Here is a 111,038-nt window from a genome sequence, read left to right as displayed (position 1 = left end):
ACTCATCATTCATGTAATTTCTCGTTCCATCGTCAATTTTTACATCTGCGTAGATTCTGTGAAACTGTGACCGCTCTCTTCTCTCTAGCCACTTACTTTTAACTTTAGCTTTTATCTTCTCCATTACCCTCTCCCACGTTGCTTCCCACCCCCTCCTGAAATTTGCTGCTTGCCAGTTGTCCGCTGTTATCGGCAATTCAATATCAAACTCACTTAATATCCGTCTCCATTCAGAATACCAACCACACTTTTATCTTAAACAATGCCTTGCGATCAATGTTCGATATCGGTCGCCAGGTATCTCAAAAGAATTCAATACATATTTTATATGAACGCTCAAAGTATACAACCACAAAATTTCCTTTCCTGTCACTAAGTATACTATATAATTTGACGTATTACACGGTAGTCCAAATATTTTCTTGACAAACAACCTCAGAAATTTTTCTAGTTCTTCTCTCTCCGCATATCCCAATACCTGTGCTGCATATGTTACAACTGCTTTACTTATCGAATCAAAAATTCCTCATTTCATTGACAGAGGTGCTTCATCATTCAAAATGAGTCTTCGCCATACACTATTAATCCCAAATCTGGCAGCTGTTATCTTACATTTAAAATGTGCGGTTAGGGCAAGTCTTGATGAAAAAACAACTCGCAGGTATCTGTACTCATTCACTGTTTCAATAACTTCATTTCCATAGTACCACTTCTCTCTTTCTCCCAATCGTCCTCCTCTTCTGAAAACTACAATCTTGGATTTAGCCATGTTCACTGTGAGATTCCACCTTATGCAATATCCCTTTAACTTATTTATCATTGACTGCAGATGTCGAGGATTCTCAGACAACAATACCACGTCATCAGAATATAACAGCGAATTTATCAGCCTCTGCCCAACATAATATACCTCCACCAATAACATCACTCAAATCATTCAAAAATAGTGTGAATAGCAACGGGGAGAATACGCATCCCTGTTTTAATCCATTTCTAGTTTCAAAGTATTCTGTTAAGTTACTCTCCACGCCATGCCATACAGGAGACTTCGTATTTCTATATAGACTCCTCAACATCGCAATAAATTTAGTCGACACTCCCAATTCACTCAGTTTAAAAATAAAGCCTCTCTGTCCACACTATCGTAGCCCAAAAAGAAATAGTACAACTTATTTGTAGGTCTATTCAACGTTTTCATTACTATATTGAATAGAACAAAAATATTATCAGTAGCCGAATAACCTCTCCGAAAGCCACACTGATTCTCTTTAATAATCTTTTCTCTTTCCTCCCACAACTGCAACCTTCCCAGTAAAATAAATGAAAATACTTTAGCGACAGCATTTATGAAAGATATGGCTCTATAATTATTCACTTCATTAGTATCACCTTTTTCATGCAATGGAAATATAATTGAACGTGGAAACCCTGTTGTTATCTGTCCACCTCTGACAAAATTGGAAAAAGTCAAAATAATCTCTTTGTAATTTTTTGACGCATTCTTGTAAAACTCAGCAGGAACTCTGTTATCACCTGGAGCCTTATTCTTGCGCATTGTCTTGAAGGCACTTTCCAATTCATTCATATCTATGTATTTGTCAAGAGTTTGATCTTCAACATTCCTCGCCGCATAATATGTGACTACCCCGCAAACTGATCCAAACACTCGTCTGAAGTGTTCAACCCAATCCTCAGCACTCACAGTTCCCGAAATCTTGAACTCTCTACACTTGAATTTCTTTATCAGAGCCCCACAAATCACTGGAATCCTTGACTCTTCTGAATTGTTCTTTTATATCGCTGTAATACGCTTGCCTTTTACTCTTACATAGCAGTTTGTATTCCTTTACTACCTTCATATAATTTTCTCTCACCTGCTTCGAATTTGATTTTCTAAACACATTCAATAGGCTGAACACTCGCTTTCTCATAACCGCACACTCTTTGTCGAACCACTTTTCTCTCCATCCTTCTCTCTTTCTATCAGGTTGGGGCACATAATTTGCAGCTCTATATACAAGATTATTTAATACTTTATAATTCTCCTCACTACTCTCGGGAAGACCATTTATTTCTCTACAAGCATTGGTGAGTTTAGATATATATTCATTCTTCCTCGCTTCCTTCCATTTCAACTTCGGTAAGAGTGGTAAAATTGTGCTCTCTCTTTCTAGAGTATCAACCGTGATTAGCGTAGCTTCAATTGGGAAATGATCAGATAAAAATTTTCCAACTATTTGCGCTAATTCGACAGCCATGCAACATAGATCTATTACGGAAGCCCCTCTGCCTATAAAAGTAAAGTCTCCCCACCTATCTCCACTTATCCTTCTATTCATAATGATGAAATTAAAAACCTCACAAAACTCCAATATTTACTTACCTTTCATATTAATCACCTCATCCTTTGACTCTTGCTTATTACTCAGTGCATTTCCCAATTCTATTACATCTGTTAATTCCGACATGTCCTGTCCATTTCCTATTCTACCGTTAAAATCTCCAATTAAAATCATATTATTTCTATTATGCTCTTGCACTATCATAAACTCCCATAATGTATTGAATTCTCTCTCCCATTCCATGTCTTCTCCACCACTCAGGTAAATTGGAACTATATAATATTCATCCCGTTGTCCTGCATTCATGTGAATAACTTTCCTCTCAAGCGCATCGATTACCTTACAAAAACTCTCTATTCTTTTACTAATTTCTATTAACTTTCCTCCCTTTGCTCTACCACAGTTTGATTCTCCAACTGCGAATTCCCAGTATAAATTGTAATCTGGAAATCAGTTTTCAAAATACAATTGCTTTCCTCTTTCAACAAACGTCTCCAATAGTACAAAAACATCATAATTACAAATAAAATTATATACTTGAACAACCTTACCACTTAATCCAGCCACATTGTACGCTACTATACTCAACTGTCCCTTCTCACACGGACTGACGGCGTTATCTCAGCGGTTGCGGTCTTCGTCCTCGCCGCCTCGCTCCTCCTCATCACACATGCTCCCGCTCACGGCCCGCATCACACTCTCATCGAACATGCTCCCGATCTTCTGCAGCCCATCCTCTCCCTCCGAGACCAGTCCATTCTCCTCATCCAGCGTGAAAACCCGACTATTCACGATTAAACGATCCACTTCAACCGATACTCTCCTCTCACTCCCGGAACTTGTTTCTTCAACTCGCCAAGCACCCGGAAAAGCTTTGATCGTCGTTTTCTTGTGTCGAAAGCAAAGTCTTTATGAATCACAAACTGTGTACCCTTCAGCTTCCTACTGTTTCTCGTGATGAAATGGATGTCCTGATCGTCCGGAAAATGCGCAATGATTGGCCCGTTATCTATTTTCTTGCCCAATGCATGTGCTCGATTAACCCAGGTACCTGCTCGTGCCCCCAAATGACTCACACAAAAGTCTTTGACAGTTCTCACGTAATCCACTGTTGCACATTCATATTTCAGCCCGCGAAAAATTATATTGTTCCTTCTCGATCTATTTTCAAAATTTTCCATCTTCCTGATTATGAGATTATTCTGAATTTTTTGAGCAACAATTTGATTTCTTAACTGTTAATTCTCGACAGAGAGTTTATTCACTTTTTCAATTAGACCATTTAAATCCACCTTTGTAGCTAGCAGCGCGAGTTTTTCATCCATAGCCTTACTAAACCGCTTTTCAAAACGGTCAAATAGTGATTCAATAAAGTCTGAGTTCACATTACCGGAAGCTTTAACACTTGGGTCTGGAGCACGCTTTTTCTGTTCCATCTCTTCGAGCTCAGGTGAACTTTTAGCACGAGGACTCTTCTTAGCACTATCGTCCGGTGAAAAGTATTGTTAGATACTGTTCTTATTCATTCAGCTTCGAATATTTCGATTCACTTGAGAACAATTTCACAAATAAAAAACAAATTGATAATTCATTTATTACGAAAGAACTTTTAGCTCTAGGTCTCTTTTTAGCACTACCGTCTGGTGGAAAGTATTGTTGGATACTGTTTTTATTAATTTAAACTTTGAATATTTCGATTCACTTGAAAACAATTTCACAAATAAATAACAAATTGATAATTCAATTTATTACGAAAGAACGTTTTAGGTTAAACATGCACTAAATGAACCGATTAAGCACGACCCGTCCGGAAACTTGAGATAAGAGAGCAAAACAATTCTGCGACCGCTCCGTTCAACAGCTCACTATCAACTCCTAATTTGAGAACATACGATTTGAAATCGAAAAGTTGTCAGTTGTAATTGGGGAATGATTTTAAAAAACCAATACTTTTATTTTCCATAACTGTACTCATAAAAAATAATATGATAATATATTATATATTCAAATGAAACGTTTAGTTTTTAAATAAAAAAATATTTTTGAGCCCCAAAATCCATTGGAGAGTTACCGAATTGCTTGATCAAGAGATTCAATTGATTGATGATAAAGTTCAATTGCGCCGTGAACATAGAGAATTTGATCTTCATCAAGTTCAAATGTTTGGAGACAAAAGTCGTGTTGCCAATACATACATAGAAATGATTCTCATTAATCATTCGTGAACAGTACAGGGGAAATAATTGAGGAGCTGGGTGGAAAAACGACCTGAGTCAAAAAATCAAGTTTTGTGTAAATTGAGTTTGAAATATTTAGTACACATCTTCATTATTTCATCAGAATGCAATATTCTTGCAAGTATTTGAACTTTATTGATCTTTTTATACTATTTTCAATGCTATTATTCATAATTAGCCAGTAATCCAAGGCTAACTGATATTAATTGATTTAAGGTGTGTTGTCTCAGGTCCTTTTTCCATAACCCTGGTTGTTACATGTTCAGAGGTTCAATAAAATGATGAAAAACCCGTATCAAGAGTAGTGATAATGATAATATATTGCTCATGATATTGGATAATTAATAAGTAGGTAATAAAGATCTAAAAAATGTCATTTAGAAGTGAACAATTGAAGATGATATTTTCTTCTTGAACACGTTTCTTCCCATGATCAAGACTCTGGAATGTTACATGGTACTGTTCTGATTTTCGGGAAATTCATAAACCCAATGCTTTCAGCATCGGATTCTTCTTCAGGATCATCTAGAGGATAATTGGTTCCCTTGGATGTATTAATGATCTTCTTATACCATTCATTTGGTAGAGAGTTAGTTGGGAGGATATTTTTAATATTCTTTCCGAAGAATGGACATTGATATGTCCAAAGCTCCGCCAATTTATGTAGATGCATTACAATATAATCTTGTATAGTTATTCCAAATTGCTTTTTCCATATCATATACAGTTCAATAATTATTTTCTTAGTCTATATTATGTAAATTCATCTATAATTTTGCTGTATTGTAAGCTATTGTATATGAGTGTATAAGCCAGTATATACTGTAATCTACATAAGTACAAGTAATCTACAAAGTACTCAATCAATCAATCAATCAATCAGCTTCTTCTTTTGTAAGAAAACAAAATAAGGATTTCACTGGCTGCTGGCTCACAGCTTGTCAGCTGAATAATTTCAGGTTTGCCACATAAACAAAAAATTTTCACAACTCAATCATTTTTCAAGATACAACAACATTTTATGTACCAATCTGTTCAGAATTTAATGGCGGATAGAATGAAGCGTGTTGCGGAAAAACGACACGAGTGGCCTCGGGTCGTTTTTCTACCCAGCTCCTCAATTTCACAATTGAAAATAATAATTTCACACATACAAAGCCTATGGAATACTGTGTACGTAGTACAGTATCCTTTCCTGCTCAAATCAAACCTGTACTGTAGGCTACAGAAGAGTCACGACATGTCAATTGGAAAATTTTCTCATTTTCAAATGTCTGCTCATGATATGATATCTTCTCATTTACATTTGACGATTTCTCAAATACAATTCACTACTCTCAATTACATGTGTGATGACTTCCTAAATACAATTGACTATTCTCATTTAGGCTACATCTGACATTCTCTCAATTACAAGTGACTATTCTCAAATACAATTGATACTTTCTCAAATTAACTTTTTACTTTCTCAAATAAAATTGGAAAAGGTGTTGTGACTACTACTTTTTTTTTTTTGAGCAGGGTATGATTACTAAATCTTTTCTCCGGAACGTCTTTTCACAAAAAGTGAGCATGCCGTACACAAGTAAAATATTCAATCCAAGGCTCACAAGAGAGTTTTTGCAAGGATTGACAGACACAGAAGAAAATGTCAATATGGAGAGAAACTAAGAGACAAATTTCATTTTATCATAGGCTATCCTGATCTTGAGATACAATGTTAGGTTAGCAAAGTTTGAGGCATCCGCTTCTCTAAAACAGTAAGTGAATTCTCAGTGAAGCCTGTTCAAGAATATAAACTTACTGACGTGCTATTCTTGAATCTTAACAAGCCTCCCATTCGCATCATTCTAGCAATATCCCAAATTCAATGCGGAAAATTCTCGGGAAATTGTGTTACCAAGTCACCATTGATTGTGATGAACCTAATTTGGCGTTGAATTGTAGAGGATTTTATTCACTTGGAAACAGTTCTGGATTTTTTCACTATGAAAGGTTTTTGAGTTATATGGAGAAAAAAACAGGTATTTTTAACACTGTAAGGTTAGCAGAGGGTATTTTTTTGTGAAGAATCATTTTCAGACTATTTGTACCAAATAACTAAAAAATCAGTACCACAATACATTCTGGCAGCATGTTTCCTCGCTCCCTTCTCATGTCTCAAGTGGATGAACAGAAAAATAAACTATGAATTCGCTAAGCTGTGACTCAATGAGTCTGAACGAAAAAGGAGATAAGTTGCTGATTCATAAATTCACGGCAAGCCCCATAGCAAACCAGTTACTTCGAACAGTGAAGGAGACAATGGAGATATGCAGGGATATGCAAGTACCCCGCATTGTATGCTCAATCCGTAAATGAGTTTTGTGTAAGTGTGTATTAGCGATCGTAGCACAACGTGGTGGCGATTTTGGAAACTGGAGTGTATCCCAATTAGGTGGAGTACTAACAAAATGGGGAGATTTTTTTTATTACGTTTTTACATGGTTTTAAGCATGTAGAAGTGATTTTTACTAAAATTGAGCAGTGACACTACGGGGTCTCCCCTTAGTGTACACACCTCCCCTTAATGTGCTGTGTATACTTGATTGTCTCCCCGTATTATACCTTGTTCCAACACACACACACACACACACACCACACACACACACACACACACACACACACACAACACACACACACACACACACACACACACAACACACACACACACACACACACACACACCACACACACACCACACACACACACACACACACCACACACACACACACACAAAGAAGATATATCAATCAATACATAGTTGCTATAAGTCGCCCCAGCCAGCCCCCCTCACAAAGTTCATGACAGTCGCACTGAACTGGGATTGCCGCTGAATTGCCCTCACCTCCATTGGTAGCGAGTTCCACAGTCACATGAAAAGACCTGTTATAGACCACCGTACGATGCTTGGGCACACTCAACAAAGACAAACTATTTCTAGTTCCACCTCTTCCAACCTCTCCCAGAAATCTAAATTTAATACTCAAATATTAGGAGAGGGGCAGTTGGGGGTGCAATCTCTCGTGAACTCGCCTCCAGTTGATGATGTGTCAACTTTATCCGAACAAATTTTCAGTGAAGAGACTATTCAAATAACTCAGGAAAATTCATCAGAAATTGTCATTCCGAGTGAAACATCCCCTTCTACAACTGTGGTTTCAGAGAATGAGATAGTTCTAGAATCGAGTCCGAAGAGAGAAGTTCAAGTGATGGTACATGCTGAGAGAGAAAGTGATAACCCAGCCAATGAGAGACAAAGTGAGATAGTTCTAGAATCGAGTCCGAAGAGAGAAGTTCAAGTGATGGTACATGCTGAGAGAGAAAGTGATAACCCAGCCAATGAGAGACAAAATCATCAATTAAACAAGAGCTCGCGTACTCACTCTCAATGTACTTCAATGGTGCTCCGTTCAAATACTCCATTAGCGGGAAAAACGTCTAAGGAAAAATTGGAAAAATCCTCCAATACCATCACAAAAAAATCATCTGGAGTGAGAGCTTGGCTGGAGAGCAATAAAATTTCAAAAACTTCGCGGACCAAGACATCTTCGAACGGGATTCGACCACTATTTGAATAGCAGACGAAGAGGAGAGGAGAGGCTGGCCGAGAGTCGAACAGGAATCCAGTAGAGGACGGTGGAAGCCGTACATACAACCAGGTGACAAATCAAGGTAGGATCAGCTCTAGAATATGTGAAAATACTTTATTGGAACTGTCATGGTATTAAAAGCTTTCTAAACTTGGATATAACTCAAACAGAACAGTTTAAAAAATTGATATTATTTGTTTAAGTGAAAGTTAGTTAGTGAATTCTAATATTAATTTTAAATCGTTTGATAGTTTCAGTTGTTTTAGTGTGCCAGCTAAGAAAGAGTTGCATTCAAGAGGTGGAGCTAGTGGAGGTTTAATTGTGTTAGTGAAAAACTATTTGAAAGCGTCCTTGGTTTTCACCAAAGACTTCATTATCATGTTTAAAGTAGATTGTCCTATAGGTAGTATAATTATTTGTACAATCTATATGAAACCTGACACGGTAGCAAATACCCTTGATGGGTTACAAGATTGTCTAAGTCATAACGAATTACTACTCTCTTCTTTTCCTGTTGTGATTGGCGGCGATTTTAATTTGAGAATAGGAGAATTAAATCAATGTTTAGGTGGGGAAGTGCTCAGTAGCTCAGAACTATGCGCGGATAGAGTATCACGAGACAGTTGTACTTCAAATAATGCTCATAAACTAGTTAGTATTATGGAAGAAAATTTATTTTTTGTGTTAAATGGCAGGTGTATAAGTGATACTCCGGGCCAATTCACTTTTAATAGTACTAACGGGAGTAGTTTGATAGATTTAGTCTGGGTCAACTTAGAGAGTTTCCCTTTTATTTCAGATCTGGAAGTTTCCGATTTTGTATTGACATCTGATCACCTTCCGCTTATTATATCTACCAAAATAAAATCCAATAGGATAGGAGCTGGCTTAAATGCACAACAAACAATATTTCGATGGAAGGATTCGTTTAAACTAGAATATAGTAGAAACTTGGTTGTTCCGTGTAACTTCAATCAGAGTGGTGAAAATATTCAGAATATAGCCGACGGGTTAATGAAAGGAATAATAGAAAGGGCTAAATCTCTGGGTATGGTGGAAAATGTTATGAGAGTCAACGAATTTAGAAACAAACCTTGGTTCGATAAGCATTGCAATGAATTAAAGAGAGAGTTGCGTAAAGCATACAGAGATTACAAGAAGACAAATCCAGTTCCGAACCCTCTGAAAAATTTCATTAACAAGAAAAAAGAGTACAAAAATGCAGCAGAACAGAAAAAGAAACAATACTATGAAAAACTAAGAGAAAATTTGAAAAATGTTACTAATACGAGAGAGTTCTGGGGAATATTTAGAGTGTTCAAAGGTAGAAGAGGAACAGATGACAACGGTATGAATTTGGAGGAATGGGCTAGATATTTTAAACAAAAATATGAACTATCTTCTTTTAAAGAGTATTGTGTATTCTGTGATGTGAAACATCCAATTTTAGATAGAAGGGTAGATTTGTTAGAGCTGGAGAATATATTGAGAAGGCAGAAAAATAATAGTGCGCCAGGCTTGGATAAAATTCCATACGAATTTTTCAAGTATTTGGCTCCCGAAGGAAAATATATGTTGATTTGTTTATTTAACTCAATTTTAGAGACTGGCATAATCCCAACAGACTGGGTGAGGCTTAAAATATTTTTGTTGCATAAAAAAGGTTGTACACTGGATCCCAGGAACTACAGAGGTATAGCTATAGCGAATTGCATTCTTAAACTTTACACCGGTATAATAACTGATAGATTAACGCTATGGGCGGATGAGAGCGGAGTAATGGAAGAGAGTCAGTCAGGATTTCGTAAGGGCCGATCATGCGTGGACAATATTTTTGTATTAGACTCAATAGTGAAATATTATATGGAGTATAAAAAGAGAAAAGTGTACGCACTGTTCGTGGATTATGAATCCGCATTCGACTCCGTCCCCCACAATCTGCTTTGGCAAAAATTAATGAGACTTGGAGTTAGTAGGAGGATAATTATCAATGTACTCCAAAACCTTTAGAGTAACTTCACAATAGTGGTGGAAAATCGGTATCGGGGTAGTCAGTCTGAGCCAATAGCAATGAGCAAGGGCGTTTTGCAGGGCGACCCCGCCAGTCCACTGCTCTTCGCTCTCTATACGTCAGGAATAGAAGCTTTTTTCAGAGAGAGAGGGTTACATGGCCTGAATATTGATGGGGACAACGATATTTTAATGTTACAGTACGCTGATGACATAGTTATATTGGCCGATAGTATTTCTGACGCAAGAAATAAATTAAAATGTTTGGATCAATATAGCTCTGAAGTAGGTCTAAAGGTAAATGCAAACAACACGAAAATTCTAACTTTCCATAAAGGACGCTTAAGCAAAAGTCATAAAGCTAATTTTCTGCTAGGGGGTAATAAAATAGCCAGTATAATTATTTGGGAGTTATATTTCAATCATCTGGTGGGTTTTCTGAGATGTGTAGACGAGCAATAAATAGGGGGAAATCTGAATCAGCGGTGGCGATAGATGTTTTATCTAAAGTAAGGTCAGTGAAGTGGATAGATATCATGGCTTGTGAAAATTGTGAACTTGAGAGAGTCACGGTTTCCATTTATTTGCTATCGCCTCCTTTTAAGAGTAAGTTTTAAAGGTAATTGGATGGAATATGTTTGTAAAGAATTAGAGTCTATCCAATATGAAAATGTTTTCACTGACGATGGAATTGATGCAATCAACTTAGTGAACAACAGGGATAGCATTCTTAGTAGTTATCTGAGATCTGTAAAAGAGGAGGACGTAAATCGTGCGTTTTCATCCCAAAGATGCCCTCTCTATAAACTTATCAATCCTGACTTTGTAAGAGGAGAACAGCTAGATTTTGAACTTCCAATAAAATCAATCCGCTGTATATCATAATTGAGATCATCAGTGTCATCTACTTTCTTTTATATTGATGGAAAGAAGTATCAACTCAATGCCGAGGAAATCTGCCCCTCATGTAATTCTAGTATGGAGTCATTAGCGCATTTCCTCTTTGCTCCGCTTACCAAAGTTTTAGGTTCCTTATTTTGCCTTACACCAATAATGTTATTCAGGAAGAACAGATAAAATCATGATTCTCCTCTCTAATTTTTATAATGAAAAAATTGTAAACGTATATGAATATAATATCTTGAAAGCTCTGTCTAGGAGAAATGCAGAGTAGCTCTACTTTACCTGTCTAAAAGTGATTGCTATTGTTATTTGTGATATTTCTTATAATTAGTCTTTTTTGCTCATCTTACTGTTTTCTATTGTTGCTTTTTTATTGAAATTTGCATGTAATACTGTGATGATTGTCTGTATTTGATTTTTAAACATATTTCATCTATTTTTATGTATTGTGTAGGCCTATCAAATTCAAATTCAAATTCAAATTTATTCACTCGAAATTCATACAAAATATTAACAAAAGTATAAAACGACAAGTTACAAGTGAACAAGATACTACTCACAAAAAGTACAGTATGTTACTGGACTTTGTCCGCGAATAGGAGTCAGATACAAAGTGTTATAAGTAAGATTATTTATTTGATAAATTGATATAGTTTAAGATTTAGTAGGTCTAGGAAAAGGAGTTGGGAAGAAGAGAGATTTAGAATTTAAGTATGATGTAATGAAGATGAAATGAAGATGATTGAGTGCAAGCTCGCACATACATACAAAACAAACATTTTTAGTATCATTTACCATTATAAATTAAAAATTACACCTATTTGTAGAGAAAGAGCGATAATACCTATCAATCTACAGAGAAATAATATAATTAAAATAACAATCAATTCCATAGTGTAGTATAATTCAAACAGAAAGACAGTTATTAGTGACATCATCGAGACAAAAACGTATCACACAGAATAAATTGATGGACTATGTAGTAGTCAATACAAGGTTGACTTGATTTGTGGATATATTATTGAAACTTATTAACTTAAAACCTTAAAGAAACCTTCCACCTCGACTGGCGAATGAAGCCATAGCCAAAGCTTAGTTTTATTCATGACGTGTTTATGGGTATTTATTCTTCTCAAATCAGGTGGTAGTAAGTTATAAAATTTCGGAGCAAGAAAAAGAAAACACCTCTGGAACGTGGTACAGTTCGATTTTGGAAGCCTAACAATCATTTGAGTAGTTTGCCGTGTTACAACAGAAATTTTATCATCGTTGTTATATACTGAAACAGATCTGTTACCACTTAATTGATAAAATAAAGACAGAACCTTCAGCACATAAGTGTGTCTCAGTGGTAGAATATTCAATGCTTTGAAAATTGGAAATGTATGTGACCTCCTATTAACTCCCTGTATAATCCTTATTACAGACTTCTGTAGCACTACAAGCCTTTTATAATGAGAAACAAAAGTGGATCAACTCAACTCATCTGTATGGCGTTTGTCAAAACAAATAAAATTACTTATTATTATTATTATTACTCAAATATTAATCAGGGTTCTTAGTGGCGATTAGTTAAAATAGAAACATAAGTATGCTGTAGAATCGAAACCTCTTGTGCCTGAGTACGTTAACCTGAACTAAGTAGGGTGTGATATGTTCACCTCGATCTAGATTATAAACAAATCTCAAGCAATAATTTTGAGCTCTCTAAAGCATATCAGACAGTGCCACAGTCATGTCATTGGTAACAGCGTCACAGTAGAGAAAGGTAGGAAAGATTAGGGTCTTTACCAGCATCAATCTCACCTGAAAAGGTAGAAAAGGGCTGATCTTCTTCTTCTGAATGTATGCCAGCAAAGACCTTATTACAAGTGCTAGTAATGTGTTCGGTCCAGTCGAGATGTATGTTCATTAAGACACCCATGTTTTTCATTGCATTACAGTACTCCAACTGTTGGTCATTTATTGTCACATAAGGTCCATTGGCATAGTCAAAGTTGGGTAAGCGTCTATTATGTCCTATTACTATTGCTTTTGATTTGTTTCCATTAATGTTTAAACCATGTTGTGATACTGAGTAAGTGAAAGATCATTTTATTAACAGCGTTGTCAAAGTCATCAATGTCAAAATGCAAGTAAATTTGCAGGTCGTCAGCATACATGTGATATTTAGTATTGGTCAGTCTGTCAGGTAAGTCATTAATGTCATTATGCCGTAAGTCATTAGCTGAGTAAGTCATCAAGCTGAATAACAGAGGGCCCAGCACCGATCCCTGTGGCACACCCCTATTGACCACTCGCCACCCAGATTGTCCTCCATTTGCCAGTTCACAATGCTGCCTATCTGCTAGATATGATCTAATCCAGGCAATGCTGCTGGCTGAAAATCCCAGATTAATAAATTTTTCAAGAAGAAGAGGTTGATATATTAAATCAAAGGCCTTGCTCATATCAATCAGTACCATCAAAGTAAGCTGTCCATTATCCATAGCCAAGCGTATATCATCTGTAACACATAGAAGGGCACTCATAGTACTGTATCCCTTCCTGAAGCCTGATTGGAATTTATTGAGAAGGTTGAAAGTTGAAACATGACCATTAATGTGTTCATGTGCATATTTTTCCAGCCCCTTGGACATGACAGACAGCACTGCAACTGGATGATAATCAGATGTAGAGGAAGGATTGAAAGTTTTATTGAGAGGGATGATTTTGGAGGTTTTGAATTCAGTGGGGGAAACAGAAGAAATGAGTGAAGTGTTATAGAGATATGTGATGTATGGAAGGGCAATAAGCAAAATAATTTTGATGAATTTCATTGGAAGCAAATCAGCACCAACAGCTTCACTCTTGATGGACAAGATTGCATTCAGTACTTTGGCTTCAGTGTCCGCAGCAAAGTAGAACTCATACTGCCTTCGAGCTGTCCTGTACTGGTCTGTATACTCTTGTTGAAGAGGTAATGTGTATACTCATAAAACATTGTCAGCATTACATTAACATCATTTGTAAAGTAAAAATAGTACCAGGGCAGACCAGACGCCTCTCTAAAAAGTTCAGGATATTTAATATTCTTCAAATTTCGATAATGAATCAATCTTGGCTCAAGCTTGGGAACTTTGATGGCATAGACACAGTGAATAAGGTCATGGTGTGACAATCCTGGAGCCGGCATCTGCCCATGTGTTCTGACCGCATCCTCCTCTGAAACAGCAATCAGTAGATCCAACAGGGTGTGGGAGGCAGAGGTGTGGTGAGTGGCCCGCAGAGGCAGCAGGGATAAATTACAGGAGTTGAGAATTGTCATTAATTGATTTTTTCAGGTGAATTGTGCTTGAGTAATCCGTGTTGAAGTCACCCATGACTATGCTATGTCTGTAGGCAGCCATACTGACTGCCTTTTTTATAACTGACTGCCTTTTTTATAGACTGCCTTTTTTCAGTCAGTTTTACTGACTGACTTTTTACAATATTTCCATTAATAAATAAATCCTTAGTTTAAATAACGAAATTAACGTTTTGGTAGAGAGTTAGTGGGGAGGATATTTTTAATATTCTTTCCGAAGAATGGACATTGATATGTCCAAAGCTCCGCCAATTTATGTAGATGCATAACAATATGATTATTATCTATAGTTATTATATTACAAACTGCTTTTTCATATCATATACAGTTCAATAATTATTTTCTTAGTCTATATTATGTAAATTCATCTATAATTTTGCTGTATTGTAAGCTATTGTATATAAGTGTATAAGCCAGTATATATTGTAATCTACATAAATAAAGTACTCAATCAATCAATCAATCAATACTCTCAATGAGGGCCACTTCAAACTCCTCCATAAATCCAATGTGTGGAGGTCTGTAGCACACAACGATAAGTACCTTGCTCCCATTAATAAGAATATCCAGTAGCATGAACTCTGGTTTACTTGCTCTGTTTGTGTCGGATTTAACAATAATTCTAGGCTTTAGAGCATCACATAGGCTGCAACACTACCTCCGTTTTTATGAAAGCGATCATTTCTCAGCAACGAGTATCCCGCTATTTTTTGTGTAGTTGAGAAGTTGATATTGTGGTAATTATTCATATTGAATGAAAAAAGACTAAGAAATTGTCAAAAAACCACTGATTTATTGATAATTAGAAAGACCGTTTTCGGTTGAAAGGACTTTGTTTTGAGGACTCTCACAACACAGCAGATTGACAATGGTGTAATAACCGAAACCGGTCTTTCTAATTATCAATAAATCAGTGTTTTTTTGACAATTTCTTAGTCTTTTTTCATTCAGTATCCCGCTAGTTCAACTCGCCCTGAAGGCACGATCGGTTTTAACCATGTTTCGCATACCAAGATCACATCACACTCCTGTGTCTCAAACATACAGCGAAACTCATCAATGTGACAACCTACAGACTGCGCATTCACATGAGCTACTTTGAGATATTTCTAATAATTAAGAAAATTACTGCGGAGCTGCTCCCCAACGCTCAGCGTGGCGCCGTCATCATTTCGATAACTCATTGGCTGAGATTACAATGACTAACGCGAGAGGAAAAGACCGACAGAGACAGACCCCACAACCATAGACTACATCAAAATATCTTCTCAACACTATGACACAAACATTCATACTCCCTTGCATACTTATTAATACTATCTAAGAGATTTAGATCATGATGCTTTAACTAAATTTAAAGATTAGTAGGGATGAAAAAAAAGAAGAATGCAAAAGGGTGCAAAATAGGTGAATTATAAGCACGGAAAAAATAAGCCCACCAGAAAGCCAGACGAACATCATTGACTCCAATATTATTATATAGGTACTAAAATTGTAAGTTCGATGATTATTGAATGAAACATTCAAGATCTTCCAAGCAACAAGTAACAAAACATGAGAGCCGACAGCCTGACGCTTAGCAAGATAAGTATACTAGAGCAGATATGTAATAACTATTTAAATCAATTCAGTGTGATACCAGTTAAATGGGTGATGTGTTATAATGGGAAGTGATAAGAGAAAGAATTCCTATGCTAAATATGTCTTAAAAGCGCATTAAAAGATAAATTTTCATTTACATCCTCACAAAAAAAGAAGTAAAATATATCATAGTGTCCATATTGGAAGTGACTTGTGGCTTAAACTAACAAGATAGAATGACGCCATGAGGAAAATCACCAATTGGGATTGTGATCAACTATTCCTTTCTTTCAGTATCTCAATATTTAGATGAAAGCATGGAACTAAAAGTAAATACAACTCTATGAATGAAGTAACTAGGTACCTAATGTTTTTTTTTTTTATTTTGATCACGACAAGGTCCAAGAAAATCAAGAATGAAACTTTACTACGCTAAGCTTGTTTTAGTTGACTCGCGTTAACTGGAATGATGCGTCAGCGTCCGTCCACTTAATCAATTACTTAATCAATACAATATAGTTCATAACTTCAAACGAAGTTACTTCCTTTACTTGCTTCCTTCCTGCTTACTTCTTGTTAACCAATTATTCATCAAAAACGAATAAATAAGAATTCTTTGACATTTACAGGAACATCTACAAAGAAGTCTAGGACTCCACAAAGCTACAAATTGTCTAAAATATCGCAAAACTGTTCACTAACATTTCATGAGAAATCAAGAAATTGAATTTTTAATCTTCGAACCTCATTAGCAATTTTTCAATTTCTCCAAATTAGTGAGAATAAAGAAAAATAGTTTGAAAATTCTCCTCAGAGCCTCTGTACTGAGAGGAGCCTATTTCGCAAAAGTCAAGAGGGCTAGTTTTCTCGGGAATGGTTCTATTACACATCATTTTGATGTACCATAGACCCTTTTCATGTTGACCCTTGTCATAGACCCTTGTCAGTGTTCGCATTCATATACTCATTTAAAGACAAACATGATCAAATTACTGTTGGTCTTTTTCTCTGATTACAATATGTTTTTCACAACATTAGGGGATTTTTAATGAACAAGTGGGTTATTTCCTCAAGCTACCACTCCATTTTATGACAATCTGAATCTACTCTATAAAATTACATTGAGTAGAACTCTTTCTTGTGAAGATATGCATGAAATTGGATGGTCTAGGAAATGAGAAGTTTTTGTAATGATCTCCAACCGTCCCTATCCCTATCTGTCTAAACACTTCATTACAAACCATCAGGCAAAAGATGATTGATTGAGTACTTTATTTATGTAGATTACAATATATACTGGCTTATACACTTATATACAATAGCTTACAATACAGCAAAATTATAGATGAATTTACATAATATAGACTAAGAAAATTATTATTGAAAGTATATGATATGAAAAAGTAATTTGTAATATAATAACTATGGATAATTATATTGTTATGCATCTACATAAATTGGCTGAGCTTTGGACATATCAATGTCCATTCTTCGGAAAGAATATTAAAAATATCCTCCCCACTAACTCTCTACCAAAACGTTAATTTAATTAATTAAGCTAAGGATTTATTTATTAATGGAAATTTTGTAAAAGTTTTAATTAATATAAATATTTAAGAGAAAAAAAACAGAAAATTGATAGAATAAGATAATTATATAGGTAGATAAGATCAAATTATTGATTAATAAAATGAAGTAGGCTGAAAGTAGTAAGGGTAATCAACTTTCAGTAATATACAGCAGTATGCAGTGGATAATTAAAAAACATGAGTTTATATATAATATATATATATATATATATATATATAATATATATATATACACAATTCATTCTATAACAGGTTTAAAGTTTTGTATTTGTTGGATGGGTGGGGGATGGTTGTCATGTGATCGTTCTAGGGCCGGACAGTTTCAGTCATTTGTTCCAGAAGATGTTTTTTTAAAGTCGGGATGAAGCTCGCTCGGCTCTCGATGGACCTGATAGAAACAGGAAGTGCATTCCATGCACGACAGGCACTGACTAAGAAGGATTTTGTGAAAATAGTAGTTCGATGATTGGGTATCCTAAGTATTTTCTCCGGTTCTAGTATGTGAAGCATCTATCCTCCTACCTTCAGAGACAAATTTGAAAACATCTTTAAAATAGTTCGGTTTACCGTATTTCAAGATATCTCTAACAAGCTTGACTATTCGAAAAAGCCTTTGATCGGGAAGTTTTAATGTTGAACTAGCAATGTGGGCTGGGGTGATATGATCATGGCATTGGAGAGAGTAGACCAAACGTAGACAATAATTTTGGCAACGCTGTAGTTTATCATTCAGAGTGACTTGCATATCGTTAAGAACAGAATTACAATACATTAAATGTGGGAAGATGAGAGATTGAACCAATAATAATTTAATGTTTCTAGGGAGAATATCGTGCATTTTCTTCAATGCATGCATGGCTGAGAATACCTTTTTACAAGTTTTGTTCACTTGTTCTGACCAGTCAAGAGTATTTTTCATAATAATGCCTAAATTTTTAACTGAGCTACAGTAAGGAATGTCATTACCGTCTACACTAATTTTGTGAATCGATTCAAGGTCAATATTGTTTATAAGACGAGAATATCCAATTATAATGGGTTGTGTTTTGATGGGATTAAGCTTAAGGCCATTTTTCTTTGTCCATTCCACTATCGAATTGATATCCTGATTCATTATTCCAACTGTTTCGTTAATTTTTGTTATGGGACAGCTCAAATATATTTGAAGGTCGTCTGCATAAGTATGGAAACTGGAGAATTTGATAATGGAAGAAAGGTCATTAGCATACAAAGTGAAGAGGAGAGGGCCTAAAATTGAACCTTGTGGTACTCCATGCATAACGTTTTTCCAAGTAGACTTATTGTCACCGACAGATACACATTGTTTCCTACCTAATAGATAGGATTTAAACCAAACTAACGAGTTGTGACTGAAATCAAGAATAGCCAACTTATTCAGAAGGACTGTATGATCAACAGTATCGAATGCTTTAGAAAAATCAAATAGGGTGAGGATGGTGCATTTTCTTTGGTCCATAGCTAACCTTATATCATCAGTGACACGAAGCAGAGCTGTCTCAGCGAAGCAAACTGTCCAAGTCAAATGTATTTTTAAATTTTCTATGTGCTTTGTCTCTACGTCCCATCATCTTAAGTATGTCTTCAGTCATCCACGGTACTCGTCGTTTTCTATTAATCCTCCTTGTCACATAAGGTGCATGTTTGTCATACAGAGTCAAAGTCCAATTCTCGAAAGTCATGACCATGTCATCAACTGAGGGTAACGCTTCAATTTGATGCCATGGAGTCTGAGCCACATCAGTCAGGAAGGCGGCTTCATCAAAGTTTTTGAAGTCTCTATAAGTGATAATTTTCTGTTCTGGCTTAGGTATCTTATGGGAAAGAACACAGTAGATCAAATCATGTCCAGAATAGCTGGGACTGGGATTTGGCCTGCTTGAACAACCTCGTTAGGATCACTAACAATGAGAAGGTCAATGAGTGTGTCAGATTCATTAGTATGATGAGTTGGATCGAGAGGTAAAATAGTCATGTTTAGGCATTGGAAAATAGTAGTCAGTTGAAAGTAGTCAAAGTTACGATTTGTCATGTTCAAGTCGGTGTTCATATCCCCCATAACTAGTATATGGCTATAACAAGGCATAAGAGAAAGCAAGGCACTTTCGAAATCTGTAAAATGACCTATTTTTGGTGGGCGATAACAGATACCAACGAGTAATTTATCAGTACTAGATAAGGATAATTCAAGTAGCATAAACTCTGGTCTGGAACAATACTCTTGTTTAGATGTGATTAAAACTTTTGTTTTGATACCATCTTTCACATAAATTGCTACACCCCCACAAGCTTTATTTAATCTATCATTCCGGAAAAGATTATATCCAGGTAATGCAACAAAATGTTATGAAATACTAGGCTTCAAAAATGATTCGGAAATTCCAATTATATTGAAGTCCTGAAAACGGAAGATTGCTCTGAATTCATCAATGTGGCAGCTGAGGGATTGGACGTTAAGGTGAGCAGCCTTGAAAAGTTTTTTGGAAGAGTGGAGCTTATTTGCTAGAAACATACCTGTGTCATTATTACTATTATTGAAATAATCATACCTACTTGAGGGCGAGCGAGCTGACGTGTCAGTGAGAGGCATCATGGAAGCAGCAGACCAATCGTGAACCGACCTCAGAACGGCACTTGATGGGGAAAATGGGGATGAAACTGATAAAACTTAACCTAAATGAAAAAGTCTCTTGATTCGAGTGCATCCTGTATGCCTTGACAGTTCGGCTCCCTTCACTATTTTAAAAACACTAGTTCAAAAAATTCACTAAACACATCAATAAGATGTAGATGTTGTGATCTGTGGAGTTACGGTGATGAATAATCCTAATGGTGAATAAGATGAAGATTGAGGAAGAACTTGTAGTGGGAGATCTAGTCCAAGTTGAGATAGAGTAAGTAGGTATCCAGTAGTGAAAGAATCGAGTCCGAGTGGAGGTAGAGCGAGAAGGTATCCAGTAGTGGAAGATCGAGTCAAAGTGAAGATTGTGCGAGTAGGAATCCAGTAATGGAAAGATCGAGTCCAAGTGGAGACAGAGAGAGATGAAATCCAGTGGTGGAAAATCGAGTCCAATTAGAGATAGAGAGAGATGGAATCCGGTAGTGGAAGATCGTGTTCAATGTGGAGATAGAGCGAAATGGGATCCATTAAAAACTGCAAAAGAGAAGAAAAAGCCAGCAGAAAAACGAAAAATCTTTGAAGAAAGTTATCAATTGAGAAAAGATACATAATACAAGTGATAATGAATAATATTTGCATGAAATGGAAGAGGAATAGTATGATTTAATGTGAGAAAGAACCGAATATAAATATGGATATTAGTGGAAAGTAATCAGATAGAAAGAGAATAGGTAGAAAGAGAAATAGAGATAGGAAGAGAAATAAACATTTGAACATGCTGGATAGCTAGTGGGAAAATCACAGTGAAAATAATGATAATAATAGGGAAGAAGAGAAGAGAAAGAAGGAATGTGCACAATTGAGAAGAACTTATGAAACTGAACTATAGAATAAGAAACCGAACATCGTATTGTGATCTTGAATTAATCAAGGGAAGAAGAAGAAGAAGAAAAGAAAAAGAAAGAGAATGAGAAGAAGAGAAAGAAGACGAAGAAGAATAGAAAAGAATAATAATCATCATTGCAAAAGTTACAAGTCACAAAAATCACAAAAATCACATTGCAAAATTACAACAATATTCTAGTAATCATAATAACTATAAGATTAAGAAGAGAAATGAGAAAGAAAAATAAGAAGTAGAGGAGACGCTTGAGAAAGAGCTAGATTATTTTAGATGAGTTTAAAATAGGATTGAACGGTGAAATTTAAATAGTATTATACAGTATTAGAAGTGTAATCAACTATTGGGAGTTGCAATAACGATATAAGTAGTAAATTGAGTACTGTAATATTTTAGTGATGAATGTCTAAGATAATGTTAAATGAAACACAGCCCCTTTATAAGCATATGAACAGACTACCCACCCCTTTGTTCTATCAATAACTCTTCACACGTTAGCTTCTATTGTTCGAGCTGTGGCAATAGTAGAAGATATCATTATGTACACCCAATATAGAAGAGATTACTATCTATAGCTATAGATTACATCTATATCTATAACGTATGTTAATAATCAAATTTATTTTGAATTCAGCATTTCGAAAATTATTAATTATGGAAATAATTTTGGTAAGAGATGTAATTATTAGTAAGAATAGAGATAATGATTTTCTTAGTACCCTCTGGAGTAAAGTAGTTGATGCATTGAACTTAGTTTTGGGATTTAATATCAAGATAAATTATTAATCAGTATTAACAAATGTGGATCTCTTCCGTTTGAAATAATTGCCTTGTATACAATCATGAATAGTAGTGGAAAGATTCATTTATAGAACAGAAAGACAGCTCATGAAAAATGCTAAGGTATATCTACTGTGAAATCTATTAATACGAATTCCCTATTATTGTAGTGAAGGGCACCTTAGTCATCGAATCCTGAAATGATTTAATTTACCTTTATTTTTTGAAGATCGGTCATCCTCTCGACTGTGTGGACCCTCTTGGATCCTCCCTCGCCGATAGAGATCTTAATCCTCCCGTCAGATGACCAGACATTCCTGTGCCCATGACGGTCGGCCGCAGCATTGAGGATCTTGAGATGTTCCGCAGTCAGATCCTCGCGAATGGTGACGCCGGAACCCTTCAGCTTCCTCTTAGCGTTGAAGATCATCTTCCTGGTCCGGTAGCTGCAGAGTCGAACTATGATGGGTCGGTCCTTGGGTTTAGCTTGCCCTTGTTGAGGTGGTTGACGCCTTCCAACGCGATGCGAGCAGTTGACATCTGCCAGAGTCACGGGCACGTTCAGCTTCTTGTTGAAGACATCGAGCGCCAGCAGGTCCGTGTCTTCTTTGTCGCTCTCCGGGATCCCAAAAATACGTATGGAATGTCGGCACCCATATTGCTCGAGGTCGTCGACCTTCAGGTGACAAGACACCTCCAGCTCACGAATTCTATCGTGCAGCTGTTTGTTCTCCTCCTTCAATGCCTGAAGTTCCTCGAAAATAGACTTCACAGCCATTGAAACAGCACTGTGGACTGACTCTTCGATTTGCTGTCAAATAATGAGGAGGGTCTCTTCAGACAATGCTCCGGAAATAGCTGGCTTCGGAGCATTGACCTCATTCTTCGGTGTGCCTCTGTTCGGTCGACCCATCGGGTACCGTTAGGTGGATTTACACTTTTATAGGCGAGAAGGTGAACTGAAGAATCAGGAATGTTTTTTCAAGATAAATAAAAAGAGTGTGAGTTAATCAAAAATATAATTTCACTATTGAATTTAGCTCGAGAAACTGAATAACTTGATGTATAATTTCTAGTGAATTGAACTGTATAACCCTATGAAATATCTATGAGAAGACGGAGCCGAACTAAACACACGTTTACTCACTCGACATAACCAAGAGAGAGGTGAGACGAAGAGAAAAGATGTAGGGAGATGAAGAAAAAGTAGTCTCAAAATGAAGCATAAATATCAAGATATTCATCACATTTCCCTGGATATTCTTCTCTGGGAGCGGCAAAGGACCTGGTAACCTACAAATTTTCCCTCCGCTGACACCGTGATTGTTGAGCCTTAATAATTATGAAAATGGTATAACAATAATACTGGGGAGATGACGGAAATGTTGGATGAATTACTAGAGACCAGCTGAAGGATGAGTCTTCAAATTGATGCGAGCAAAATGAGAGTGATGATAAATTTCAACGAGGAGGGAGTAATGGTGGCATATGGTAGGTAATATAGAATACGTCGAGGAGTATGAATATTTAGGTCAGCTTCTATCTTTTGAAGACCGAACTTAGAAGGAGGTAAAACAAAGGATCAATAAAGGATGGATTGCTTAATGAAGAAAATATTCAATAATGTGATATCTCAGACAACTTGAAATCTAACGTCTTGAGGAAGAAGTTTTAGTTTCGGGAAGACCCGAAAATTTTATATGGCTTACAGACCTGGTCATTAACATCGAAGCTGGATAACTGACTCGAGATTACTCAGACGAAAATGTTCAGAAGCATACTTGGTCTGCAGTTGAATCAACAAGTTAGAAACACCCATGTTCTGCGGCAGGTGAGAGTTAAATATCTCCAAAAAGAAGCGCATCTCGTCAAATGGAATGGGCAGGACACATGGCGAGGATGGTGCCGGAACGCTGGGCAAAAATATGCATTGGATCGATTCCGCGCGAGAGAAGAAGAACGAGAGGATGGACGCCCAGTCATTAGATGCAGGGACTTGATCACTTAGTGCTTGAGAGATATGTGGCCAACAACAGTCAGGGACCGGAAAAATGCAAAAGAATTATGAACAATTTGTAAATATAATGTAAATATAAATATAATGTAATACATTATATTGTGTATATTGTGAATATAGTTTGTAAATTTTGTTATTCTGAAGATTTTATTCTTTGGTAACTGCCAACCACAGACTACCTCAATTGAAAGGCGTTTGTTCATTTAATGCACGTCGATATTATAATAAAATGATAGCTGAAGACATAATTCATCAATTTTAATCATATTTTCTAGAAATAAATATTTTACGGAGGCGGCAAAGGACCTGATAACCTACAACGTTTCCGTCCACTGACAGCATAAATGTTGAGCCCAAACTATGAGAATGGTATAACTTAATAGCAGAAGACATAATTCATCAATTTTCTTAATAATTTCCAGAAATAAATCGTTTCTGGGGCGGCAAAGATCTATTTATCTGAAATGTTTCCCGTCCACTGACAGCGTAAAGCCCTGCACACACACATCGATTTTTGTTCGTACGATATTTTGCCGTCCTTATGAATTCTATCAGATTGGAGGGAACTTGACAAACATCATCTGTTTAATCTAATAGAATTTATAAGGACGGCAAAATACCGTACGAACAAAAATCGATGTGTGTGTGTGCGGGGCTTAATTGTTGAGTGCAAATTCTGAAAATAGTATATCATGATAACTTATTTATACTCATATTTAATGATAGGTGGAAACATCTCACATTCATATAAATCATATTTTTGCTAAAAATTCCTCCCTATAGGCGGCAAAGGACATCGTAACCTACAAGTATTTCCTTCATGGTCAACTATTGTTGAACCCAAATTATTAAATTGGTATACAGGTAACGTGATAGCAGACGACTTTACTCATCACATTTTCCTTGAATAATTATTTCCTGGAGGCGGCAGAGGAGCTGGCTACAACTTTATCCTCCGCTGACATCGTAATTGTTGGACCCAAATTATGAAAGTGGTATAACGCGATAGCAGAAGACTTGATTCATCACATTTCCCTTGAATAGTTCTTCCCTGGGGGCGACAAGGACCTGGCTACCTACAACGTTTCCTCCGCGGACAGCGTAATTGTTAATCCCAAATTATGAGAGTGCTATAACATGATCATTATAAATCGACAGATTAATTACAAATTATGAATACGATATTCTATGATAAAATATTCCAAAAACTTACCGTCGTCTGTGATAAACTGAACAGAGCTGTTTTTCAGCAGACATCGTTTCAACGATTATAACGTTTTAAGCGTTCGGCAACTATACATACATACAGTTCTTACCTCCATCAAAAGAAACCCTAATTTAACACACAATGTGTGTTAACATCTCAGACCATGCTCACAACACTAGATCTAGAGATAGGGAGTTGTATATTGCTAGAAGAAATACAACTCTTCGTCTGAAATCTGTACTATATAGGCTGTAAAGTTTTTAATTCATTATCAGTGGAAGTAATGGGAATGAACATTCAAAAATTCAAAAAAGTATCAAATATAATTATGTTAATAAGCATTGGAAATGAAAGTAGCGAGCAACTATTGTATATTAACTAATATTGCATGTTATATTTGAGCTTCATATTTAAACAATCCTTTACACCATCCAATATTTTTTTATTTTACTACGATAATTAGTTCTTATTAATTTTTCAGCGCTATTCACGATATTCAATTGGTAGAAATAGCCCAGATTATGGAATGTATTGTATAAAATCTCATTTGTAGGTATTTAAAATATTATATTTAGAATTTAGACTAAATGCATCTCGACAAATTGACTCTATAGTGGGATGCAACACAATAGTTTAAGGAAATTAATCCAAGTATATTGTTAGCATCCTAGTTTCTAAAATTAATAGAATATTAGCAATGCCTAACCTTCGAGTAACTGTACAGCATTCTCTCTCAATAATCGACAGAGAAGGAATTATGCTAATGTAGCCAATAAAAGTCAGATTATGAAAACAAGGAATTTATTCAAAAGGAATAAAATTAATTATGAAATACAATTCAAGACCAACAATTTTGGCAAGAGAATGAAAATGAGCAATTTAAGTAATTTTGAGTAAATTTAATTGATGATTTTGGATGTAGATTTCAAAGTGATTGACAATGTCTGAAATAAAAGAACCAAGTTAATGAAACAGCAAACATAAAATCTAGAAGTCTAGAAAGTCGCCTTTGTAAAATAAATAAATAAATAAATAAATAAGTAACGAAGATAAATGTAATGAGGTTTCTTATTCTTCATTCTTTTCTTCTTCTTTTTCATTCTGTTCTTCTTCTTCTCTTTCTCCTTCTTATCTTTCTTCTCCTTCTCCTTTTTCTCTTCCTTCTCCTTCTTCTCCATCTTCTCCTTTCCCTTTTCCTTCTTCTCCCTCTAAGCTGAGAATTTTGTCACGTTCTACACGTGATCAGCTGATTGAAATAGAATGTATTTGCCGGGCCATTCAGCTGGAATAATTACATCTCACTTTTATTAGTGGTACAACAGATAATGAAAATTGCAGTCTTGTATCAGCTGTTCCTGGAAGGATAGATTTCTGCTTTTCATGTCCTTCAACGAGTTTTCCCAAGGATGAGACTCTGTGCAATCGATTTTTTTATCAAGATCCTCCTATATTGCAAATCACATCAAAATCGTTGGAGCCTTTTTCGAGGTTCGTTAAATTATAAATGAGTACATACACATACATAAATATTACTCGCTTAATACGACAGGATAACTCGTGAAGGTAATTATTGCTAATTAGGTAATTGACTGAGCGAAGTGAGGTCAATTAGATTGAGATTTAGATTTTAAGATTCGATTTTAAAATTCAAGTCGACGAGAACCTATATTTAAACTCATCTGTTCCATAAATTCTATACATATACGAATGCAATTCTAATTCATTTTTCATAGCTGCAAGTTGAGTAGTATACCATGCATTATTATTTTTAACATTACGCACACGAGAATTGACTTTAGAGTTATGCATAGGAATATTAGATTCGAATAGACTCAATACAACATTGGAAAATTTATCAAAGACTTCACCAGCTGAGCAATGTTTATTATTATTGAGCAAACTTTCCCAGTCATAACTCTTGAGAGAATTTTTAAAATTGAGAAAATTCATTTTTTGTCATTGGTCTTGTGATGACAAACTTGGGCTCTCCACACTCACTACTTGGTAACATTGAGCTAGCTCTATTCATTTTCAAGCAAACTGAGTCATGATCCGAAGGAGTAATAGTAGTCTGGTTCATTTTCCAGTACACAAAGAAATGGCCAATTTCTATATTCAGATAAATTATAGGAAAATACTTTATCTTGAATTTTAGAACAGAATCTCCTCTTTTAGTTGCTGAAAACGATTCATGGGAGAATATGATCCTAGTGTAAGATTAGATTGTTGAAAAAATAATAATATCAAAGATACTTTCCCTTCTATTAATAACGGTCCAGGAAACAGTGATTCAGAATAAATTCTTGGCAACTGAGCTCGTAGAGAATGGAATTGTCTACAATTTGGAATCAATTATGAGTTTCTATGATGTCTCTCATTTTAGACTCTCTTGATTAACAGAAAAATCGCGAAAAAAATGAAAAACTAAAATCGCCATTTCAAAAATTGGCTGTAACTTTCTAATGGTACTGAAATCAAAAGTATTCTCCATTGTAGTGGGAAGAGGATATACTTTTCCACATCCTCACTAGATTTTGAAATTTTATTCGGAGTATTTCACAAGATACGGTAAGCAGCTTTGAATATTGAAATTGGTCATTTTTTGTGAATTGAATTACCGTACTGGTTAAACTCAAGGATGAATTTTCTATTTTTCGATCGAATTTCACTTATAATGCATGATTTTGAACCGCCTTGGCAAGCCGAGAAGAATGAGCTGTAGTACGATGAGATCCGATCATTGTGTCAAAAGTGGTGTGTGTTTGAAATTTTGATCCTTGAGGTGTCCTTATATATGAGCGCCTCTCCGTGCATCTAATGGTTCATTCTTATAGAACATGATCTAATGAACTTATATCATCTTATGACAAGATTATGGAGTTGCTGGTGATGATTGAAGCTACAAATAAGGTATTTTCCAAAATACAAGGAGCATTGTTATCAGGTGTACTTGAAAATCTATAGGAGAAAGAGCGCTCTACCTTGTCTCAAATTGTAGAGCACAAAGTTACGCCCAAAGTAAATTTGAATTATAAATAGTCTAAGAATGTTGTTTTATTCACCTAATACAAAATTTAAGCTTTATATCGTATTGTATGTTGACATGCGAAACAACTCTCAACTGCAACGGGCTAATGAGCTGTCTTTGTTTAAAAATAATGAATTGCCTTTCGTCACAGCTATTCTTTGTAAACTACCTTTGAACTAAGTTGCTCTATTGAGACAGGGTGTAAACTTTTTGTAGATTCCTACCTGTTTGACGCACGCACAACCGCCAACGCCCTTCTGGCAGAAAGGTCTACGTGAACAATAGTATTTCAAAACATTGTTTTTTGACGAGCTATTCACAAGTAATTATAAACTGTAGGATATAAACTGTCTATTATAAACTGTAGGATGTTGAACAAACTAATATATTTTCATTTTCTTAGTATTGCTTCCCGTAACATTGAGGGACTGATGAATTTCGAAGTCTTTTTTATTCTGGTTGTAAATATAGATGTTATTGTGTAATGTTTTTATATTATTGTTCAACTGTAGGCTCATATACTCTAGTGGTACGCCTTCTATTCTGCTTACTGAGAGTCTGGAAAATTGTATTATAAATTGATTTGTAATTAGTGGTCGAGTATTGTAGCTGAGTGCACGGGGTTGTGGTGAATGTTTGGCTTTATTAATAGATAGGATCAAGTTTTTAATATATTGTTGTCTGATCGTTAGGACGTTCATTTCTTGAAAAATGGCTCTACTGGGATAAATCCGAGGTTTACCCAAAGCTGCTCGGATCAAGAATTTCTGTAGAGTAAAAACTTTCTTCAAATGAGTATCATATGCACCACCCCACACCTCCAAACAGTAGGTGAAAAGGACATGTGCTTATGCTAAATAGATATTTCTAATAATGGCACGGTTTGCTAACTAGTTTATTCTATAAAAGGTGTGAATCAGATACTTCAATTTATTACAGATATAGTGTATGTGCAGTCCATTTTAAATGATCGTCCAACATAGCAACAAGGTATTATTATTATTAATAAAGGTATTACTATTACAATACAAGGTATAACAAGGTATTATTATTTCAACAATTCATGGAACTTAAGACTAGATACTACTTACTAACTCTAGTTCTAGCTCTAAAGGTTGGATTCTATATTTGTAGCTTAAAACATAATTCTTGACTTGAATTGTAGAATTCAATCGAGAACAAGTTTTATTTTTTCAACTAAGCTATGTAATTCACTCATGAAAGATGTACGTTCATATTGGAGTTCAATGCTTGGGATTAAGGAAGAAGTGGGCTTCGGAGAAAGGTGGTACGATTTTAGAAGAGGGGCCCGGAATTTTTTTTGCGGGGGGGCCCGGTTTGGAAACGTTACGCCACTGGTAGCGCGCGCTGTTCAAAAATTTGAAAAAGCCTTCCTAGTTTTAACATATATGTAAAGGACTTTTTTCCATATTGTGAATGGTTTTTTCATGTTTAATAAATGCATCTGATATGGGTTACATGACAGAGAAAAAATAAATGAATAAAAAAATGGGAGAGCTTTGCATAGTACTTATATAATCTATGATTTTTAGACAATTCTTCCTCCGTGGACAAGCATGTAAGTAATGAGTCAGGGTTCCTCATGATCTCATGAAACCTTGATGTTTGATCGTTTAGATTTTTAAGTGAAAAATGGCTAAGTTTTTTTAAAAATGAATGTTTTGCTCTTATGTCATGCACTTATAATTATATGATTTATGCGTAGGTAATAAGGTTGAGGATGGAACACTAGCATTAACGTGCATTGCGAAAAGGAAATTGTACCCATCCTCTTATTATCATTTCTAACGTATCATATTATTATTAATATTAACTTATGTTTTTATTATTATTCTCTCTTTCATCTCCATTTTCATGGGTCATAATAAGGTATTTAGCAAAATGACACCTTTTCTATCTTGGTATATTGAAGAAACTTATTACCAGCCATGTTGTGCAAAGTATTACTGCTTTCTGCATTGAAATTTGCACCCATAAAGGCAGTCTTGAACTGTACAACCTTTCTGGCAGTTCCCTTGGTATAGCACCTGTAGCTGACACTATCAAAGGTACTATCATCACTCTCTCTTGCTTCCACATATCCCTTATCTCCTCTGCCAAAGGCAAATATTTAAGCAGTTTCTCATTACTGTATTGCTTTAAATTGTGTGTGTTTGGTATACCTATGTCTATTAAATATGTGATTTGATTTTGTTTATTTATTAATATGATGTCTGGTCTTTTGTTGGCTATTGTTTTATCTGTGAGTACTGATCAATCCCCAGTACAGCATGTGAGTACAATTCTCCAAAAATGCACAGGGGATGTATTGATAATGTGGGACTGAATTTGATAACAGGTTGTGTTGAACTGCCAGACTTTGATGATCCTTGCCACCTAGTTGTGCCTATGGAGGTAGTCCGTTGCTACTGAGCCTGGCATGCACTTGTTACATGTTGAATTGTCTCAGATGATTGGTTACATCTCCGGCATGTATCTGTTTCCAGGTTCTCCTTTATAATGTATTTGAGATAATTCTTTGTAGCAACATCACTGATCCTGGATGGCCAACATGAACCCCTCATGCCACCCCAACTGAGCCAAGCATTGGACGCTTCCTGACTTATAAGAGCGTTAGTCAGGTCATGAGCATATTTTTTATTATTATCATTATTATTATCAATTATTAGGCCTACTATTGTATACCATATTGTTAATTCTTATTTTTCCAATTTTCCTTGATTTTATTAGACACATAGAAAGCTTTATGTCCTCTCTTCAATAAATCTGTGTTTCAGGTGAATTTTCCAGCCCCTGGTATGATTCAAAAACATATAACTTAATCAATTTTTGGTTGTAAAAAATATATAATGATAGTCTCTTTTCTGTTTAGGGCTACTTGTAAGAAGCATGTTGTGATGAAATAATTCAAAAAGGGTATTGAGATTTGTATTTCCATTTATATAATGATATAATTCTCATGAGCACTGAAATGAGAAGGGATTTGGACTCTAAGATAAGTGGTAGTTGTTAACTATTATCTCAAGTGGTGATAAATTCCCACAAAACTAGATATAAAAAGGAATTCAATGAGGTTGTATCTAAAGTTGTGATATGGCTTATACTTTATGTAGCACAATGTAAGAACATGAACAAAATATCAATACGATTAGGAGATTAAAAAATACCAAACAACTAAATTACAAATAATTTTAATTTCAATATAAAATTATAATAAATCGATAAAAATTACTCTATAGAACAACATTATTGTACGCTATTTACATTTTTTCTCACCGGATAACTTCTGTTAATTCATCTTCTGAAGTGAAATCATGATCACACTACACAGTATCTACAAAATATCATGATTAGGAATTATAAAACTGTGAAAAAGTCTTTAACTTCAAAACATCATGTACTTTCTATGAAAGACTAGTGTAAGTGTAGAACACAAACAATACAGATGTACAGAATGCAATGAAAGGATTTGTTGCGTGTGTTGAAACATGGCCGCCGTTCAGGACTTCATTGCGTATCCTTGGTGGAGCTGCAACAGAAAAGGAAATATTCATTCAGTACAATTCGGAAAGAATCGATGGACATATGAAGGAGTCTCAAATCTCCAAGTGTAACTAATGGAAATATTCCTTTTCCTACAGTTACCTTGAAAAGTGGCCATTCCTGCACTGATCACAGAATGCAAAGAATCACTTTTCCGCACTAGTGTGCAAAGTATTACTTTGCGTACTCCAGATTTGCAACATGGCAAATGTGTGCTGATTCGTATCACTTTAAACTGTCAGCATTGGTTGAATGGGAAGCGGCAATGATAGGCTATGAGAAGTGCTGACAGATAGAAGTGGGAAAGTTGTTATAAATAACAAAATTACACAGACAAACATTTGATGGATTTCAGCCATCATTTTACTCATAATCACCCACTTTTCATATTCAATGGTAACTGTAGGAAAAATTTAATGTGAAATATGTGCGCAAAGTTCCTCTGCTGCACTCAAGAAACCATTCCGCACTCGCCTTCGGCTCGTGCGTAAACATTTCTTTCGGTGCAGCAAACTGTCACTTTGCGCACTAGTTGCACAAATAACTATGTCAGGTGTAGTAACGAATTCTTCTCCATAGTAATTCCCAATGAAGTTAATAATAAGCTATTGAACACGTGTATGAGCTAGTTCATTTAATTCTTTGAAACACTTATTGGAATATTACACTTCTTGCTGGAGTTGTAGTTAATCTGAATCTGAGTTAAGCAAACAAAAATAATATGTATTGTGACAATGCAATACCTTGACAAATATTTTGAGAAATTATTGATGCATTTCAAAAATTTGATGAAGTAACATGACTGATTTGATAATGAGAAGTCAAAAAGAGCTTATTTTAAAGAAATCATAAACTTTTCTACATTATCCACTTGATGAATTTTAAAGTGAAAAGTGTAAAATTTAAAATGTAGGAAGTTAATACTGGTGAAAATAATCATGAATTTATCCCTGGGAGAGACAAACAATCCCCACATTGCTTGATGACCGATTTATAAATATTGAGACATCAGAGGAAGTTCGAATAGTATTCTACTGATGATACTTATGAGCTAATGTGCAGTGTAGTGGGTCATGTCAATTATAAGGTCATGTTTACACTTTTAACAATTAAAGTTTAATGATAATTCGAAAAATGAAATATACAGTTTCAAGAAAAATGTACCTGTGATTGGTTTCCAAGGTTTGGTAACATAAGGCTGCCTGGTGGAGTGCCACATGGTAGGGTGAGGGGGGTAAGGTGTTTGCCTAAACCCTGTGTCAGATGGAATTGGGTTGTGCTGGCCATCTGTACATTTTCCTGTCGACAAAAATTTAAAACGGTGATATTCATTGGTTTTTTTTTCATTCAAGTTAACTAATCATGAGTGTATCGATTTTATCATGAAGAATTTAAATTCTTTTTTCACTCATAATTAATGTTAAGTGTAGCAATAAATACTTCATTCGAGAATTAAAACACAGTAAAGAAGTAAATAGATGAATAGTGTAGTAGAAGAGAATGTGGCGAATCATCTGATATTTGCCACCTGTGATTAACAACCTGCTTTCAACTTGCATTAGTTTGTTTATTAACTGTATCAGTTTATTTAATATTTTCTCATCAAATTCAAGTTCAATTTTTTCATCTCTAAATTAAAACATCTAATCATTCATCCACTTTTATTTAACCTATTTTATCATAGGAAATCCACAAACCAAATTTCCTATATTGGTGACCCCGACGTGATTTGAACAGCAAGCATTTTTACATATATTTCTCGTGAGTAAAGTTACCTAGATATGTTACTTAAGCTATCCACTACGATGGATTAAGAACAAATTTCTGCTCGACGTGAACAGTTTACAATTCACAATTACAGCATCAATTGGCTCGAGAATTATAACTCTAAAAATTATTTTTAAAACTTTGTTAATCCATAAAAAGTTTCCAAATATACATGAATTTTTGCATTGAACACTTTCAAGTTTGTTTTTGAACATTTTTTGAAGGATAGAAAGTTTTAATTTCTACAAAAATAAAATTACATTTCTGAAGAATGAATCAAGTAGTGAATATAAAAAGAGAACAATTTTGAATACTGCCAAACATCTGGACTGAGAGAGCAATATATCTTGATGAAGCATGAAAATGAATGACAGTATTTTAGGAATGGGAAAGATGAGTAAACATTCAAGGATGAAACCACACTTCTAACCACTCAGTTCGAGAATGCTTACAACTGGTTTAAGGCGTATGGCAACCTCTTGCTTTCTTTTCAAAAAATTATCTTTGAAAGAAAGTTGCTGGCCAGTATACTATGGCAACCTCATCAAATTCAAGTTCAATTTTGTCATCTCTAAATTAAAACATCTAATCATTCAACCAATTTTATTTAACCTATTTTATCATAGGAAATCCACAAACCAAATTTCCTATAAGAAGAATCAATCCAAAATAATACAGATTCGTATTAGAGGTATGATGATGTAATCTTTATGTTCTTTAAGGAGAAATTATCATTCCCAGATTCAACTAAGTTCTGAATCCTGTGAAATTTATCAGAACTGTTAAATCTTACATGTCACCAGCAAAAATTAAGTACCTACTGTAGTAGAACGTCGCTGTATAACATGTTATAAGTCAATTTTGTACTGACATAACAATAATATCCAGACTGACATCATTTTAAGAATTTGGGAGAGCTAAACGTCATTCTCCTGAGAATTTATCACTGAAAAAACTAGGATAGTTTTTCTGTTCGATGATTAGCCTAGATCCTACAGGAGGTGTATACGATTGAAAACAGAATAGAAATTTCTAGGTTTGGAGGCATTCTGGATTATAAGGTTAGGAAAGTTTAGGTTTAGAAGGCCAACGTTTTAGTACTTGAGTCATTGAATTTTCAAGAAACTATATGCGAAACATTCGCTTGATGAGCTTTCCACAATCGCCCTTTTTTGTAACAAATGACTAGACCGCTATAAAACCAATAAATGAGAAGTTTCATGTTTTAGTTTATATCATTCAATCAGCTGTTCAAACAGAATTACCTGACCCGAACAAACGAAATTAAATCAATAATCATTTCAATTCTCATTTCTTCATTGCTTTGTTACATAATGCATCCATGTTGAAATTATATAAAAATCATCCAGTACCTTTTTAAATGTTATTAATGCGGAAAAATGTTTCCATTCATGAGAGCCTATTCTTCAAAGAAAGCGTGAATATTCATATTGGAGTTTGAATAATGATAATAATAATAATAATAATAATAAAATAATAATAATAATAATAATAATAATAATAATAATAATATAATAATAATAATGATGATGATGATGATGATGATGATAATAATAATAATAATACTATCTCACTTCATGTATGATAGATATAAGATGATATATGTATAATAATTAATTCAATTTGTAAAACCATTCATGTAATGTGAGAGAAATTTGAATAAAAAAAAATTATCATTATTATTATTATACAGAGTGATTCATAAATATGGTAAAATAATTTAATACGTGATAGTAGAGGTAAAAATAAGAAAAAAAGTTCTTATAAACATATATCCATAAACGCTTCATTAGCGAGCTATACAGAGTGAAAGATTTCGCCCGGAATTCAGTTCCTCTGGTGGAATACACTGATGCTGAAATGTTTGGGGACTAGTTTTTGAAAAACTTATGCTGGATTCATATGGGAAAATATCTGAAAAATTGAATAAAACTAGTCTGGAAGCTGTCGTGTGAGTAGTTTTTGAGAAAAAAGTTGAAATATGCAAAAAATCTAAGTAGAAAAACACAGACTTCTACGTTTGATGCCCAATAACTTTCTCTAATGACCAGTAAACAAATAATTTTTTGCAATAAAAATTGTAGAGAATTTAATTCTGAAAAGAATTATGTAAGCTGTGTAAACTAAATTCAAATGAAAGTTGAATAAAATGTATTCTTATGTAGTACATTACACCACAAAAATTTGCTGTTTTATGAGGAGAGAACTAATAACTCATAAGTTGTAGCTGATTGCAAATAAAATATTCGGTTTTTTATGAAGTTTTTTATATGACAGTAGCATATCTAAATGACATTAAACTTATACCAAAAGACTAGTAGATTATGCCATTAAGCCTGGGAGGAAGCTCGAAGAGAAGTAGATGATCTCCTATGATTCCTGCCAACAGTCATAGTAGATCGGGGTCTGCCTGCATAAATGTGCTCTTTGGATATCAAAGAATCTAATTTCTTTTAAGTATTTTCTTATTTTGAAAAAATTAATCAGCTGTTTTGGAACAGCTGTTATTAGAATCCATGTTTTATTTGCAATCAGCTACAACTTATGAGTTATTAGTTCTCTCCTCATAAAACAGCAAATTTTTGTGGTGTAATGTACTACATAAGAATACATTTTATTCAACTTTCATTTGAATTTAGTTTACACAGCTTACATAATTCTTTTCAGAATTAAATTCTCTACAATTTTTATTGCAAAAAATTATTTGTTTACTGGTCATTAGAGAAAGTTATTGGGCATCAAACGTAGAAGTCTGTGTTTTTCTACTTAGATTTTTTGCATATTTCAACTTTTTTCTCAAAAACTACTCACACGACAGCTTCCAGACTAGTTTTATTCAATTTTTTAGATATTTTCCCATATGAATCCAGCATAAGTTTTTCAAAAACTAGTCCCCAAACATTTCAGCATCAGTGTATTCCACCAGAGGAACTGAATTCCGGGCGAAATCTTTCACTCTGTATAGCTCGCTAATGAAGCGTTTATGGATATATGTTTATAAGAACTTTTTTTCTTATTTTTACCTCTACTATCACGTATTAAATTATTTTACCATATTTATGAATCACTCTGTAATACTTAACAGCAGTAAAAATGTACCAATACAAATAGGTAAATAAGGAGGTACTGTATCTGAGTTTTCAACTTTCTTCAATACTGTACTGTGTTTTCCTTATAAACTACTTACTCATCAAAATAATACGGAAACAAGTAATTTGAACACGAATTGGAAGAAATAACTGCATTATTCTTTCTACATGGAAGACTGTTTTGCTACATTTTGAATAATTGTTGTGAATGTTGCATACCTTTGTTAGTCAACTTCATTCCCAGATGCAGTGGGTTGACGCTTCTTTCGCAGTGCTCTCCCGCTTCTTTGATGTAGATTTCTGTGTCTGAGATGATTGAACCAACAAAGCATTCATAAGTGCCAATGTCCCTCCTCTGAGTGTATGTGTACATGAGTCCATCTTCCTCCCATTGGCCAAGGCATCGGTAGTCTCGTTCTGAGAAAAACATTTACAAATAAAACATTAATTTTAAACTGTTTAATGAATAATGCATAATGTTTCAATATTTTAATGAATTGAGCATATAGTTGATTGAATAATTGATTTTAGTCTTGGTTTTTCGCAATATAAAAACATTCTGCTGTAATTCTTAAACAACAATTATCATTCTATACAATGGAGATTCATTTTTTCAATGCGTTCCATTGATTGGAGTCAATATACAGAATCATCACATTATAAAAACCACAATAAAATCTGATGTTGAAAGGAATGAGTTGTTTCATTAATTCTTGGAAACATCTATTTTTGTAAACAAATATTTAAAATGCAAGAAATATTATAAATCATATAATTATTCGTAATTAAAATAATCAATAAATGATAAAGTAGTAGTGAGCTAATTTTTTCAACATTTTTTTCATTACTGTGAGGTCAAATGTGAGTTACTGTGAGCTTATAATGAGTTCAAAGAAACACAAATTGATATTTTTTGTGAGACATGCTGGAACCATATATTATTGCTATAAATAATTTTTCTTATACATTTATGTCATTCAAAAACGTGCTCAAAGTAAATCATGCCTCAAACATTTTTTTTGGTCTTATGCAGTTTCCAGAGAGAGCCATCACCCAAGTAGTTTTATAGTTAGCGATGCTATAAATGAAGTGGTTTCCCGGTAGAAAACATGTTCTCAATGAAGATTAGCTTCACTATAGCAATGTGAATTATAATTTATGATAAGTGCATTAGGTAAGCTCTGTGATCTTTTATATCATCTGTTAATATGCCAATACATTCATCGATTATATTGGAGGAACATAAAACTTGAAGGACTATAACTTCAAAAGCATATACATAGGATGGGTAGGTATCAAAGATGAATTAATTCGAAGCAAATCAGTAAAAAAATGCAAAAGTAAAAGGCAGGTTACATTGTCAATAAATAATACACATTGGAAGAACTATGTTCAGGTATACTTCTAATACAGTAACAGTTACTGATGTAAGTGAAGTAAATTCAGAGTGTTATAAGTAAGTAAGAAAATGAAAGAGAAATATTTTTGCATCAAATTATATAACGAACAATTACTCGGTCTATGTGAAGCCATGTTATCTAAGCACATTTACACTAGACAGGGAAGGTGAAATAATGTGACAATAAACATAATCAAGTCATGTGGTTAAAAGTCTAAGGTTGGTGATTGGTGGTTTCATAATATTCAGTTATTCAATATTATTCTGAAAATATATTCTTCTAATTGGTCCTTTTCTATTACAAAAGAATCGAGAAATCTCAATTATTTTACCTACTCAATAATGACACTGTCCGCTATCTCACCTGAAAAACCTTTGCAATTATCAATTCATATTTCGGTTTTTCCTATGGTTTGATTGCATTTTTTATTACACAACAGAAAGAAGTGGTATTTCCAAGAATAAGAATAGTATAGGCATTGGAAGTTGATGCAATGTGACAACATTTGTATATTAATAAATTATTGAAAAACAGTGAATCATGTTTCAAAACGTGAATCAAATGAAGTAGTCATCCAAGGACAGGAAACGCTCCATAAACTGCAACTTCTTTTATCAATAATAATGATGAATTAAAAAATTGAAAAATGTGGTAATCAGTGTTAAAAGTGCTCTGATAAGCACACAATATCAAATCACTCACACACATAGTGGCTTCAGTGTTGATAAAAACGCAAAAATCGTGGTCACACTAGCAGCTGATTCAGTGCAGTTAAATTTAAACTATACCTTCTCGTAGAGGAGTGGCTGTACTACTACTTGCTAATGGTAGCCTCCGGCTATTACTGGAGAAATTTGGATTTGGTATTTGTATGGGAGGCAATGCAACTGGGGTTCTGGGCAGGGCTGGCAGAATTTTGCGGTTGTTGGATACAAATATTGGATGGCTTTCAGCTAAACGCATCTCCCATGCACGACGTATATCTGGATTCATGGTTGTAGCTAGGAAAGGATTTGGGTCAATATATCTACCAGGCTCCTGTCTCACCCTGAACTGTGGATATCCATTGTTCTGGTCCATCCAATTATTCCTGTTAAAGCTGTATTGAGTGGGAACGGTTGGACCTAACGGTGGGGGTTGTCTATGCGGTTTATTGGGATACACGAACCCTCCCTGGAATGGTATCTCCGATATACTTCCATGAAAAGTGACTGGATTCATTCTTGTGGTTGTACCATAATTTTGTCTTGGTTGGTAGTTTGTATTGAAGTCGGTCACTCTTCTTGCATTTGAATAATCAGTCACTTGATCTCGATGGTTGGAAATTCTAAATCCTAATTGATCAAAGCTGGAATTATTACTAAAATATGCTACCGCTGTTGTTGGATCACTTCTCCTCAAGTCTGTATTTCTAGTTTCTTCTAATTGTGATCTTGGACCTGAGTTTGTACTCTGTTTATTATTAAATTCCAGTTCATGCTTGTCTGTGCTAATATTTCCCCTAGACGTACCAGCATGTCGCGACAAATCATTTACAAAAGTAGTCCCCAAACTAGATACCTCATAACTACTAGATGTAGTAGATCTGCTAGTTGTTTCACTTGTTTTGTGAACGTCTCTTGGCTCCTGGTTTATTGTACTTCCAGCACCTTTGTTTTCTAATGAATAAAAAGGGGTATTAATCGAAGATGAGGGTACATCTACTTTGGGCCTTTCTGTGGGATCTCTTATCCCAATTGGAGTTGTGTCATATGAAGTGAAATTCTCAGCAGGCTTCAGAGTGGTAGTTGAAGATTTAGGATTTGTATTTTCAGTGGATTTCGATTGATCTGTTGTACTATGAATAGGTTTCAATTGCACTGTGGTACTATCAATCGGTCTTGATGTGCTGATGGTGATTGTAGGACTTGATTGTATAGGGGGTGTCGGACTGGATTGTATAGGGGGTGTAGGACTGGAGGGACTTGTGCTATCCAACTCAGATTGCATTGTTGATGAGGGTCTAGGGTTCGTAACATGATATATTTTGTCATCCAAGCTCGACTCAGTTTCACGTTTACTGCGAGATATCTTAGTAATTCTTCCTGAAATTACAAGTTTCAAGTATGATATTAATTCAGTTTTCAGTTTATTTAGAACTGTTCAAAACTTGATTTATATTACAATAATAATATAATTTTTGTACGTGGTAGGATTTTGGTTTGGAAATGTTTTAGTAACGAATAAAAAAGTCAGACAGGTGATAACTGTAAGTAGGTAGTAAAATTGAAGAACAGTATGAGAAAGAAGCTATGGTACCTGTATTGATACATGTGACCAGCTTGAAAAGTGTAGTAGTTGATTAATTAATGCAAGAATTTAAATACCTACACTTAAATTATGTTACTACTATACCTACTTCACTATTTTTTCAAAGTAAATCCATAAGATTTATACTCTGTTGAATAAAGTATTTTACAAGGAGTAGAAACGACTAAGAATTAGAATAAAAACATGCACTTTCTCAAGACGTATCCTACAGCAACTGGAATCAGGATTCAAAGATTTTTATCTACATTTTCTACTGAAATAAATGCATCAATCTACATAAATCCATTATGTTGTTACCAGAGTTATACAATCCAATTGAACTACGTCATACACTACAGTTTTTTTATATACATAATGAAATGTTTTTCTCATTGGTATATAATATATATTTGCATTCCCAGAATATATTTACAAATTGAAAAGGTTTTCATTTTTATTGCATGATTTTTACTCACCTTCATAGATGTTTTTACCGACGCATTCTGACATAGTGTAATACATGATTTCTTTTGACTTGCAATCGGATGATAACTTTGCGCACAATCCGGAATTATCTGGGATCAATCCAGTATATTCTCCAGTGATAGGACAAGGTGATTCATCAAGTCTGTCAAGACCTGTGGTTAGAAATGTTAATGAGTGAAAAACAATGTTTTTTAGATATACAGAGTGGGTGAAAAGTCCGAGAACGGCTTAATATCTCATACACAAAGGTAATTTGACGGTGGGTGTGATTGGGGATCCTACTGAAATTGAAATTTAAATGACTTTAAAAATCTGGTACGCCATCTTGGATCCGCCATATTGAATGCAACTTAATTTTTTTTTAAATAGGAAGGTGGTCGTGCGATACATGATTTCGATAGGGAATGGCGCAAACCGCATATCAATATCTCAAACCGTTTCAAAGATATTCACATTATTAATCAATACTATTCAAAGCAGAAAAGAGAGAAAAAAGTCTGAGAACGGCTTAGTATCTCATAAAAAGGAGTGATTCCAAGGTGGGTGTGATTGAGGATGCTACTCGATTTGAAAATACTACTTTACTATGACTTTAAAAATCTGGTCCGCCATTTTGAATGCAACTCTATTTTTTTAAATAGGAAGGTGATCATGCGATACATCATTTCAATACGGAATTTCAAGGAAGAATGAATGGTGAATACCGCACATCGATATCTCAAACCGTTCAGAATATATTCACATTATCAATCAGTACCATGCAAATCAGAAAATAATGAAATACATGAGTGGTAATTTGATTACCTTTGTGTATGAGACATTAAGCCGTTCTCGAACTTTTCATCCATCCTGTAGACTTATGAATATGCTTGAAATTTCATGTTTGAAACATGCAGGTATGATTTTTTTTCAGGATTCAGAATCAGAAAAAATGTACAATGTGCAATGCAATATCATAGCGAATATCATTGATTGAAATATTACATCATGAATTGAGGAAATTGAATTCAATTCGTACTAAACATAATGGAAAGTTGATGTAATTTGCCTCAGTTACAAGTTGTAGATACTATGACATTTGTTGCAAATAACAAACAAAGCTTCAACTTGTGAAAATGATATTAATGAACACTATACAAACTTTTGAAATATTCTAAAGAACAAAATTGAAAATTTAATTTGAAAAAACGTAAAGAATCATCAAGGTCATATATAAGGAATTTAGGGAAACAGCTTGATAGGTATTTATTTCTCAAGGATAATAAGAAAGTAGGTTTGATTGGGTATCCTATTCAAATTGAGAAGAAAAAGATACTTTTATGTCACTTTAAAATTTTGGTCGGCCATCTTTGAACTGCTATTTTGAATCTAACTTCATTATTTTAAATGGTAAGGTGCATGGTCATGATATGATACATGATTTTCATGAATAATTCCAAGAAGAAATGAATGGCAAAAAGCGTACATCAATATCTCAAACCATTTCGAAGTTATTCACATTCAACTATACTAATAAATCATACAAACATGAAATAAATGAGTAGCCTACACTAGAAATCTGATAGATCAAAATTTTCTGTTCAAAGTGTTAAACATGTGAGTAGATGTTACTATAAGTAATGCAATTACTGAAACAATTTACACTTGCAATTCTGAAATTTGATAGTTGAGATTTTTAGATTTTCTATGTAACTCAGGTACTCATTTCATTTTTGGATGATTAATAACTTTAAATGTGAATAATTTTGAAATGGTTTGAGATATTGATGTGCGGTTTCCACCATTCATATTCTCTTGAAACTCTTTATTGTCTTTATCAAAATCATTTGAATTGTGTAATGTTGATCCCTTGAAAGGTTGATCCATAGTAATTGAATAAATCTATTTTTACAAATCAATTACTGTTTAATATGATTTTAATGATCATAACTGCAAACAAAAACTTACGCCCTTGTGTGATCCATTCTCTATTTGGGAAATTGCTGTTGATGCAAAGTGATTCGTTATAGACTGCACTTGGATTCATACCTGTAATTTTAAGTAGAGTGATATTATTCTACGAATATGTTCTTTATGAAAATACCATAGAAGTTTCTTTACAACCATGTTTATAGAGAAACCATGCCTATTGTTTCTCTAACATTTCAACATGATGGGCTCTTAGGAGTAGTGCTTTGTATTTTTTCTGTCATTTTCATTGAGTTAAAGTTTTATAAACTACAAGTAAAAACAGAAGGATTAACAAATTGAATTGTGATATTTCACAATATTAACACAAAAATGTCATTCATATTGTTGCCTTTTGCATTAAGCCTGTATTTCTAATAATTTGTTTTCAAATCAGTTCATAAGAGTATGGGGAAGTAGACAGTTTGAGGAAGATTTTTTGTTTGAAATCCCCCTCCCCCCTCTCCCCCCTCAACAGATTAAAGTGAATTGAGAAATTCCCTATCTCTCTCTCTCTCTCTCTCTCTCTCTCTCTCTCTCTCTCTCTCTCTCTCTACATCTAATGCTATACTGTCAGATTAAAGTGAATCCATATCTCTACAGAGAGGTCAATGATCTAAGTTCTCTTACATTTTTTATCTGCAATATCATACAAGCATTTCCAAAGTTCATCGGAATTTGTAACAACAGATAATGGCAAATCATTTGTACAACCATAATGTAGATGACCTGTATCTAGTATATCGAGTAATTCGAATATCTCAGATAAAATTGGAAAGTGCACATTTTCTGTTTTTGTTAATGGCAAATCAGCATCTTGACATCCTGTTGAAAATTTAATATTCTTCGCAATTGAATCAAATTCGTTAAATGAAATTGCCATCAAGAGACGAGTTAATTTTTTGAATTTTGAAAAACCATAACACTGCATGTTAACGCTCCTGTTTGGCATGTGTCTCTGTTCTATTAATTGATAACGTGCACATTGCATACTTGTTAGCATCAACAGATAGCTGAGGGGGGCGTGTCTCACTTCTATAAAAAGATTGCGGCACACATGCTGGTCTTATCAGCTCTAGCTCTGAGCTGCTACTAAACTAAAAAGTGAGAGGAATATTGGAATGAAAAATCATTTGAACACAGAAAAAGTTTATTTACACATTTCACTACAACTATTCATAATTTCATCATCAATTTTAATTAACTTATCTATACACAATTTATGAGGACGATAATAACATAATTAGTCTCTTATGTCATTTAAATTAACCGTGCTTAGAAAAATGGCTTTTAATTGTTTCGCCAAACTATAATTTTTATGAGTTGATTTCCTAATTGCACTTTCACACTCATCATACCAATCAATACAGTTTTTTAATCTCACTTCCAACTCGTTGTCAGCAGGCAACCACTTTCTCGGGTCCATGATAAGCAAATGAACAAAAATAAGTGTAGGCTGGGACTATTATAGAGTAATTAAGCGGTCTTCCTTCATTAATTGTAGACAGGCAACATGTACATGCTTTATGCAGTCTCAATGCATGCATGCAATAAACACACTGAATCTCTTTTCCATTATAGAAAAATCCATAATGAGCGAATTCGTGTACATTGCGGCCATTTTCATACTTTGCATTCAATTGTTTTCACACATGAAATTATTTGTTTGATACATATTTTTAAACAACAAAGAATTATAATGTTGAGCACTGTACAAAGCACATCTTCCATCAGGTCTATTTTTATGAATGTTACACACACCATAACACCATGAACTAGTGAAAAAGCTGAAATTGGGTTTTGCAGAATCCTCTGGTATACATTGAACGTTAGTATGCAATCTTCTTAAAAGCTTTGCTTTCTCAGTTCCTTTTGTAAATTTTTTTTCATAACCTACAAGGTAATCACGTATTAATGAGTCAGTGTATTCTAAATCTCCATCTTCCCATTTTATGATAGTGACGTTCTAACCATCTTACATTGTTATATGATTATGCACTCAATTCCGTCTTTGAAAATGGTGATTTGAAATGGAATACAATATAATTATTAAACTGATCAATTATGGCAAGTTCTTTCACAATAATTTGATTACAATCTTGTTTAAACCATTGAAGATCAACTGTAGCAATTTCCGTAGTCGTCTGCTTGTCCACTTCTTTCTGTTTAGCAGGCTCATCAAATCCGCCATCTTTCTCCCCCTCCTCCTCCTCCCGTTTCTGCTTCTCCACCTCCTGTGGCTTCTGGATCGGTGTACTGCACCTTGACTCATAATAGAAACTATCAGAATCGAGATCACACTGGATACCAATAGACGAGTTTGCACTTTGTTCTTACTCTCCAAAATATAAGAACACAAAGAATAGGACATTTTAGATGTTACCTGTTCAAAGGTGAAACTGATAATGAGCCAAATTTGTCAGGGTGCACACCTTATATAATATTGTGTGCAGTGCACTCTATCAATAAAATTACTGAACTTCTTTCACCATGCTTGTCAGAGGTGTGTACTCCATCACACAATCGCTAATTAAAATGCAATAAGCGGAAGTATTTGCAGGTACTGTAGTATTAAATTCCATTTCAATACAAACATCTGTCGAAGATTTCATATGACTTGTTTGGTGTAAACAATCCACAACAACCAGCTGTGTTGAATCACAAAACGTCTTAAAGTCGATTTCTGTTCCGAGTTCGCTATTGATTGTATGATTATAATATGAGGGAGCAAAATCTAGAAACATTCTGTACACTAGTTCCTTTTTACCTAGCAGATTTTCGTATGGATAATACTTGCTGTTCAAATATACTTTCACATTGTGAATATCACAGCTATCGAAATTAGATATTGATTTTTTAATTTTATTCTTATGATTGGTTTGAAATGCAATTATAATGTATTTTGGACTATCAAAAACCGATGTCATGCAGACTGCCCAGGAATGATTAAGTGAATTTTGCAAATTTGGTAATTCACAAATTTCACAATGGCAGAAAATTAATTTCAGCGGAGTGTCAGCATCGAGCAGTCTCAAAAATTTCAGTCTTATGTGATCTTCTAAAGTTATGTAGGGCATTCTCCATTGCAGTTTTGTAATTTTCACACTAATGCTTGTTCCAGTAGCAGACTCAACACAATTTAGGTCCGTCGGTGACCTCAATAAGACGAGTTCCTGTTTCAAATTTAAAATTATTCTTTGAAAATCTTCAAAAAATGGGAGGATTAATTTCAGCGGTACACAGAAAGAGAATTTATTATCTGTTAGCGTATATCCTGCTCTGTCAAAACCAGCCAACTAATATGTGTTTTTATCAAGCGTATTCTTCACAAGTATAGCTTTAATTGCAGATGTTAATCCAATCAATCTTGATTTAGAAATTTGTTGACCTGCTAATTCATATTGTATCTCGTCAAAAAGGTTACCTATTACATTACTGCTTAATATAGTCTGCTGCAACCGGTGGGTCAGCTGCCTCTGCTCCCGGTTTTGTACAGCTAACTGTTCTCTCAATAAATATAAATGATTTGCAAGGTAAAGAATAGACATCTAAAGAATTTATGCCTATATGCACCTTGTCAGAGTTTTTTATTTCTTGTCCTGAATAAACTGTATGAGTGTGAAATTGGAATATGGTTATATCATTATAAAACTGAAGCTCTGTCTCCACATCCAGAATTTCACTAATTGCAGCTCCTCCTCCTGACATTCCACCAATCAACTATAAAACCTAACTTTTCTAATATTCTTGCACTTTTAGCTGATGAAGCATGTTTTTTTTTAGGTGTTGACTCTCTCACGTTCGTCTCTCTAATGACATTGTGTGTACACATCTTATTTGAACGTGGATTGAAAACAAGATAACCCATTACGTTTACTTTTGTTTTTCACGTATGTGCAACCTAATTGTAATTGTATCTCCACGGAAATCAATAAACGATCCATTCTGGTCTGTTACCTTTACATTAATAGTTTGAATTCGATGAGTATTCAAAGGTACATAAATAATTGGTGATGGTACTTCGTTTATTAAATAACCACTAGGAACCTTTGGCAAAAATTTGTAGATTATATGTTTTTGTTTTCCGTCAGAGTAACTACCACATGCTAAATTATACTCGAGTACAATACTGGCAATGCTTGTTATGTTAACCAAATGCTGGGAATAATGCCATTTATTTGCTTGCAAAACAACATTATCAAAACCGAGTATCTTAGCAATCGAATCAGCACGTGTTAAATCAATAGCTTTATCAGAATGAATTTCAATCTTCATAGTATTTATGTTTGCACGTATAATAAGTTTATTCTTCTTCTCATCAATATTCAATTTATTCTTTAAAGATATTATAATATCCTCAACTTCATATGCACCCGTATCAAGCTCAATTAATCTATCACTATATTTGAATCTGGAATTTGTTCCTTTGTTAACGTTTGCAATACTATTGTAACTACAAAAATTAATCAATCCAATTTCCCATTGACAATTTTTATCCAATTCTATAATTTCTTGTAAATGTTCATAGAGGTTACTTGTGTTAGATCTTAATGTAATAACAACCATCTTGAAATGTGTTCAGCACAAACACTTGATTACAACTGATTTGCAAGAAACAATAATGTGAGATGACCACAAATATCACTATTTAATGGCTGCATGTGCTCTACATCATCAAATATATTTACTCCAATTTCTATTTTCTAATATTTGTCCAATTCGTATGGCGGCTGTAAATTTCCAATTGGATCAAAATATCAAACATTAGAGCCGACTTTTTTATATGCAACCCAATGCATCCCATCCTCGCTTTGCCTTGCCAAATTCACAATACCATTCTTGTTTTTTAGAATTTTTTTGGGTAATGCATCTAGCATATATATACCTCTTAGCCAAATCTGTAATAATTTCGACCAATCAATCAAATCATAATTACTCAATTCTCCTTCAATATTCATGTCTTCTTCTTCTTCTTCTTCCTACTCTTCTTTGTTGTTTTACGTTTCTTAACTTGTTTTTGGGGGAATAAACTCACACAATATGATGATGGTGGTGGTGGAGGGGGTGGAATTAAAACTCTTCTGCCTCTAATTGGAGGATAAGGTTTCAAAAAATACCCTTTTCCTGCAATATGCTCTTTCAACTGAGCAATAGCTTTGTGTCTAATATCATTACTATAACTTCTCCTCTCATTCTTCCTCTTCACATTCTTCTTCTTCTTTCTCAAAGAACCACCAAACGCTGCTTTAGCTTTCATGACGTTTGTAACAAGATAGCTAAGTGCTTTCTCAGCAAGGGGTGTTTTTGGATTTTTGTATATCTCCCATGCTGCGCTCGCTAGAGCTCTGTCAGCTATCACTCAAGTTTTATTATTGCTATTTTGTGTATATGCTATATTGTGCACCTTGCAGGCTTTGTCCAATGCATTTATGCCCTGGTCACCTCGGGATAACCTCAGGTTAACCTTTGTCCCCGGGCCACAATACTGATACCCCCCAGGGAGGTGAATTTTGTTTTGTTGAAGGTCAATGAGCTTATTTAAAATAGTGGATGTGACATTACCTGCTATGCCTGTCACACCCTTAAGAAATTTGGCTGCTGAACTCAAGATTCCTCTATCTCGTTTCCTCAGACTTTGCTTTCTCCTACATACCATTTTCTTACCTTTCAACTCAATGGTTGAACATTAACTGAAGTTAATTAATTAATTAATCAATACACTAACTTAATCGAAAGAAAATTGAATTGGTTTAATTTTTAATCGAGTTGGAAATGAATTCATACTATCAGATTGATATGTGCTTATAACATTGTTCGAATGATAAGAATATTATTTCAAATAAAAAATCTGAAAATGTGTTGTGTGTGTGTGTGTTGTGTGTGTGTGTGTGTGTGGTGTGTGTGTGTGTGTGTGTGTGTGTGTGTGTGTGTGTGTGTGTGTGTGTGTGTTGTGTGTGTGTGTGTGTGAGTGTGAGAGTGTGTGTGTAGTAGTAAAGACGCTTGGCGCTGTGCATGCGCGCAACAAACTATAAAAGGCCCCACCTTATTTACATATCAGTCACAACAGAGTGCAATGTGAAAAGGTGAACCATTCTTCTGTCTGTGTTTCTACTATTCATTTTGAACTTATCAACAACAACAACAACAACAACAACAACAACAACAACAACAACAACAACAACTGTAAACAGGTGAGAATTGAAAACAATTTTTTATCAAAATATGTACACAATTTATTCACTACTACTAATACTACTTTAACACACATCTATACAATTCGTAACACATAAGCCGACGAATTGTATAGATATAAAAATTCTTAATGCTTAACAATTTACATATTGGTCCAATTCCCCGACTTATGCGATACTAGCAATACCAAATTTTTATAACTTTTATTAAATTGTTCTTTTTTTTCTGCACTGATGCAGGAAGCAAATCGCTGTGGTAAATATACCTCGCACTGCGATTTGCCTCCTACATTCCTAATTTTCAAAATAGCATGCCACCCATGTTTATTGCAGTCCTCCCTCGCACTAATGATGGGGTATGGCACATCCTCCTTTAACTCTTTAAGTGGCACCCAGGGTTTGGGCACGGGTCGATTGATGAGCTGAACATAGTCCATCTCATCCTCCTCCTCCTCCATCAGGGGGACAAGTGATGAGTTGTCCTCCAAGGCACGTTTCTGTTGAAAAATATTTGATTAGTGTCTTATTTGTTTCAGATTATCATCAAATCAGATTCATCAAATCATACTAGAGAACTTGATCAATAGATTCACTACACAATCTCAAAGTGAGTAATAACTTATGTATTGCAGAATCCGCCAACACTAATATCTTGTAATTCATTGTGAATACTTCAAATAATAATGTTGATTTAAAAGAATAATTCTCTGATTACTTTTAACAATAATATCTCAATTCAATTGTATCTCTAATCAGTTCAAATAATATTTCCTTGCTATCAAATAATTTATGCATGACTGATTACTTTTAACAATAATATCTAAATTCAATCCTATCTCTAATCAGTTCAAATAATATTTCCTTGAAATCAAATAATTTATGCATGACTGATTACTTTTAACAATAATTCTTTGCTATTGAATGATAATAATAATCAAAGACTTGTATGTGTACAGATTTTTTCCAATGATCGATTGTTTTATGAAAAATCTGTACACATACAAGTTAATAATATTTGTTGAAACTAACCTTTGTTTGTGAGAAGATTGCCTTGTCCTTGTCCCCACTAACCTCAGCCTTGTCAAACACCAACCTCCTCTTCCCCTGCTTCTGCTTGATGTTGTTGCTCAGCATTGTTAGCACTGCACACCGTGATGCCCAGGTAGCAAGTGGAGCCAAGTGCTGAACTGGGCTGTCACCCAGTACGATCTCCCCAGGCGATGGCGGCTCCATGGTGAGTCGAGAAGGAGGACCTGCAGCAGCGGAGGCGGTGGCAGTGAGGGCAGCTTTCTGCTGCCAGTAGTTGAGGATATGCTCCTGTGCCGGTGGGCTATCTGGGAGGATGAATGAGGACGAGGTTGACGATGACGAATTCATCTCGTATGATAGTGAAGTAGAGTATGTAGTACACTCAAATGTGACTGATGTAAATGATAATTTTGCTCACATTACATCTGTTTATATAGCATGCATTTCTCTCTCTGTTCCAGGCTCATGCGAGTGAGAGGCACACATGCTACAAGGTGAAAAAAATTCGAATTTCTCCCCTCGGACTCAGCATAGAGCAGTGTGTGCTGCTATATCCTCCCACATCGTTATCAACATCATTCAGATTTGTAAGTATTCTCTCCTATCATGAAAAACCGTTACATTCACTCAAACATTCTATATTTTTTGAATAGCACTGCCTCTTGTGATGCTAATTGATTTCTAATATTATAAGTTATTGAATATTTCATTGTTTTCACAGCATTGGAGTGCTCACCTCACAACTCGGTTTCCGATCTCATAAGCAGTTGAGCTCTCATCAAGGAAACATACCTGAGACATTACCTGACAATTGTGCATACATTGAGAAGGAAGCATAGCCGGATAGACATCTATACCTGCACATCTATAGCCGAGGAGATACCTGTCATTCACACATCAACCAACACATGTAAGTACATTTTTACTTTGATTTTATCCTCAGAGGGGAGTCAGAGGAGAGGAAAATTGTCCTCCAATGACAAAAATTTGTCATCGGAGGACAATTTTTGTCCTCAGAGGGGAGGATTTTTGTCCTCCGAGGACAAAAATCCTTCTACACTATACTGCATGCATGCAATTTTTTTTTAGCTCATTTTTACGATGTGGTATATCTGGGTAATCTTCTCCTTCTCCTTCTTTCTCGCACTCTCCATATAAACAAAACGGTAAATGTATTACTTTTTCAAATGGATTTTTGATAATATATTTGCAATAGACACATTGCAGATAGTGATTTTTATGTAAGAAATAACCATTTCTCGCAAAATATTCTGCTTTATCAGATAATGATTTACAATGGTCACAATGTAGATGATGATGATGATTTTCAAAATACTCTCCTTGAACAGATGAATCTTCTACACGATTATAAGTTAAATATCTTTCTTCATATTGACGTAGAATATTATTATTGAAATTCTCCTCTTCAATTGTTATACCTGTCATTCAGATAACTTTACAATGTTAAAGTTAACAATGATTATCTTTCCTTCTCAATGCACAGTTTGGACTGTACCTTGCATGTTCCATTGCTGGTATGTGACTTTCTTCCCATTTTCCCAAATAAATCAAACAAAAAACAAAGCACACAATGTCTGGTACACACACAAATATAAATCCCTCTTTTGCCATGTTTTCTGCTGACAAATGCTGAGAAGATCTCGTCCATCTTTTATCAAAAGTTAATAATCTTAATCTTTCATGCAACATTATCTGATCCTGAGATAACATTTTCACACAGTGTTCTTCTACCAATGCTAATTCACAACTGATTTAAAAACATGCAGTTGTACTCTATCACTCTAATTCCATATCATCCTGATCGTTATTCTTTTGTTTTTCAGAATCTAACATCATCATCATGCTGAGGGAATGCAGACTACATGGCGTGAATTCCATCGCGGTCCGCCATTGTATAAGCATTGAGGATCCTGAGGAAATCAACATCAAGAATGTGCTCAAGAGCTTGAAATGTCGCGTTTTCGATATAATTAGGGAGCATGCGGCACGGTATGAAGGGAATGTGAAATGGTTCATTGTGTTAAATGTTTTATTGTACAAATTAGTGGTGATGGATGATGGGGTTAGTGTGTCTGTCTCATCTCTTGTCAATCTTCATAGTTACTCCAACATAGCTCTAAACGTGCTTGAGTATTATGAAGATTTTAATGATCATTTCATGTTGGCCATAAGAAAAATGTTTTTGAGAAAAAAAACATCTGTCATCTTTTGAGAACTTTGTTCAACATAGCAGCGGTTGGGTGTTGAAGGAAATTGAGTCACTGGATGTGAATGTGATTGAATTTAATCCAATATTCACATCCAGTTTCATTCAAACACCCCAGTTTCTTAAAAACAAACATTGTATTATACATGTTGAAGATCTGTCTGACAAAAAATGCTTTCTATGGTCGGTCCTCGCATATTTCCATCAGAAACCAAAGGAATCGCACTTGACTTTAAAGTATTTGAGCAAGTTTGCTCACACACTTAATATGCAAGGTGTAAATTTTCCGGTGATGACACACGATATTAAGAAATTTGAAATACTGAATCCAGATATTGCAATTCATGTCATTGTGTATGACAACAAAAAGTTTTTTCCCCCACTGCACGAGCATTTTCCACACTCGTAAACACCAAATTAATCTTTTAATGTTGAAAGCCAATGCAGGAAAAACACATTTTTGTTTAATTAATACCACAAACGGGAAAAACGGATTATCGCACCTTCTCTCTCACCTTTCAAAACGAGGTCAAGTACATGTTTGTAATTTCTGTTTTCATAGATTTACATCAAACAAATCTAAAAATTGTGATAGGAAAGCAACTCTGATGAAACATGAGCAGCTTTGTTCCAAGTTTGAATCACAGCGCGTTTCATATCCTAAACGTGGAGTCACAATTAAATTTAAGAAACTAGGCGTGACGTTGAAGAAAAAGTATACAATTTACGTGGATTTAGAAACTTACATTGTTAATATAGATAATGTTGATGATGAATCCAATTCCTATGAAATTACTCAAAGCTATACAAAGAAAACAGTGCGACATATTCCCTGCGGGTATTGTTTTATTGTTATCGATGTGAACGGGGAAATTGCTCACAGACCTGTACTCCATAGATCAAGTTATTTAGATGAAAAAATCATGGAGAAATATCTTCAGGAAATTACAGATCTCGGTGACATTTTGTACGAGGATATGAAACGCAAAATTCCGATGCAACATTTATCCGAAAGTCAAGAGCGCAAATTTCAAAATTTGTTAAACTGTGGGCTTTGCGCCAAACCATTCTTAGACACCGATATTAAATGTCGTCACCACGTGCATGAAACTGGAAATTACCTATGTGCAGCCCACGTTTCTAGTAATTCATCAGATTGTACTCCGGAGTACATTTCTTGTTATTTTCACAATTTCTCCAGGTTTGATTCGCATTTCATTCTGAAAGCGCCTAGTAAATGTAAAAAAGAAATTTCCTGCATCGTGAATACGTCAGAGAGATTTTTGACACTTTCAGTAGGCAAAATTAAATTTTTAGATTCCTAAAAGTTTATGAACGAATCCTTGGAAGTATTGGTGCGTAATTTGGTAGAGAGTACAGACATGGAAAAGAAGTTTGAACGTTTATTTTCAGTGTTTCATGATCCACCATGCGAACACAGACATCTCTTGTTGAAAAAAGGAATATATCCTTACTCATACATGAGTTGTCCCAAAAAATTCGCAGAAACATCACTTCCTCCCATCGAATGTTTTCATAATGTTTTAACTGATACACCTCTGTCTCGCAAAGAATATGAGCATGCACAAAGAGTGTTCTCGACATTCAAACTGAAATCTCTTGTTGAATATCATGATTTCTATTTCTGTTTGGATGTGTTGCTATTAGCGGAAGTTTTTGAATCTATGAGGTCTACGTATTTTAGCTCATACAGCCTTGATGTCACTCATTTTGTTTCCCTCGCACACTTTACCTGGAATTGCATGTTGAAGTACACTAAGGTTGAACCAGAGTTAATCACACATCCTGACATGCATCTCATGTTTGAGGTGGGGATGAGGGGCGGGGTCCCATTTATCGGTAAACGTTATTGTAAGGCAAATAACAAGCATCTACCTGAGACATACAACCCCTCAAAACCGAGTAATTATCTCCTTTATATTGATGGGAACAGTTTATACTCAGATGCCATGAGTCGAAACTTATCTGTTAGAAATTTCAAATTCCTCACAGAGGAAGAAATTTCCAAGCTTGATTTTGTGAATTTGGACAGCAATTCAGAAACTGGATATGTAATAGAATGTGATCTCAAGTATCTGAAAGAGTTACATGATAAGCATGCCCGCTTCCCACTTGCGCCTCTCCACCAAACACCTCCACACGAATTGCTGTCAAACTATCAAACAAATCAGAACGCTCAAACTGGAACCAAAAAGCTCATGAACACACTTTTTGACCGTGAAAAGTACATTGTTCACTACCTCAATTTAAAACTCTACCTTCAGCTCGGTTTGCAATTAATGAAAGTACATTGCATAATTAGCTTTTCCCAATCTCCCTGGCTGAAAAGCTACATCAACTTCAATATCCGCAATAGACAGACCACAAAAAATAAATTTGAAGTATCTTTTTTTAAGGCATGTTGCAATCTTATTTTTGGCAAGACTATACAATCAGTCCGGGAACATATCAATGTTAAAATTATCACAGACGAAAAACGATTAGATAAGTACATTCAAATCCAAAATGCAAACGCTGGCAAATAATTAGTCCGAACGTGATCACAGTTTTCTCTCGTAAGTTTGAATTGAAAATGAACAAGCCTATCTATTCCGGGTTTTCCATACTGGAGTTGAGTAAATTCCATATGCACGATTTTTTCTATTATAAATTGCAAAAAATTATACCATGGGATCGCATAGAACTCTGTATGAACAATACCGATAGTTTTCTTTTAAATGTAAAAGTAGAGGATGTGTATCAGTTGATTAAAGATAATTTGAACCTTTTTGACACTTCTAACTACTCCCCTTACCACCCCTGCTTTTCCATGGAGAGAAATAAAGTTTTTTGGAAAGTTCAAGGACGAGACAGCCTCAAAACCTATCAGTCAATGTTCAGCCTATGATCTAAACTTTACTCCTATTTAGTATGTAATGAGAATGAAGAACCTGTAAATAAATGTGTAGCAGAGGGTGTGATCCTTATAATAGGGTCTTCGGGGTGTGGGAAGACCAATTTGCTATTTAATTTAATTTTTTCAAAGAATGGGTTGAGATTTAAAACTATAACTTACATACCAAGAGTGACTATCAAGATAAATATTTTTTTTAAAAAAATGTTTTTTCCAACATGAAGGATATTGAATTTCATATAAACAACAATTCTGGAACTATACCACATCCGAACAAAATATCAGAATATTCTTTAGTTATATTTGACGATTTACAACTTAATCATGTACCTCAAATAAGAGAATATTTTACTATGGGCCAACATCGCAATATTGACACAGCATATTTAATTCAGAGTTATGGAGCTACGCAGAAACATTTTACTAGGGACAATGCAAATATGATTATAATCTTCAAGATAGATTTATTGAGTCTCAAATTAATTCACAGAGATCATATTGGAGGAGATATTTCTTATAAAGATTTCAGTAAACTTTGCCATAAAGTTTGGAATCGTAAACCTCATAATTTTGTAACTATTATGAGCGAGTGCAGAATTAATAGTGGTAAATACCGAGATTCACTCGATACATTTCTTACCGTTCAGTAGAGATTAATTCTTTGTACAGTCATGTTGTCTAAAACACGTAGGAGGAAACTAAATAGCAAGAACGTCAGTTTAATTGATAAGATTAAGAAATTGAGAAAAGTAATCAGTGACAAGCATAAAAGCTTACTTAATTTTGAAAAACGATCAGAGGAATACAATAGGAAAACACTCTCACCGTTGATAGAGCCCATAATCGAACTGGGAAAAACCAAATCTAATCCACTCTAATCATGGTTTTACACCAAAAAAGAAAGAAGTAAAAGAGGAAGAAGAGAGCATGGAGATTGATGAGGAGGAGGCGAGTTATGATAAAAGCTATGGGAGTTCAACAGAGAATCTTTTAAGCTCAACTAAATTTGAAAACAGTTTACTTGATTCTAGTAAAAACGATAAGGTGTTGGCACAATACCTGAAAACGTTTCATGCGGAAAAATTGAATAATTCAATTAGTTATGGAATTTCATATGATTCTAAAGATGATGTGTATTATATTGGAGATCAGCAAGTAATATTTGATAACCAGTATATAGATATTGATAATGACAGATTTAATATAACACACAGTTTACTTGAGTTATTATTCAGTTCAAGGCCGAATTCGAATCTTTATAATCAGAGAGATCTGGATAAGTATAAAAAAATCTTAACACTTACAAGCATACATTTAGATTGAAGAGGGTATGTTAAACGTAATCAGGGAATTAAATCGCAAATGATTCAGAAATTATTTCCCAGTAAAAAACTTAGTAAAAAGAAGGGATGGGGTTTATTGAAATTTGCAAAAAATAATTCTCATGATAGAATTTATCAATACTTTGATAAGTTTGACGAATTAGTGGAAAGATTAAATTTACTCTATTCCTCAAAAGCTTCTGGCAACACTGGACATGATGTTGAGATTGCATCTATAATTGAAGAGCTAAAAGAAGCAAAACTAATTGTTTAGTGTTAAGATGACTTTGCATTGATTTGGTCGGATTGATACACCTAGTAGTGCTAATCTTACATGCGATATTGACTCAATAACACAGAAAATAATTGAATCAATAAATCAGCAAGGAATCAGTGAAGCTGTGAAATTCTATTTAGATTCACAAATAACCAAACTCATTTCGGAAAATACTAAGAATATCGGTGTGAGCATAATTGAAAGAGAACATATTCTAAGTTCATTACAAAATTTTAGTGCCAATATTGATAAAGCTATTGCAGAGAGAACTCTAACTTTAGAATCTGCTCTAGGAGAAGTGAAAACTTCAACAGACAGCTTTTCATCCCAGTTGATCAGTATTAACAACAATAAAGTTGATAAAGGTTATTTAGATGAGAAATTAAAAGGCATATCAGATAAAATTAAGAATTTGGAGGTCTTGGACAGAAACTACCTCAATACTAAATTAAAACAGCTTAGTACAGACATTTTTACTAAAGTAAATGAAACACAGCCATCACCAATTGATAAGCAATATTTAGAATCTGCTTTGCAGAAATTGACTAGTTCTTCCAGTGGATGGTATTGAACAATTCATTACAAAAGATGCTATTGCTACTCTGATTAATCAAATTGCAGACAAGTATGCAACTAAAAATGATATAGGAGATTTTATTAAGAAAAACAAGATGGAAGTCGCTGTGGAAAGCATTCATGATGAAATAGCTGATGCAATTAAAAATTTGGAAGAGGGGTCTGTTATGAGGCTGCAATGTTCACCCGCATTTATAGATTATCTTAATTTATTCATCCATAAGATAGCTTATGATATCGTCAGTGGCTACGCATGCGTTGGTTTTAGTATGAATTGGATAGAAGCTAAGCAACATAACCTTTCCGAAAATCAGATTGCAGAAATGATAACAACAAAAATGGGATTAGCACAATATAAAGGCTTAGTGTTGTCTCCGAAAACATAAAATCTTGTGAAAGGATAACACTTGGCATATGAGGGGAGAAATTTGAATTTGAAGTACAGTGAACTTTAACGGTTTTCTTGCTGACACAAACATGTGCTACTTCAAGATGATAAATCAGAGTCATTATACATTTTTTTCATGTGTCTATGATTGATTAACTGAATGTAATGGTTTTCTTGTTGAGATGAACATGTGCTACTTCAAGATGATAAATCTGACTCATTATACATTTTTTTTCATGTGTCTATGATTGATTAACTGAATGTAACAGTTTTTTCGATGTAGAAGTTATATGAAGGCATACACTCTTATCTATAGAATTTGGGAAGGGGGAGACATTCAGCCACAGGGGGGCATAGCACAGGCATCACTTCTCTCTAAACGCTCAAGCTGATAAGTTCACAATGTCTCACTATTTTGATTGGAGAAGTTTCAATGAGTTCTCTGTAGAAGCAAATCCACTAGCTGATTGGGGTTATGAAAACATTCATAGTAACGAAGGTAACATTTGCTGATAATGATGAAATTCACCTTACAATTATCGATATTGATAGTGAAGGTGACTTTAAACACACTATAAAGTTACCAAAAGAATATTCAGTGGTTTTGAATGAGGATAACATCAGAAGTTTTAATTCTCATTCATGGGAATTAAATGTGAGTGGGAATCGCATATTCTTAAGAGAGTTTCATGGTAACTATAGGCGTTGAGTATTAAGATACCACCCCGAGTGAAATAGGTCTGAGAATATGTAAGTATTTTTAGATATGTTAGCTCATTCCAATTATACTTACATATTGTCGGAGAAAACACTTTAACAATAACGACTGGGTGCTTGTACAGCAAAAGAGCTCAATTTTTTACACATGCATAATATTGATAAACAGTTTGATTGAACTCTTGACTGTCAGTTGGAAACCAAGCATAATATGGATATTATAGAACTTAGATTATTGTAGAGATAAGGATTCACTTCAATCTGACAGTATAGCATTAGATTATTAAGCAATAGATGTAGAGAGAGAGAGAGAGAGATAGGGAATTTCTCAATTCACTTTAATCTGTCAGTATAGCATTAGATGTAGAGAGAGAGAGAGGGAATTTTTCCCTCAAAGGGAAATTATTTTTTTCCCTCATCCAATAGTCGATAGTCAATAATCGATATCCACCCTCCTCATCTATACTGGGGAAGGGGAAGGGAAAATCTATTTGAGAGAGAGAGATATCTTTCTCCTTCTTTATCCCCCTCATCCTCACTGGGAGAGGGAAGAGGGGTGAGAGGGGGGAGGGGGATTTCGAGCAAAAAATCTTCCTCAAACTGTCTACTTCCCCCTACTCATAAGTATTTCACTCCTGTTTGCATAGAGTACAATAATTTTCTTAAGCATACAGTACTGTATTCAATGACCTGTAATCTGTAATATAAACTGTGTAATGTAATTTGCTATGTAAGTGATGTCATTGAATAAAACTTGATTTGATTTTAAGTTTTAAGGAATTTTTCAATGCAGAGCGCTGCATTAAGCCGGCAGTAAAGTTTCTAATTCTACTAGACTTTTGACCGGTCCAGCGAAATAATATTAGTGAAATCCTGCTTTAACAAAGTTCTCTGTATGAAATTCTCAGTACAATTTTTATATTTTATATTTCTCAGGAATAAAGTTATTTGCCTCTTAAGGTACTACTCATGTCAACACGTCTTACAACAAATTAGACAAATAAAAAAATTAACATCTTGGTAGCGAATAAGAATCATACCTAATTGAAATTCCAAAACGTTGGATGCTCTCTTTTCAACCCATATACAATTGTATGCTTCACCGCCGCTGTAATAAAACATATTTGGAAGATTAGATTTGATTTATTTACATGTTCACAATTTATTAGTTGCAGAAGATCCTTCAAAATGTCATTTAAAAATGTATGGATAGCCGTAATTCTATGATACAGTTTCAATGCAATTTTGAATGGAATGTAGAAAAATAATAACATTTCTATGATTTTCTAGTTACTAGAACAAGTTGAAAATTTTACAAATACATAAGTTCTACTGACAATTCTACTAAGCTAGTATCAAATCAAATAAGAATGAGAATGAATAATATTATTTACATGTTACATACCATTCATCCCTGATGAAAACAGGGAAATAATTGGTGGCTGGATTAGGTGTGCCTATGCAACGTATTTGGTACATCCTGAATGATGAATGATCTGCAAAACTCATTATTTGCCCATTCACAGTCAAATGCTCCCATGTGCCTTGCATCCATGCTGGCAATCTAAACATTGAAAATATCTCAGTGTCAATCATAATCAATTATTGAAAATTATGCATGAAAAAGATTTTATTAAAGAATTCTATTGTAATACATTCATCATGAAATCTAATAACAGAGCTTAGCTCTTATATTTTTATAGAGTTTGAAAATGGCAACAATTCTTTCAATAAATTTTGATCACAGGTAAAATTGGAAACCATACAATTCGTATGGTTTTTGTTGGTGAGTAGTCCCTTGCTGGAAGGTTCCACCTTGCCTGTATAATTTAAACCGTTAATGAGCCTTACAACTGTCTTACTTTAGCCGGGACCGAAAATTTAACGTGTTAAAACCAATAAAACATGTAAAAGTGTTTCTATAACATATTCTCCTTATAGTATAACTCAAGCACAAAAATAAAACACTCAAACAGCATCAAAATTCATGAAATGAATTCCAAAATGTAGGCAAAAATAAAAAAGGAAAAGGTTTTATCCAAAAATATAAAAAAGCTAGTAATCAATTAATTTTTAAACAAATTATCTAAACCATTTTTAAACAAAATTATTTGTAATAAACATAATATTATTTTCGATTTTCACTAGTCAACCTAATGTTTACTAAATGATTCACATTCAGTATTTTTATAATAAACAAAAAATTAATTCCATTATAATTTGTATCAATTAGTGAGAGAGAAAATTGCATGAATGTCCGAAACATGTTGTGATAAAATAATTCAAAAAGGGAACTTATATTTGTATTTCTATTTATATATTACAAGTAGCCCTAAACAGAAAAGAGACAGTGAGGAAGAAGAATGGATAAGCAACAGCAAGAATAAAATTATTAAAGCTTTCAACATTAGAAAATGAATGTATGCCATATTTAAAAGAGTTTTGGAACAATGTTCCATTGATAATGCAGTTGTAATTATTGTCGACTGCTATCTCCCTTTTCCTCTATTTCTTTTGCCATGCGATAATGGAATCGGAGATAAATAAAAAACAGAATGAGAATAAGAAATGATTAATTTTTAATCTTGTTAATTTCCCTCATCTAAACTCAATATTTCTGTTAAATCACAGCATATTCGTTTGATTATGAACATGAAACATCTCAATGTAACATAGGACTGAACAAGAACAAGAAAAGAGTATTTATTCCTAGCCATTGTGAATAATTTCTAATGTTGATTTCAAGAACTTTGCATAGTTCTGATAAATGTCTATAGTGAGGTCCACGTAATAATGGTAGTAGTAAATTAAAATTGGAGTTGCTATTCTTGTATAAAATTCGGCAAAGAAGATAGCGCTATCTTTTCTAGCTCTCCAACGTCGCCAGATCGATTTTTTGCTATGTAAAGATATAATTAATTAACAAAATATTCAATCTCAATTACAAAAATTCATTACTTAATAAATTAAAATATTTTTTCTTGATTCTTGACGAATAAAATATAATTTATTATTCTAAACAAGAATAAGCAATTTATATTACATCAGATATACCTTTATCAGATATCCTCTAGAGAACGCAGTGGCAAGGCAGAGAATCAACAACACTGTTCTCCTATCTTTCTCCACTACCATTATAATTATAACGTGGACTTCACTACATGCATTTGTTTGCTTTCAAGTATATATCAAATATATTATTGGTTATCCATCTTGTTTTCACTATTATTATTACTATTAAAATTTGTGAAGCTTTAAAGTGAAATTTAATGGGATCTTTCCTCCCATTCCACCTTTGCAGAACACATTATCTCCACTGACCACACACACCCTGACATAGACAACAACCTCGAAATACTCCACTATTCTCACAAAAACAGAAAATTAAATGCACTAGAACTGTTTGAAATATACAAACACACCAAACAACAGCCAAACAATATTCTAAATGACCAAATCATTTTTTCCTCCCACACTCTGTTTGACAAACTCATTCAAATCCTCCTCCATTAACCGCCAAAACTCCCCTCCACCCCCACTCACACCAAATTTCACCCTCATAACCTTAAACACTTCAGTTTCTGTTTGGCTTGAAAATGTGCAATACCAGCACGAAACGGACCTCGCCACATCAAAGAGTGTGAGTGTTTTTTCACTTTAAAGTTTCACAAAATTTAATAGTAATATATCAAATAACTGCATAAAATCTAAATAGGCCTACGAATTCAGAAAAAGTCGATGATTAATAGCTTAATTTTACTCACCTGCAAACGGACATGAGTACTTTCGGTGGATACTCTTGTTCTTTCGATGGAGTCAACACCATTGTCTCATAGCCAGTTGTAGAATTGTAAAGATTCGATGTACAAGTGGAGTCACTGGAAAACGCTATGAAAACCTTGCCACTCCTATCAGTATGGTACAACTGAAAACAATATCAAAACCAATTAAAATATGTTTTTATAATTTATTTCTACTGACAATAATAAAGTGTATGAGTATGACCGCTGACAGATAACGGTCTTTTGATTCTATTAGTACCGGTACGTAGTAAACAATGACAGTTTAATAAACAACTAGCAGAAACCCGTGCTCTGCAAGGATCTATTTTAAAAGTTGACAAACAGAAAACTCGACGTAATCAAATTTTGAAGAATTGAAAATAGGCCTATAACCATCCTTGGTTAATTGAGAATCCATATGCAAAATTTCAAGTTAATTAGTCCAGTAGTTCAGACGTGATAATGCGTCAAACATAATTTTCCTATCCAGTACGTGTATAAGCCAACTCTTTACTTCATTATAGATATAGATAACGACTGCAAGAGATAGGACTGTGGAACAGAATAGTGATGAAACTATGATAGCGCCAGAAGTGTCTCAAACATAATAGTAGGTGAACTTTTTGAAAGTGATTTGAAAATAAAAATGTTAAAACAACAGAACTGATAGTTGTCAACCTTATCATTCTACTTCCATTTAGAGAGGCTTTTGTTTGAGCCGAATATATATATATATATATATATATATAAATGAAAGTCCGTTTGTGTGTTTGATTGTTCCCTATAGACTTGAAAACTACTTGACATAACGGCATCAAACTTTTGGAATATGTTGTGTGAATATTGGGGATGGTTTCTGAACAGAAATTTTAAAAGGGGAGCTGAAAATAATTATTTATTAATCCATTTTACAGACCTATGTTTTCAAAATATTCGGCCGAGCGGCTACCGAAGAACGGGAAAATGATCATGATTCAAGATCATATTGTGATAATATAATAAGCATCTAAAGTTACCAACTGTAATAAACACGTCACCCTGTGAAAAATTGTGTACTGGTATTAAAACGGTACTTTGGAGTTGAAGTGTAGTTGATTGGTACCAGCTGTAGATAATGGTTTCTTAGAAGACCTATACAAATAATTATCACTCCCCTATCATTGACAAACTGGAAAATGTTGAAAAGAAAATATTCAACTGCGAAAGAGAGTTGTTCATAATCCACCTTGTTCATATTGCATTTATCAATTGATGAAGAATGACAGAATAATTTACAATTTTTGAATTTAGCTTAGCTTATATTCATCCTAAAATGGGAGATGGAAAGAATATGGAATCCTGTGTGATTCATCGTACATCACATATTTCCTGGACCATCTATTGACAATCATCAACTATGAAAACATTGAATTAATCATTGAAACACTGATTTAACCTATTTATTTTTTAATTCAACACTTTACTGATAGATATTACTACCAATTGATTGAGAAGAATATGTTTTCGGAATAATGAATGCAGCATGACTAAGCACATAGGAAGTCCATATTGAGATGTAGATGAAAATATTGATTGTCAGATAAGTTTCATGATTCACCAAATAAAGTCAAGTGTAACATGAGATATATTAACTTTTTGGCGGTACAAAGTTCTCCGAGTAAGCTAGTTGTAAATAAAGCTTTATTATTAATAGTCAACGCTGAAAAAAGACAGGCTCAATAACCAGGAATACTATAAATTCTATAAGGGACCAGTAAGCCATTAATTTTGAGTAGTTCAATCACTTCCATTATGGACACTGGATAGTGACCCCGAATATGACCCTGGATATGAATAACCATTTGGATAAAATAAAAGGAATTACATCTCTCATCAACTCGTACTTTTTATTAACAAAATATTAACAAAAAATACATATAAGTTATATTGAATGAACTCAAGGCTAGTACTCAAGTTTGTCTTTTTCTGGCCGTGCTACAAATAAATGTAGGTGTATGTTTGACATTTTGTTTTTGTAATCTGGTTGTCTATTAAGAAAGTTTTCAATGTGATTTTTTAAGGCAATAAAATTTGAATTTTAATTAAAATTTGAAAAAATAATTACCAACAAACTCCTAACCAAAGAAAATCTTTGTGCTCTGTTCTAATCAGAATGTATGAGACTCCATATACAGCTGATAGAAGGCGCAAACCGAACTGGCCAAGCATACAACAATGGAACAAACACGTGGCAAGCTCGCGCTCTCGATAAACGCAAAACTAATTCAATCAGCTGATTGATAAGATTATTTTAAGCTTTCCAATGATTACAACATAAATGTTAGAATATCATGTGTCAATTATCTCAGTTCCATATGGCGTTCACCTTACCATGTTCATAACCTTACTTAATAGGATCCTTTTTCATCCTTTGAAAGCCTTAGAGGCAAAATATCTCAAAATCCGTTCTTAGTGCGCGTCTAGCATGTTTGAAGAATATTTGTGCAGATTTTCAAGTCTGTAGGCTAATTAATTTGAGCTGTAGTGTGATTTTACATCAAAATTTTCAAAAAATGCCCTCTCCTTGACCCCCCTATGCTCCTGATCGGTATTTTTCTGCATAGATCTAATTTTTTTTGTAGCTGAACAAAAAAGTTCCTCATGACTTTCCTGTGCAATGAGCGGTTAAAAAGTACAACATTTTTGGGGGGTCCCAACTCCCTTAGTGGGGCAAATTCCTGAAAATCCTTTCTTAGTGGATGTTTTGAGGCTACCTTAAACAATTGTGTAAAATTTCAAGTTTATGGCTCAGTAGTTTAGGCTGTGGTGTGATTTCAGTCTGTCGGGGTTTAGCCTTTTATAGATATAAGATAAGATATAAATTTAATTGAATAGAATACATATTATATAGATGAAGAATGTAAAGATTGAGTTATTGAAAATATTTTCTTATGAAAATATAATATGTTTAAATATTAATTGGGGAAATAACTTACTGCACATCTGTATCTAGGTCTGCCATTGCTGCCTTCACTTGGATTCAGGAATGCGACATATCGCTGATTGCCAGGGCCTTCCCAGTCTCCAAGACAATGGAAAGTCAGGTCTATAAATAACAGATTAGCATGTATGAAATACTACAACATTGGCGAAATATTGATTATTTAACATCTAATAAACACAACTGAAAATTGAAGCAATCCTTTCATTGTACTATAATAAAAATAATTATGAATGTAATCATATTGAGGAAAAATATCATTTCAAAACAATCGTGCCATATTCTATTAAATAGATTCACATTAAGGAATCTTCTTTTCCTTGCCGTATTCCCATTATTTGGGACCGACTCTCCTAACACGTAGTCGCCAGTTTACTCGATATACTTTATATTTACTACTTTATACTTTGTACATTTACTGTACAAATGTATTTATTGGTCAATAAAACAAATTTATTATTATTTATTATTATATTGGGTTGCCTCATCTGTAATATTTAGCGACATCCATGTGAGGCGAGATCTGCCCCTTGGATGCGTCTCCATCTCAATACATACATTAAGAAATATCGGGATTTAAATAAATCTTATGTACGCTGCACAATGACTTTGATTATTAATTCAAGGACACATCCTCAATTTGTACTTATTTTAATAAAGAAATGTTTTTCAATATCTACTATAGAGCTATAATACGATATAGCATTTAACCAAATATTCTCTTCCAAGGTTTTCATCCTAACTTGAACCATCGGTAACTAATTGAAGCTAATGATTCACTTAGTTCACTTTTACAATGGTACTTTCAATTTGCCTGTTGAGTTTGGACGCGTTTCAGGACGCTGGGCCCCATCTTTGAAAGGCAAGAGCTACCTTAATACTGAAGTTTGTGAGTGAGTTGTATACCAGAATTTTTCGTCTCTGGTAGAATTTGTCGATTGTAAGTAGATGCCTTAACCTTATTAAGACCTACAAACTTCATTATTAAGGTACTCCTTATCTGCTGGAGATGAGGCCCAACGCTCCAAAATGCCCAAGGATTAATAAGAATACAATTTTAGTTGAACTCAATTCAAGTGAACAAAGTGAATCATCAAGTTTGAATATTTACTCATTGAAAACAACATGGAAATGTTAAAATCTATCGACTATCATGAAATGAATCAAGATGTTTGAAATAAACAACTCACTGTCAACATCACCGAACGAGCATCCTTGGAAATGGAGACTGATTGAAGAGGCTTGTATCGGAATCATGCAAGAATCTATGACTGAATCTGAGTTTGCGCACTCCATCTTGTCTTCAGTACCGTCGTCAATGTTGTACACAAATGTGAACTTGCCATGCACTGGACAGAACGCTTTGCTTATCTCTTCTCCGCCCACTTCTCTCTCCTCTGAAATCAAGAAAAAAATTAAATTTAACTGAAACTTGTGAAAAATTAAATTTGTGAAAAATGTTCACAGTTAATGAAACATAAAAGCTTTATTTCATCTTTTTCACAAATTTGTTAATGTTCTTATTTTATGCATCCAAAATTTCTGTATTTTGTTAATAGTTTCTCTCATATTCAACTTCATATTCCAGTTATTTAAGAGTTGATTCAGTTAAATCTCAGAATAATACATAAAGGTATTCCAGTTCAGATAAGCAATTAATTACAAAAATCCATTTATGCAATATGTTCATCTGTTCATAGAAGCTCATTGCGTTTGTATACTGAAATAAATTCAATTCTTGAAATAGAAATTATTTTTTTGACCTGTTACCCAGTTTTCTATGTAATATATAAAATGGACATCCAGTTGTAATAAAAATATATGGTTGTTGTATACAAATGAAATAAAATAGTTTTTGTCATACTCAATTGCAGCTGTTTTCCATGAATTAAATCAAGCCGGTAAACAGCTGTTTGCAGAATTGGAAAACATGTGATTTTCATTACAGCATACTATACTGTAAAGAGATCATAATGTTCTCTTTACAGTCGAAAATGTTAGGACTCTACTGAAATTTCAAATTTTCAAATTTCAAATTCAAATTTTTTCAAATTCAAGTTTATTCACACTCATAAATACATATACAGAAACCAAATAGAGTCTAGCTTGACAAATACAACAATAATCCATCTAAAATTTAATAATAGATTGTAAGTAATAGTATATAATATAATAATATATAATATAATAATTATGTGAACAATAACTGCTCACAAAGTGCTTCATGAAGCACTTGACTGTGAGCAGGAGTTGAGGTTTAATCAGATATAGGAGGAGAAAAAAGCCTACACACACACACACACACACACACACACAAACACACACACATTCAATCACCATCATCAAGTAATTTTAATGATTGATTGTAGCATTTCCTCTCTTTAAATATACTTATATTATGAAATGTAGTTCAAACTGGGAAAAAAAAATGGGAGGAAGAATCACCAGTATAATTTTTTTCAACATAATTCATGACAAGAGAGGGAAAAAAAATGAAAAATAAAAGATGAGACATAACAGTGATAAATAAAACAATGTTTGCAGATCAAAGCTCAAAGCAAAGGTTAAACTTTAAAGGATACAGAAGTAACTACAGTAAAAAGGCCATACTACACTGGAATTCATATTCAATAATGTATTAAATATTAGCACCATGTGTTTCTCAGCTTACTACTTTGAATAAGTCTTCTACTTCTAATGGTGAATGAAGCCATAGCCAACTCTTCGTTTGTTTTAGGAATTTCTTGAGATTCTGTAGCTTTCTAATCTCATCTGGGAGAATATTAAAGAATTTAGGTCCAAGGAATAAAAAGCATCTCTGGAAGGTAGTGCTGTTTGGTTTGGGGAGTCTGATTATCATCCTTTTAGTTTGCCTAGTTATCTGCTGATTTTGTTCAAGATTCCCCATTTGATTCCTATCCCCACTCATTTTATAAAACAAAGATAAAACTTTCAGTACATACATGTATCTGAAAGGTGGGATTCCAAAAACCTGAATATTGGGAAAGTATGCGTTCGTCTATTAGCTCCAAACATTATTCTAACAATTGATTTTTGTAGGACTATAAGATTTTTAAAATGAGACATGAAGGTAGATGCATAACATGAGATTCCGTATTCCAGCCTACTATTGAAAAAAGAGAAATACATTACACAAAGAATATTTACAGGAAAGAATTGACGCAGTTGATAGAAAGTCCTAACCAAGTATAAGAGGTACCCTTTTACTTTATTCACATGCAAATCCCAATTTAGACTTTGATCCAATATTAGCCCAAGATATTTAATTGAGTCAGATTGTTGAATTACCTCACAGTCACAACTCACAGATCTGCAACCAACCTGATGATACCTGACAGGATCAGTGAAACTAAATGGTGATGATAATGAAAAGTTTATATAGGAAGTCTTGCTCGCATTTAGTGCTAGTTTGTTACAGTTGAACCAGCATCGCAAATCAAACAAATCCAGCTGCATCATTTCATGCAGTTCTTCTCCATTTTTAGCAGAATACGCTAGGGCTGTATCATCGGCAAAAGATGTAATTGATCCAAAAAATGTGTGGGAAAACAAATCATTTATGTAGACTAAAAACAATATAGGGCCCAAAACGGATCCTTGTGGAAAGCCGTATTTAACTGTTGTCAGCTCACTATCGCAACCCGAAATAGACACATACTGCTTTCTATCCATCAAGTATGATTTTAACCACATGTTGGTAACACCACGGACACCAGCAGCATGAAGCTTATTCAACAAGGTGCTGTGTTCAACTGTGTCGAAAGCCTTTCGGATGTCCAAGAATAGACCAGATGTTCTATTTTTATGTGGTGTGTTGATGCTGTGATAAATATCTGACATAAACTTATATAATGCCTGTTCTGTGTTCAAGCCCTCCTGAAATCCAAATTGGTTTCTATTAAAATTATTATTGAAAAAGCTCATTAATCTTTTCTTAAAAAGTTTCTCTAGAATTTTTGAGAACACTGAAAGCAGTGAGATGGGTCTATAATTTGAAATTTCTCTATTCGATCCAGTCTTAAAAATAGGTATTACCTTAGCTGTTTTTAGATTTGATGGGAAATGGCCATTCAAAAAGCTGGCATTAAAAATGTGACAAAGAACAGGAACAATAGCATAAGCTATAGATTTTATTAAACTGGAGGAAATATTATCAGGACCTGGAGATTTTCCATTTTTCAATTTATTTCAATTAGTAGTTCTTGATAGCTAATAGGATTTAAGAAAAAAGAATTTTGGATAAAATCACTTTTAAATTTTCTATCATAATTTTCTCTCATGGATTCATCTGGGTCATGTATTGAAGAAACTATTTCATCAGATATATTTATGAAGTATTCATTGAATTTGTTAGCCAGAACGTTTCCATCTGTTATTAGATTATCTCCACAATGCAGATGGATCGACTTTCATTTGGAAACTGATTTACTGCAATGATTATTTATAATTTCCCATTGTTTTTTTACAGGAAAGGTATTCAAGTTGGAATAAAATTTAATCTTTTGATTTTTTATTAATTTATTGATGTTATTTTTTGCAGCCAAGTACTTAGCTTTTAATCTCTCATTTTGGGGAGATTTTCTATGCGCTTTATAGAGTTTATCTCTATGCTTAATTGCTAGGCAGAGCCCATCTGTCATCCACGGTTTCAGACGCTTAACATTTTTGACAAGCCTCTGGCTTGAACGAGTGCACTGCTTTATATACGCCATCAGACCATCCATGAACACAGAAAACTTATCATCAACACTGTCGCAAGCATATAAGTCAGACCAATTAATCCATCAACAAGTCCGTCAATTTTTTGACGTCGATGATATCTTTAACTATGGGAGAAGCATGACCGGTCCGGTGTCCAGACACAGACAATGAAGCCGATATAGCTCTATGATCAGTAATCAGCGATTCAATGACTGAACTCTGAATTATTTTCCTGTTAAACTTGGATTTATAAAAGATGTGATCAATGCAGCTTGAGCTAAGGTTTGTTACACGAGTATCTACATCTATCAGTGATTGGTAGCCATTGAAATGCATGATTTCCATGTAATCAAAAGCCCCTGAGTCCTAATAACATCTGAGTAATCAATATACTAATTCAAATAATTGAAGAGCTCATTTAAGGATTTTCAAGTTATAAGAACTCATCTGAAATCTTATAATTTGGGCCTTTATTATTTTATTTGAGCTGGAAGGGTCTGTCTGTTATGAACTAGGCGCTACGGGCTAGGTCATGTTTATAGAATGCAGTAGCTCAAACAGCAGAATGTAATGGTTTCTGTTTCTCAGCAATATTATTCTTTCTCAGATGAGTATGACAAAAAATATTGTACGTAACTTGTACGGTAACGTATTTACCGCATTCGTATGATAATTCAGAAACAATCATACTTATGCGGTAAATTATCGTTACCGGACTTGTTACGTAAAGTACTATACTTCTTAATTACTGAAGATTATCAAAGAATATGCTTAACTTCGCCACCCATACAGATTACACATGATTTGACTCTGCTATTCATGTTCTGTGGTAAAAGAAATGTTGTTCATAAGACGACCGGTATCCACACAGTATTTCACAGAGCTCAAGGATAAACAACTCGCACTGTTGTGTGCATGCCGATTAAGTAAGGCTACCGACTTGGTGCGCAACAAAATTTTCCGTTATTACAAATAAAGATCACACACTTAACAGGACTAAAAATCACTCTGTATTCAGGCCTAGTAATAAAACAAAGTAAGATCCAGTTTTTAATGCGCATTAAAGAACAAGTTCTTTATTTTTGCAAATATTGTCTACTCACTAAATAGAAGTAATTCAGTCATGTGATGAGTCATTGAATGCAGACAGGTTGCTTCAGCCGCTGCCTCGGAGGTATAGCACTTTCCAAGACCTTCTGTTCTCACCAACAGAACATTTCTCGATTTCAGGGTAAGGTGGAAACATCTGATACAGTTGTCCCCGCTGGAGCTGAAATTCGTGAAATTTGAATTCACACTCAATAAAAATATGAAACCATTCAACAAGACATAGAATGTCATCACAAGAATAACCTGATTCCAACTTAATCATATTGAAACCAATGTCACATAGCTTAAACTGTTGAACAGGTAGATAACAGTTCTATTGTCGACCTTACGAAAATAGTCCGATGGAAATTGGAACGGCTGACTACCTCCTCACCCTCCCGCAACATAGGTGTTTCCGATGATTTGTCAGGTGTGTTATTAAGATATCAATTAATTCTCATTTCAAGAATCAGCTGTGGACAAGGTTGATTAACCCTTATTTGGCAACGTTGCACTCATATGTTTCAATTCTCATCGGACTATTTTCTGCGGTTTAATATTGTGCAGGATGTAATAGAAATTGTCCAGAGTTTCAGAAAAAAACCTTTAAATGCTGCTCATAAGCAAAACTAGAAATAGGTAGTGCTTGAGCAATGAGAATTAATTTAGTGGGCCAAACCACTACTTCCGTAAACAAAGCCATAGTGCATTTTGGTGACGTCAGCACAGGTAGGGCTCCTACACCTATAAAAATTTGTAGATTTCAGCTGATCATATCAGCATATAAATTTGTTATATCAGCTAGTGTTTATTGGTATAGGAGCCCTACATGTGCTGACGTTACCATCAACCACCTGTCATGCACTATGGCTTTGTTTACGGAGGTAGTGGACAAACACACCAAAAATAATTAAAAACGTTAAATAAATGTATCGGGCCAACCACAGTAAAGTGATTTAGTTCAAAATCTTTAAATTTCTCTATGATTTTTTTTAAACCATGTAAATCATAAGCACTCTAGTCAGTACCTTTGCAAGAATCATTATTGCATCAGTGGTAATTCCAAGTATTTCTAGAGTGATCAATACATTCGATTCTTCCTCATGCACCAACATCTTTCCTTAGACTTACCATTTCGAAGTCAATGAATTTGATTGGTTTTAAAAATTAACATTCTTCCTCCAATTCTACCCTTCTATCCTCCCTTCAATTATTCCCTACTTTATATACAAATTTTCAATTATATTCAGGTTCAAAGCATTTTTCTTTCAAGCCTAACGTTATTTCAAATAATATTGATAAGATTGAAAATAATGAAGCCATATTCACCTGTCCAAGAGAATATAGTTGCTTCCAATTCTGCGATAACAGATTCCCCAAATGGGAATAGAGTCGCCTGTGATATTCACGTAAGAATATTGAATCTCAGATTTTCCCATACCACCTGCAGATGACTGCATCAGGAATTCTCCCTGAAGCTCAGTAGGGAAATAACATAATGCATCACCTGAAAATAAAAGGAGAAAAATTAATACAAATCCAATAATATCATATAGAAACGGAAGAATGTTTCACTAAACAGACACAACAAGCAAGATTATAAGTAGTCAATAATGATAGTATTATTTCATTTATTTATTCTTATGACTATTATTGGCAGAAAGATCCTTTCGGGAATGTCATTGAAATTTGTTACTGCAAAGTTTAATTAGTTTTTGAGCACGATATCTTCTGTAGATTAAGTTTTTAATCAAATAATTAGACTCCATTTCCGTTTCAATCATCACGTGCCATCTCATGCCCTACCCGCATACTTATTACTGCTAGGAAAAACCCGGAAGCGAAGGTACTATTTCTTAGTCCTGGAAAAACTTTGATGGAGATGAAGCTTCGTACACTTTTTATGTTTTTCCCATGTTGGTAGATCATTGTTCATTAATTTGCATCGTTTCAGTTCAATCAATTTGTCTCGCTTGCACTAGATTCTCTTTTTTACCTCCTACTCCTCCACAAGCTCGTCTTCTTCTTCTTCATCATCTCGGTTCTTCTCCATCACCGTTCTTCTCCTTCTTCTTTTTTCATTTTCTTCTTCTTCTTCTTCTTCTTCATCATCTCCGTTCTTTTCCTTCTTCTCCATCTCTGTTCTTCTCCTTTTTTTCTTCTTCTTCTTCTTCTTCTTCCCCTTTTTCTTAATTTCCTAAATCTACTTCTCATTCATCTTCTCTTCTTTACATCATTCACCACACCATTCGCTTCCTCTTATCTTCACACATCAATCCCATGCAATAATTTTTGCTCGACGTCCAACAAACTGAGCCACAAAGTAAATTAGTTTTGGCCAAAGAGCTTTATGCTCTGAAGGTTCAATACTTGCGGTGAGAGTTCTCAAAGATGAACTCATGAGAAATCATACCTTTCTCGGGTTGTCCACCAACTACTTATCTCTCAGTGAAACTAATTTTCTTGAACATTTTGCGGTTCTGAAAACTAAAATTATACACATCTTCTACTGTGAGACTCACTTTAAACTATCAGCATTCCCTATGGATAGCGTCAATGTTTTAATGGTTCAAACAGTACTGACAGTTTAGATTGAATCTCAATGTTTCTGCCAGTGAGCAGGGAGCTAGTGGTACGAAATGAGAATGACATGAAATGAAAACAGTCAGTTATTTTACTCGAATTGTCTAGATGAGGCTTTGAAATTGACTCTGCAAGTATTGACTCTCAGAATTTGCCGATTTGTTTCAAGTGAGTTATGAGTTTAACGACCTCCATGACCTTTCTAAATCCCTCAAACTGGAAATATTCATAATTCATGGCAAATCTGAAAAGATGTTCGATGAAATCTATGAGATGAGCTTTACTAGCTGCTAAATACTGTATAGTAATTGAAAGGAATTCATTAATAATTATTGTTATATAATCATCCAATATCAATTAGAAGTGCAACTGGGATAATGCCCTGACAATAAGATTAAAATTCTCCATTAAAGCTTTGACCTTGTGAATAATTCACAGTTTTCCTCAATTTCAATGCTCTTCACTAAATAGTGATCATGAAAATCTTTCAAAACGATAAATTTTGAATACATCAGTCTTGAATGCATGGCCTCATGCATTAGTCATGATTTCATTGACTATAAAAACAATTTGAGATGCTTGTTTCGATTGTTACACCATTCTCAATATCTAGGGAACTAAAAGCAGTAAAATATGGATGATGGAATATGTGGATGAAGCCCTACTACGATCGGACGCTACTTGTTGACCATTCGGAGTTGAGCTCGAAACACTCCAACAGATTTTCAAATACAGTCAATATTACTTCACTTTTTGCTCAGTACATTTCAATATAACAAAGTATTTTTGTGGTTCAATGATTAGGAAGAGGTGGGTCTTGGACAGAATTAGAACTGCAGTGAGTATTTTTACCAATTTGCTACATTTCCATTTCATATAATTTTAGGTGTATTCGTGTATTATTGATAAATGTGATACAAATCAAGTATATAAACAAATTCTGAATAATATAGCTTGCTTCTGTGATTTGTATTGAAGAGTAATTGATAATTTTCCAATTGTGAATACTCAAACTTTGTTCTGGAGAGAATTTAGAGAATCTTCAATCTTCATTTTGTTTCTGAAGCTGCTGTTCTCAAATTTTGTTCTAAAGAGTACGCGAAACTTCTTTTAGATTGAGCTCTTGAATTTTTTTTCAGTTTCTGAAGCTTCTGTGCGAATTCTGTTTTAAAAAGTACTTGGAACTTCTTTAAAAATTAATTCTTGAATTTTCTTAGTGATTCAGTGTTTGGTGAGATGTTTGTGTTTTTCTTAAAAACACTTTAATAGTTGATTAAGTATTTGTATTTTTAGAAATTCTATTTCTGTTTCTGAAGCTGGTGTTCTGCAAATTTTGTTATAGAGAGTAGCCTACTAAAAAAAGAGTACTCTCCAGAAAATCAGTTCTTAAATTAAAGTTCATATAACAGTTCTTAAATCAGCTCTTTATGAGTTCTTAAATCAGTTCTTAAATTTTAGTTCTTAAATTTTCTTTCAGTTTCTGGATTCTGTACCTGCTGTTGGCTGTTCTCTAATTGAAGCTAGAACTAAGACCGAGTGAATGCGAATAACACCATCATTCCCAGGAAACAGCATATAGCGGAAGTTATGAGAAGTCTCGCCTGGCTGCCTCTTGTAATCCGACAATGGCCTGATAAATGGGTCATCTTTCGAGTATGCTACATGCCACGTATCAAACTGCGCATGCCTACATTGAAAACTATGCATGGAAACCCCATTTTCCATACGTGATACACTTATACTTTACTCACACTATAGCAAAATTCACTTAAAACTTTCAGCATTGGTTGAATAGAAAGAATTCAAGTTTTTTTCATAAGAGATGCTGACAGTAATATCGACTTCCATACTGTAGTGAGATTTACTTTGAGCTGTCAGCATTTAACCAATTGAAAGCATTGATATTATTTATAGGTATAAACTGACAGTGAGAAATGGATCTCACTGAAGAAATGTACCTCAGCCAAATTATTATTACTTTGCTTTCACCTGATAATACACTACGGCTATGGATTTTACAATCAATTCGACCACTTGTAATTTTGTTGAACCTATGTTGTGGAAAATTTCTAAGCATGTCAATCATCTTATTTCGCATTATGCTTTCCATTAGAGAATTTTATATCTAAAGATCTGCACTACACATCATTCCAGCAAAATCACGCATTGAGAAGAGAGCAGTATTGAATGTTAAAATTTTACTTTATTTCAGTTCAAGGTAACTTTGCAGTGACAGTACATACATAAGTGTTATAAACACTGGCTTTGTGAAACAGGAGAACCCGGGCTCAAACTCAAGAATATAGACTATAGACTATAGACTATCCTTGGCTCAAACTCAGGTCGGCCAAGACATTTTTCTGGGGGTCATTCCCATGTTTCGGATGAACACGTAAGTCCTTCCGACCCGGCTGCCTAAGAACAGTCGTAACTTCATGTCAGAGGCCCTGAAATTGATCAGGTGCGTCTGAAAACTCTGACACCAGACCTGGATGTCACTTGACATTTTTATGGCAACTTTCCAAGTTTGATAGTGTACGAGAATATGTATCACTAGCAGGTAACCCGTGCTCCGCAAGGGTGTAATTTAAAACTTGACAAACTGAAAACTTGACCTACTGAAATCTTGACGAATCTAAAATAGGTTTATAACCATCCTCGGTAAATTAAGAATCTTTATGCAAATTTCAAGATTAATCAGTCCAGTAGTTCAAACGTGATGATGTGTCAGTCATGTATTTCCCATCCCATATGTGATAGCCAATTTGTCCATTATTATATAATAGATAACTGAAGAAGACATAATACTTGAAAATCTAACAGTATCATATTGATTTTTTTCAATACATCAATTTTAGTATCGATTAGATCCTCCACAATTTTAATCTAGCAGCCTTTTGTTTCCCCAATTCCCCAAAAAATACCTACAATATACGTTTCACTCCGAATTTGTCTGATAGTATAACATAACTGAAGAATATAAATTATTACTAATTGTATTGTTATCTGTTCATGTTTTTCTTATGAATTCCAATAATACAGCGTGAAACCTATGTCCATTTCATTTGTACTGGTTGCAAAATTTTACATTAAACAATCATTTGATGAAATCCAATTTCAATCATAATGAAAACAATTTCCTTAAAAAAATAATTTATAATAATACGTTTCGAGGGAAAAAATCAAGAACAAAATAAAAGGAAGAATCGTGGACTCGAACCAAGTAACCTTCGCTCCGAAGTCGAGTACTCTACCGCTAGACCACGACACAACTGAAATAATATGTCTTGTAACAATGTTATAACCACGTCATAAAAAAAAACACATTTTACAACAATGGAACAATGTAAGCCGTATGAACTTGATGTCTCGTTAATGAATTTTGAACTTAAATTCTGAAAAATCTAGAAGGAAAATTGAAACTTGGGCTTCGAGGTGCAAGAGATTGATATTTTTAGAATCTATGTGCAAAATTTGGAGATCTAAATCTTTCCCGTTTTACCGGTATGCAATCCACAAGTTGACATGTTTTGATGCGAACAAACACAGCCCTACTCTCTCTTATTATATGGATGGTAATATTATAATCGATTATTAGCCATGGGAAACCATAGAGAAACAACACTCGAGAACTTTTTGTATAGTCGAAAAGTTGATATTGTGGTATTTATGCATATTAAATAAAAATACTAAGATATTGTCTATTTTAGAAATTGTCTTTTTATTATTGACTATTAAGAACTATTAAAAAAAAATTATTTAGTTTTACAATCGAGAATAATAAATAATCGTGAAACTGGTGAAACTAGTGTCAACTATTTTAATACTTTATCAACTAGTTTCAAACTTTATCAACTAGTAAAACTAGCCTGTATTCGGTACTCGAATACATTTTTAGAAGAAAAATATGAGAAACAATACTGAGCTGTTGGCAATGTACTCATCATCAACTTATCAGTATGATGAATCAACTTTTCCCACAACTTTTTCCTCGTAAGCTCTGAGGTCATCAAGTTGGAGGAAAAATAGATGAGAGAAAATTATAGAAAGGAAAGTTTGTCAAATTGCTGACGGAGTGACTAGAGAAGTCTTTGTTTTAAAAGTGAGTCACACAGAATATTATTGCGGAAAGAGAAGAGTCAAACGTATCTATCAATCAACCGCCGAAATAACAATTAACTCTTGTTGAACTCCCAAAAAATGGCTGTTTGTTTTAGTGTATAGCATTTCTGTCAAATTGGCACTTCCTCTGTTAATTCCAGTGAGTATAGAATATAATGTTACATCTATACTCACTGGTTAATTCACACTGTTCATTAATGGCGTAAATGCGATTTGAGAGCAGCAGTCATAAACTAATAGGACAATGTGCTTCAATACTGAAGTTCTGGTCCCAAAGAAAATTTGTACTGAGAAAGGTCAAATCTTATTAAATGGAAAGAGCATTTTGTTTGCACATGAAATGCATGGAAGAAGAAGATCTATGATATTGAAAGACCTTAAAATGTCAATATGTACTATGCAGTACAGATCAATCAGTTTATGGAACATAATTTACTATTGATCGATATTACTATTACTTTGCTACATAGGTCGAATACTATTGTCCTACAGAGAAGTAGTCTCGATACAACCTTTGATTACGGATACAACTTTAACGTATCCATAATCAAAGATACAACTATCTCCGATTGGAATATTCCTTATATCCTCGTCATAACGTATAATACCCTTGAATGTACCCCTTACATTTATGTAAGTTTATGAACGTAATCTTAAGTTTATTAATAAAGGTTTATGAACTTACTTTCTTATACATCCTTGGATTAGAAATAAAAATAGAAATCTGAGTACCTTTTTCAGAATTATTTAGTCACGACATGTTTCGGCTATATAATGCCATTATCAAGTGATTGGAAAAAAATTATTTATAAATTTTATTATAAATAATGGCATTATATAGCCGGAACATGTCGTGACTAAATAATTTTGAAAAGGGTACTCAGATTTCTATTTTTATTTATATTCAAAAGTAGCCCTAAAGAAAAAGACAATCCTTGGATTAATACACAATGTGATAGTGTAATTTTCTCCTTCCTACATTTATAAACATTTGTGAACTTACTGGCACATCTGTACTCAATGTGGAAGTGTAATGTTTTCCTTTGTCTCCCTAGATAGGTTACACCTGGTTTCCACTGTAGAACACATTCAGGGAAAGTTCCAAAAGCCAAAGTAATGGGATGCTCACATTTTGTTGGCATTCAACGTCTTATTTCAAAATGAGGATCACACCTCTCAGGTCTCAGGTGTAATTCATTCAGTCCGTCTGCAATGGACTATGTTGAATATGCGGCAGCTATTCATCCAAACAATGAATGCAGTTCTATTCACGCATGAGCAAACGTCTTGAAAGTAAAATACCTGAGGGTCTCCTTTCATTTGTTACGGGTCCGAACGTAACGGTCTCACATCTTATCACAATGCTCGCTGAACAAGAACAACCAACCACAAATCTAGACCTATATTCTCTTAAGAAATAGAATACACTCTTGTAAATTTACCTTTCGTTAATTACTTGATTACATTACAAAAATTAAGTCTATTCCTATTTCTAGACGCTTTACAGGTGTATTATAGCACATGTGTATTGGGGCCTGTAGGCCTGTTTTGTAAACGTATTAAAGACTAGCAGGTAACCCGTGCTTCACAAGGGTCTAATTAAAATCTTGACAACAAACTTGAAACTTGACCTACTGGAGTCTTGAAGAATTTGGAATAGGCCTATAACGATCCTCGGTAAATTAAGAATCAATTTGCAAAATCTCAAGTAAATGAGTCCAGTAGTTCAGACGTAAAATGATGCGTCATTCGTGAATTTCCTATCCCGTACGTAGCTAAGTATTTGATATATTAAAGATTATATCACATGCTAAGGCTTGATGAAGTTGAAAGTTCCATTCAGCAGAATCTAACACATTATTGAAGATCTCTTGGATTGATATTGTATTGTCTCTTCTATTATTAAAATCCGCAATCTACGTAATCACATAGTTCTACGATGTAAATAGCAATGTTTAAAGATCTACAAAGGCTTGAAAAGTATTGAAATAACCAGTGAGGTGGGGATTTCAAATACAAACATGTTGAGATTTCATCCAAGAACGTGAGTGTACAGCAGATGGGGTCAATAAGTACTTTATCTGGAAAAATGCGAACATTATCATAAATGTTCCCAGTTGAAAATATTATGCAAGTAACACTGGTTGTTGTGGTTATTCAAAACGTTAAATGGATAAAATTGTCACATTTGGAATGAATAAGGATGGAAATACTCAATGTCATTTCGAAAAAGGGGTAAGAATTAAGACTATATGCTCTTCCCTACATGTCCCGAATGGATTCTTTCATTATTTATATCATGGAGAAGTTTTAAAGTTTTAAATTTATGTCTAAAAATCGCACAATAATTATAATACCAAGACTGAAGAATTTGGTTGAAAATTAATTGGATATTTATGAACTAAACAACACGAACTTTTGAACCTGAAACAAAAAGCAGGAGGATTCCGAACCGGTTTTCTCGAAGGTTGAGTCCGACCGTGTGTGGGCCGATTTAATTATCACGTGAGCACCAGAACGACCCAGGGTTCCTCCCTTGTGTTCTCAAGAGTGCATTCATACTTCAGTAGACTATTCTATAGTAAAATATCGAAGGATACTCCATGGATACACTACAGTAATACAGTCTTCTAGACACAAAGCTCCATGGTATTGTAACAGGTGGTTGACCTGCTGTTCTGAGCTTTTTTCAACGTCTCACAGAAGCAAATCTGCATGCTCAATTCTGCTAAGAACTAGCATCACCGTGAACGTTCGCTCAGTGAAATATAAAATTTCACTTCAGTTCGCTCGAGTTACATTTTGTACTATCCTTTCAATTTCAGGTATTCAAAGTATTAAGATATTCTAGAAGGTTTTTAAGATATTTAGTAATTGGTTGATGTAAAAAAAGATCTAAAGATATGTAAGGAAAAAGGACATTGCAATAAATGAAATAACTTACATGAAAATGTAAACATTGTTTCAAGCATAGTTTGTTTCAAACATCTGAGAAGTTCAGAAGTTGAACCAAATAATGTTCAACTCTCAGAAGTCTTCTCTCTTCTGTGCAACACAAAGTTCAAGAAGTCTTCCTCTTCTTCTTCTTCTTCTATTCTTCTAACTGACTCCTCCAATAGTTATATTGATCAAGTTATGTAATCTAACTAATAATACAAAAACGTTATTGAGAAATAGATTCTGCTTTAATACTACCAAGACATTAGCAATAAATACCCAAATAAAACACAACCTAATCCCGATTCAAATCCTATTCTCATGACCATTAACAAGTTGTATGAGAATAGTACTACGTACATAAAGAAGAATCAAGTACAGTACGCGAGTAAAATCTTATCCCTACAAATTCTCAGGATTTCAATATAAAACCACTTTTAAATTAGGCTAGCTTTAGTCTTGTATTTTGCACCCAATTTGAAAAGAAATTATTTGAAAATTGGTTTACGACTTGTGAATCTTACTTGATAGTGCGACTAGTACTGTACTAATAGGGAGAAACCTCCATTGTACGCTACAAGCTATAGCTGTGAGAGACTGTAATTGCTAATTATAATTACAGTACAACGTAGATATAAAAGAAAGGTGAATACTCGCATGAACTATAAATAGTTCACTGTAAATATAGTACTGTACCAAGTAGTGAGTGATAAGAAATAGTACACGACAATCCCCAAACAATGAATTCTCATTATTACAAAGTCTCTATTATAAGAAAAGATTTTTCTCTGGGATATAAAAATGCTAAGGATATAAGAAGCTAAGCACTGGATTGTAAGCTTCATGAAAGTAGATCCCACTTCTTCACTCCTCTTCACTCTCTCTTTCTTTTCTTCTTCTTCTTCCTCTTCTTCTTCTACTTCATATTTTTCATTTTCTTCGCCTTTATTCTTTTGCGTCATGCAATCCTGGCTTCTTCTGGTGTAACGCTCCTCTCACCATCTAAATAGTGCTTTATTTCAAATCTTACCTGTTGATGTTGTTGATTTTTTTTCGTCAGTGCCTGCTATGTTGAATTTGACACTAATGTTTAAGGTCTCTACTAGAATGAAGAAAGTCTATGAATCATAAACCTAGCAGTTTGTCCAAGCTTTTGTCAAAAAATTTTAGAATTATACATTAGTTAAACCAAAACTTATTTCACTTACTAACTTACTTACATTCACTTAAGTGAATGATGTCATCATAACGTTTTTTCAACTTATTTTTGTTTCAAATCACATTTTATTCATCAAAAAACAATTAGGATACTATAATATTTGATACAATTAAAACAATGAAGTTTTAAGTTTTATTCTTGTTTACTAAACAAGAATGGCTCAAACAAAGGTTTTGTTATCGTCAGAAGTAAATAATAAAGATTAGGTTTGCTAGTACAATAATAAATAATAGGTAATCTGAGAGTTACACCGCAATCTTTGAAAATCTTTGACAGTTTAAGTTACAACTTAGAGCATTATGTTACAATATCTTGTTTATGGTTACACTTACTAATATTGATAGAATGAACCCGTAATAAAGTTTTTCTCAACAATATGCTTCTACATAGTTTTGATATTCGATACCAAATAATATTTATCTTAGTTCTAAATTCTTATCTTAATAATTATTAATCATTTTCATACAAGAAATAAGATTAAAAAATATTGCTCATAACCGTTTGACTTACGTAAATGACTTTATCAAACATTGATGAAATTCCTTGTTTTTTCTCTTCAAATACCTGTTCATGTACACTCCAATCTTCTGATCAAATCATATACAGTAGAAGCAGTACAAGCATAGTATGGATGCTTAGTTTTATGATTCATGCCTGCACCATTTATTCATTCAAGGCAGCTGTCGGGCGCATGTAATAGACTTGTTTCTGGCATCAACTATGAAAATTTTGTTCAGCTTCTGATATGTTAAAGCATGCAGGTACAGTCGTGCATTCAAATCAGACAATCCATTTGATAGTACGTGTTGGTACCGAATGAAATGAGATGGGAAGGTGAGCTTGAAGATTCTGATCATTCTCTGTTTTTTATTGATTACAGACGACAAATGAGTGTGTTTAGAATGACAACTCACTCGTGAGAGCCAACTATGACGCGTACAACGGGTTTCTCTCCTGTTTTCTCACTCTAATGCACAGTAATACCGTGCTCTATCTCCTTTTCGCATGACAAACTACTGAAGACAACGCACGAAGAATGGTAATGTTTCAACCCACACAGCCAACCGCTAATCTGAAGGTGATCGTTGAGCCACTGAGCATTCTACAGAAGAAGCTGGGAATCTAGAATCTACCAACTCCGAAAAATACGAGCAAGTAGCCTAGCTCAGTGAACCCAACACTACGATCCTATTTCGTTGCTGCGTTCAGTCACTGCAAGCCTACAAAGAGGCTCACTTCGCTATGCTGCATGTAGCCCAGACGCAATTCTTCTTCTATCCTTTCAAACAACTAATTTCACTTTAATTGTCCGACATTTTATACAACGAATTCGGTCGTTCCGAATGTTGGTGAGCTATCTAGATGGAATTTAACTGACACCTCGATGAAAATGTTTGATGGTATTTAAAGTGAAAAAACTCCAAATTATATGAATTTGCCCAAATGATGAAAAAATAGCTGTTTATACTGTTAATATTTGATTGTATCTATTTGTCTTGATATAATATACATAATAACAAGGTATCGATAAAGATTATAAAAACCCATAATAAATCGAAAAATAGATGAGCTGAAATTGCTTTTGATGAGCAGAATTACAGTATCTCATTCTTATACTTCAAATACGTTTTACTTATTAATATTGAGTTTTTCATTGGTCGAAATATTATTTGATTCGATTCAATATGAGTTATTCAAGTTATCTGAGTTATTGAATTATGTTCAGGTTAATATGACATGAGATTCATTGTCGATTAATCTTCGATATCCTAAGAGCTAAGAGTACAATTATATTATAATTACAATTATATTACATTATAATACACACGTTCTACAGGATTCAGACAACATAATAAGAGATGATTCAATAGTTACTCATGGAGACAAATTATAAGAAAAAACCTATTATATACGCCTGATAAACTGTACCAAATAAAACGTGTAAGAATCACTATGCAATATTTTCCCAATGATTTATCAGTGATTTGTCGATGACATGCTGTAAAATTATTCTTTATAGGAACTAGAATGAAAAAAACAAGATAAAAATATCATTAAGCTTAGTAATTAAAGTTCTACTAACTACAGTATAGTGATAATTAAGAAAACATTGCATCAATTTGAATTCCATGTATTGATTGATTATATCAGTACAAGCTGCAGTGCTTCAGTTGATGGCAATTGAGTTATTAGTATCTAGAAAATAGTCTGTATAGCGTAGATACAAATATTTGTACTATACATTTGACAAATTCAGTCTTTTTGACAATATTGAATTAAAAAATCGGAAATTGCTGAACATTCCTTAAAGACTATTGTTCTCACTACCGCCGAAAAAATTGCTTGGTTTTCATAAGATTTCCGATTGCACAAGAACAACTTGGAATAATTCTATTAGAGAAGAAAGTGGTGCGTGTTGGTGCGTGAGTGTCGGTACTGGTTGAAGCTCAGAGAGCGAATAAAACAGGATGCATTTATTTGACACGAAGATTAATTTTAATTAAGAAAGGAAATCATTGAACTCTTGATGAATTTTTACGCAACAGGACCAACAAAAGTTTCGATCACAAGTCACTCAAAAATATAATCGAACGAATTTCGAAGCATCAACGACTTTCCGAAACATTAAGTTCCCTTTTGGGCACACTTATTCATTCATACAGATGCATAGTGTTCAAAATGCCGGGAAGTACCTTGATTGGTCAGAGAAGAAAAAAGGTCGATTTAACATGATAAAATCAGCCTATGAGCCTAATTTGCTCTACTACCAAGCAATGCAAATGTTGTAAAAATGCAAATTTCTCGAAAGGATACGTTTAATTAATTTTATTTGCAGCCAGCTTCTTATTACGTCAAATTACAATGAATGAAGATGCTTCATAGAATTTCTAAGCACTTCAGAAACATATATATATGGCTAACCAAAAATACCACTGATCATGATGATGATGATGCCTTGAGTGCATCGAAACTATAGTTTGGCTTGAATAAAATCATTGGAACCGACAACATTTATTTTTCATTTCTAAGGAGAAATGCCACAACATTTCCTGTTCCTAGTTCAAATTTATATAACAAGGGTAGCAATAAACTAACCACCAATCTACCTATTTTAAACAGAAGATTAATATATTGTGAGCAAAGGTGTTTTTGTCGTGACACCCTTCTCTCTACAGATATCACTTGTATTCAAGTGCAATCATTATTTTGAATTGAATAGGAAGACTTAAATTCATCACAACTATGAATTTTTAAATCTAACTCCATGATGCCCTTTTTGAGATTTTTAAAAACTTGAAAATGATGTAAGCATCGAAACTAGTTGTTTTTTTCTTATTTTATAATAAAAAGATCTCAAAAATGGTACTGGGGTGCTATTTTACAAGTAAGAAATTTAGTAGCCCTGAATATATTATACGTTTTCAGAAAAATATGAATAATTTATATAAATTTGTGGTTGTGATAAGTATTTCTATTCAATATTCTATTTAATAAGTATTTATATAATAAGTCTTTATTTTATAAGTAAGTATTCCATTCAATAAGTATTTCTATTATCTATTTATTGTAGATAACAACAATATCACCTTTACTATTATCATTTTATCTTCAACCTGCTTCATTATTTCATGGAATATCCAATCACCCGAAACATAATCCGTGATTAATAATACGTTCCATGCAAATATTATTTAAAAAATGGTATGTTATGCATGTTAATCATTTTGTGCGATTGACGAGTACGTTAATATTATCAACTTCCTCTGTTATTCACTTCAATCGTTCGTCAGATCCTGTCTACAGCAAACCTCATCTGATGTCAGTCTCTAGTGAGATTATACAGTCAGCATCCCTGATAGATAACATCAATGGTTGCCATTCAGCCAATGCTGACAGCCTGGAGTGAATCTCACTATAATAGCAGGTCAATTTTCAACAAATTTTTCTGCCTGTCTTCCTGGGGCAGGCGTTTGCCTCAAATTACCTCAAAAGCAATACATGGTCGTCACTCCATTTTTCAAAGTGCTCTTCCAAAAGTGCTCCGGTTATTGATTCCCGATAATTAACATCCGGATTGATTGAAATAGAACCACATCGTTATTGCTATGACAGACGTTGTTTGGTTCATGTGCACAACATATAAATGGAGGAGATAAAATTTTATGGTAAAGCTCTGGACAGCCTTAAAGAGTAAAAAAAAGAGTGAGAGAGACAGAGCGATAGTGCTGATGCTGCTTGCTACAAAAGAATGCACCTGATGCTTTGAATGGTGTGGTCAGTTCTGCAATTATTTCGCCATCATCTTCTTGTAACTATTTCTTATACTTGCATCTTTTGCTTCTTCTTACTCTCATGTTTTTTCATCTGGTTTCGCCTCTTCCTTCCACTTGCCTGGCATCATTCTTCATCGTTTCCTCCCCAATCCGCTGTCTCCTTCTCCTGTATTGTGCTTTTACTCTCCCTGTACTCTGCTTTTCTTCTCTTTCTTTCCTCCTCACCTTATTTTTTGTTGTTGTTTCTCCTTTTCTTCATTCTCTCCTATTATTACAATCCTCCTTCTTCTTCTTCTTCTTCTTCTTCTTCTTCTTTTCTTCTTCTTTTTCTTCTCCTTCTCCTTTTACTTCTTCTTCGTAATTCCTTGTTCTATATCTTCGAATTACTTCTTCATTTTCTTCTCCTCCTTTCTGATCATTTTTGCTCCTGCTGCACCTCCTCTTCTAGTTTTCCGACTGCTTCTCCCTCATCATTATAATCGTCACCACAATTCTTCGACATCCTCTTATTGCCATTGAGCGAAAAAATGAAACTGGCTGCCCGGCCGGATCAATCAATTCTATATTTATAACTTCCAAAGGTGCACAAACAATTGAAAAACGCTAAATGACCGGTCATTTTCTGCAACCACTTTTCCAATGTAACCTTCCCTTCTTGCATACTCACAACAAAACTCAGTGCAATAGATATTCCTCCAGAAAATTACATTAACTCAATTTCATTTCTTTCATAACTGCATCTATATTTCTATTGATTCCCATAAAACTGACTTTCCATGAAAGTATAATCTTTTCAAAGACTCCAGTTTTTCATAGATAGAACCTGCATTTATTTCAGTCTGCTAGCCTATTGGTGATATATGTATAAGAAGGAGGAAAATTTAAGGGGAACATATTTATACTGTATTCATCAAACAGACCCATCAGTCTCTCTATTTTTATTGGTTTACCTTATTGATTTTCAATTGATTCTATCGACTCTCAATTTTTATTGGATCACCTTACAGATTTTCAATCTAATGCTATCAGTTTCCATTATTGAAACTCCATCCATTGAATGCAGTCATTCATCGAACCAAAAAGGAATAATTGAACAAGGAACAGGATTGAGTTACTCAATGTGAATGACACATAAATTTTATTTCAAATTTTGTTGGAGGAGGAGAGAAGGAACAAGAGAGAGATTCAATAGAGATGGAACAATGAAGAGGACGGAAAAGCGAGAGAAATTACTACAAACATTAGAGTAGTGCAGTTCAGGTGTAATTACACTTTTCAAGGATTTAATTCATTGTTAGTGATTAAAATTTTGTCGGTTTTCAAATTTTGAATGTCAACGTTCAACGAATACAGTACAAGGCAGCAACAAGTAAATCGTTATTCCAAAACACAAATAAATATGAAGACTGGAAGACAGGTTTTCCATTACAAATTATAGACCAGATTGCCCTGTTGCTCTAGGCTAGGCTTGACCGAGAATCAAGAATGATTCATAACTATTATAGAAATTAATCTTTAAGAAATTTAGATGACTAACCTTGATACGATTACAAGAGTTATGTTGTCATCTCCTGGTACGGTTAGTTAGTTATATACATCATAACTAGCTATATATACACACAACAACCTTATTGCTCATAGTTATACAATGCAGTAATGTACAGGATATTCAGGTAATGTAGCTGGCGCTTCCTAAGTTCATTGTACTTGGAAAAATAGTGGGAAAGTTAATATAAGAATAAGTTGGAGAATGCTTTGTTACCTAGTTATGCAGAATGGAATATTCCGTTAAAATTTGGTACCCTGAGTGAAAACACTCTTCTGGACTGGATGGCTACATGTGTACACAACTTCTCAGGTATAACATAACACTACTCCACAGACTGTATTCCGTCCCTATAATTATATCATTGACAAATCAAGCTTTCAAATTCATGCTTAGGCCTACTTGGTCAAGCTCAAGACTTATCACTTATCATTTCAACTTGATTTGATGACAATAAATAGTCGGAGAATAATACTCATTCAAAAAGAATGTTCACGTTCTCCAAAAGCAACATACTATACAGCAAATATAAACATTTCTTATCTGAGATCCTACAATAGAGATTAACGCTCAAAGCTGTTAATGAAAGCATTTAATTGATAAATTATTGATCACAGTCAATTTCAAAAGAATACATTCTAATCTTGGAATTGAAGGCAACCAAATGAGCACGTAATAAAAGTATACGTTCCATAAACACTTTTTCAATGTATTTTTGAGCTGAAAATTCATCTGGATTACACACTTGGTATTAACAAACGACAATCTAATGTCGATAATGTATCATTACCTCTTTACCCATTTTTTTCATCATCCAACTCCAGAAATATTTCATGGTTTTCAATTCGAAGTTTATCTACACCAAATTTTATCATTCAACTTCCGAAATATTTCATGGTTTTATTGACCAAAGAAGAGGTCAATGACTTTAGGCCATATCACAACAAAAATTATAGCTGAATACATAAAAATTAAATTTTTATCGGGTCAAAAGGTTTGGGACTTGTTCCTACAACGATGGATATCCAAGGAAATGTCATTCTTCACCAAACAAAAAAGCAATTGGTCTTCTCCCTTCAAAAGTATCAATAAAATCTTCAGAATTTGAAGATTAATGTTTGTGTGACATTTTGAATACTTCTGTTTTTGAAGGAGTGTGAAATATGTATACGAGACTACAGTATTATTCATTTTTATTGTAAGGGGTCACTATTTCTCGGTTTCTAGAGCACATTCGAACATAAAGATTATAGGTTGAATGATTTATTGATTTTCATTGTTTGGGACATGTTTGGAACTCTTTCCATGTTTTTTTTTTGTTTTCATTACATTTTGAATCTTGTAGTTTATAATTTGGGGTGAATACTCAAGTTTTTTTTTGTTTTAATAGTGTTTCGAGCATTATTTATCGGTTTTTGACTAGAAATGTTCTTTGTTTTTGGACATTCCTGGGGGATTGCGGCAAGATGCTGAGGTGTGAAAAACTGAAGGCGGTCCATAATAAATGACGCGTTGATGCTGGAGTGAAAAAGTCAAATGCCCCAAGCATAACGATGCTGACGATTATGTTTATGACGATAATGAACGAGTCCCAAACGCTGACCTTGGGCCGTGCTTTTGTTTCGGTTGGTGTGGACACCCCCACCCTCCCCACCCACCACTCGTCATCATAGCGGAAGTGAAATCGTTTACTTCCTGCGCCACAAAGTAGGAAACGATGACCTGCTGGAGAAGTCAGACCATCGACGTCTGAAATTATATTTTTATATACATTCTCTTATCATAGAGGCACAAAGTGGTAACACGATGCCCCTCCTCCCTCCCGAAGCATCCGGTGTGGCTGAGTATATGGCTTCCCGGCCTGCCACAAAAACGAGGCATACAGCCTGGAATCACCTTGTTTTTGTGTGAACGATTCCATGTTTTTTGGTCTCTTTAACTCTTTTACGGCTACGACCGGAAAGTATGTAGGCCTGGATGATGCCTGGTGCCTGCTGCCCCAGCCCCAGCTCACCATCCGATTCAATCTGTCTTCTACCATCATTTAAATCAACGCCTCACACTCACTCAATAACAATTCACTCTACATTAACATTATTAAACGGAAAATTAATTCGGAAGGAAAATGTTCAATTTTCAGACGTTTGAAAAGATTCCTTCAGATGAAAAGATCTTTGATTTCATTATGATGAAACTTCCGACTAACTAACGTTTTCCAAGGTTGCAATAATTGCATCTCGACTACTACGATTAGTTTTTATCTACGATTATCCTTAATTGCAACGAAATACCAATGTTTGGAGAAACTCACTAAAAATTGTACTGAACTTTATGCTTAATTTAAATTGATCTGTCTAAACTTTCTTGTGTCAAATTATTGTATGTTTTGTAAAAAATTTATTGATAGATCAGTAGTGTAAACGATTTTATTGATAAGGAAAGAATTTATTATTTTATACTATGCATAGCTGTCAGAATAGGGGAATACGAGATATATTTATTGTCCACTATCGTCTATCAGTATTCATTGTCATTTTTATAAAGTATTTTCACAATAAATGAATATTGAGAGTTGGACAAATTGACAATTACGTTCTTGAGTTCATTTCGGTTTCAAATAATTGTCCACCGTGTTACTTGTTCCCATAGGTTTTCCCTTCCATTAAGGATTTGAAAGTTTTCTATTGCCGCTTTAAGGTGATCTTATTCAAGACCAAAGCATTATTTTGTGCTCCATACTTAGCAGTTGGTGATTGTATGTTGTAGATGTTTTGCATTAGGAAAGAAAATTGGAAACTACTCTTCTTTCACGATACATTTACAAATGAATTTTTGCATCATTTTATAATTACATCTTCGCAAGTTTTTGCAACTTTTTTGTCGTTTCTCGCAACTCCTCCGCCATCACTCCTTATCTCTCCAGACATCCTTTCGCTAACCTCTGCATTCCATCTCTTTTCTAACATCGGGCATCCATAATTTCCTTGGCCTACTTCCAATAATAACAAATCCACATAGTGTTGTTTTGTTCTATTCTAGGAAAGAATAGGAGTGCAGATAAATAGATTTTTTCTTTGGTATTGTGCTAGGTGTGAGGGATGTGAATATTCAATAAATATTGGCAATCAAGGTTATAAACTAATTATGTATATATATTTCGAGTATGGGTACGGTACAGAATGAAGTTGAATTGAATTGCAAATTTTGGAATAAAAGAGGATACATGTGCAGATGAATAGATTCTATTTCCATTTGTATCATGCTTGGTTGATTCAAAATTGAACACTTCAGAGTTGATATTGATCACTAACATCTAGTCACTATTTCAAGTGACACTGATTGCGATGGTCTCTAAACGATACCATAGAATAAACAATCTAGTATGGAAGTTTTCTCTGACGATACTTGAAAGTGGGAAACACTACAGTTAAAAGCGTCACCGCATGTCAGTTTATCTAAAAATGCCAAGTGTTCACATCACAGTCACAGTCTCAATGGATCGATAAATTTTAATCTTCAAGATACAAATTGATTGTGGTCTGATAACCAATTGTAAGGGATGTGAATATTCAAGAAATATTGGCTGGCAATCAAGTTTATAAACTAATTTGCCTCAGGCTAGGAGATATTTAGGTAGCATAATTTTTGTTTAAAAATCTAATATTACTCTTGTTACTGTAATGAAATTCCGTGGCAGTTCAGCATCCTGGTTCATTCTCTCTGTTCAATTTGAAGAGTGACTGATCGACTTCTGCTCCTTATTATTGCTTATCCTTTCTATGCTATAGTTCTTATATTTTTGAATTGTCGACATAGTGTTATTTTGTTATAACTCTTATATTGTAGAATTCTACATCGATCTACATTGAAGGAAAAATAATTGTCATAGCCTCCTTGCTCCTTATTCCTATATTTAAACTAAAGGAAATATAGGAAAAATATTACTTTATTTTTGAATTCCACATCAAAAGCAATATTCACTCAGGTCGAGAAGAGAGTCGACTCTTGTCGAGAGCATGTGTTTTCAAATGGTGAAGTGGCGGAGACTAGAATCGACTGGTCTGAGTGTGACCATTTGGAAACACATGCTCTCGACTAGAGTCGAGTCTCTTCTTGACCTGAGTCGCGTAAGTGTGAGTTGAGCTTAAGTCTTATATTTTTGAATTCCACATCATTGAAGGGAAAGTGGTTGAAGTATTCTCCTTATGCTACAATTCTTATACTTTTGAGTTTTCCGTCCATGATGCCAATTGCGATTGCAATTTTCAGTGGTATTTCATGCTTCACTTCACGACTCGTCAGACAACTGACAATAAAGGCATATATGATGGCATGTAGTGGGCAATGATAAACATTGAGTGAGCGAATTACAGTGCAGTTAGCGTTCGAGCGTGTCTAATGGAGAGTGATGGAGAGTGCAGTCAGTTTTTTCCAAAGTCGAGCAGCATTTTCTTCACATTTTTCATGTCCATAATAATTACCGTCACACCACATGAGCAGACCAACGGTGACCTTCAAATAAAATACTTTTCTGCTGCTCGTGGAATTGTTGAGAAAATAATTATTGTGGTGAACAAATGTCTTGAAGACGAATTAATAGGATATAGAAAGTCTGCAGCTGTCAATTGGTAATAGCTATATAAGAAAAGAACGTTATTAGGGGGTTTTGTAGAAAAAACAGGTTGGTCGAATGTGCTTGATTTCTATAAAGTAAAACGTATCAAGTAACCAAACACAGATGATCCAAATTTGAATACTGGATTCGAAATAATATGAGTTTATAATTTGATTTTGGATCCGCATTAAATGCGAGAATACGCTTGTGAATACGCAAAAAAATTTGTTGAAGACTCACAAGCTGAGACCGTCACCACGAATTCTTGCTTGGAGCCACAAGTCCTGAATTTGATTCTAGTAATGGGTAGCATTTAAATGTGTTGGTTATTTGTAAGTTATTCAAATTTGAGAGATTATTGCAATCGAACCAAAATTGACTGGGTTCATGCTCTAAAAAGACAAATCAAAACCTATTGTTATGACTAACGTATAGTATCATGCTGAACTTTTGGAGACTTGAAATCTTTCTAGACACTGCATGTTTCTGTCGATTTTTATGGAAATTTCAATATCAACTTAATCAATAATTTACGTATAATGATTAAGACACCAGTGAAGGAACCTCCAATGTATGGTGAAAGTAGATGTTCAGCTCAATTCAGAAAGTACAGAGTTGTGCGTATCTGTACTAGCAGCATTTCAGTTTAACGGTATCGCCGAATAAATTGACGTTCAACTAGTCCAATTAGTATCATAATTGGAAGTTACACACTTATTCTGATGTACCGCATATTTCTGTTAATTAATTGCTATGATAATTAACTAGTGAAGAGAATTTTATCAAAGTTCATGATTTGATTTCTGGGGTGTTTCTGATGCTCACGTCTTGAATGTATAATGAGAAGGTTTATAAATTATTAATACATGATTGCATGTATACAATGTATTACATGTATTGCTATATTGTACATCATATGATTCCTATTGCATTACTTTATGTTGTAGATTCATTGTATAGCATTTGATAATGCTTTGAAATTTAAATAAATAATTACTCATCAAAATTCAATAATATAAACTATAATAATGGTTAACATCTTGAAAAGAATAATAGTCTTTGTAGTAATATTAATTACATAGAGTAATATTACAACAATAGTCTATTGTGATATTACAATATTATGGTAAACCAAAAACATTACTGAGATCCAGCAATCCAATTTGAACCATACTTAACAATATATTATTATGCTATTTTATATTACCTGAAAACCAATAACATCACTTTACTTTTCACTCGACTAATTTCTTTACTAGATTGATAAATCCATCATTATAGTTTAGTTTGCTAATAGCCTAATGATAGGCTGTTATGAATTTAGTATTTAGTATTTTAATATTTTACAACTAAGTATTCACTTTGTAACGGTTACAATTCAAACTATGCAAAATATGTAATACCTTCGTATTTACAAAGAATAATATTCCACATAAATACAGTACATACTTCTTATGGAAACTATGATTGATTATTAACTAATTGAGAAACTAATCTATAATTATTCTGTATGTATTTAATTGTGTTTATTTCTGTTGCAATTCTATAGATTTTGAATTTGTATTTCATTTGCATATAATATCGGCTGCGGGCTGTAGTAGCTGGCGACTCATGCCCTCTTCCTCACACATCCACTCTTTTTCCTTTCTCCTTCTTTTTGATAATCTTATTCATCTTCTCTTGTTTCTTTCTATAAAAGATTGCAAACCTCACTTCTCTCACCTCACGGAAATTCAAGAGTAAACTGAAGTCTTAATTGTGTCTTCAAGCAATAAATCTTCCAGCTTAGTCACTTATCTTCGAAATAAGCAAACTTCAATATCCGTGATTAGTATTCATTTGCTCAGGAATTGAAGGCAAATACATCCTCAATAGCCAGGAAATGAGAAATAATGTGCTTCGTTTGAAGAAAAAGTTCTGCTTTTTGGCACGTGGTGTTATTTCCGAATCGCTTAAGGTTTTGTTTGGGAGGAAACAAAGAAGAAACGACGAGATGGAGATGAATTATTCAAATCTGCAGACGAAAAAACAGAACCAATTACAGTTAATTTGGAACATTTTTTTCCTGTGAAAATTGTTGAATTTAGAGAATGTGAATTTGACTGTGATTTGAACCTTTATTTTGAAATATTTTTATTGACATTCTTGCTAAAGCATTTTTTCCATTCATATATATATAGAATAGAAATGACACTCATTCACTCACTCATTAACAGAACTAAAAATCTACCGAGCCAAAAACGTTGAAGTTTGGAAGGTATATTTATTATTTGACCCTCTACAAGACCGATACTTCTTTTATATAAATAAAGACTGTAAATTCAATATTGATTATTATCACAAATATCACTGTTAAATTTTAACAGTAATTAATTTCATGAGAACCATCCAATCAGAGAAGGCCTTTTTGATAAGACGGCTTCTATTGGTTCTCGTGGGATTAATCACGATTAAAATTTAACTGGCTCTTGTGCTACCGGCACATAGAGAAATATTGGATTCAATAGGGAATAGGAAATGAAATTGGAATAGGAAATTTCTCTTAATTACCTGATTTTCCAAACTTGTATTCGATCAAAAAATGTTAACTTGCAGAATCATGCCGAATTTGGTTCGTAAATCTTGCAGAATTATGGTTGAGGTCAATCAAATCAAACATTAACTACAAAATGCTATTCAATTTCACATTCCAGATTCGACTCAACTAAATTTAATTCAATTTCGACCAAGTGTGAACGCAGCTTTCAAGACATTCACACTCGTTTAAGAAAAACTATTTGGATCAATAATGGTGGATTGGCAGAGCTAATCACTTAGTTGACTGAAGCACTGCAGCACATTTGTTGAGCACAACATTTGTTTGTAGTAGGTTTACAACATTGTTCACATTTGTACATGTGGTCTCTGGAGATAAATGACAATATCAACTATTTGATGCTATAATTTTCATGAGTTTCTCATCATTTATTGATACTATGCTTGAATGTTACTTGGTTTCATTTTCCAGATGCCCAATTCCCCAATGAGCAGATAACATACACATACTAAATGCTATAGTTTCAGTTGTGAATAGTACCTAGTTGTGTGATTCAGTTTCATTTGAAATATTCTTGCTAGATGCTTCAATTTTATTGTCTCTGTTCTGCAGCTTTAAGTTTTCCTGCCCTCCTACTCCATCTGCTCCTTTTAATCCTTTATCTTACCCTAATCGTTCTTTGGTTCCTCTCCTCCTTCTTCTTCTTGTTATAATCTTCTTCTCCGTTCTCTTCTCTTCTTCATCATAATCATCTCCTTCTTCTCTTCACACTTTCCTCATGCTTCTATCTATATCCTCTTTCTTCTTTTTTCCTTTTCTTTATAATCTCATTCCAAATCGTCATCCTCATCATCCATGGGAACTTGGTCTGAAAATCTTATTAGAACTCGCGCAGCTCATGCTCCTTTATTTGCATGCGAACTATTTGAGAACGAATAAACAAAAAGTAATGATTAAATAAAGGCTGATGTTTTCCTGATACAGACGAAGAGCTCGTTAATTCAAGTTCTGCTCAAGGCCATGAAAAACATCATGAATTGGTCGACTTCATGATTTGAGATTTCTGTGAGGTAATTAATCGGCTTATTCAGCGTCTATACTAATGTATTTGCATTGCAACGGAAGGAATTGCGTACAACGTTTCTCTCTTACAAGAAGAGTAAGTGTAGAAGTTTTGTAAAGTAAACGTGAAGAAAAGTTTAAAAGCTTAGACAGTGAGTGAAGTTTTTTAAAGTGTAAATCAACTAGTGTGAAAGGTTTTGTACACTGGTGTCTTAACGTTCAATTGGATTATACATTAGGCATTCTGCTAATTATAGTTCATATTCAGAGATTTTTTGATGAATAAGAGTTATCACTACTATAAAGAAGATTTATTTCCCAAGCTATTCATGGAAATAGTTTTTCAACCCTCATAGGCTTCAAATTCTTTACTTTTCGGATTCATAGTTCTATAAAATATTGTACGGTTGTAGAGGAATATTTGCTTGCCCGCTTTATTACTCTTCAATGATTTTTATGACTCAGCCACTTACAAAAGAATCACACATAAGGACGCAAACTGGTCCCAAAGTCAACAGTTTGCAGTCAAAGCAAAGTTCTGAGAAGAAATAAAATTCCAGTAGCATACAATAATAACAACCATACAAGGGTATAGCACTCTGGGAAAAAGCAAATAAAACTCCCAAGAATTTATGTGTGGCAGAGGAAAGGGTGGGGCGATAGGAGAGATTAAACATTCTTTCTATTGTAAGGTTATGAATTGGGGTATTGGTATCTTTAGGAAGTTGAGGATTTGTGTGTAGTTTCCACGTTCCGTTTCGATTTTCGGCGATTTTCTATCGATAAGACTGTGTTGTCATGACGGGGAGTGGGGAGTGGGGAGCTGAATGGCGACTGGAAACATGAATGAATGAATGAATGGAACAGCCAACACCACCTTAATCACCGACTGAAGTGCATCAATTCTGAAGCATCTTTCGCTTCCAGTCCAACGATTTTTTGCTCCTTTATCGGCCCTAGCGGAACAGGTAGACCTGATCCTATCTGAGGACAGGAGAGGAGCAACAACAAGAAAAAATAAAGGAGAGGAAATGACGTGGTGCTGGAAGTAATGTGAACGAACACGAGAGAGAAAGAGCTAGAGAGCAGAATTAGAGTGAAATGCATGGTCACACATTCCAGTGCACAGTAGGCAGCCAGCCCCTCAAAGGAGATCCAGCACCTTCTCATTTTTACGATGCTCATTCATGGAACCGAATTTCTACGAGAAAAACTGCTTAGTGAGTCTCGGATGGGATTTTGAGTCGACATTGTTCAGGCGCGATACGTAAATCAGAGGGTGACTCTGTGAGCTTTGTGTAGAGCCGATTAATGAAAATAATGTAGTCACGTGAACAAGTGTTGAACTTGTAATGCACAATCATGAGGGGGAACAGAAATCACTATTGGATCAAACACAATGACTCATCAAGTCATTTTAACAGTTCTAAAGATCTCCAGAACTCCAGATATCGAATTTTAAATTTCCATAATATAGATATAATGATCACGTACTCTCAGTATTCTGATTAATGAGTGATAACTTTAGGTCAGTTCTACCAGAGAAAAGATAACGTAAGTATATGACTTGTATCAGTTGTCTCTACTAAATAACAGCAGAGAAAAAGTATACGTTTCTGTTTTCTACGTAGTCTATATTGTTTTATTTTATCTGATAACAATTCAAATTTACTTTGCTTTGGTTCAGAGAACACTTTAGACTGTATGCTCATTCATATCGAATCATTATTATCCATCCCATGTTCAAGCCTAGGTTTCATGAGGACATCATCTCATCAATAAAATTGAGTTCTAAATGTATTTCAAATCTATATAAATTGTTTTTCAATACCCCTGTACATTGATAGTACTATCGTAGTAGGCTACCACAGAATAAGCATATAACCGTCGATCCTTTATCTATGTTGGTACTCAATGAAGTAAAATAAAGTAAATAAAAAGGTTGTACAAGCATTAACGCTCTTGTTCGAATGATATATGCAAATTCCATAATAATAAACACAATATGTAATAGCATAATCATGGTTTATTTTACATTGAAAGTTTGAATAGTTTTCAATTGTTGATAATCGACCAGAATCAGTCTGTTTGCTTTAAAGGCCACTACAACTAAACAAAGCTTCTCGGTGATTAACAAACTTGACTCTCTTTCACCCTTCCAGGCATCGAATTTCAACCAGAAATTCTGACACCGGACTTCCGAGATTGATGCCTGATTTCCGGATCACTGCAGTCACATGTCACAATTGCGTGAGAGTCTAAAAACCTCTCGATAGGGTTGAGTGTCGTATCCCTTGTTCTCATCAATGTTTGCGGTCGTATTGTTTTTAACCCTTTCATCGGAATCTAATTGCTCAAGAGTCGGTCTTTCATTCCACACAGTCCTTTATACCGATACCTCTACGTGGAAGCTTTGTTCTAAACCTGGTATGATTCTTTGTTTACCAAGCAAACAATAGTAGAGTACGTAGGGTATGATCAATCAAATTAGTATTCTCTGTAGATTTGGTTTATTAGAATAAAATAACAACGATCATTTCATAGATAAATCTTCTTCCACCCAACATCTATGCTAAGCACGTTCCTGTCAATCTTTGAGATTTCCCATCTATTATTATTTTGGAGTTTACAATAAAATTGATGATTTGAGTGGTAAACTAACTAATAGATATTCATCCATACTAGAGATATTTAGTATCTTTTCAAAATATTCATTTCTTGTCTACAATAAGATAAGTGGGGACACTAGTTAATTCATTAGAAAAATATAGAAGATACATTGACAATTAAATATATTATACTAGTAGTTCTGTGAACAGTAGACCTCACGCAGTTTTCTCATCCACAGGTATCTGATGTCACCAGTTCTAGCTGATTCAGTTGAATCACAATTCACAGTTGAATCATAATTTACTCTCAAAAACTGTTATTTGTTTTTTCCAAGATGATTGTCAGCTGATTGATTATGAATAATTCTATAGTCTGATTAATCCTATCTTCAAAGTAGATGATATGGGAGTGATAGTGATATCAGAGTATGGAGGAATTCCTCTACTTTCATATTATCCTTAAAATGAGAAATTTTAAAAAACCTGTGTATACATCGACGCGCAGTTGAAAAAGGAATATTCCTGACAAATCTCATCGAATTCTATCAACGCATTTGGCCGTAATCGCGTTACATAGAGACAGACAAAAGAAAATCCGAGTTAAAACATAGACCTCACTACGTTCGGTCAATCAAATCATAATAACCACTGGTGGTATCTATGAAAACCAGTTAATGCCACTGGTGGCTTGCATGTAAAGCACTTTTGACTCATTCTTGAAAGACTCTAGTACACAGTTCAATATTATGTAGTCAAGTATGTAGTGCACTATTCTTGACTATCAACTACATTTGTTACATAATTTATTGTGAATCTACGAATACAACGATAGATCAGTAGATTCAGGTTCACATGAACTTGGATCAATAAAACTTTACAAAAAATCTGGACTGATTACAAGTTCTGCCGGTATTTGAAGACTATACTTATGACATGTGGACTACTCTCTATAAAACTGGATCATTTTCAAGACAACTCATTTACTTTTATAACTAGGCTATAATAATGAACCGATCAATGGAACTGCAAGCGTCTTTACAACCGGAAGTGATTTTGTTTAGGCATTGAGTCGCTGAAACATTTATAAACATATGCGATTTAGTGTGCTGAATTATCTCCATTTTGACACAAGCTCTCTTCTACATTTCATACTTCAGATATAATTTGATTTATTTCTTATATTTAAAATTATTGTTGTTCAATTAAGGTTTATTTTTTAGGTTAAAAAAAATGTATAAGTTAATTAAGAAATGAATTTGATTGTTTTTTATTTCTCAAGGCTTTTCTAGATAAGAATTCTTTCCCCACGCACGGATTAATATTCTGAGTGGGGAAATATATTTCCTTGATTTGTATCTATTATTGAATATTTATATAATTTTTGTGGGAAAAATAAATTGAATTGAAAGCTTTCAAGAAGATTCAAGAAATCAGTTGATAAGAGACTCGCAATCGGGAAATTGGGAGACTAGAATAGAAGTTGGGTATAGAAGAGTTCAGTTATCAAAACACACATGGATATTGAATTCAAACAACATCGATTTCGTTAGAAATTTTTCTTCTTCCTCATAAAAGAATAAACGTCTTGAGCGATTGAGAAGTTCCATTCCAAACATGTCAAAATGTTGTTGAGTCGTATCGAGGGCAACACAATGTTTTCTCGTCAAAAATAAATGGGCCTTCGACTCAACTCTGTGGTGTAAACCAATCTCTTTTTGTGATTCACGCAACATATTTGAAGAGACTATTGACAGAGATCCTGAGAGCACAATCTTTTTTCAAAGGTTTTTGAGAGCACAACCCTTTGCAGTCTAAATATACAAAGCACTCATGATAAGTGGTACAGACAAACTTCAAGTGCCCACTTGAAAGAATTGGCGAAGAATCTGCTATCTGTAAACATTTTTTTGCATAAACGACGTAGTGTTGGACAAAGGTACTTGGTTCATACCATGAGAAAACTATGGTCTCAAAATGTAAATAAAAGCATTAAGAGAGACGACACAAGTCTGAGAATCTGAGTTACATCTGGAACTCGTTACCTTATTGACACTTGACTATGAGACATGACGTTTTTATGAGCCGTTTTTTAATGACACCTCATATCACTCCAGTCGTTGGTTCACATGTCTTTCCATCATCTGAGTTTTTCAAACATCATAAAACACGATTCCCACAAGATAAGCTATGCACCATTTATGAAGTATACAGATTTAGATCATTGGCATAAGGCCACAGAACCATGGTTTCCAGTTAAGTATACTCTAAAAATGGGTCAAAGAAAGGAGACGGGGCCGCCAAAAGCAATGGATGAACAGGTAGAAGTTCTAGTAACCCTTCAGTGGTCGCCTATTGTTAATGAGTTTCGACATTTTCGTGGTCTATTGTTAAGGATTCCACTCCGAGGAATAAATTGGTGGCCCCGTCCGAGGCAATCCCTCTATTATACTTGATAACTTGATAATTTGAAAATAAATCAAAGATATGACCAAAGTTAGAATAGACAATTAGAGTTATTTACTTGCATCAGGAGACATTGGAGGACTCTGATTGAAACGATGTTATGAATATATACACGCACGGGTGTTATCGAAAACTGGTGGAATTACCACAATAATTGTGGTAATTCCACCAGTTTAATAATTATTATTCAAATAGTTTTTACTCAGAAATCCGCGATGGGAGGGTCATTAAAATTGTATTATTATAGTTTGTGTAAAATAAGTTGAGACTTGGCCCTCCATCCGAAGAAATTACATGGTTGCAAATTCGTGTAAAATTGCAACTTTCTCAAACTTCCAATTCAACGTCAGAATTTGATGTAGAATGTCATCCCCGATATCCTAGTAGTGCTAGAAAAGATCCAGGTTTGAAGGATTAAAAGGAAATTTAACTTTTATGATAAAATTGGAAACATCGCGAAAATTTGTTTTTCTTTTGAATATCACTTCTCTCAGAATCATGGGGCGTCGTAATGCGTAATAATTTCAGATCAAATTAACGGGGAGAATGTCTCCTTTCTATTGGTGTCTGGATAATTTTTATCCGACCAATAGTTATTTCTTAATTAAAGTTTATGTTCGTCAATGTCGAGACATTTCGAGCAGAAAACATGAAATTTCGACATGCTAGAAACTTTTTTGTTTCAAAAGATAAGTGGGTGGTGAAAGCCAGAAAGTTTCTCAGAAATAATTGAAATTATTTCTTCAATTGTCAAATGTAGTCGGAAGATCGTATTTTGGTTTCCAAGGAAATTTAAAGTTCGGAGAGCGGCTGCATGGTATGCATTGTGTACCAGATTGTATACTAAAAGCTGGAAATTTACGAGATAATTGACTGAATTATTTCAAATGTAAGCAGCTGATTGCCTCTAGAAAGGCTGTAATGAAACACTGCTTGGATTATTCGAGGTGAGGTTGTCATATTCACTATTTTATAATCATGTGGCTTGCAGTTGCTGAATTTTTCAATCGTTCTGTATTTCATTTTTGTTGATCCCAGCTATTGATATTTCATTTCATTTCATTTCATTTATTGACACACTTTACAATTTACAATAATAAATAATACACAAAACCTTACAAAACAATAATATAAAGTGGTTAGGTAACCTCATTTGAAAAAACGTGTTGAGGCACCATCACACTGAAAATAAAGAAAGAGTAGCTTAGAGCCTAGCTAAAATTATATAAAAACTTGATAAATGTTTATAATACAGAGAAAAAAATATGTTGAAGAGTACTAAGAGATAAACTGTCCCTTCATAAATGTATCATTCACTGCAATATGATAATATCAAAAATACAATATAAAAGTAACTATACTATCTAAACAGAAACTCAACATCTTCTAGTGAAAACAACCAAGATTTCAATTCCTTGAGAAAAATTCTTAAATTTAAACTAGAGGACACATGGAAAGGTAGAAAACCTACCATGATATCCTATGGTGGCACGCCTTTCAGCCGCTATTCATGACTTTGAAACTCCTGAGGGGCCAAAATACGTTGTTCCGAGTACGTTTCACAATTGGAAAAATAATTTCAATTATTTCTGAGAAACTTTCTCGCTTTCACCACCCACTTATCTTTAGAAACAAAAAAGTTTCCAACATGTCGAAAATTTCATGTTTTCTGCTCGACATTGATGAACATAAACATTAATTAAAAAATTATTTCGCATTACGACGCCCCATGTTTCTGAGAGAAGTGATATTCAAAAGAAAAACAAATTTTCGCGATGTTTCCAATTTTATCATAAAAGTGAAATTTCCTTTTGATCCTTCAACCCCGAAACTTTTCTAGCACTACTAGGATATCGGGGATGATATTCTACATCCAATTCTGACGTTGAATTGGAAATTTGAGAAAGTTGCAATTTTACAAGATTTGGCAACCCTATGTTTTCTTGGGATGGAGGGCCAAGTCTCAACTTATTTTACTCAAACTATAGGATATCATTGAAATTATTCAACTCTTGAAAGTGCCAGTGTTAAAAGTGCACAAAATATGTTTGTAAAGACCTATAGACTTATTTAACTTATAATCAAACAAACAGAATAATTTAAAGTCTGAGAACTCATGAAACAAGTATAGCCTACTGCAGATATTTCAACAGCTGCCGACTTCCATTCATATGAAGTTATCAACTATAGAGAATAAAATGAAGAATTTTTCACCGAATGATGAATCTGGGGATATTGGAATGTCAATTATGAAATCTTTCCTCATGTATGCGCTCAAAATGATCAAATTATGCAAACGTAGAGGAAATAAATATGTTTAAAGCCCGATCGAGTTGTTGAACCAAAATTTGAAATCTTTTTAGAAGCATTTGATGAAATTACATGATTTCTATACGATCTATTAATACAATTTCTATTAATCTGTTTTATCAACTCTCTTTGTAAACTTGATAATCCATTGATCAAATAGCCCTATTATACAAATCATAATTATTATACAAACAATATGAATACAAATCCTATTAGCCTCATTGTACCCAAATATACATCTGATAATTTAATGAATTCTTCCTCTTTGTTTTGAATTCATATAATTCTTGACACTAATTCATCTCAGTTTAGTAATTCTAAGAACAAAATGTCTTCTTCAAGAAAAGGTAAACTTCGCAAAGAACGTTTTGAGAAACTCATTCAATACTATATTAAAAGTATAATGAAAGATCAAACCATAAAAAATAATAACCATATTATATAATATGAGTATAGCCTACTAACTGTTATATAACAATGAGATTGTTAACGTGAAATGTGAAATTTGGTGTATTTCAATAACTTTGACAAAACATCTCTACTCTACAAATAAAATAGTATTAGGTCTTGGTCTTCAATGAATCTGCTGGAAATTATGAAATTTTGAACATGAATTATTGCGAAAAATCTAGAAGCAGGTCTTCGAACTGCGTAAATTCAATATTTGAGAAAGGTAGATTCAAGTTTTGGTGTTTCAAATCATTCTTGATGCCACAACCATATAATCGGACATATCGTATATAGTCCCATCATCTCTCATTATTAAGATCCTATGTGTATACAGTTACAGCTAGTGTAACCATGTACCTAGTGTTATCAATGTATCTGTATTCTATTGTATTCAATTGCAGTATTCTATTTGTATTGGATTGTTTTGTGGATGAATTGTAATATGAATCTTTCTAGTATAACATCAAGTACATAAGTTAGTGCATAGTTAAATTGTTCATTGACTACACAACTCACGCTCCATAACAAAATCACAAGCTCATCCAGATTTATGAGATTATAATTTCAAGACTTCGTTAAAATTTCTAACAATGGATTCCGCATGAATCACCAGAAAAATATAATTGATAGACTGAAATTGAATAAACGTGGGTTGTAGGCCTGAGATGTAATAGCTGAGACTAGAAATGTGGAAAGCACAAAAAATTAGGTGTGTCTTGAAGGGGACACGATGGGCTGATGGGCTGATGGCCCTCTGTGGGTGGCAGCAATACAATACATTTACAACACTGTGGTTTCCGATCTTCTGGTTTCATTTTCTAACACAAAGGAATGAGTTCTAATCACTTTTTCTTTCATGATGTTACTTTTTACTTGATTTTGTGCCGCAATTCCTTGACTGGCGCTGATAAATCATGAAGTGGAAGTACGTATTCAGAGACAAGACTTTACAGTGTGCGATTCATTTCTAACTGACAATATTATATATATATATATATATATATATATATATATACACTTTAAAGTGTCTTCTGTTATGTGCTATATATGAAGTTTGTAATATAAATTAAAACAGGGGGCACAAGACAGAAATAGATTGAAAACACTTGAAAACTTACTTTAGAAATGGGGGAAATTTTCGGAAACTGAGTTCCTTCCTCATATATATATATATATATATATATATATATATATATATAATTAAGGTGTAAGATGTAAGATTACCTGCGCTCCGGTTGTATCCGGTTGATAATCTATCATATATATATATATATGCATATATATGCACTCATGGGCCAATACAATACGTTCAAAGATTCAATAACTTCTTTGGCCTATTTATTCAAATTGAGAATTCAAATCCACTCATAATGTAATGCACAATAAAACTTCAATTTTAAGGTTGGAATACATTCGTAATCTTGCCTTTGAAATTTCTTCATGAAAAATTTACTTCCAAAAAAACGTTTTGTACTTAAACCTTTAGAACTATTTGATAAACACATATGTATAAAACATAAAATTTGTCCAAAAAATTAGATAATATGACAGTCTGAAAGCATTATCAGACTGAGAAGCGGTAGTATTAATTATAAGGAAAACTGCTAGTTTAAAGAGGATTTCACTATAACAATTTTCACAAGTTTTGCCTCCAAAATTCCTGGCACCGATCGTTTTACAGAAAGTAAAGTAAGTTTATATAAACATTACTTTCTTTTCTAAGTGTGTCTTGAAGATTTCAAGTTTCAGTGTTCAGTGAAGTATTCAGAAACATGACTTTTTGTTGTGAGATTTACTTGAAACTGTCAGCATTTTTTAAATGAGAAGCGTTGATATTATTTAAAGGAAAGTTCCATGCCAGTTTCACTTCTCAAAATTTTCGAAATAGCCCCGGTCTATATGGAGTTCAATTATCAGGGTAAGTGTTGATAGATTTGGAAAAATACACATTGGCAAAACTTTCTGCACGCTAGATATTCTCAAAAATTATTTGAATAAAATTGGAAACGAACTTGGATTGAATTGAAATATGATAAAAAGCAGAATTACAAAACATCCTACAGTTTACGGTCGTATGGTTGTGAGGAATCAATATCAATTTATGATCTATGTGGTAATTTCTTTTTTTCAATCTCATACAAAGTATCATAGACGAGAAGCAAAATGTATAATAGATTAGTAGTTTTTTTAAATTGATTGAAAACGCGCGATATTTCATCTAAATTCTGTGGATGATTACTTGTAGAAATTAAAAAGACAATATCGGATTGAATTAGATTATTATATTGTCATGAACTTTATTTATTTACTAGTTCAATGCAGGGAGAAACTCCGCTTTGTATAGGTTCACGCTTGATGAGCAATGAAGATTATTTAATTCCATTGAATCTTTAAAAAGAGGAAAAATTTTAATTTCATAGCTGAAAAATAAATGTTTTATAACCACTCATTCGCAAGTTCATTAGTGGAATCGTATATGAAAAGAAAAATTGAATGTTGAAATTCTGGCAGTGATATATATCATATGCAATGATGCATATAATATTAGCAAAATTGTGTTCTACTTTGCTATGTTATATTAAGAACTTCTCAAAAAGGGTACTATGGTGTTATTCTAGAAAAATTAAAAAAACCTATAGTTTGGGAAATAAAAAATACAACGTTTCTTATTATTATTTGTGGCAACTCCGTTTTGGTTATTCCACCATTGTTTGAAATCTTCAATTGCAATTTGATAACTCGACTCTGTATTTACTTATTCATTTGCTGAAAGATAATTATTCACTTTCCTTGACTTTTATATATCTACCCATATATATCTAGATAATTCTAGGCAAACACTTTTCTGAAAATAATTCAAAGTGTATTGTCCATAGTACTTAAGAGGCCACAAGAGAGTATTGAAGTTGCAAGGTTTACAATGCTCAAACACACTTGAGTATGAGCTGTACATCATAAAAATGGAATGAATATCTGATATATTTTTATCTTCATAGCTCAGTGGAAAGGAGTCTAATTTCTGTAAACATTTTCCGGTCAAAAATCATTTTTAAAATTTAAGGTTTCAGAAGTTGGATAAGTATTTAATCAGGGCATTTCTTCTTTTAGGACCTGGGTAAAGATTTTTCTTAGCGCCCTTGAACAAATTTTTAGTGATTTGATGATAAGATTCAAAACTATCTCCTCGCTATCGCGACTAATTCCAAATTTGAACCGAGTTTTTGAAAATTGAGTCGAAATTCAGGGCAAGGCAAATCAATGTTTAATTTAAAAAGTAATTTACTGGTTTTTGTCTGTGTTATGAAATTGTAACTAATCCGAAAAAATTGTATGCCATAGGGATAGGCAGGGCTGCTCACAGGGGATAGGGAGTTATTTTCAATCTCCAGTCCCCTATAATAGAATATAATAGAAATATATTATACAAATTATTAGCCTATAAGAAAATAAAGCAAAAAGGATGACTACGCCAACAAAAAGTATGTAGACCTCGCATAGTATACATACTTATTATTCTGCAATTTTACTTAAATCATTGACTCCACAGAGTCAAGTCTGACATTGATTCCAGTCAATGAATTATCGATTCCTCTCAAGGAAATACCCTACTTATAAATCAATCAAATTATGTTAACACCATCAAAAGTTTGTCTTGGAATCTGCAATAACGTTTTCTTTGGAGTACTTTTCTCTGGACTAATTCACTGTAAACTACCTAACTAGAAATGTTCAGTTTGAAAGTGAAGAATGAAATTCCTCTTCTGGACACCTCTATAAAACTAAAAGCTCTGAAACATAGTTTTTCTATGAGCATGATCAACTGAATTTTTTACTCGTGTTCAAATCATCCGACGATACATAATTAACAATCCATGCTGTAATCAGAATAAGTGTTCCCTAGAAATTAATCTTACGAAATTGAGATTTAGATCCCACAAAAAAGATATTCTTCTGCCCTGATTACATTAAACTGGTAGTACCTAATATAATAGAGGATTCAAGTAACTTTCTGTATTGATCAAAATTCATTTTTTTCCATAAAAGTAATTAATAAAATAAATATTATATAATAATACTAATAATATCATTATATTTATAAATGACTATAATATAAATAATATTACTGAATAATAACCATTATAAATAATAATAACAATAACATAAAATAAATATTAATAATTACAATATGCCACTACCGGCAAAGAACAACTTGTGCGAAGTTATTGTTTAATTACAATATTATACGGTCATGAGAATCAAACGTAATGATAATGTGATTTACATTTTTTGACTCTGAAATATTTTCTTTCATTCATCGTAAATACTGTAATCATCAATTGAACTTATCCTTAGAAATTGTTTCACCGTGTACAGGCTTAATTAATATAAAATACAGTATATCCATATAATAGCTCATATGATTAGAAGTTATTGTTTTTTGTGGATGGGATCCCGAAGATCTTGGCACTGTATAAAAACTTACATTGTTAGAATACTAAATTACCTAATATTGTGTTTTTTTGGAATTTCTTTCAACCTTTGCAATACTGAGTTAACCCTGTATTCCTTATTTACCTGAGTTTACCTCTGAGTTATCCCTTATTAAGGGGTCTTCATTAAGGATGAACACATCTCTTAATGATTACACACCTAACTAAGCTCAAAAAATGCAGAATGCAGGTTACCCCTTAGATTCTACAATCCTACAGTGATTATAAAATGGATTTTCAACATTTCATCTTTTCATGATGTCATCCTACTCATTACAAGAGACGTCATCCATCTGTTTATGCCACGGGCACATCATAACAGCCGATCTACATTTTCATTATATACTTCGATAAACTTCCTATTGATGCTGTATTTTTAATAAACAAATCTATTTGTTTTGCTAAAAGCTCTGCCAAATGTCTAGACTTCGTGATTTTTACTATTTTTGAAAACAATCAACTATGATAAAAAAAATATCACTGAAAAATGGCAGTGTGTACTGCATGAATGCCAAAATCATTCTTGAATTAGTTAACTTATTTAGAGAATTTGTTGGTGTGCCTAGTGTCTGCTCTATATGTATTGTAAAAGCAGATACCGGTGTTCCTGAGCTATCTTCCAACAAGGTTCATGTAACGTTGTTAACTGGCAGGATTTTAATCTTTCTATATTCACATGTAGTGAATAAGAAGAACCACTTTCAATTCATTGTGAGAGGAAATACCGATTGTATTTTTTTAATATTTGAATGTAATTCACTTCTAACTCATTTCAAGAGAAAATACCGGTGTACCACGAATACAATAGAGAAAAGATAGCTCTTATGCTATCTTTTCTCTATGCTTATACCTCTACATATGAATATTGTTGACTGACGAGAACCAGCCAACCGGCATGATGCTATTCTTTTAAATTAAAAGAATTAAGATTACATTTAATGTAATCTAGTATCAATCTTTTTCCTTTCATACTGTTGGTGCAAAATGCAAGTAGCCTAGTCATGATCTAGAGAGATGAGAGAATAGCCTAATGGAATAGAAATCGGAATTAATTTTATTGCCGTATTCCAATATGAGTCTTCCATTTGCAAAACCAGGTACATCACAAAATCAACAATTTTCAGAAAATTAAAAAACTATTTTAAATAGCTATCTTATCTGTGTGCATATTATTCAAATAATAATTTGAGCACGGGAAAAAATATAATTATAGCTTGTTAATGTCAAAATCATTTACAAAACAAAGATCAGGATTATCATTTACAAAACACAGATTATGACAAATGGACAAGTTGTCCAGTGCAATCAAACAATAAATTATTAAAACATGATTAATGGAAATAGTGAGTAGACAGTAATCTACTTACATGTCATGAGATGACTCTGCAAGCTGACTAGAACACAGATTAGTGAGAAGGTGAAGCCTTGAGCGGCAGACATCCTGTGAATCACCGCGTTGGCTTCCAGGATTCGGGCCGAAGTTGAGGATGTCAAACGCTGGAGTACCCAGACGTTCCCTACCTACAAATGTTGCTGAACAACATGAAATGTGGGAACGATAGTTCAATTGAACATTGGCACAAAAAGTCAGTTTCGGAAACACTGATGCCGGATTGTACGCGTAACGTCAACCTGTGGACTGTGGTAGCGAGTAACTGAGAGCTGAGACCGAGCACAGTTGGTGAATGGAGCCAGGACCCAGGAGTGACTGAGCCGGTGCCGCATGAATGAGTCTCCGCTCTGTTAGTGGAGGTAACCCCGTGTGGTGGGGACAGCTGACTGAGAGCGCATCAAGGTTACGTACTGAGAGAAAGAGATGGTCACAGAGAGTATAGAATGTTACATCCTATCATATACTATGTACTCTCTGGATAGCACTGGAGAGACTCCAAGCACATACACACACAATGCATGTAAAAGAACTACAATATGCATAGTGATGTAAATAATAATATAGTATTGTAGTAATAATAATATACCTCCGAGAGGTGGTTGTAATAGTAACATATTATAATAATGTATAGAGTTTTTCATTACGAGTTTCTCAACTTGACAATTGAAGCTACAGGTATCAAATTGATTATCATCTATCTTGCCATTATATGAAAAGTTATAACGTTCATATAACTAGTACAAATATTTGTGGAATTGTCTAATCAAAAAATGTTATCTGTGTAAGCAATAATAATAATAATAATAATAATAATAATAATAATAATAATAATAATAATAATAATAATAATAATAATAATAATAATAATAATAATAATTAATAATAAAATAATAATAATAATAATAATCAGCAGAGCTGATACTGTCTAAGAAGAGAAATTCAAGGAAGACTGTGCAAAGACTTGAGAAGGTATGCAGAACAGGGCTTAGCTCTAGGAATAAAATATCTGCTATAAATACCTGGGCAGTCCCTGTGGCCATGTATACATTTGGCATAGTCAAGTGGACAGATACAGCTTTGCAAGAGTTTGACAGAAAGGTAAGAACAACTTTGACAAAGAATAGACTTCATCACCCCCGTAGCTCAATCCAGAGGCTCTACCTGCCTAGAGGTGTTGTGGAAGAGGCCTCTTGAGTCTGGAGACTATGTGTCGTCAACAGGAAGACAGACTGCGGAAATACTTCCAGAATGCAAACAGTGGTTGCTAAAGGCCGTTTGTCTGGTAGACAGGGAGTACAGCCCATTGCAGCTGGCACATGGAGTCCAACAGCTAACAGCCAGCACAGTAGAAGAGAGGCTGGAAGCGTGGAAGCAGAAAGAGCTGCATGGAAGATTTGCTGCAGCACTTCATTCTGATTGTGTTGACAGGAAAGAATCAATT

The 111,038-nt window shown here is 34.0% G+C and overlaps 2 protein-coding genes across 3 annotated transcripts; both read right to left on the bottom strand.

Moving 5' to 3' along the window:
- Nucleotides 1-31,538: 31,538 nt before the first annotated feature.
- LOC111045173 lies at nucleotides 31,539-110,003 on the bottom strand. Of its 2 annotated transcripts, XM_022330497.2 has the most exons (13): nucleotides 109,572-110,003; nucleotides 72,318-72,495; nucleotides 71,003-71,169; nucleotides 66,368-66,574; nucleotides 65,173-65,282; nucleotides 62,180-62,340; nucleotides 59,821-59,979; nucleotides 59,456-59,523; nucleotides 42,775-42,855; nucleotides 40,818-40,979; nucleotides 36,872-37,069; nucleotides 32,940-33,074; nucleotides 31,539-31,761 (listed from the first exon to the last, which is right to left on the bottom strand). In XM_022330497.2, exons 1-13 carry the CDS (start codon nucleotides 109,642-109,644, stop codon nucleotides 31,637-31,639), a joined length of 1,824 nt encoding a protein of 607 aa, XP_022186189.1. In that variant the 5' UTR covers nucleotides 109,645-110,003; the 3' UTR covers nucleotides 31,539-31,636. The 2 variants fall into 2 exon arrangements, with proteins under 2 accessions (XP_022186189.1, XP_039298510.1); XM_039442576.1 differs by lacking the exons at nucleotides 40,818-40,979; nucleotides 42,775-42,855; nucleotides 59,456-59,523; ... (5 more) ...; nucleotides 72,318-72,495; nucleotides 109,572-110,003 and adding an exon at nucleotides 38,841-40,131.
- On the bottom strand, nucleotides 49,012-50,736 carry LOC120354804. The gene is made up of 3 exons (XM_039442577.1): nucleotides 50,519-50,736; nucleotides 49,995-50,292; nucleotides 49,012-49,462 (listed from the first exon to the last, which is right to left on the bottom strand). Exons 1-3 carry the CDS (start codon nucleotides 50,524-50,526, stop codon nucleotides 49,109-49,111), a joined length of 660 nt encoding a protein of 219 aa, XP_039298511.1. The 5' UTR covers nucleotides 50,527-50,736; the 3' UTR covers nucleotides 49,012-49,108.
- Nucleotides 110,004-111,038: the final 1,035 nt, after the last annotated feature.

Source organism: Nilaparvata lugens, chromosome X (genome assembly GCF_014356525.2).
Source record: "Nilaparvata lugens isolate BPH chromosome X, ASM1435652v1, whole genome shotgun sequence".
NCBI classification, from domain to species: domain Eukaryota; kingdom Metazoa; phylum Arthropoda; class Insecta; order Hemiptera; family Delphacidae; genus Nilaparvata; species Nilaparvata lugens.
This window is presented reverse-complemented; position numbering and strand designations above follow the sequence as displayed.

Excerpts from the sequence above, each read along its gene's own strand:
- LOC111045173 (XM_022330497.2), bottom strand. The coding sequence starts at position 109,644 with ATGTCTGCCGCTCAAGGCTTCACCTTCTCACTAATCTGTGTTCTAGTC. Across the intron at positions 42,856-59,455 it reads CGTTTTGGAATTTCAATTAG|GTATGAATCCAAGTGCAGTC; the intron begins GTATGATTCTTA and ends TTAAAATTACAG. Across the intron at positions 31,762-32,939 it reads ACCTTGGAAACCAATCACAG|CTCCACCAAGGATACGCAAT; the intron begins GTACATTTTTCT and ends TTTCTGTTGCAG.
- LOC120354804 (XM_039442577.1), bottom strand. Across the intron at positions 49,463-49,994 it reads CAATCTTCTCACAAACAAAG|AAACGTGCCTTGGAGGACAA; the intron begins GTTAGTTTCAAC and ends ATTTTTCAACAG.